We start from the raw sequence: 134,774 nt of genomic DNA, 5'->3' as shown, positions 1-134,774 counted from the left end.
AGAAGAAGAAACTAAACCCAAAGCAAGTAGAATGAAGGAAAAAAATCAAGATAAGAGTGGTAACTAATGAACCAGAAAGCAAAAAACACTAAACAAAAATTAATAAAACCAAAACTCAGTTCTTTGAAAAGATCAACAAAATTGGCAAACAAGAAGAGATGAGAAGACACAAGTTTCCAAAATCAGAAATGAAAGAGGAAACCTTGCCAGTGACCCTTCTTGAAATTAAAAAGAATTATAAAGGAATATTATAACCAACTTTATACCACAAATAAGACAACTTAAATAAAATGAACAAATTCCTAGAAAGACACCATTTTCCAAAACTGACTTGAGAAGAAACAGAAAATCTAAATAGACCTATAGCAAGTGAAGAAATTAAGTAAATAGTTAAAAAAGGAAAGCCAAGTACTGGAAGTCTTCATTGATTAATTTTCTTATCAAACATTTAAAAGAAGAAATACCAGTCTTTCACAAACCTTCAAAAAAACATAAAACATTTTCCAATTCATTCTCTGAGGCCAATATTATCCTGATACCAAAGCAAACAAAGACATCACAAGAAAGGAAAACTACAGACTAATATCTCTCATGAAAATGGATGTAAAAATCCTTAGCAAATATTAGCAAACCAAATCCAGCAACATATTTAAAAAATTATACATCAGAGCCAGGTGGAATTTGTCTCAGGAGTGCAAAGTTTGTTTAACATCCTAATCAATTAATGTAATATACCATATTAACATAATAAAGAACAAAAACCACATGATTATCTCAAATACATGCAGAAAAAGCACTTGGGAAAATCGAACACCCATTCTAATGAGAATTCTCAATAAACTAGAGTACCTGGGTGGCTCAGTCAGTTAAGCAATAGGCTCTTGATATCTGCTCAGATCAGGATCTCACAGTCCTGGGATCAAGCTCCATGTTGGGCTCCATGTTCAGCCTAGAGCCTGCTTGGGATTCCCTCTCTCCCTCTCTTTCTCTCTGTCCCTCCCCCACTCGTGCATGCACTCTCTCTCTCAAAATAAATAAACTTAAAAGCATTCTCAACAAACTGTGAAAATAAAGTAATTTTCTCAACTTCATAAAGGGCATCTATAAAACCCTAAACTAACATGATATTTAGTGGTGAAAGATTGAGCACTTTTCCCTCCTAAGATCAGGATCAAGGCAAGAATGTTGATTCTTGCCACTTCTACTCAGCATCATACTGGAGGTTCTAGACAGTGCAAGAGGCTAAATAAACATTACAGGTTTGTATGTTGCAAAGAGAGAATTAAAAATTGGGGCACCTGGGTGGCTCAGTCGGTTAAACATCTAACTCCTGATTTCAGCTCAGTTCATGATTTCGTGGTTCCATGAGTTCAAGGCCCACGTCGGGCTCTCTGCTGTCAGTAGGAGGCCGCTTCGAATCCTCTGTCTCCCTCTCTCCTCTTCCCCTGCTTGCAGGTGTGTTCTCCCTCTCTCAAAAATAAATAAACATTTTTAAAAAAGTTTTAAAACTATCTTTATTCACAGATGGCATGGACCTATGTGAGGAATGTATTTTTAAGTACTTGAACTATTCAGCAAAGTCACAGGTACATGATCAATATACCAAAAAATCAACTGTCCATCTGTATACCAGTAAGGAATGATCCAAAAATGAAATTGTAGAAATATGCATTGATAATAGCATCAAATATGGTAGAATACCAAACAAGAAATTTAACAAAAGAAGTGCAAGAAGGGGCACCTGGGTGGCTCAGTCAGTTAAGCATCCGACTTCATCTCAGGTCATGATCTTGTGGTTCATGAGCTCAAGCCCCATGTTGGGCTCTGTGCTGACAGTTCAGGGCCTGGAGCCTGCTTCAGATTCTGTGCCTTTCTCTCTCGGCTCCTCCCCCGCTCACGTTCTGCCTCTCTCTCTCTCTCTCTCTCAAAAATAAATAAATATTTTTAAAAACTAAAAATAAAAAGAAGTGCAAGATTTGTACACTGAAAATTTTAAAACACTGCTGAGAGAAACTGAATATAAATAAATGAAGAGACATTCCATGTTCATGGATTGGAAGACTCACTGTTGTTAATTAAGATGGCAGTTCTCCCTAATGTAATCTATGGAATCAGTGTAATCCCCATCAAAATCCCATCAGGCATTTTTATAGAAATTAACAAATTTCTACTAGAATTTATATAGAAATGCAAAAAGCATAGCCAAAGCAATTTTGCTAAAAATGTGGTGGACTTAAACTATCTACTTTCAAATCTTCCACTAGTATAGAAACAGGCAAATAGAATGAAACAAAAGAGCCTAGAAATAAATCCTCACATTTATGGTCGATTGATTTTTGACAAAGGAGTCAAGGCAATTCAATGGGGAAAAAAACAGTCTTTTCAGCCAATGATACTGGAACAATTGGATATGCATATGCAAAATTATATTTTTAGACCCTCAAACTCTTGGCAAAAACTAACTTTAAAACTCTAATATCTCTGGAAGAAAACATAGGAGAAAATCTTTGTGACTTTGGGCTGGGCAAAGACTTCTTAGATATGAGACCAAAACCACAACCCATAAAAGAAAAAAAATTGATAAATTACACCATCAAAATTAAAAACATTTATGATTCAAAAGACAGCATTAATCAAAAGACTGGCAAAACTAGTCTGAGAGAAAATATTTGCAAGTATTTTATCTGATAAATGATTTATATTTAGGTTATATACAGTATTCTTATAATGCTATAAGACAAGCAATTCAATTAAAAAATGAGCAAAAGAGGGGTGCCTGGCTGGCTCAGTCAGTAGAGCATGGGTCTCTTAATCTCAGGTTTGTGAGTTCAAGCCCCACACTGGGCTTGGATCCTACTTAAAAAAAAAAAAAAAAAGAGCAAAAGATTTGAAGAGACATTTTACCAAAGAAGGTAGATATATGAATGACTAATAAACACTAAAAAGCTGTTCCACATCATTAGTCATTAGGGAAATAAAATTAAAGCCACATTGAGAGTCAGCCAGAGAAAGACAAATACCATATGATTTCGCTCATATGTTGAATTTAAGAAACAAAGCAGATGAACATATGAGAAGGAAGGAAAGAAAGAGAGGAGGAAACAAATCATAAGAGACTCTTCACGATACAGAACAAACTGAGGGCTGATGGAGGTGGGGGGATGGGCTAAATGGGTGATGAGCATTAAGGAGGGCACTTGTTGGGATGAGCACTGGGTGTTGTATGTAAGTAATGAATCACTGAATTCTACTCCTGAGACCAACATTACACTATATGTTAACTAAAATTTAAGTAAAACTTTGAAGAAATAGTAATAAAAAAAATAAAGCCACACCACAGTCTTTTAGTCATAATGGCTAGATACCTAAGACAGACAAGAACAAGCATTAACAGGGGTGTGGAGTAACCCACTGCTGGCGGGAATGGAAAGTGGTGCAGCCACTTTGGAAAACAGTTTGGCAATTTCTTAAAAAGTTAAACATAAACTTACCATATGACCTGGAAATTCCATGCCTAGTTATCTATCCAAGAGAAATGAAAACATGTTCCACAAAGACTTATGTTTGTTTATATCAGCTTTATACATGATAGCTAAAACCTGGAAATCAATCAAACATTCACAAATGCATGAACAGATATGCAAAATGTGGTGAAGCCCTGCAACAGGGGCTGCACAAAAACAAATAAACTACCAACATGCGCTGTGGCACAGATGAACCTTAGTGGTAGAAGCCAGGCACAAACACTGCACTGCACATGATTCTTTTTCTATGAAACACCCAGAAAAGACAACTCCATAGCCACAAAAAGCAGATCTGTTACTGGGCAGAACTGCAAACCAGCATAGAGTTATTGGTTGGGTTGATGAAAATGTTCTAGATGTATGTTGATGGTGGCACAACTCTACAACTTTACTGAGTTGTACATTTACAATGGGTGAAACTTTTAGTATATAAATCACACCCCATACGAAAACTGTGAAACTCTATAACTGGCAAGGGGTAGGGGTGCTCAAACCGTATCACCAACACCCAGAGCCTGCCTCTCACCTTTGCACCTGTGTCCACAAACTCCTCCCCCATCACCCATCATTCTCCCTGCAGAGATCCTTCTGGATGCCGCAGAGCACTGTTCAAAAGATGACTGTCTTCCTACCTGTCCTCACACAGGACCCAGCTCCTCCTCAAGACCAGACTTGTGGCTTCTAGTTGTCCTCTCCCAGTATGGGGGACTTTTGTGACTTAGAAGCATGTCTGAAGTTCCTCCTGTAGCCCTGGCCATCTCCCACATAGGAATCATGCAGGTTTTGTTTTTTTTTTAAATCAGATCCTACTTTTTTCCCAATAGTTTCTCTCTCTCTCTCTCTCTCTCTCTCTCTCTCTGTGTGTGTGTGTGTGTATTTTTTTTTTAAGTTTATTTATTTATTTTGAGAGAGAGAGCACAAACAGGGGAGGGGCAGGGAGAGAGAGAGAATTACAAGCAGACTCTGAGCTGTCAGCGCAGAGCCCAGTGCAGGGCTTGAACTCACCAATTGCAAGACCATGAACTGAGCCAAAGCCAGAAGCTTAACTGACTGGGCCACTCAGGCACCCCATGAATTGTGCAGTTCAAACTTCTATTCAGCAGCTAAGCTGCCACCCTGGCACCTTTCTAAGTTAACTGAGTTACAAGATGATCCTTTTAGGATCAAAGTCATTATAACAGCTGCTTCTATGACCCATTTTATTACTGACTTTTCCTCCTCAAAATCTACTCCGGTCAGCCATCCTTGGGTCCAGTCCAACGAAACCCTGCCCTGGGCCTGAGAAAGCCTGACCTGAGGGGAGGGGCTCGGTCACTGGCAAGCATCCTTGACTGTACCAATACCCGATACTCATCCACAAATTTCACAATAACATGGCAGAGAACACCTTGCTTTGGGGTCCTGCAAGGTTTCTGGGACTTCCAGTCCCTACAGAGCCCCGTTGTTTTTCCCAACAAGTCACAGCCCCACCCCAGGCCCTGGGCTGGACTGATTTACTTAGCAGGCATGTGAGCAATATTACATCACAGATGCTCCCTCTGGTTCAGAGTGGCAGGGAGACCCTGAAGAAGCAAGACTGAGCTTGGCCATCAAGGCTCTGCCTGGAGTCCCCACAGGCAGTGAGGGACCCTCATGCCTAACTGGTCACAACTGCACAAGCTCAACCCCGCAGCAGCAGGGCACTGGGCACTGCCCCCTGGAGGGGTGGGGCTGGTAGGCAGTAGACTTCTTCTGCCCAGGATCTAGAAGGACTTTGCACTGTTTGCCACAGGCGCTACCTCCATCCACTCTTTTATTCACTATTCACAAGTCAAACACCCAAACCACTGCTAGGTACACACAAATGCAATTATGGGAGGCGGAAACCACTCAACTCCAGCAACGCATCCAAAACTCTACCCTAAAATATCTGCATATTAAACTACCAAGGACAGTTAAGCTTTCAAAGGGAGAAGATCAAAGCGCTGTCATCTTTTAATTTAATCCTTTTGTTGCATCAATGGTCTTAAGAGGGATGAGAGAGATCAAAATAAAAATGGAAACAAACTATATCTTTGTGGCTGTTGTGTTTTAGCCTTTTTTTTTCTCAGTTTGGGCCACAAAATAGGTCAGCTCCATTACTGATCAGCCTTCCCACAAATATTTAAAACAAATTGAATTGCACACCCAATACCCATCACAATTACACCAGGCACAATAACTAAATTAGCAATTCAACAAAATAATTGGAAATGCGATTCTCTCTCTTCCACCAGTCTCCCTCGAGGGTTTAGCCGATCTATGGGGGAAAACTCAGCTTTCCTAATTCTGCAGCTAATTAGAGACACACTTGTAAATGAAGTTGTTTGTCTTAAAGTTGAAATTCTCATCTGGGGGTGGGGGAGAAGGAAGGAGAGATGAGAAAGTCCTTCCACTCTGGAGCAAGTGTATAAACAGGTTGAACACACGCCTGGGTTCTAATTAGCAGCCATCTCTGCAATTAATAAAGCATCACTATTTTATTTTTTTTACCACTTATGTGGAAAGGAACACCTTCAGAAGAGCCAGCCTGGCTGGAGAGAGGCGTGCACTTTCCATGGCCCTTGAGACTGGTTGTAAGGTTCTCTCCAGGAGCAGGAGACCCACCAGGACGCCAGTAGGGCCAGGGATGGAGCCGGCTCCGGCACCGGCTCCCCTGTTTGGACCAGGGAACCAGGGGCCCCTCCTAATGGGATACAAAGGGGAGGCTCCCAGGCCAAACAGGCTGTCCCCTCCCGTGGAGGGCAGTCAGGGCACACCAGGGGCCAGGAACCTGCTGGCTCAGGCTCCCGCCAGCCAGAGGCGACAGTCTCCCTTGGCCCACTTGCTCAGGCCACTATTGGAGAAGCAATCTTGAGGTTTCAATTAGGCTGTCCTTGGCCTCTATTTGCTCCTCCAGGAAGGAAAAATCTCCATTTAATTATATAACGAAGAACTAGGGCTTCCTTTTGTCCCCTCTTACCCTCCTTCAGGAAGATCAGGATGTGACTTTAAAATGCACCCCTTCCGCAGGGCTCCAAAGGCTTGAGGCACTGGCCACAGGGGTGGGGAGGCTTCTCTCCCACTGCACGCACCTGGGCCGCACACCCCACCGGGAAAAAAAGCCTGACCTCACCAGCAAGGTCAGCATATGAAACGGTGGCCCCAAGGCCCGGGGAAGCCTCCGTTCCCAAGATCCTCAGAGAACATCACAGCACCCAGGTGGGGGGTGAGCCTGGCAAAATGCTGATAAGTAAATTCAAAAGCTCCTGCTCCTTACTGCTTATCTCCTCGAACAATATGAACTCAGAGTTATCACATTTAAAGTGTTCCGTATTAGCCTTACATTTAGCTCTTAAAACGAAGTGCAGTGTGCTACAACTTTAAAGGACACAAGAGTCAAACCGGAAAATAAGTTGAAGGCACCGGGGAGTCAGTTCCTGGCCTGATCCCTCGGGAAGGAGGGGTGGGGCCGGGTTAGCCTCTCGGTCACTCCCTCTGGCCACTCTGGGCACCCAGGCAGGAAACCACTGCCTCCCCCACCTTGTACTTATATCCCAGCTCACATCCCAGTCACCCTGAAGTCTGAAGCAAGGCCTCCCGGCAACCTGCACACATAGCTGGCGTGGGAACACACTGTGCATTGCAGCCCTGGGTGTGCTGGAGCGCTCACTGCCCCATCAGTTGACCACTGACTCCATTTCCAATTTTGCTGTTGGCTGTGACTTGCAAACGGTTGGGCAGTATTTGTCTAGACCTGAGCCATCCAATATGGTAGACATTAGCCACACTGCAAGTGCCCAAAGCCACAAGTGGCTGGTGAAGAGTGAACAAAATAGCACAGAATGGGAAGATTGTATTCCCATCATCCCAGAAAGTTCTATTGGACAGCACTGGTGTAGATGTTCTGGACACTGCTAGGGTTAGAAGAGACTTCTCCTGGGCATCCCAGGACTCCCCATAGGGGAGTGGAAGGGACCACTGCGGATGGGCAGACCTCGCAGCCCAACTGCTTTGGGCTCCCTATCAGCCACACCTGCCTGACGCCCCTGGCCTTCTGCAGGCAGGACTCTGAGGCCGGCGGCAGGGCCCCAGGAGGGAGAGCCCACCAGCTGCAGTCCACTGCCCTCCTGCCAGTCTCACCTGGGAGAACCAGAGAGTAGTTACCAAGCCTAGAAAGGGGCTCTGAGCCCAGCCTCTCAGGGGTGCCCTCCAGCATGAAAGGGGTTTCATCAGACCCGAGATGGAGCACGTGGATTCTACAGAGAGGGGAATGAACACGTACCCAGAGGCTGTGTCACCTGCCCAAACAGGCCTTTGCCAAGCCTCCACCGGGGCCTGGCACAAAGTGGACGGTCCACGACATCGGAAGAAATGGACGTCAGCAACATTCGGCGCCTGTGCTAAATAAACCCCAGTCTTCGAAGCTGCTTTTATTTAGACACAGTTGTCTTAGAAGTGTCAAGCTGACCCTCGTCTTACTAAGTCTTACTGGGCCTGAAGCCCAGAGGTCAAATGACTTCCTCAAGGTCAAACCTTAGCCAGTTCCATTTCTAGTCCAGGATTCTTTATGCTCCACCTTTCATTCACATCTGTCCTTTGCTCCGAACTCCACACAAACCCATTCCTGGACCAAGTCTGCATCCCCAAGTGTCTGCCAGAGCTGGGTAACATGGCCCTAAAGAAAGCCAGTACCCTCTACCTTGGGGAAGGACAGGCCAGAGCAGAGGAGACAGCCAGCCACATGTCAGGAGCCTGGCAGCTGCACCGCAGGGAGCTCATTTCCAATCCGCTCATAAAGGGGAAGATGGGGTGGAAAGAGGGCAGGCAGGGACCTTTATGTGTTACTGTCACAGTGCCTACTGGGGACCTTATATTCTTTTTCTACCCTATCAGTGAGGTGAGATTGGTGGCGGCGGTGTTTTTTTGTTTGTTTGTTTTAACACTCTTAAATTTTCTTTCCTGAGAATTCAGTGTCCTTGACCTCAACAAATGAACTGAGAACCCTGAACCCGGGGAGATAAACGAAGCAAACTTGTCAGGAATATAAATGCGGCTGCAGCAGTTCCCTATCGGCAGACCCCACGCAACGGGCAAGAAAGGCACGGCAAAGGCGACGCAACCTACGCGTGTCCAAGAGAACGCAAAATTGGACAGGGCACGCTCCCTCCGCCATGCATCGTCCCCTCCCTCCCGGGCCAGGAGCAGGTGACCAGGACTTCATCACTAGAGCTGCTGCACCAACCGAATATGTGCAGGGCGATATGGATCCCCTGGATTTAGGGGAGACAATTAATGAACTTACCCAGTGGCTGGCAATTATTTTTGAGATCTTATGAAGGAAGAAAAAGTAAAGAAAGATGGAAAGATAATGAAGTAGATAACAACAACAACAAAACCGACCAAGGCAAGCTTAATTTAATTCCTAACACAATTGCCCCCCCTACACAAGCACAGACATAAGTTTAAAAAGTATAAACACATACTCAGATGTAGAAAACAAGGTTCATTCGCTCGAGACAGGGTTCGCTGCTTGTGTTTGCCCTTATTAAACCCAAGTACACACAATGCAGCATTTTCAGGGTGTAGGCAGAGGGGCAGCCGGCCGCCTTGGTGTGAAATCCCCATGCTTCTGCACCCACAGCCTCGGGCTTCTCTGGGACATTCTCTACCTCTGCTTGTCTGCAAAGTTTTGCTAAGATAGGTGGCTGCCTCGTTTGTGAGTCTGGCCCAGGGAGACATGGATCTTGGCATCACCACATTCCATATACGGTGACTGCTATGGTTCCGAGGTTTATGATGAATGTCACATTTGGATTCATTCTGTGCCTTGAACTCAGCTCCCTCTGGATGAAACGGTAAGAGGTAAAGAGGCAATAATCTTAGAGAAGTCTTCGCAATGCACACGGGGACCAAGGAAATCAACCTCTGAAAGGAAACTTCTTCCACACCAGAGATGGCCAAGTCTGGTGCTGAACTGCTTGGAACGGACTTCCCTCAGTGTTGTTGGCTCTCAGGGTTCCCGAATGATGCCTGTTGTGCCCAACAAGGAGCCGGCACCAATGCAAGTACAAAAGGGTCTTTATTACAAGCTCGAGCAGGGGCTCACCAGCCTACCGGTGTCACGGCAGCAAGGTGAAGCGAAGAACAATAGCGAACAGGGTTTTTAAGGAGTAAGGGATGGGGGTGTTACAGTACATGTAGCATCATCACATAAGCACCAATTACAATTACGCTTTGACCATTCAGTATCTGTGAGGTGTTCATTACTTTTGGTGGGACCCAATCATGACTTTTGAGAATCCTTTGAAAATGACCAATTGTGAAGTGGGTTCAAAGGGCCCATGTGGGGTTCAGACAAGTGGTGAGAAATTGGCTAGTTTGTATCTGCAGTTCCCAGCCTTGACTCAGACCATAGGAATGTTTCTTTTTACTTTTTGATTAGCTGAACTGAGGGCGGTCTGAGGATGGCTTTAGCCTTACACAGTCTGAGGCTTTTCCTGGGACTGGGACTGGGGCTACGTGCAGCCCGAGGTTGCTCTTAATGGAGGACTTAATTTTTGGCTCTTCATGCCCAACCAGAGGCCTTGGATGGCGATCCCTGGAGAGAATGGCTACACACCAAAGGCCATACAGAGCAGCCAGGAGGAATGTACCCCCACACGAGGCAAGGGAAACCCACCTGAGGGATCCCCAGGACGAAGGCTATGAAAGCAGCAAGAGTCTGAAAACTGGAAGGGAGAGTGGAGAGCAACTGACAGGCGATCTAGGAGACAGAAAAAAAGATATGGGGGCTGAGGAGGGGCATAAAATGTCACTATTTATCCACCATCTTTCATTGGAGCATTTCCAAACAGCTCTTTCATCCTCCCAAAGGAGGATGCTGATTTGAAGGGTTCCCTGGGGAGCAAGAAATAAACCAAGACTCTTGGTCGGGTCCCCTCTCTTCCTGTCCACCCTTTGTTGTGAAATGGCCCAGCCTACGGCAAGTGAAGAGTAAACAGGCTGCTAAAACAAGCCTCCATAATACGAACCAAGAGCCTTCAAATGGACTCTTTCCAAGTTGGGCTCTTTCTTGGTTCACTTGACTCCTAAAAATATATACCAAGAAAAAAATTATTTTGAAAGACGATAACCAAGGTTTGTGCACACTTTCCAGTAATATTATTTATAATAGTAAATAATTATTAATAAATGTTCAATTATGGGGGATTTGGCTACGTGCTGAAGATACATGCCTAAAATGGAATTATTACTTAAATGATATCTGTAAAAACATGGAAATAATCTTTTACTTAATTTTTTAAAGATTGTATTTATCAATTTATTTAAAATATTTTTAAGAGACCATCTTTCCATGTAGTATATATATATTTTAAAAACTTTAATGTTTATTTTTGAGAGAGAGAGAGACAGAGTGTGAGGGGGGAGGGGCAGAGAGAGGGAAACAGAATCAGAAGCAGGCTCCAGGCTCTGTGCTGTCAGTGCAGAACCCGACATGGGGCTTGAATTCACAAACTGCGAGATCACAACCTGTGTCATGAGCTGAAGTCAGACACTTAACCGACTGAGCCACCCAGGCATCCCTAAAGAATTTATTTTTAAGAAATCTCTATACCCAGCATGGGGCTTGAACTCACGAGCCCCCGAGATCAAGGGTTGCATCCTCCACCTACTCAGCCAGGTGGCCCTCTCTTACTGTACCATGAATATTAAAATGCAGAACACTATGGATCCCAACTGGTGGTGTATGTGAGTTATGTAGATGCGGCAAGGGTAGGGCCGCATGCCTGGGTATTTTGTTTTCACTGGTTTTAAAAGGTAAGTAGAAACTTTCAAATAGAAGTAAAAATCAAGTCTTGCAGCCCAGCTGCCCCTGAGTGAAGAGACAGGGCCACTCCATGTCATGGCGCCTGTGCAGGCAAAACAGGTCTGTAGTATCACGCGGTAATGTGTAGTGGCTATTTCTGGGTGGTAGGATTACAGCCAAGGCTTGCTTTTCCCTTCTGCTTTTCTGTAATATGTTGCTAATGTAAAATCATCTCAGACAAGAAACCAGTCTTCTGTCCTCTGTCCTGAGGGGAGGGGCCCCTACCCGCAGGCCTGGGCTGCAGGACGCTGCCGAGCCCCGCTGTGACCAGCTTCCCGCCTTGCTGTCACGGTGAGGTCTTTAAGCTCTGTGGCTCTGAGTGTCGTGCGTGAAGTAGTCAGCTGGGCAAAAAGAAAATAAGCAAACTCCACACAAAAGGGAGGAATGCTTCAGTCAACACTGAAAAAGGGCCCTGGATTGAAACTCTTGATAACTGTTCTCACCTCATTTGAAAATCAGCATTAGCTACCAAAATGTAAAGTATTAGTTTTATTAAAATGCAAATCAATCAACTAATCTGTCTTTCTAGTAACAGTTGAATTGCAGTATCCGTGTCAATTAAAATAGTTTCCAATTTATTCTTGGCTGGAAGGAGGGTGGTCTTCTGAATTTTAAAATGCAAGCCTCTCTTAACTGAAAATTCTGTTCTTTCTCATCTCTCCTGATTTTAATTCATTTTAATTAAGCACATTGGGCTCCGAATATTTTGAAGTCCCTGTTTAAATCTTTTCCTTCATCAGGTCAAGAGTGACTGAGACAAAGATTCCATCTCTTCAGGAAATGGAGGTTAGCGTCCGGCTCACCGGAAGCATGGTACTTGGAGGTCACTTAGTGCTGTTCTGACGTGCGTGATCTGGACTCCTCAGGCTAGAGGGACTGGGTTGGATGTTCTCTATTTTAAAAAGTGGTCATTTTGAAGGGAGTAAATGTGGGGGAACTCTATTCCTGTTGATTGATCTTTTGGGTAACTGGAGACACACAGAAAATGAAACATTTCCCTGACAGTCAAGCCCAAGAGGTAACCAGTAGACAAGAGAAACAAATCACTGTGTACCAAGGTCCAATTAACATGTGATGGGGAGACCCTCCTCCCCGCCATCTGCCCCATCCTGAGCTCAGCAGGCACTCTGATGTGGACACTAAACTGTGATACAGGTTGCATGCAGGACCCACTGCATTTGGAGCCCAGCCTCTAGACGCCGCACATGCGTGGTCCCGACACCGTGGCGGTGATAACGTGGGATTCCCAGGCACCGAAATTGGTTGCCCGCTCTTGACATTTCAAAAGTTATCAAAACCTGATGTTAACAATAGAGACTGCTCCCACACTATAACTGAACGCCCGCTTCTTCTCAATTCTGTAGCACGACATGAAGACGCGGGCAGCAGCACCGGGAGGCGGTCATCGCGGGTGGCAGTGCGCACACATTACTTATGCAAGATAATCTTCATTGCATATTGACCACAGCATGCCAATAAATCCCCCTTATGGGGATTTAATTTCCAGCTTTTGACCTCTGGATGAAAAACAAGTGAATCATTTCCTCCTGCTAGATTTACACCAGAGCTTATCTCAATAAAGTGACTTATGAATGGGGAGAGTGGAAAAGGGCTCTGGAAGAATCTTTATGGGTAAAGAGAGGAAACAAAAAAAGAAGGTGGGGATTTGTATTTGCAACAAATAAGCAAATATCTCCACATTACAGAGTCTCGTGGGCATAATTCAATGGTTTTTGGGGATTCCCTGCTCCTCGGAGCCATGATCAATCACCAAATGTTATCCACCTAGAAAGCAGCATTCTAGCCCAGAATTTTTGCTTGTGAGATTTCATATTGCGAAAGGAGGCCATCTGAGTAGAAAAAAGGTGAAAACCCTCCCAACAAACCCGTCAGCCCTCTAGAGCCCTCAACCAGATTTACTCTGCTGCTTAAGAAACCACACATGGCAGCAGTGGCAGTGGCAATGCTCTTTATTTGTGACGGTTAAAGGGTACGGGGCCTGGGTCCTCGGCAGACTGGGGCAGGAGAGACAGGACACTTGGTTCCAGGTTTCCTGGGACTTAGCAGGCACGTGCTCTGCACGCACCCCTTCCCGGGACTTCCCAACGAGCTGGACCCCGCTGGAGGGCTGCTTCCTCCATTCGGGGCCAGAGGAGGAGCCACCCTGGCCAAGGCGTTCGTGGTGTGTTCAGAGGTCCTGCCTCAGGCACGCAGCGACAGAGATGGGTGCTGTCAGTCCTGCTGGCCTTTGTCAGGAGGGTGGAGCTGCCCAAACAGAGATCGATACAACTCTGTCCTAGAAGACAGACAAAACACACAGGTTAGCTTTTCAAGGTTAAATGAGAACTAAGAAGCTGGAAAACGCCCCAATCGGTTTCTTCAATTGCAAACACAACAAACACAGCCGTGGAATTAAAAATGCATCCCACAGCCCTTACCCACAAATACAAAGGAAGGAAGAACCTAGAAGCAGCGATCAAATAGTAAAATATGTAAATAGTCCGGTGTGGCTAGATACCTGTCTCCAGGGAATGAGTTTTCTATAAGTTTGCCCTTTACAGACAGGCTCTTCAAGTAAGAAAACAAGATTGAATATTTTAATAGGATGTATGAGACTGCCGCACGACGAGGAGGATTCAATCAGACATGGGATGTAGGTGGATATGATTTAGTTTTCATACATTTTCTTGGACTTGGCAGTACTTGAAAAACAATGAAAATGACCCAGCAACAAGATTCCAATTACTATCACACGTGCAGCTGTTTGGTGGTAGAAGCAAGGCTCTTCCCCACTCCCCTGGCCCCTATGATCTATTTTCAATCTAATAAATAATTCGATTGGCTCATTTATTTCTAGAGCTGGGCTTCGAAATTTAGAAAATGATAGTATCCCAGGGTCTTGGGTCCCTGAAAATAAAAGTATTACTCCCAACCTCTGTCTCTGCTATCAAATGCAACACACATCCAGCCACCTGGCCAAAGTCACGTTTCAAGGCCTGGAAATCTAAAAAGGGGTGGGGTCCCTCCTGCCATTGTCACAGGAGCACCAGCACACTTTCCCCTGTGGACAGAGAGCAGGTTCTCCCTGTGGAGATCTGCGGAGGGTCGAGAGCCACAGAGGGAACGCAGCCAGCTGAGGCAGGTGACCCACAGCTGCACTCCGCGTGAAGGTCTGGCCACTGGAGGGACAGCGGGCACAGGGGGCTGAGGTCCTGCGCCAGTGAGGGAAAGATCCCAGAAGAAAAGCTGTGCCCGCTCTGTTTTACACTTTCAAGATTGGACTGTAAAAGACAGCCAGCCACCATGGCTACGAAAACAGGCTTTTACAAGTGCCCTCATAATCAGAGAGCATCTGCAGCAAATCTGCTTTTCACAGAAAACAAAACACCAAGCACCACCATTCAAACAGCTATTCTGGTTCAGTAAGACTTCGACACGAAAACTTTTAAGTCTGTTTTTGAAGCCATCCTGCTGTGGTTGTGGGCAGGAACAGAGGTAGGATCATTAGAAAATCCAGCAATGGGGCTCCTGGGTGGCTCAGTCAGTTAAAGCAGCCAACTTCAGCTCAGGTCATGATCTTGCGGTCTGTGGGTTCGAGCCCCATGTCGGGCTCTGTGCTGCCACCTCAGAGTCTGGAGCCTGCTTCTGATTCTGTATCTCCCTCTCTCTCTCTGTCTCTCCCTTTTGCTGTTTCTCTCTCTCTCTCTCAAAAATAATGAACATGAAAAAAAATCAGCAACAAAAATAGTATGTTAAAACTTTTAAGGGAGGACAGATCTTAATGAAAGTGCAGTGGCCCAGCGCAGAGCCTAACCCCATCATACTGGGGGCCGCAGGGCAGGCAGAGGTGTGCAGCCTAGGAAACCGCATATCCAGTATCATCACAGGAATCTCACCCTCACCCTGACTGGCCAGCAGCTCTGAGGCCTACAGACAAAGGTTGCAGGTTCACTGGGGGCTCGGTGGTTCCTTTTGTTCCTGTGCTTTGCACACCTGCCTGTTCACCCTGGCCAGCTGAGGAGCACAAGCCTGGAAGGCGCTTCTGATCGGATGCAAATGAGAGGCAGGCAGCCTCACTTCCAAAGGCAGTGGCTTCCGAATCACCAGTTCCGTCACATGAAAGATGCTTCCCCGTATCGCACTGTGGCTGTGGCCTATCTGCCAATAAGCACAAGGCTCTCTTAGCCGTTTCAGCACAAAAAATTCAACGGCATTAAGAGGGGGAGAGGCCACAACAGAAAGGACAGTATGGCTTTAAGCTGCTGAGAGGGACTGCTTTCAGGCCTTGGCAATCACACCCTTTCCCACCTCGCCCCGCTCGCCTGCCCCAGACCCCATCATTTACCGCGCAAAAATGCTTCCACTCGGCACTGCAATCTCGGGGAAGCGCCTGGGCCAAGGCAGCAGTTACTGGCCGCAGTAGGGTTCACATGTCAGGAGCAGAAAGTGAAATACAGAAACCCATGTTTTGATAGAACATCATTTCACACTCAGGTGGACAAAGCTGACAAACATATGCAGCTGTTCGTGGCAAAGCAACTTGGGAAGCTGAGGGGTCTGGGATCTTAAAATAGTTTGAGAGACTAGAGTAAGGGATTATTCCAATCTAAAACCTCTTAGTAATTGCAGCTCTGTGCCTTCCTCACCACCTGCCACCAATCAGGGACCGTCTCTACCCTCAAAGCATCTCAGACTCCCCTGCCCCCCAAGGCCTCCACTAGCCACTGCAGCCTTACCTTCGCTTCCCAAGAATATGGCCTCGAACTGACTGTCCCCGCTCGCTTCTCTGCCCCGCCCTGTTTCTCAGCCCCAGCTGGGTGGCACCACTAGGAAGAAGCCCCCAGGCTTCAACTGCTCTGCTCTACGTGGCCCCAGTGCCCCATCTTTCCTGCAGAGGCTCCATGAGGCAGGACATGCGCCGGGCGGGTTGAGGGACACCACGGCCACTCGGGGGGCGGTCTGGGGCCTGGGCCCCAGAGTTTTATAAAACCACGCAGCCCCCTCACACATTCTTAAGTTGACAAAAAAATTTTCTCAATAAATTTAATAGTCACAAAGGATATAATTTCCAAAACATTGTGAATACTAACTTTTGAAATAGAACTCTTACATTTCTTCTGTAATGCACCCAATGGAATCTATATGCCATACTGACTTGATACCCATCATCATTCATTTAAACAACATATAAACATACTCTTCAACTTGGAAATTTTACAGCATCCTCTCCTTTTTAAACTTGTATTTCCATTTGATTTTTCCCTACAGATTTTTGTCCTAATTGTTTTATGCTTGAAAGTCTTTTATTGATCACCCTATTAATACTTCTTGACCACAAAAAACAAGTACGTAAGTTGAAACACTTTTTGAAATTTCAGAAGTTGAAATGAAAATATTTTAATTTCTTGACACCATAAATCTCCAGGTAATTAAAAAGTATGTCTGGATTGTGTTATTATTACACAATTATTATTAGGATAAAATCGACACATACAACAGTATAATGAAACATAATTCTGATGAACATTTAACACATGTAAACATATAAAATGTTACTGGAGCTGCATGTCCTCACAACAGCCGTGGATGCAGCCATGGTGAACAGCATTTAGGCCAGGACGAAAGAGCGCTCAGCGTCCAGTCCATCCCTGCTTGTTGGTTTTTGCCGACACAAGCGAGGAGAAAAGTCACGTGAACAAGCGGATGGGCATCAGAGAATTTCGTCACAGCAACGTCACCCGATTCTTTTCATTTCTTCTGAATTATATGCCCCCCAAAATCACATAGTGATCTGCCACCCAAAACTGGTTTTAATGATCTGCCAGCTGACAGCTCAATTAGGTTTTCCTACAATTTTGTTGAAAATAGAGGCCTGGAGCCATCTGCCCCACAGGGCCGGTCACCAGGCCTAGTGCCCTCCATTCTCAATCCCATACCAGTGCTGTGAGCCGTGATCTTGCTGGGGGCCTGGAGCGTGCAGGAGCCCACACATCAGAGAGGAGGGGCTCAGGAGAAGCTGTGTATCAGGTGGGGGAGACCATAGCTGCTGCCCAAGCAGCCTCGCTTCGGGAAAATGCACACATTTGGAAAACGATTCCCCAAAATTGCACGTCTACTTTCCCCTTGGGGAGGCTCTTTGCACCCCGGTGTGAAGACTTGGGTGGGGAGCACTGTGCTTCCCCCAGACCAAAACAGGCATGTGATGTGGTGCCGGTGCTGAGGGAAAGGTAAAAGCATCTGAGAAGAAAAGGAATGTGTCCACAATCCTTTCCCCATCCCAAGGAAAACAAAACTAAAAATAAAACTAGGCAATAAAAAGCACCATGGGACAGAGGGTCAGACTGCCTTCTGCTACATGGAACATTTTCCCCTGCAGCATCTTTCCTAGGCGGGATTTAGCCCTTCAGAGAAGCTACACTATCAATCCTTCAGGTTAACCTTGTCTCCATCTGCTTCTCTAGGGTAAGTGTATAGTTTAATACTTGAGGTCCCCTTAAGGCTATGCGTAATGAACTTGGTGTAAAAAAAAACCAACCACATATTTCCTGCTCCCTATCACTTCAAGAATCAACATTTGAATCACTGAGCTGCACTGCCTTCCCCTCTTTGCTCCCTGCCCCTCACACTCGGGGTCTCAGTGGCCAGTGGGAATGTCCACTGTGGAAAATGTATTAATGTTCGTGTCAAGCAGGAGAATAACCCATGGAGTAATTAACAAGACTTGGACCTAAGGTAGAAGGTCGATAGCAGGGGCTCTTCCTTGAATTAAAATTTAACTTACCCTTTATTGCAACCTACAAAAGCAAGTAATGAGCACTAACATTTTTATTTCTTTTAAACTGTCATTTAGGCTGTAGAGGGGATAATTACCTATCTCTAGTGTAGTAAGGTTTTATAACCCTTAGTGAGGCATTTTCTAATTTAATATTTTTACTATATTATCATAAAACCTGTTTCTGGAAAAAAAATGATCATGGATTAGCAGCCATTTTCCATAAAGACAGAATGTGTGTGTGTGTGTGTATTAGGATTCAGCTTATTTATTACAGGATTCTCCTCAAGACACTCAAAGTACCATAGCTGAGCGATCTGTGCAGAGTGATCACTTGTGTGGTGGGCATGCTTCGCAGCGGCCTGCAGCGAAGTGGGGGGCAGCGTGTGTGCGGAAGACTGCAGCCCCAAGGGTGTGCACCCCAGCGTGCTCCCCTCGGTTCCCTGTGTGAACCTCCCACTGCAACACAAAGTCTTTCATGCTGCTGTTTGGGCAATCGGCACGAAGAGGCACGTTAAACCTGCACATGATCTGTGTGGGGCTTTCAATTTGCTAGGTCAGTAGCCTGTAGCACCGGGCTACGGAAGGAATTGTACTGGCTGTGCTCCAGAACACCACACTCCTTCTCCTGTGGCCCGGAAACCCCAAAGCTGCCAAGAACCCCCCCGGGGCCCTACCTGCCTGTTCCTGTCGCCAGAGGCAGGCACTGAGAAGGCAGCAATGCCACCACTCCCTGAAGGAGCCTGCACAGTCCCCCAAGCACAGCGTGTTCCCCGAGCAAGTATTACGGGCGGGAGCTGGAAGCCAGGCTTCCAAATGTGCCAACGGAGACAATATCGGTGCTTTCCTGATTAAAATTATACACGTAATTTGCCCTTGATTAATTTGAAATTGTTCATTTGTTGCTTCATGGCGGGGGTGCGGGGGAGGGTGTCTTCCTAAATATACAAGACTCATCCCAGAATGTGTCCTGGCCCCTCCTCCTTTCTAGCCTCTCCTTCTCTCTGCACCCCGAGGACCCTTGTGCTGCACACAAAAGTGGTGTAGCATTTGCTGCCACTTCACTCTAGCCCTTAGGTAGCCATTTAAGAATAAAAGGGTGATGAAGCACACAAAGAGAGAGAGAGACTAAGGGTTCCAACCAGCAGAATCCTGATCAAATCCGAACCCTCGGGGGTCAGTGTAGGAACAGCCGGAATGGAAATTCACACTGACCAGCAGGGAAAATCAGCCGTGATGTTACTGAAGTCTGCCTTTTTTCACGTTTGTGTTCTGAAAACAGTGTACTCACTTGTGCTGTGGAAGCTTATACACATGATCAGAGGAGGTCCCTGCCTCAAAATATAACACAAACGTGTGATACGCACCTTGCACCCATCTGAATGCCTATGTGAGCTTCATCAGACTTTGTAGGGGAAGACGAGGCCGTGAATGACGACAGCAGAAGCTGAGTTGGGAAGGTGAATGGACCCAGTAAATGTGTCCAGGACATCGGGTCACTCCATCAGGAGAGACATGCGAACGTTCTTCCTCATGCTGAACCCAACTCTGCCGTTCTGTGACTGCCACCTGCGGGCCCCTGACCCTCCCGAGCCAAGAGAGAATCAACGCTGACTGCCCTTCCCTGCGGCAGCATTTCAATTATTTAATGTCTTCTCCTAACTAAGTCTGTTCTTTGCTGGGTGAAAAGAAACAGTTCATTCCTGCTGTGATGAAGCCCGGCATCCTCTCAACAGTAAGGCCCTCAGACCCTCTGAGCCAATTCTGACACACCTGGTGCAGCCTAGTTAGTCCAAAGTGGGCAGAATAGGACTCTATTCCCTCCTCTGTTCTCACACTTCCCCAGCCTTCACGGAGCTCCCACTCTCTTCCAGATATTGACTGAACAATATATCTTGCCAATTATGCCTTGATGCAGACCAGTGGGGTCCTCTTGACCCTCTGAATGCTTTGTGGTCTGCTCCCCAAAACACAAGACACAAAATGGTACCTTCCTTTAATCTTTCATTCCTTCTGCTTCCTCTGACCCAAATCCATCCCACTCTGTATCAGTGACTTTACGGATGAGAGAAAGGTATCTGAGAAATGCTTCTGTGGTTTGACAGGGGAAATATATTGATCCAAATGGCAAGCAATTGCCCTGTGCTCCTTGGGGGCTCTGGCAGAGGGTGAACCCCAGCATGTCACAGAAATGGCATCCGGGGCACAGACAGACACATGCTGGAACTCGTCTCTGAGACTGGACTTTAAGACACACACACAGCCCTTACACGGAGGTGGTGTCATTTTAGTCAGGACAACAGACAGAATCACGACACAAAATCAGGGTCCTGAATGTAGCCCGAAAGGCAGCCCTTAACTCTCTCCTTCATTCTCCTTCCAAAATCCTCCAGCAACAAAAAGCAGTTCACAGCTCCTTTCCTGATCTCATCACAATTCCATCCCCCCCCCCGCCCCCAGACACACACACTGAGGTAAAAAAGAAAGCAGCCTTCTCTTACCTAGGACTTACTTCTTAAGAGGATCAAGTTAGCAAAGTATCAGAGAGGACTCCGAGGAGGCCCACATCCATCACTAATTACCTAAATCTGGAGACCAGGCAAGCCTCTAAGCAGCCGCTCGAATCCACCACAAGGTGGCAGCACACGCGTGGTTCTAAGGCCTCGGCCAGTGGCGTGGCTAACACCAAACTGCGCCCATAAATTACCTAGTGTGTCTGCTCTCATCACCATCCTCCCCGGGCTTGAAGGAGACTCTAGAAGGTCTGTTCCAATTCACTCTTTTGGTCAGGTCAGAACTAGGTCCTTCAAAACCTCTGCAAATGCTTTTAGCCCTGCAGCTTTAAATTACAGATGGTGACATGTGGCCTCTGGCCTGTCTCCTAAAGATCGGACAGACTCGAGATTTATAAATGCTCAAGGAAGCAGGTTGAGGGCCCAAACAAAGGAACTGGAAGGCTGGGGAAAGGAAGGAGAGGGCAGAAGGCCAGGGAGGCAAGACGGAACGAGGGGTGACTCTGTCCGGGGTTCCTCACTTGTGCTCCATCCTGGTTCCCAAGTCGGCTACACTCACTCCACTCTAACAAAGGAAGAAAAACACTTGAAAGTTCTGTCATCCCTACCACTAGCTTTGAGCCTTTCAAATTCTTTTAAAGAAAAATAATTTACCTTGGTGGACTAGCAAAAAAAAAAAAAAAAAAGGTGGTGGAGGGGGGGAGTGGCACTCTAGACAAAAGGGATGTTGCCTCCTTTCCTGTGCATTAATATTCCATATTCCTGGGATGATTTCCACTTTCACAGTTTGACTGTTTTATAACAGATTTGATGCGAGAGAAGACAAATGGCCTAGCTAAGGAAAGACGACAAATCATCTCACCGCTTTTAGTAGGGTTTTCTCTTTATTTTTATTTATTTTTATTCTGTAGCTGGGCTGCAGAGCTCTCTGCCTTGCTGGAGATGTTTAATATTAACGTCAAGCCACCACGATCCTGGCAATAGAGTTGGCCGGTGTTGTGTTTACGGTTTTGTGACTGCTGGCTTCAGGAAGATGAAGCTCCTTGTTCAAACAGCAGCCCCTCTAACGGCTCCTGTTAAAAGCCAGGGGATGCTTCACTGCTTAGACGTGAATCACTTCCTCCAACCGTACTGAAGGGGAGACTGACACGCAAGTTACATTTGTGTCCCTATCAAGGCTGCTGCCCAGCGACCCGGGGCCTGGCGGGCAGCGTGTGCCGCATCTCTCAGCTCCAGTTTAACTCCTACTTTTGGGGGTCAAAACACATGGAAATTAGTGAAGGTATTTACTGGCAACCCACAGAGTTTCAGCAAGGCATTCTATTACCTCTGGTAATCAGCTGGAGCACTTATTTAACTAAAAAACCCAGTACTACTCCACACCAGCACACAAACCCCAGCCACCATCCAGCAGGATGACAGCATGGTGTGAGGTACCGCAGGCCCTTGGGACAAGTCCTGACACACTCCTCCCTGGGGTGCAAGGATCTTGTGCCCTCCTGTGCTCCTCCTCCCTCTTTGTCTTTTTCATCTTCCTCCTGGCAGGGGTGTAGACCTTTTCCTTGCTTCTATTCTTGGCTCTCCTCTCTTCCCTCTCCCAGCCTCCCCTGGCAATCTCATCCACACGCTCAGCTCTAACAATCTCTGTGGGCAGGACACCCAGAGCCGGGGCTCTGGCATCCTCACCTAGGCAGGCATTGCATCCCCTGACCTTGCAAGGCTAGGCTTGCTGTCACCTAAACTGCCAATTATTAATAATGGCAGCAAATTCTTTATCATATAAGGCCCACATTTAACTGCTTAATGGCAGGAAGCTACAAAATTACAGGTATCAATACCACATTTTCTTTTTAATAAATATATATATTTTAAATGTTTATCTATTTGGAGAGAAAGCACACAAGCAAGCGGGGGAGGGACAGAGAGAGAGAGAGAATCACAAGCAGGCTCCATGCTGTCAGCGCAAAGCCCAATGTGGGGCTTGATCATGACCTGAGACAAAATCAAGAGTCGGGAGCTTAACGGACTGAACCACCCACGCATCCCAATACCACATTTTCTGATTCAAAAATAAAATATGCTCTGAGACAGAGCTCTGGCTTGGGCAATTTACTTATATTAATTGATAGAATGCAAACTGATGCCCTGCATTTGTCAGTCCTTTTTTACTTTTAGTAGTATCCTCAAAGTACTTCTTCCTCTTCTCTGTAAATCAGAAATTTGGAACAAAGTGCTTTTATAATGTTTATTTATTTATGAGTGAGAGAGAAGTGTATGCAAGCAGGGGAGGGGCAGAGAGAGAGAATGCGAGACAGAATCCAAAGCAGGCTCCCTTTGCTGTCAGCACAGAGCCTGGTGCGGGGCTTGAACTCAAGAACTGAACTGTGAGATCGTGACGTGGGCCAAAATCAGACACTTAACCAACTAAGCCACCCAGGGATCCTGGAAAAAAGGTTTGTCCAAGACACCTGTCCCGTAACTTTCCCCAGGAGTAGCGACCGGGATGCTGTGGCCTCCAGATATCTGCCACAGGGCCATCTCCCCCGACTTGGCTCACCAACCAGTCACCAAAGCCGGCAGTATGATGATCCAGCCCAGTTAGAAGGCTGGTTTTAAAAAGCCTAATTGCTAAGTGCAAACGGAGTAGTATGCCTCTCTGTGGCCCCCCTGCAGGACAGAGAGGTAGGCGAGGAGGCAGTGTGCTGCCAAGTGCGTGCAGGAGAAAATGCGTATCGATTTCTTCTTTCTTATAAAGGAGCACAAAGCACTGAAGAACAATTGAGTGTCCCTGCAGCATTTCACATTCCACATGAGACAAAGGCCCAACCCCCACCCGCCTGAGAAGCAGAAAGGGGAACCGCACAGCGTGGAGTCTCCTGGGTGTCAGCGGCCACCACGGCTGTCAGGGTCCACTGCTGGGACTCCAAACACCTCAGGCCACGAACAGCCCCCCTGCCTCTGATCAAGTCATTTCCCTCACTGGGCTGATGCTGCCTCATCTATATTGGAGAAGAAAGAGCCTTCAGTCTTATTTACCTTTTAAGTGGAGGTGCCCAGAGGGTAAAAGAGTTAATGTTTATAAAGTGTTCAGCTCCCCAGAGGGAGACAATGGATAAAACACAAGGTGTGGTTATGGCTCATTCAAGACCTCATTTTCCAGGGTACTTAGTAATAGCTTCCCATTACAAATGCAGTGCTTCCCAGCACCTTGAACTCAAAGTAGGATGAGGCAATGCCCTTTATCTAAATATCCTTTTTTGGTTTGACACTTACTACCAACACTAAAAATAACAATAGGTAACCAGGGACTATTATGCCTTGCTAATGCACATACAGAATCCATTCCACAACTGTTTTCTTCTGAAACCAAACAAATCCTGAAAGCAGTCCAAAAAGATGACCTAAAGCTATAGCTGGTCATCACAGAGCCTGGTCTATAGTCTCCATGTTTCCATAGTAACTTTTTTGTTACTACAATGTTACTACAATAATTTGTAGGAGGGCCACAGAAACCAAACCCAGTGTAGATATCACAGCCAAGATGTGCAAGAGGAAGCCAAAGCAGAATACAAGTTTATGTGTGTACTCCTGGAAGTGATGGAAATACTCGAATATTCCTGAAAGATCGTTTCCCAGAGTTCACCCTCTGTAAAAATGACCTCAGAAACTCTCTAAGTAAAGGGTTGGGAATGAGAGGCCCTAGAGCTGGACTCTTCATTTCTGAACATCTCCCAACATGGCCAACTGCTAAGAAGAAAATATGGAGCTGGCCCTCAAGCAGTGCCATATTTTAGTATGGAGGTGTAACCCACAGCTAATTAGGGCACAGCCTAGTGGTGAACACAACACTGTAATACAGACAAGTACGAAGTGCTAAGGGAGCAGGGGAGAGTCTATTAAAGGAGTTACATGATTCAGAGAGATTCCAGTAAAAGAGGCAAAAGCTTCTGCTCATCTGTCTTATAGAACTGTTTGCAAAAATAGTCTTACCAGCATATTGTAAATAGACTTATAAGCTGAGTCTTTAAAGGCATTTCAGACAGGAGATCTACAGTCAACTTTTTTCAGGTTTGCACAGAAATGGGTATGTTTGTGCTGCAGGCAAAGGGACAATGACATAATATTTATCCATGTGAAAACACACATTATTTTTTTAGTTTTTTGAAAAGTTTATTTATTTTGAGAGAGAGAGCAAGTGGGGAAGGGGCAGAGAGAGAGAGGGAGAGAGAGCATTCCAAGCAGGCTCTGCACCGGCAAATGCAGAGCCTGATGTGGGACTTGAACTCACAAACTGTGAGATCATGACCTGAGCCGAAATCAAGAGTCAGATGCTTAACCAACTGAGCCACCCAGGTGGCCACCCCTGCCCCCCCACATTTTGTTCATTTAAATAATCGTACAGATTACATTTAAAACAGTCCTTCTCAGAAACAAAAAATTTAAAAAGAACATTTCATTCTCAAGACTCTCATGAGCGGGCACCTGGGTCGCTCAGTCGGTTGAACATCTGACTTCAGCTCAAGTCATCTCATTGTCGTGAGTTCGAGCCCTGAGTTGGGCTCTGTGCTGGCACCTCAGGGCCTAGAGTCCACTTAAGATTCTGTGCCTCCCTCTCTCTCTGCCCCTCCCCTGCTCACACACTCTCCCTCTCTCTCAAATAAATAAACATTAAAAAAAAAAAAAAGACTCTCATGAGCAACAAGGACGATTTTCACTTTGTAAAGGAGATGAAGCCACGTAAGGGAAGGCTTCTTTGGGGTGGCATGGATGAGTGTGAGGGCAAAACACACGCACATGCACCCTCCTGCAACAACCCTCTAGCTGAGAGAGACTGGCATCAACTGGGAAAAGACCTTAAAAAAAGTTTTGCAAATAATACCTGTGCTACAAAAATGTTCTATAATTAACGCAAGATAAAACTAGAATTATTCCAAATGTAGAAGCATAAAACCAAGCACAAGATTATAGTAAACATATGTGTACTACTTTGACTTAAAAGTTAAACATTCTCCCCCCACCCCATTTTTTAAATGGTTTATTTATGCAAGTAATCTCTACACCCAACATGGGGCTCGAACTCACATCCCCGAGATCAAGAGTCCTATGCTTCTCCAACTGAGCTAGCCAGGTACCCCATAGGTAAGCATTCTAAGTGAGAAGAAAACCCCTATCAAGTGCTTTTGTGAGCTTTAATAAATACTGTTTGAGAGGAACAAGTAAGTAGAGGTTCTAGAGAGAGTGAGCCCCCCAGCTCAGTGTGGGATGGAGGATCCTAGGTCTCCCTGGAGAGGCTGAGGTCGGTCAGGGACTATGAACATTCTAACAGTAAAGGACCGAAGTTGGGGAGGGGTGAGGAGACACCCCTGAGCAGTGAGCAGAGTCAGGAGATCCAAGCAGGAGGGGGTGGGGGAGGGGCCGTGGGGGTAGCACACCGAGGGCAGGATGACATGGGTGGGGACTGTGAGGGACAGAGCTGAACAGCACGGCTGGAGTTCTGTAGACGATGAGGAACAGTAGTTCCGAGTGATGGGCTGGGAAGGTTCACTCTGGCAATGATCCACAGGCCTGCCCGGACGGCACCAAGCAGTTAAGAGGCTGCAGGTGCAACAGTCCACATGGGAAGTAGCAAAAAAGGTGGGACTCAAAAAGAAGCAGAAACAGTACACAGGGACCAGGGAACAGAATTATTAAAGTTCCAAGCAGATTAAGAGAAAGAAAAAAAAAAATCAGATGAAACCAAGGACATACAGGTGAATATCTGATCCTTGGTTACGGCAGGGCTTGACTGAATAATCATAAAAGCAATTAAAAATATTCTAAAGAAAAAGATTTTTATATATTTGATTACATAAAAAAGGAAAAATTATGTATGACCAATGAAAATCATTAGCATCAACAGGCAAACAAAATGGGGAAAAAAATCTGCAAAAAAAAAAAAAAAAAGAAATACAGTACAGCACCATAATAGGTATTATTGATACAAACTGCAAAGAAAAACTAAAATCTAAAAATAAAAATAAACAAGTATAAAACAGAAGTATGAATGATTAATAAACATACACACTCTTCAAGTTCACTATTAAATGAGAAAATAAACATTAGATACTTAGTTCAGTGGCTAGCACAGTGTAGGTCAGTAAAGTGTCACTTTTTACTAGCTTATAAAGCAGTAAATAACTTTTAGCACATCATAAAACACTTTTGAACACTTTTGAAACATAACCCTCCTGGGGCGCCTGGGTGGCTCAGTCGGTTAAACATCCTACTTAAGCTCAGGTCATGATCTCACGGTTCATGGGTTTGAGTCCCGCGTCGGGCTCTGTGCCGACAGCCAGCTCAGTGCCTGGAGCCTGTTTTAGATTCTGTGTCTCCCTCTCTCTCTGAGCCTCCCCTGCTCACGCTGCCTCTCTCTCTCTCTCAGAAATTTTAAAAAACATTAAAAAAAGAAAGAAAGAAAAAGAAACATAACCCTCCAAATTAGCAAAGGTGTAATGACAAACCTCAACCGGTAAGGATGTGGGGGGGTGGGGGGCCAAGGGCATGGGGAGGCATGTAAATCAGTACAACTAATCAAGAAGTTTATGCCTTTGATCCAGGAATTACCCTTCCAAGAATCTATTCTAAAGACACTAGCAAAACTTAGAACAGAGATTAAAAAAAAATTTTTTTTTTGAGAGAGAGAGCATACAAGCGTGGGAGAGGGGCAGAAAGAAATGGAGAGAGAATCCTAAGCAGACTTCATGCTCAGTGTGGAGCCCAACATGGGGCACTCCCAGAACACAGAATTCTGTACAAATATGTTCACTGCAGCATTACTTTAAAAAAATAAAAATAATCATAAACAATCTAAATGTCCGGTATTTCCTGAGTATTATAAAGCTATTCAAATGCTTTTAAAAATACTTAATGCTGTTAAAATGATTAAATATAAAGTTAACCAGAAAAAACAATTCAAACATATATGTATATATCTTTATAAAATACACACACAGGAAAATTCTCCAGGAAAACATATAAAGGGGATCCTGGGTGGCTCAGTTAGTTAAACATCTAACTCTTGATTTTGGCTCAGGTCATGATCTCAGTTAGGGTCATGAGATCAATCCCCACATAGAGCTCTGTGCTGGGTGTGGAGTCTTAAGATTCTCTCCCTCCCTTCCTCTACCTCTCACATAAGGAAGGAAGGAAGGGAGGGAGGTAGGGAGGGAGGGAAGGAAGGAAGGGAGGGAGGGAGGAAGGAAGAAGTATTAATGTTTAACTCTCAATAGCATATAACAGATGAATTTTTCTTTCTTTGTCCCTGCTGTAGTCTCCAAATTTTCTTCCATAACCATGTATTGTTTTTATTACAGAGGGGAAAAAAAAAGATACACCTATAAATAAAGTAGGTGACAGGTACTGAATACGGCAGATGTAGAACTATAAAAGCAAGCTGATACAATAGATCAGGTTTCCAAGTTGATTATAAGGTTTAGTATTTTTGCAATCAGGAGAATGGTGTAACCATAACAGCACATCATACTGTGATTCACACTAAAATGTGAATGACTTATTACGCAAACCCCCTCTATATAAAAACATCTCTATTATAAAATTTTAAAAAAGGAAAACAAAATGTCATTTTAATCCAAATGAGCCCCCCACAAACAAGTGTTTAACTGAGAGAAAGGTTCTTATATACATATTGGGGAGAAGCAGCTTCCATTTGGCACATCAGCCCAGATATTCCTAAAAGCTTGCTGATGTCTTGGAGACAGCAGCAGGTTTGAATTCACCATCCTAAATGCATACACCAGCTCCACTCCTTACCTGCTATTTAACTTGGGCAAGTTACTTAATTGCTCTATGCCTCAGTATTCTTATCATAAAATGCAGACGTCAACCACTTCCGTGGTTTCTTTTAAGAACTGAAAGAAAAGGAACATGAAGGGCTTAGCGCCGTTTCTGGCATATAGTAAATGTTCAGTAAGTGGACTATGACGGTATTACTCTGTGTCATTTCACTGCAGACTTAGGCTGGAAAGCTCAGAGCAAAGGATGAACGCACTTAGAAATAGAAATGATCTACATATCTTAGCAACCTAAAACTGGCTCAGTGATCACTGTGGGAGATGCAGGACTTAAAAACTAAAGGTGAAAAACATTTAGCACTTGCAGGATACTTAGCAGTAATTAATACAATATTATAAGATATTATATTTTAAAAGACAGTAATAATAAAACATCCGAACTTAAAAACAGAAAGTCTTTAAGAGAAACATTTACATTCACTTTAAAGAACGTGAAACATCCCTTTGTGGGGGGAAAAAGGGACTCACAATCCTCTGAAGAAATGATAGGAATTTAACGGAAATGAGAACTAAAGTCAAGAAGCCCCATTTTGAGGAAAGATTTATCTGTTCAACATCTACAATCTCTTTCTAGAAGATGTGCTTTTATCACTCTACATCCTGCTTGGAACCAAGGCTTCAATTTGAGAATGCAAATTCACTAGAATTGTGTAAGACCGAACAGCAGCAAATCAGGAAGAACAGAAAAAACAATGGCAGTTTTCAATCCAGTTTTAGAACTCTCTGGCCCATGCCTCAGGTTTGAACTTGGGAATGTTTCCTTTGTTCTTTCTGACATTACCAGAGGAGGAAGGCCCCCAGGCCTCCTATCTCTGTGCTGGACGCCATCTTTAATGATGATATATGGGGGTCCTTTTCCCTCAGCACTGCTGGGGGGTCAAACATGTGAATGCCACTCGCCTGAGTATCAACAAGCAAATTATAAACTGTGTCAATCCGAGTTAATGCAAAGCTGTAATCCTCTTTAACAAGAGATCAAATCACTGCTGTGAGTTATGTTCATTCTGTAATCTGATAAGGAAGAGAGGGAGCCTCTAATAAAAGAGTAATGGGAGCCTTTAATGACACTGGTAAAAGGCAGCACCAGTGAAAATATTGCTCTCGTTCCTGCTGATTAGATCAATGTTGCATATTTGCCCGGACTTGTTTCACCTGTCAGAATAACCTGTGTCTTTTTAGGAGATAAGAAGCCTCAGAGAAAGCATCTGTATCTTAACCATTCTTGCTTGCAAGTTTTTAAACAGCAAAATGCCCTGTGGAGGGTGCTTCTGGGGTTATTAGCTGATGTGCTCTCAATACAGAGCAAACGATACCAGAATACTTCACCATGATTCAGTGCCTATTTCTCTTAAATAAAGGGGTAAAGTAGGCAAAGGGGAGTAAAAAATAGTCTAAGTAACCTCTGGGTTACCAATTAGGGGGAAAAGAATATAATAAGCAGAGTGGTAGAATGTGTCCATATTTAGGGTGCAGACCCACACACACACAAATGGCAAGCGGAAGATAAATTGCCTGTACGAATTCTATTATACCAAAACACCTCAAGAACAACGTGGCAGTGATGTTGACAAAGCACTTTTACAATGCTGAATTACCTTAGTACGTTTCTTTTCTAAAACTCCAGATGTAAAACAATAATGTATTTGGTGCCTAGTAGTTATCATTAAAGGATCCTCTCCTTGTTCTTTAAAAAAAAAAAATTCTTTTTAATGTTTATTTTTGAGAGGGAGGGAAAGATATATAGCATGAGTGTGGGAGGGGCAGAGAGAGATGGAGACACAGAATCCAAAACTGACTCCAGGTTCTGAGTGGTCAGCACAGAGCACGACACAGGGCTTGAACTCACGAGCTGTGAAATCATGACCTGAGCCAAAGTCAGGCGCTTAACTGACTGAGCCATCCAGGCGCCCCTCCATGCTCTTTTTCAATGCCAGCAGCTTCATAATAGGAGTAGGAAAAGTGGTTTTTTATTGTAGGGGAGAAAATGAGGGGCTAACATGGAAAGTCTTACGGTTTCTACTGAGAATTTCCTTAAGTTCTTTGCAAAGGAATGGGGTACCTATAAAGGGTTAATATGGCTATCATTTTTGTAATAAGAAACAAAGCTTGAAACACCACCACCACCACCGCTTCTCAAGAAAATGGAATAACCTAGAGGGAACTAGAACTGGGTTTATATAAGAACAGTTGTCTGAAGCAGTAGTTAATGTGAGGCGAACTCCAAGTTTTCTCTGGCGCACGTCGAGCTGCTAGTTGCTGCTCAGACCCCTACCATGCTGACAGCCAGAATGCTCTGTGGAGGGGCCCACCATGCCAACAGAGAACATGGCACACGTGGACTCCCTTCCCAAATCTGAGGAAGCCAGTTGTGGGGGACATCTCCGGACCTGTCTGCGAGGTCTCCCTCAGAATTTGCTTCTCCTCCCTCTTAACACCGGCATGTTACTATCTGACCCACATCAACACAACAGAGAAGCAAGAATTAACTTCTTTAAAAGACTTTCAAAAACATAGGCAAAAAACCCTAGATTATTTCCACAACCTCCAAATTCTTCATTTTGTTAGAACCATAATAACAGATCATCTGACTTTCTACTTCAGACTCTCTCTGGTCTGACAGCACCTCAGGGGATTCACACCATGTAAAGTAAGCTGTTTCTAAAAATGCTGATAAGCCTTAGAATAACTTTAGTCGTCAGAGAGGCCAAACAGCAATCCTGTAAATCATGCAAGTAGCACCCTGACCTGTTTTTGATGGGAACAATATACTTAGAGGGATTCTCTCCCAAAGAGACACCAAATCTTTCTCCTCCTTAGCCCACGGATAACCCTGTCTCTGCAATATCATATGATACTTTGCCCTCTTAGCAAAGACGACTCAAGGAGCAAACAGTAGCTGCTCTGAGAGCTAAGCTGCCCCGTATCAAGGACTTGCCAAAGTCAGTGATCATTTTTAGGCTCATGGTAATATCCTTCCTTGCATGCAAACATGTAATACATTGGCAAAGTGGGATTTCTTTTGTTTTCTCTCAGTACTGGGGATGTTCATCAGGCCTGCAATAGAAACCACCTGCCTCCCTCCTAATGGAGTAAAGATCTACTGGACCAGCACATATGAAATATCTGGGGTTACATGGGACTTTCACTAACACGGGAGACCCGAAAGCACATAAAGGCATTACATTAGTATCCAAAGTTTATCCAGAAAGAAATGCCCCCAAAGGGAAGTTTGGTAACACAAGGGCATAAACTGGGCTGCTTTCCATTTAAAAGGTTTTTTTCAAACATATCACTTGAAGATAAAAATTCCTAGCATGAGAAAAGAATATTTATTAGCAGAAATTAACTAACTAGATAACACTACATACAACCACATCTCAGGAGACACAAAATGAAGATGCCACTGCCTTTTTAAAGATCCTTTTAAAGACAACACTTCTTTCTCCACTAAGGGTATTTCAATAGCCTGGGTTAAAGATCTCTTCTATTCTCTCCCTTAATGAGAACTATGTTCCAGTTTCAATTCAAATTTGACCAAGTGCGAATTATTTTTTAGCTCAAACTGGATGATTTTAGCTCAAACTGGGGATTCAAGGATGGGTAAATAGCACTCAGATTCTGCCTTTCTTCTCCTCCAAAAAAACCCCGAAGCACTGGGGAATTTAGGCCTATGTGTGGAACAATAAACTGGAACCAAGAAACAAAGAAAAGAGAAGGGGTTCTTTCTCCAGACCTGGTTAAGGTAGGAACCATAGGAGGAACTGCCTCTGGGAATGAGAAATCAAAAGAGCTAGAAAATGTATGTGTACTTTACCATGATTAAAAAAGAGGGTAACAGGAAGAGACACTAGTCAGGTATTAAAAAGCCAGTTTTATCCATATGGTCCATAGGGCAGAAACCATAAGGGAGAGATCTTTCATTCATATTCTTTAATAGAGAAATAATTAGGACCTTCCCATTTCTTCTCTATATTACAGATATAATTTTCTAACAGAAAATGTCCTCTTTTTCTGGCGATAAAAAGCAGAATAAGCTTATTGTAGAAAAATTCTGAACACTACAGAAATAACACAGACCAGAAAATAAACGTGTTTTCTATTCCCTTCCACCCAGCAACAAACATGTGGAGAAGCTGCTGTACACTGTTTCAGAGCTCCTTACTTTTTAATCGAACTTACATGAGTTCATTCTCATGGCAAAAGACTGGACCAAAACAGAAGTATAGAAAACAAAATGTTGAGAGCCTTCCTCACTCCTTCCCTCATGTCATTCCTTTCCCCAGAGGTAAACATTGTAAATATTATGATGTACGGTCTTTCCAAACACTTCCCTAAGCACTATAACATTTACATACATATGTGTACATATATGCCTGTTTAATCTTACTTTATCCTTTAACAGCTGTTTATAATTTCACTGTGATTTATTTAACTAGTTGCTTATTGGTCATTTAGTTTCTTATATTCCTCCATTATAAACTATGTTGCAACAAAAATTCTTATTTTGTTTTGTATTTACTATTTACTTATTTATTCTTTTACTGAAGTATAGTTGACACACAGTGTAAAGATTCTTGATGCAAATATATTTGCCCACTTGCCTGCTCTACCTGAAGGAGCAACATAGCATAGTTCTATCCAATGACATATAAGAAGTTTGGAGGGAATTCTGGGGAAGATTTTCCCTCCTTTCTTTTTTTTTTTTTTTTTACTTTTCTGATAAAAGAAAGTAGGTAAATCTGACACCACCTCTTTCCTCTCTTCTTCCTTCCCTGAACATGTCTGATGGCTGAAAGCGCAGCTGCCATCTTGAGACCACAAGAGAAAGACCAAGAGATGCTGGCCCTTATATCATTGAGAAGAGAAAACCACTGGCAGTAATTGCATGCTATCCCTACAATTTTTCTGTCAAAAAAATAAACTCTAATTTGCTTATGCCTCCGTAGGCAGGTTTTAAGTTTCTTACAGATGAAGTCCAATATAATCCTAAATAACAGAGCCATGTTCAAGTAATCTTTGGCTAACATGTGGTAGCAACCCTCAGAAATTTTAAGTGAATAAGTAAGATTTAAGAAAACTAAGTGCTCCTGAAATATTAGGTGATTCATGAAGAATCCCAAATAAGAAGGACAAAAAGTTGATTTCTAAATGATCCAGTAGTAGTACTATAGTCAAAAGATGGCACTAATATTTAAACTGAGTTTCACTTTATGCTTGGGGGAATAATGTTTCCTTAAATGGGTTTGTTTTAGTTTTAAACATCTAGTTTTCCTTTCCTTTAATATAATTTTTCATGTTGTCTTGACAGGGATTTTAAGCTGCATTCAATTTATTCTATAATTTTTTTTTAAATATTTTTATTTATTTCTAGGAGAGAGAGAGACAGCGCGAGCAGGGGAGGGTCAGAGAGAGAGGGAGACACAGACTCTGAAGCAGGCTCCAGGCTCTGAGCTGGCAGTCAGCACAGAGCCCGACGCGGGGCTCGAACCCACGAACCGCGAGATCATGACCTAAGCGAAAGTCGGACGCTTAACCGACTAAGCCACCCAGGCGCCCCTATTTATTCTATAATTTTTAAAAAACAGACTGGATCCAGAAATAAGTGGAAATAAACAAACAAAAACCCTCAGTTGGCCAGACAAAAGCATTCACTTGCAAAGCACAGGCAATCATGTGAAGTCACAAAGTTCTGACTATAAGTAAATTCAGAATCCTCCATAAGCTCTTCTGTACTCGGGGTACTGAATAAGAGCAAAGAAAAAATAAATAATCATTGTGTTCACCTAAACTTGCAGATATGTTACTTTTCAGCCCAGGAGGGAAAATCTGATGTGGTTTAGTAGCAAACAACACTCTCAAATAAAAAGGTTAAATATACTTTGAGAAATAGAGCTGGCAGACTGTTATATGTTTATCCAAGGACTTAATAATTTCACTTGGTAAAGATTTATGTTTACAAATATCTACCACAGCATTATTTACAATAATTAAAAACAACTGTCTAACAATTAGTGAATGGCTAAATAAGTAACATAAAAATATTATAGTCATTTTAGTGACATGAAAATGCTCACAGTATACAAAATATTTAAAGAAAAAAATCCACAAAAGGATATAATTTTAGTTATATTCTAAAGAAAAATAAGAATATACCCAAAAAGAACTCATAAAGACTGAAAGGAGGGGTACCTGGCCAGCTCAGTCAGTGGAGCATGTTACTCTTGATCTTGGGGTTATGAGTTCAAGCCCCACTTTGGGTAGAGAGATTACTTTAAAATAAATATAAAAAATAAATAAATAAATAAAATGAAATGTTTAGGAAAAAAAGACTGAAAGGAAACATCCAGAGATGCTACAGTGGCTCTCTCCTGAATATGCATATGTATATGTATATGTATATATTTACATACAGACATTTCCTAGCTCCCTATGCTGAGAGAACCTAGGAACAGTTAAACCCAGTGGCAATGAACACCCTTAGCATACAGATCTTGGTTTCTAAATACCACAACCCACAAAAAAGAATCAGGGTGCCGTGGAGAAAGGTGGACTCCAGGCTGGAACAGGGAAAGTATAAGGCGAGCCTAGAGCATTCTGTTGTCAGAAAGTAAGAACGTACTCAAGGAATGGGGATATTTCAGAAGGACAAAAAGCCAGCTTGAAAGGGCTTCATTAATGTTGGACAATTTCAAATCAAAATAATGACGGTAACAGATAATTCACTGAATAAGAAAGCAGGAGTTCATACTGATATAAATGAGTAGCAAATAAATTAATGAGAAGGGATATGGCTAAATAAGTAATATAAACATATTACAATATAGTAAAATGCCAACTAATAAATATAGAAGGAATTATTCTTTAAAAAATGGCTATTAACTGCAATATTATGAGGATACATTTCTTGGATACCCTTCTATCTTGTTTCAGTTTTATAAAATGAGCAAGTATTTCTTTTGTAAAAATATTTTTAAAAACCTCAACAGCAGTCTGAACAAACACAACTTACTGCACATCTCTAGAGCAGTCTCAAGAGCCATTTCATAATGGAGAGCATATGTACAAAACCCCCAAAAACACAGAGCAAGTACTAGTGCTGTCCTGACTCATGTGTCTGTCCTAGAGAAAAGCCCAGATATCCTAGGCCAGATGGCTAAAGTTAAAAACAAAACAGCAAAAGCAAACAGAAACCAACTAAAGGCAGCACTGATATTTACAGAAATTTTGTTTTGGTTTTACAGTAATGATGGGGTGAAGAGATGTGACAAGGACCCTTGCTATGATGCCAATGACAAATGGTTAACTGATAAGAAGAAATGGAGAGGGCAACAGGCTGTAGAACAGGTCAATATCAGGCTGTCATGGAGCCATTTGAGACACATAATTAATCTATTACTCACCTGGCATCATCATTCATTGTAGTTTGGTCAATAGGTGCCATGAAGCTCAGGAGCTTGCTAAGGACATGAAACCTAAATAAAGCAGGAAACAAATGGCAGCAACATTAGTAACTATTAACCTAGAAAAGGAAACACATTCTATGAGCTAACAAACTCCAGGACTGACCACAGGAGCATCTGGCTCCAGAGTGGAATAGGGAACAATTCATTGGCACATACTAGTCACAACTGTATTTCCCTCTAGTTCTTTAATATTACAGGAGAAAAGTCTGACAAAAGCACATTGTAAATCACAGTAGTTCAACACAGATTCATTTACATCATAGTCCCAAAAAAGAGTAGATACACTTGTGCTCTTGAGCAATATACTAATCCTCAAACATTACTCCAGGCAGAAAACAAAGAAGACTTGAGTATCCTGTTTTCCTCCTCTAAGTGTATCTTCATCATTTTCAGTGTCATTACTAGTAGGTAGTAGTGTAGGTGGTGGTACAACAACACCCAAGTTACAATGCCTCACCACCACCATACTCACTAGCATTAGTTCCCTGAGTCAGACAAGGCTTCACTAGATCCAGTCTTTCATTTCCCCCATCCTTAAGTGAAGGATTACATCTGAGTACAAAACAAGTTTGATCCCTAGATCTTCAAGTCATGGTGTTATGGAAATTTAAATAACATCACTTCCATTTTTCACCAATAGAAAAAAAGGGTATTTTAATTTTTTTTAATGTTTCATTCATCCTTGAGAGTAAGAGAGAGAGAGAAAGAGAGAGAGAGAGAGAGAGAAACAGAGCATGAGCAGGGGAGGAGCAGAGAGAGAAGAAGACACAGAATCTGAAGCAGGCTCCAGGCTCTAGGTTGTCAGCACAGAGCCTGACATGGGGCTCCATCCCATAAACCATGAGATCATGACCTGGGCCGAAGTCAGACGCTTAACTAACTGAGCCACCCAGGCACCCCAAAAAAGGGTATTTTTGTATGGAGTGCTTTGAGATCCTCCAGTGAAAGGAGCTGAATAACTATATGACCCTCTACAGACCAAATTATACTGAAGAGAATTAAAAGGAGGTAGCCCTTTCTGTTCATTATAAAAGGCTGTATGACAATATGCATATTATAAAATTCTAACCAAAATACTCTACTTAGGGTCACCTGGGTGGCTCAGTTGGTTGAGTGTCTGACTTCAGCTCAGGTCATGATCTCACAGTTGACAAGTTCGAGGCCCTTATCGGGCTCTGTGATGACAGCTCAGAGCCTGGAGCCTGCTTCAGATTCTGTCTCTCTCTCTTTCTGCCCCTCCCTCGCTCATGCTCTGTCTCTCTCTGTCTCAAAAATAAAATAAACATTAAAAAAATTCTTAATTAAAAAAAAAAAACCTCTATTTGGGGGGCATCTGGCTGGCTCAGTTGGTAGATCATGTGATTCTTGATCTCAGGGTTGTAAGTTTGAGCCCCACATGGGGTGTAGAGATTACTTAAAAAAAATCTTTCAAAAAACCCACAAAATTCTACTTGAAAAGAACACTATCCACAAACAAAAATATGGTATTTTCATGTACATATTAACTTTACAGTGTTAAAAACATTTTTTATGCATATCAAATAATTTGATTCTCTACAATACCACCCATCTAAGCCTCCCACATTTCATTCTTTTTTCTCTTAACAAATGAATTTTGCAAGAATAATAGTAATGAGGGGCACCTGGGTGGCTTCAGTCTGTTAGGCGTCCAACTTTGGCTCAGGTCATGATCTCACAGTCCCTAAGTTTGAGCCTTGAGTCAGGCTCTGTGCTAACAGCTCAGAGCTTGAGCCTGCTCTGGATTCTGTGTCTCCCTCTCTCTCTGCCCCTCCCTGCTCACACTCTGTCTCTCTCTTCCTCAAAAATAAATAAATGTTAAAAAATTAAAAAAAAAATAAGAAAAATAGTAATGAGATTTTCCCCATTACAAGAGTAATAGAAAAAGTATAAATTCATTGTAGAAAATATGGGGGAAAAAAAAACAATGAAGCACACACAAAATGTATAGTTCTTTCACCTACAGACAGTTGTTAACATTTTGATAAGTTATGTTTGTTTTAATAGTGACGCTGTTATTTACACACACACATACACACACACATAAATTTTCTAAGTTCTTTTCTTCACTTAGTATTGTAAGCTTTGTCCCATAACAATATCGGAATAGCTATCTACAATTCCAGGAGTGGAAATACTATAATGCGTTTTTGAACATTTATATGCTTCTAATTCTTCATATTTCATAAGATGCAAAAACAAAATCTCTATGTAGACTTGTTTTTTTAAATGTCTGCCACCTCCTAATTATAAAAATATATAATTCCTATAAAAATAATCCAAATACAGAAATGTATAGAAAATAGACAAGCCTCCTGCAGCCTTATACCCCACTGGTAATTAAAACTGTTAAGTATAGCTGTAGGAATTTCCATATATAAGACAAATATAAACTTAGCAGTTTTCACATAAAACGACTGTTGTAATATACTTAATACTCCGTATTATGCTTTTTTCCACTGAACCTTGCCATATTCTATTCTTTTCCATAGTTACAGAATATTTCATCGTCAATATATTATAATTTTTTTATTTTTGAGAGAGAGAAAATCTCTTTATTTTGAGAGAGAGCGCACAAGCAGGGGAGGGGCAGAGAGAGAAAGGGTGACACAGAATCGAAAGCAGGCTCCAGGCTCTGAGATGAAAGCACAGAGCCTGATGAGGGGCTGGAACTCGGAATTCACGAACCATGAGTCATGACCTGAGCTGAAGTTGGACACTTACTTAGCTGACTGGGCCACCCAGGCACCTCTAGACTGTTCTCCTTAGAAGCCATACTAAACAGTGCTAAAGTGAAAACTCTTATACATAGATTATTGTATGTTTGTTCACGTACTTCTTTCAGACAAATTTTGAGATGTGAAATTGCTGCTGAATCAAAAGGTATATATATTGAAAGTTGAAACACTGAGCCAAAATACCCTCCATAGGGTTATGTTAATGAGACTATAATCATTCACATAACCTTTTATGTGTAAAGTATAAGTACTATTAATAAATGCATTTTAATGTCTTTAGGCTTTGCCAAACTTTGGTGTCCAACTGAAAACACGAGTACTGTTCTTGGCTGTATCCAAAGAGAGGTTTAATTCACTCTTTGAACAAAGACTATGAGGTCTACTCCACAGTTGTATTGTCCAATCCAGCAGTCAATGGCCACATACGGTTATTTAGGCACTTAAAACGTGGCTAGTCTGATTGCTGCAAATGTGCCAAAACGAGAAGTGCAGGAGACTTTGAAGACTTGAGATGGAAAAAAGAATGTAAAATATTCCATTAATAATTTTAAAACAATAAGTTAATAAATTGTTGAAATACTCAGTATTGAATAATTAAATATTCAATATTTTTGATATATTGAGTTAAGTGAATTACATTTTTAAACTTAAGTCCATCTGAGGGGCGCCTGGGTGGCTCAGTCAGTTAGGCGTCCAACTTTGGCTCAGGTCATGATTTCACGTTTCGTGGGTTCGAGCCCCACGTCAGGCTCTGTGCTGACAGCTTGCTTCAGATTCTGTATCTCCCTCTCTCTCTCTGACCCTCCCCTGTTCATGCTGTCTCTCTCTCTCTCTCTCACTAGTAAATAAAAACATTAAAAAAAATTTTAAGCTTAACCATCTGATTCTTTTTACTTTATAAATGTGGTTACTAGAACATTTAAAATTACATATGTAATATATGTTTTTATTGGATGATACTGCTCTGTGCAATACCTTTACATCTTAATACAGTACATTCAATAACTATTAACAGCATGATGAAAGACAGACTTTAAGAAGTAATCACATTAAAGATGATTTAGTAATGTGTACTTAATGCAATAGATTTCATCTCATCTCAGTGCTGCTGAGGGTGGATGCATATTTTAGTATTAAAAACACTTTTAACAACCATACCAAGAAAAGACAAATGTAATTTTGCTGTGGAAAGACAAACACAGTAAGACATCCTGTTATTAAAGGCTTGAGTTTAATTCATTTACATTAGAAATTTTGATTAAATCATGACCAAATCCACTTATATATAATACTGATAATCAATAGCTATAATTATTTTACCAAACCAAAATATCCCTTTTTTTTTTTTTAATGTTTTATTTATTTCTAGGAGAGAGAGAGAGAGACAGCGTGAGCAGGTGAGCGTCAGAGAGAGAGGGAGTCACAGACTGAAACAGGCTCCAGGCTCTGAGCTGGCAGTCAGCACAGAGCCCGACGCAGGGCTCGAACCCACGAACCGCGAGATCATGACCTAAGCGAAAGTCGGACGCTTAACCAACTAAGCCACCCAGGCGCCCCCCAAAATATCCCTTTTTATTCCTAATAAATTATTTGCTAGCATCCAATAACAAGTTACCATGCCCAGTCTGACAAGGCTGTTGGTCACTGACCTGCTATCATTTAAACTGATGTTTTCACAAAGTAATGTTCATCTTTGCTATAACATTTCTGAAAATCTCCTCTCTCCAACTCTATCACAAATAAGAGAGAAAACTTGCTCTCTAGTGGAACCCAGTATCGGTGATGGCAGCTGGGACATCTACCAGTCCTTCCTGAGGTCTAATTTAAGGAAGTTATTTATAATATTCTCACCTGGCCTGGGCCACATGTTTAATCCTTCAGGGCAGAATGCTAATGTAGCCACTACATCAGTTTAGTGCCTATAGTGTGTCCTGCCCAGAGAAATAGGCCACAGGGTAGAAGCATGGGCTCTGTATTGTCACATTAATGACATTAAAGCCTGGGTAGCTTAGTTGGGTTAAGCGTCTTACTCTTGATTTCGGCTGAGGTCATGATCTCATGGTTTCTGAGATGGAGCCCTTATCAGGCTCTGCACTGACAGCATGGAGTCTGCTCGGGATTCTCTCTCCCTCTTCTCTGCCTCTTCCCCATTTGAACATGTACATATACTCTTTCTCTCAAAATAAAAAATAGATAGAAGCATGGGCTCTGCAATCAGACCAATTAGCTCAAACCCTAATTTGCTACTTATTAGCTCTATACCAGCTATGTGAGTTACTTATCTTCTCTAAGCACTTTACGGGAATTAGCTCATCTAATCTGATAATGACCCTCCGAAGTGTGACTTTAATTAATATACTCGTTTCACAGATGAGGAAACTGAAGCACAGAGATGTAAATGAACTGCCCAAGGTCTCCAGGTCGGTAAAGAGAAGATTCAAGTTTCAACCTCACAGTCTAGCTCTAGAGTCTGCGTTTTTTGTTCTCTCTGCACATAAAATGCTTAACAGTACCTGACAGTGAGAGTTTTATAACTGTTGGTTATCACTATTACTATTAATAAAGATCAATCCCTGATTCTTTTTTTTTTAATTTTTTATTTATTTATTTTTTTAATGTTTTTTTTTTTTTTTTTTTTTTTTATTTATTTCTAGGAGAGAGAGACAGCGTGAGCAGGGGAGGGTCAGAGAGAGAGGGAGTCACAGAATCCGAAACAGGCTCCAGGCTCTGAGCTGGCAGTCAGCACAGAGCCCGACGCGGGGCTCGAACCCACGAACCGCGAGATCACGACCTAAGCGAAAGCCGGACGCTTAACCGACTAAGCCACCCAGGCGCCCCTTTTTTTAATTTTTTAAATGTTTTATTTATTTCTGAGAGAGAAACTCTCTTCACTCTGTGAGAGTTCCTCAGTCTTCGTTTTTCAAGTACTCACTATAGTCTACAGAATAAAGCCAAATTCTTAGCACGGCCATGACCTAGCACTCAGCTACTCATACAGCTTCATCTCCTGCCTTTCCCCTATATTCACTTTAAGTTCCCGCCAAAATAAATTAAATTACAGTTCCCAAAATGGTACATACACTCTGAAGTCTGTGTTTTTGCAAACGTTATTCTCTTTGGCTTTTCATTGGGTTAACTCTGCTAGTATGCTCAGTGTGAAGTGTGGAGGGTATCTTACTGGAAGTCTTCCTGAGCAACCTACACCCATTGCCCACAGGCAATGGGGTGGCCACTACATCAGGGATCCGCCATTGCATCACTGTCCACTTACTGAGGACATACTCCTTCAGGGTAGAATGGATCTCACCTGGCATCTCCATATGGTTCCTAGAACTTCAGCAGGAATCCTTTCTATATTTTAATTAACCACTTCTTACATTTTAATGTTTAGCCCAGTTTTAAATAGAATATCTGTCTCCCACTTGCCTGTTGCCAGAATAAGATTGTCAATGTCTCCGGATTTACAAGGATGCATGAATCTAAATCACCATCAAAATGCTACAAAACCAGATCTATATACTTGCAACCATACCTCTAACGAACAGTTTAATGAGGTGAGTTTAATAAATTAATATAAGAAAAACAACTGCTATTAAAACAAAATCCTGTTTTTTTCTTTCAACTTAATAAATAATAACCATGACAAGTATATTTTGATTTGGAAAACAAAAGATTCATGTTCTCCTAAGTTATTTGCCATGCTAGAAAAGTACTCAGTTCCCAAACACTCACCCAGACTTCTTACTCTGCGCTATGTTTAGGTTATAGTCATTTCTCCTTACCTAGTGAGCATGTTAATTTTAATGACATAATTGTCCAAAAAACATTTCTGGCTGACTAATGTCTACAAGGAATTACAATACATAGATAGGGTTCTTGCTCTCAAGGGGTACATACATATAGAAACTTGCCCCAATATAAAATTCGTAACAGTAATGTAGAAAAGAGATTTTCTCCCCTCTTAATTCTTCTGAAGACAGTATATTTGCAACAGCAATACCAACAGGGTAAGTACCAGAGAAACCAAAGAAATTAATACTTTCAAACGCTTACTACCTACCAGACATTTACATATCATTTTTAAAAAGATTTTTTTAATGTTTATTTTTGAGAGAGAGAGAATGTGAGCACATGAGTGGGGAGGGGAAGAGAGAGAGAGAGAGAGAGAGAGAGAGAGCGAGCGCTCCAAAGCAGGCTCCAACTTCTGAGTTGTCAGTATAGAGCCTAATGTGGGGCTTGAACCCACAAACTGGAGATCATGACCTGAGCTGAAGTCAGACACTTAACTGACTGAGCCACCCAGATGCCCCATTTATACATCATTTTAATTTTCAGACCAAATCTATAAAGCAGGCTTTTTAATGTTTATTCATTTTTGAGAGACAGAGAGAAACAGAGAGTGAGTGGGGGAAGGACAAAGAGAGGGAGACAGAACCCGAAGCAGGCTCCAGGCTCTCAGCTGTCACCACAGCACCCATCGCAGGGCTCAAACCCACGAACTGGAGATCAATACCTGAGTCTAAGTTGGATGCTTAACCAACTGAGCCACCCAGGCCTCCCCTATAAAGTAGAGATTATTATCTCTACTTAGTAAATGAGAAAAATGAAGTCCAGAGAATAAAGAACAACCAAAATCATATAGCCAGTCAAAGCCAGGATTTGAACCCAACTCCCTGGATTCTGGGTTTCTCCCTCTAGAAAATATGTATAGCCTCATAAAGCTACAATTTTAAAAGCACAGTACTGGAGGAGTGCCTGGATGGCTCAGTTAGGTGAGCATCGGACTCTTGATTTCAGCTCAGGTCATCATCTCACATTTTTGAGACCGAGCCCCACATCGGGCTCCACACTGGGTGTGCAGACTGCTTGGGATTCTCTTTCTCCCTCCCCACTGCCCCTTCTTCCAGTCACATTCTTGCTTCTCTCAAAACAGAAATTAAAAAAATAAAAGCACAATACTGGAGAAAAATCTGATCTCAACATTAAAGAGTAAGTTTGGCTTTCTAGTCCATGCTCTTAACCACCCCACTAAAAACAAACCTGGAAAAGTATGAAGACTTGAAAATTCCAACACATTAAAAAAAGTTGAACAAACTATAAAACTGAACCTGAAATTTAAGAAAGTGACTTTGAATAAAATGATGATGAAAAGCTGCTTTGCACTTCTGCAAAGTTAAAGAGAAATACATATATCCTGGTGAGTTTGGTACATATAAAAACAGGTTAATTAAAGTAGTTGTGAAAAAAATAAAGTAGTTGTGAAGTCAACTTCTCTGAAGTTATTTAAAAATGAGATAGATCCACGTTTGTCTAAAGGTAATTCAATGACAGGCAGGCTCTAATAAGGATGTGGGATTAGCTATCAGTCTAAACTGTCCTAACACAATGAGTTTAAGATTTTTTTCCAAGTGTTCCTCAATTACAAGACATTTCTTTGACATGGAGGCTTTGTGTGAATGATACTACATAACAGTCATAAAATATGTATCTGCACACTACACACACACACGACTGAGGGGTTTCCTATAGTCGGAAATATGTTTTCTCATAAAAATTATATTTCTTGGGGGCACCTGGCTGGGTCAGGCAGTCGAGCATGAGACTCTTGATCTCGGGGTCATGAGTTTGAGCCTCACTGTAGGGACAGAGACTGCTGAAAAATAAAATCTTTAAAAAAATTATATTTCTCATCTCATTTAAGCACATTGTTAATATTCTCTGGAATCTTCGTTTATATCTTCTTCGCACAGTGCGTACATGTATGGCATCATGAAAATGGACCAATATAATCCTATTTTAAATAAGCATCCAAGGTAAAACTGTTACATTGTTCTATACAAATTGCTTTTTAAATATAAGACAATTTCAACTATCCTATCTTGTTTTCTTATTTCTCTTTCAGGAAAATACAGGTATTATTTAACTCATCCTTTCACAACAGCAGAACAAAAAGGTACTAAAACTATAGTATTAGAGTATGGTATTAGAGTGAGAAAAATTGAGCCTCAAAAAAAGCCACCAATAGGGCGTCTGGGCAGCTCAGCTGGTTAAATGTCCAACTTTGGCTCAGGTCATGATCTCACAGTTCATGGGTTCAAGTCCCACATCGGGCTCTGTGCCGACAGCTAACTCAGAGCCTGGAGCCTGCTTCAGATTCTGTATCTCCCTCTCTGACTCTCCCCTGCTCACGCTGTCTCTCTGTCTCTGTCTCTCTCTCAGAAATAAATAAAACATTTTTTTTTAAAAAGCCACCAATATTGTTTTAGTTATTTCTCTGATCCTTAAAAACAGAATCATTAGAAGAAATAGAGAAATGACATAATAGCCTTTAAAATACAACTGATGTAACGTAACATGTGAAAATTCATTCTAAAAAGTAACTCACCGAAGTTTCCTTCCTTTGCTGGCTTTCCTATCTACTTTCTTGTGGATTTTGCTTCGTAATTTCTGGATCGCAAGCCACTGCCTGGGAAATTCACAAGCAATGTTATGCATCATCACGAACACAAATAGTTACACCTATTGACAAATTGGAATTTTTCTCACTAACAGCCCTGAAGAAAGAAATCATCAACCTACATCAAGTTCCTCAAGATAGTCTGGGGCCAAAGCGACTAATCAATTGAAGAGGATTTGTACAATGGTAAAAAAACAAATGGCAGCTGGGAAATTCTACAGCGAATTTGGTTAACAATGCTTCTTACTGTCTAGAGTTGCTGTGACAAGCACTAAATCCAGCAGTCTGCAGGAAAACCCATCAAATGGGGTATAGCTGCTTGGGTTTGCTTTCAACGTTTTAGTTTTACAGCATGTTCTATTACTATTATTGTAACTGCTGTTTGGCCTGAATAAACAAATTCTTCAATTTTCCCTTTTTTAATACCCAAGTGCTTTTTCTTGCACTTGCCAATTTTTGCTAATTTTTTATAATTATCCACTACTGACACTAGTTTTCTAGTCATTTTGTTTATTTAATTTTTATTTCATCTGTAGTATTTAAGAAGGTGCTCCTGAGAGGTAAGAGTTCTTCCCCCCCACCCCCAATATAGTCTCAATATGACTGTTGTACCTATGAAAAAGTGAACAGTAATCCTTTACTATCAAATATGGAGTCAGTCTTCAAATTTCTCGGATCATCTCAATTTTACAGTTAGTTTGTCTGAATCAGGACCCAAACAATATTCATATATCCTATAGTCCTTTTAGATTAAAAGGAATTAATCTTTCAAATAAAGGATACTGGGCTAAGAAAATCTTCATTGATTCCTCACATGAACAAATTCCTCATATGAACAAACGTGAAAAAAAGGAGAAGCAGCAGCAGCTAGTCATCTTACCTGATTTATACAACGAAAACTCAACATCAGAAAAAAAATAATCTAGGGAAATCCAATTACTGTAATCTTAATATAATCTTAATTACCATAATCTATTTTATTGTAAAGTCAGATAAATGTACAATATAATCACCACTTAAATGCAATTTGCTGTATCACATTAAATTTATAGTCAGCAGCTCTCTATAGCCTTCCAGAGATACACAAAATATAAACAATATCCTACCCCTAAAACTCAAAGAATGTTTTACTCAAATAAAATTATTTCATCAACACAAATTTTTTGTTGCATTCTCAAAATGCTGCTCTTCCCAGAATCCCATCCTGGCCCTTCAGCTTTTGTTTCCTTTCATGTTTTTGCAAATTATGGCTCATGGCTATTTAAATGTACACTATTCATTAGGTAGCACTCTAAATGTCCTTTTTATTTTCCAACCACAGGATGAAGCATACACACAAGAGCCTTCCTTCACTACTTTACATTCTACCCTGACATCTGGGTAATGCTGCCACGTTCCATTTCTAATTGTGCCGAGGCTTTTACTGAAGAGGTGGAGGTCTAAATTAGGGCAGACTCGAACAAAGCAGATTCAACTATAAGCAAGGAACCTGTTGTGCACAGTGCCACGTTCTTGACGGCTGAGAGCACACATTTGGGTGGTTGCTTTTTATCCACTGGTCAGAGATTGATACAGATACAATTACTGCCCAAATCAGAGAGCTAAGGGCATAAGGAGGATTCTGAAAAACAAACTCTAAAACACATATAGGTGTTTTATACTCTCATTCAAACTTCACTTAAGGCAGGGTAGGGTTAAACAGGATTTACATCATTTTGTCTCTCTAGCTCTTATTATCTTGCTTAACTTCCATAATTATAGGGCTGACCACTGACTTTGAGGCAGAATTAATGGGACTAAAAGGGAGAAACTATTATATAGGCTGCTTGCATGAACAGAAAGCCATATCTAAATTACCTTCCCATGGCCACCTGATCATTGGGATCCAAGGAGCTGGTCTTCCGTTCTATGAGTTCTCGAAGGAGCTAGCGGAAAAAGGAAAGCAACTGATTTATTTATCATCTCCCAGCACCAACTGACTTTAAAAGGGCATAGTAGGAATTCTGAATGGCATACTGACAGCTCTAAAACTACAATCAATAAGGGACAACCCAGTGGCAAGAGCATGACTGAATTCCCATTAACCCTTTCATATTTATATATCTTTAAAAAGGTGGCTATGGCAATAGCTGAGAACAGAAGTCCATTTAGAAGACTTATTGTACTGCAGTTCATTTCAAATGGATCAATGAGTGTGCAACATTCCCTTCATTGTTTTTATGATTAGTTTTGTCCACCTCATCGATACCGATGGAGAATCTTTAAAAGGTCAGGTGGAAAAGGCTGTGTGGCAAAAAGGAAAATGCATCAGCTTCTCACCAATAGGATAATGGTACATGGTTAACTTCTGACCTATAACCTCCAACAGTCAGGAAGGTCTTCCTCAGGCAAAAGCCTTTATTACATGTAATTAAAAGTGTGAACTTCACTCTCTTCCTTTCCACACCTGGTACTCCACTATGCTTACTATGAAGCAATGCAATATGTATGACACCAACGCATTCATGGCCACAACAATTCTAAGAGGGAACCTCCTAAGGGAAGTCATAAGTGTGTACTGCAAATATGGGAGAACTGGTCTCTTGTCCCATAGTGAGCTTCATGGGGACTCTACATTCCTCTCCTACTCTCCTCCTGGTCCTGGGCAGTCCGCTGCATCTGACCCAAGTGTAAACGTACACCTTTCACACAGACTTAAGACTTTGTACTGGATGGGGTGCCTGGGTGGCTCAGTCACTTAAGCGTCTGACTTTGGCTCAGGTCATGATCTCGTGGTTCGTGGGTTCGAGCCCAGCGTCGGGCTCTGTGCTGACTGCCAGCTCAGAGCCTGGAGCCTGCTTCAGATTCTGTGTCTCCCTCTCTCTGTGACCCTCCCCTGCTCATGCTCACTTGCGCGCTCTCTCTCTCTCTCTCAGAAATTTAAAACACACACACACACACACACACACACACACACACACCATTTAAGAATTTGCATTGGATCTTAAAGTCTTAGGTGAAAAGAAGTAATGTTTAGAAGTTAAACATTAGGGGTGCCCGGCTGGCTCAGTCGTTAGAGCATGTGACTCTTGATCTCAGGGTTGTGAGTTCAAGCCCCATGTTGGGTGTGTAGCCTGCTTAAAAATGAAGAAAGGTTAAACATTAAGGAAGGACAGTTTTAAATTACTATTAAAAAAAAAAAACACAACTAGATTATCATCTTTCCTATACAAGTGCTATGTGCAGGGAAATAGCAACAGAGATTAAAATCCCCAAAATCTCCTTAGAGAAATCTAAGGGAAGACACTAAATAATCCTGCTAATCATCTGTCAATAGTACAGGTTTGACTTTAAAATGTGTTTCTTCAGCAAAAAAGATCATTATTTTGTAGGTGAGGCATAGTAACAATACAGATATTTCACCAAGTTAAAACAGCTGAAGTCTGTGGAAGGGTAGAAGAGGAATAAATTTCTATGAAAGTAGTTCACTCTCTAATTTTCATTTGTTTATGTAAGTAGGCACTGGAAGAAGTAAAACAAATTTATAGAAATGTTCATCTCCATGTAAGATGAATCTTTATTGCAAAAGGGAAAAGGATATCTCAATCGCAATTAAAAAACCTCCTGTGATGTTTTTTCATTTGCTTATTTTGGACATTATTACTACAGCAATTACGTTTAAAAATGCGGGGACCAGAGGCCACTGGTTTATTATCACTAGAAAACAGCAAGCTATTTCTCTACCCTGTTTATCTGATTGATTCCCAACATCTTTCTGGCAGCCAATCTATCAGTTTATCTCTCCTACTTCATCACAGTCACTTCTGGCAGCTAAATACAAGATCCAAATCCACTGTTACACAGACATACGACACAGTAAACCTATGTAGCACTGCTACTCTGTAAACGGCTGCCCTGAAGGCTAAGCCAAAATGGGCTTCTGGTTCCTAGTCAATATTCTGTCAGAAGCAAGTCTGTGGGATAGAAGGGGAAGAGGTTAATAATAAAACCAGAAGAAGGAGAAGAAGAAAAAGAAGAGCAAGAAAACACTAAGAAAGGAAGAGAAATAATGGAATGACTGCATCTCATTGCCCTTACCTTGTTCCAGCCACAGAAGAGATTATAACAACTGTTCCTGGTTTTCCTAATCGTCTCTGATCCCTTGAGACTGGGGCTGTCATGGCCACTGGGAGCAAGGGCTCATGGAAGGCTGCCCCAGCACAACAGGGGTGATCCTCTGGAAGAGAGCCCCATATGCCCTTCCCGAAGGCTGGAAATTGGAGCCACACAACCGCAGTGGATCTATTACATTTGCAGTGGTCTCTGCAATTCAAACACCATGTTGGTGCAGCATTTATTTTCAAGCACTCTGTGTGCTTTCCATATTCTGGGCTGCATTTTCACTACCCAAGTGCCCTGTACAGCGACTAAGAATATTAGTCATTCATGACAAGGAAGATGATTTTGCTGGTCAATATGGCCAAGTCTAGTTTATTCAGCCAGTGTTTCAGAAGATCCTGTTGTGTGCCAGGTAGAAATAAGAAAGTAGCGAGAAAATACAAGTGAACAAACTATTCCCAAGGTGCTTGCTATTTCCCACAGCTGACGCAATCACTGGGTTTTAATTTAATTAGGAAAACCACTTTCGAAGAAGGTGCTGAAAAATTAAGCTTTAGGAATAGTGCTCAAGAATTTAATTTTGCCTCTCAGTTCAATTTTTATAGCTTAACTTTATGAATAAACTTTTCAATTAAAATACAGGTTTCTGTTACAGTTATTGGAACTTTTGATTTCAACAATGACACAATATTTGTAATTTTCTTTGTGACTAGAAAAATGGAGACATGTGTGAAATATTTTTGTTCCAGTCTGTTTTATTCCAGGGTCAGCTCACAAAAGCTTGATTGTTTCTCTAGTTCTAGGCGAAAATCATAGATGTAGTTAGGTTTCCAGGTCAGCCCAGAAAAACCTATTTAACCCGTAACAACATACATGAGGAATAGGCCTGATAGTGCTGTTCAGCATCTAATCAGCATTTACAATACTTTGTCTAGAAAAATGCATGCCGAAATCAGTTAAAAATGGCAGACTGAATGCATTAGTTTATCTCTTCTCCCTTCTCAACCCCTCTAAAAGACAGAAGAGGAATAAAACAAATGTATTAACCCATAAGAAGAGAAAGGGAGAGTTATTGAGAGCAGATTTTCATAAATTTTTCAAAGACAGTCAGGTGACAGAAGAGTAAAAGGCAGTTATCACCCAAGTGCCCAGAGGGAATAGAGGTGAGGGTGGAACTAATTAGGCCCACAGAATCCCCAGGAGAAGATGCAGTGGCAGAAGTGGGAGGGATAGCACCACGGGGCCCTGACTATCCCACAAGTGACTAACCCCTCTATGACCCCCTCTCACTTGGATAAAAGAAGTTTTCTTCTCTGGAAAAAAATGAACCCCAGAAGCTCCAGATGTAAGGCTATGATGCACCAAAGCCTGGGATGTGGTAGAAGGGAAAGGTGCATGCCCATCTGTGGGAACTTCTGCCTCGGTCCCTGACCCTACACTCACAATGCCGGCACCCAGATACAAAACCTCCCAGGCAGAAGAGGAGGGGGTCTCTCTGGGAGAAACTCTGTGGCTGATCCTTCTTCTCCCCGGAAAATCACATTTCCAAGTTCCGCCATTTGAAGAGTATTCCAAACAAGAGGTTTGTTCACAGTATAGCTCAGGCTTCAGAGACACTTGGAATGTCTTACTACTAAATATGAAGAGAGTTAAAGATCACCAGCATCTGAGGAAAGGCTCAGACGTAGACCAAACGAGGCAGGAAGAAAGGAGACACAAGAAAGCAATGCGGAAAACAAAAGAAACCTAAGGAAAGAAAGAAGGAAGAATTGACACCCTTAGGTAAGTAGAAGATACATTTCCCTAAGAATAGGATGCTAGGAGAAAAGAGTAAAATAAGAAATTCAACACAAAACAGAAAAAATATTAAATTTCAAACGAGAACTGGAAGATAAACATAAAAATCTTTCAGATAAGAAATGAAAAGGCAAAAAGATAACATCCTCCTGCTTATCTGTGTGTTTGGTTTATTTTTTTCCCCTTGCTTATATATAAGAGAAGAAAAAAATTAGAAGACAATCCAGAATGTCAAACATCTGACTAACAAAGGCTAGGAGAACATAATTAAAGAAATGGTAATGACAATTTCCCACATCGAAGGACAGGAATGAGCCTGCAAAAATCTAGTACAGTGAATGAAAAAAAGACCTTTCCCAAGACACATCATCATGAAATGTGGAGCACTGGAAGTAACGAGAAGATCCTAAATGCTTACAGAAAAAATAGGTCACATATAAAGAGGGTGACCGCATGTCCCAGTTTACCCCAGAGAGTCCTGGTTTATGCCTGTTGTCCTAGTATTCTTTCAGGCTAGTACCTCCAATGTCCCAGTTTTGACAATAAATTATACACTCACTCTACATAGTAAGGAATGAAAACTAAATGGAATTAGACATTTCAACAGCAATAGCAGATACGGGAGGATTGCAAAGCAATGCCTTCAAAATTCCAAGGAAAATGACTTTCAACCTCAAATTCCACACACAAAGTATTAACCAAGTATGAGAGTTACATGGAGATATTTCCACACATGCAAGAGCTCAACAATTTTCTTTCCACACTCTCTCACAGGAAGATGTGCTTGAGTAAAATGAGCACATAACAGCAAGAAAGGGAAAGACATGAGACGTCAGAAAATAGGTCTAACTCAGGAAAGCAGCAAAGGCAGGTCCCAAGACTACTGATGCAGAGGCCCAGAGAGCAACCATTCCAAAAAGAACAGAGTCCAGAGAGCTCTAGAAATAAGGTCTCTAGGGAAAAAGGAGGCGGGAAATAACAGATTAGTTTATGTTTTCAAGGCATTCTGTGTGTGTGGGGGGGTGGAAACAGGAGATACACAGAACACTAAGCCTATATTTTAAAAACAGGCATTACTATTCTGGGAAAAAACAAGTGTGTAAGGAAATATAAGCACAGTACACATGAAGATTTATTTAGTCATAATATTGTAAACAATAAATCTTTACAAAACTGTGACAATAAGTACTTCAGGAAAATGAAGGACAGAAGTGTGGAGTTGTAGAAAGTACAGTAGGGCTAGGACTTCACTACCGTAATGGGAAGTCAAGAGAGGATTTGATAAACGACTGAAATTGATAAATCAACAGTAGTATAAACATACTATTTAAAATATGCAAGTAATAAAAAACCTAAAGCAGTGGAAAATTTTGCCCTCCCAAACTCCTCAGCACCATAATATTTTACCATTTCTTAAGCAGTGGATGACCCAAGACAAACTCATCAATTATTTATTTAGCAATGTCTGGAGGAAAGAGTATACAGCAGTCCCCTGCCTAATCCTCATTTTTAGTTACCTACTGCCAACTACAGTCTGCAAGCAGATGAGCCTCCTTTGGACAGATCATAAGGTCCACAGTAGCCTAACGCCACAGCACACGCGTACATCATTCACCTCCCTTCTTCTCATCACACAGGCATCTTATCATTTCACATCATCACAAGAAGGGTGAGTACACTACACTAAGATATTTAAAGAAAGGGAGATCACATTCACATTATTTTTATTATAGTGTATTATTACAATTGTTCTATTTTATGAGCTATTGCTGTTATTCTCTTACTGTGCCTAACTTATAAATTTATCACAGGTAAGTATGTGCAGGAACAAACACAGTATATTTAGGGTTCAGTACTATCCATGGTTTCAGGCATCCACTGGGAGTGTTGGATCATATCCCCTATTGATAAGGGAGAAGCAGTGTAGGTATTCTGAAAAATCTTGCCAGTTTGCAACTTCACACTGAGAAATTTCATAATTCCTATGGGGGGAAAAACAGACAGGAGGACCAAGGATCTACTGATTAAAGCTCTTATGAATATTTTTCTACTCTCTAAATTAAAACATGGCAACACACTAGAAATATCAGTATCATTTATTCTGATTTGCTGCTGGTGCCAAGTAACTGTTAACAACTTTATTGAGATATAATTCACTTAATATACAGTTCACCTATGCAAAATGTATACAATTTAGTGTATTTTAGTAAATTCAGAGTGGTGCAGTCACCACCACATTTAATCTTAGAACAGTTTCATCCCACCTAAAAGAAACCCCAAACCTATTAGCTATCATCTCCAGTATACTCCCCCTGCCCTCCATACTCCCACAGCCCTAAGCAATCACTAACTTTTGTGTCTTTATGATGTGTCCATTCCAGACAGTTCATATAAATGTAATATAATTTATGGTCTTTTACAACTAGCTTGTTTCACTTAACACGTGTTCCAAGGTTTATCCATGTTGTAATTTATGTCAGTACTTCCTTCTTTTTTTTACGGCTGAATGCTATTCCATTGTATAGGTACACCATATTTTATTCATTAGTTGAAGGACAACTGAGTTGTTTTCACTTCGTGGTTATTATGAATAATGCTGCTATGGACATTCATTATAAGTTTTCGTGTGGACGTATGCTTTCATTTCTCTTGGATATATACTTACAAGTACAACTGCTAGGTCACGTAGTAACTTTATGGTTAACATTCTGAGGAATTGCCAGCCTGTTTTCCAAAGCAGGTGTACCACCTTACATTTCCACCAGCAATGTCTGACAGGTCCAATTCTTTGATATCCTCATCAGCACTTGTTATTACCTGACTTCCTGATTTTAGCCATCCTCGTGGGTGTAAAGTATTATTTCAATGTGGTTCTGATTTGCATTTCCCTGATGGCTAATGAGACTAACATCCTCTTTTGCTTACTGGTCATTTGTGTATCTTCTTTGGAGAAATATCTATTCAGATGCTTTTCGCATTCTTTAATTAGGTTGTCTTTTTATTATTAAGCTGTAAGAGTTCTTTATGTATTCTAGACACCAGTCCCTTATCAGCTCCCATTCTGTAGGCTGTCTTTTCACTTCCTTGATGGTATCATTTGCAGTAGAAAAGTTTTTAATTTTGATGTAGTCCAGTTTTTTTGTCATTTATACTTTTGATGTTGTATCTAAGAAACCATTCATAATCCTAGGTCGTGAATATTTACCTTTATGTTTTCTTCTAAGAGTTTTATAACTTCAGCTCTTGTATTTAGACCTATAATCCATTTTGAGCTAATTTTTGTATTTGGTGTGAGGTAGGGATCCAACTTCATTCTTTTGTGTGTGGATATCCAATTGCACCATTTATTCAAAGACTATTCTTTTCCCCATTGACTTGTTTTGGCACTCTTGCCAAAAAACGAGTACTTTTTAAATTTGTGTTTTATTTATTTTTCAAATAGGCTTCATCCCCAGCGCAGAGCTTGAACTCATGACCCTGAGATCAAGACCTGAGCTGAGATTAGGAGTTGGATACTTAACCAATTGCACCACCCAGGTGCCCCAAAACAAGTAATTTTTAAACATTTGGTTTTATAGCCATATATTCACTGGCTTTCTCTACAGTTATTGATTCCTATACTGCTCAGGCTTCCATGGTTCATAGCCAGATTCTTAGGATGGAAAAAGACTTGGGACAACCCTCTCTTTAATTTACTTAGCCTAGCTGAGTCGGGATTTTCCAAACTTCCTCCCCAGTACATAGACTGCATGGGAAACAAGTACAGTCAACTTCTCTTAAACATATTTCAGCTCCTCTCTCACCGAGATACAAAAAGCAGACTCATAAGGCTTGGCTTTCTCTTCCTTTACCTTCCTCTCTAGCTCCACAAAAAATCTTAGTGAAAATATATGTTTGTGCTCTGCCTCTTGTTACCAAATTTTTTCTGTTCTCAGCTCTCCAGCCTATCAAATTAACTCCCTAAAGAGTCACTTTCAATTTTTATATGCTATATTTAAAGTATGCAAAAAATAAATCTACATATACTATAATTTCAAATAGCTGGGAAGGACTGTACATGCCTATAGTATAAAATTGCCAGAAAGTTACCCACTCTCCATAGGCAACTACTATTTCTCCGTTTTCCTTCTACATTGCCCACTCACTTCTCAACCAAATCTATAACACCTAAATTTCTGTCTCCATTGCTCTACTGAAACAACTCATGCCAAGGCCTCCAGATCTCCATGTCTAATGGACATCTGTCATGACTCATCCTACTAGACTTCTTTTTTTAAGTTTATTTATTTTGAGAGGGGAAGAGAGGCAGAGAGAGAAGACACAAGAGAGAATCCCAAGCAGGCTCCCAAGTGCTGAGCCCAAGGTGGGGCTCAAACCCACAAACCTCGAGATCACAACCTGAGCCAAAACCAAGAGTCAGACGATTAACCGACTGAGCCACCCAGGCACCCCTACCCCTCCTACTAGACTTCTTGAAGCAGCAAGTGATACTATACATTCTCACCTTCCTAAAACACTCTTTCTTGCCAACTTTGAGGCATCTCCCTCATTTTACTCCATATTCAGCCATCTCCTCTGACCAAACATTACATGCTAATATTCTTCAAGACTCAGTTCCAAGCTCCCTTTTCCTCTTACTCCATACACTACCCCCAAGAGTTTCATTCTATTCTCAAGGCTTAAATGACACAAGAGCTATCCCTGGAATCCCTTTTCCCTTATATTCAATATCTAATCTGTATCCAAGTGCTTTGTATGTATGTGACCCACTCATTCATGAATCTGTCCATTTTTATCTATCTCCACTGCCTATATCCTAGTATAGGCTATTATCATCTTCATTCATCCCATAAATATCTATTGAGTACCCTGGGAAAACAATGAAAAATACAACAGACATGGTCTCACCTGAGTTACTGTAATGATTTTCCCACATTTACTCTTGTCCCTCCTCCATTCTGCTCTCCTAATTATAGCCAGAGTAATATTTTTTAAATGCAAATATGCCAGAGGATAAAATTCTTATTGTAGCCTAAAGGCCCACCACGGTCTGGTCCCTTATCTACCTCTCCAGCCAAATCTTCCACCTCTGTGCTCCTGTCCTACCAGTCTTCTTTCCATACCTGAAGTGCTCCCAGGCACTCTCCCACCACAGAGCCCTTTGTGCACGCGCCCTGCCAAGGGCGTGCTTCCCTACGCATTTACCTGCTTACACCCCACCTCCTTCTCTACTCATATATTAATTGCAATTTAATCATCTCTTCCTTAAGAAAACCTTCCTTTTTTAATGTTGTTTTTATGGGGGGTGCAGAAAAATAGGGAGACAGCAATCTGAAGCAGGCTCTGGTGCTGCTGACAACGCAGAGCCTGACACGGGCTCAAATTCATAAACACTGAGATCATGACCTGAGCCAAAGTTGGATGCTTCACTAACTGAGCCATCCAGGCACCCTCTTAGAGAAGTCTTTCTTCTTCTTTTTTAAATTTTTTTAAAAAAACTTTATTTATTTTTGAGAGAGACAGAGACAGACAGAGCGTGAACGGTGGAGGGGCACAGAGAGGGAAACAAAGAATCAGAAGCAGGCTCCAGGCTCTGTCAGCACAGAGTCTGACATGGGCTTGAACTTACAAACTGAGAGATCGTGATCTGAGCTGAAGTCAGACAATTAGCCTAACCAACTGAGCCACCCAGGTGCCCCATTAGAGAAGTCTTTCTTTTTTTTTTTTTTAATTTTTTAAAATATCTTTATCTTATTTTGAGAGACAGAGAGCGAGAGGGGGAGGGTCAGAGAGAGAGGGAGATACAGAATCTGAAACTGGACCCAGGCTCTGAGCTAGCTGTCAGCACAGAGCCCGACACGGGCCTCGAACCCACGAACCATGAGATCATGACCTGAGCTGAAGTCAGACACTTAACCGACTGAGCCACCCAGGTGCCCCTAGAGAAGTCTTTCTTAACCACACCCTCCACACACAAACACACTAGGCTTTCGTTGTACTTAATCTACATGTTGTTAGTGGATTACTTGATTAATGCCTATCTCCTCCTCTAATCCAGAGTACCACTATCTACCTAAGCAACGGTCTTGTGTTTGTCATTACCATTATCAGTAAATCCTCCTTCCTGGAACAATATTCTTCTCACATGACTTTACATAAGGCCCAGAGAAGTGGGTGGTTTGTTTTAAGTGGGTGTTTTTTCTCCTTCATTTAATATGCTGTTCTTGACCTATTCATTGATTAATAATATAGTCAATGTGCACGAATTAGGAAAACCAAGATCCTTGAAGATTTGAATATGCCCATGAAAATTTACTTTGTACAGAGTTACAGAACTAACTCTTTTTATGCAGTCTGCCCCCAGCAATGCAAATACAACTTAATCTATTTCCTTGCATCATTTCAAGAATCACCCTTTTTAAAAATTTTTTTAATGTTTTTATTCATTTTTGAGAGACAGAGACAGACTACAAGAGGGGGAAGGGCAGATAGAGAGGGAAACACAGAATCTGAAGCAGGCTCCAGGCTCTGAGATGTCAGCACAGAGCCTGACATGGGGCTCAAACTCACAAACCATGTGATCATGACCTGAGCCAGACACTTAACTAACTTAGCCACCCAGGTGCCCCAAGAATCACCCTTTTTGTAAACCATCCCAAGAGGACTTGAATTAAAAATACAAAAACAAAAAATCCTAATGAGTTAAAAGATTTTAAGTCACTTCTCATTCTATTAATGTTAAAATGACGTAGACCTATCCTCCCTCTTGGATCTCATTTCCCAAAGACAGTGCTGGTTCTTCTCTGGAAAAGAAGAGAAGGAACAGATCTTTTGTGCTTCCTCTAAACCATCCACACCCTCACTCTGCAGCCTCTTTGAGTTGGTCCTTTTATTACAAGAAAGATGTCTTGACATCTTTATTATAAAAATCTAAATTTCAATATAGTGTTTTTAAATATTTATTTTTGAAAGAGAAATAGAGAATGAGCAAGGGAGAAGCAGAGTGAGGGAGACAGAATCCCACCCTGACAGCGCAGAGCCTGATGGAGGACTTGAACTCACAAACTGTGAGATCATGACCTGGGCCAAAACCAAGGGTCGGATGCTTAACAGCCTGAGCCACCCAGGCACCCCTCAATATAGTGTTTTTTATTTAAACATCTTTTATTTACAAAATACGTTTTTCAAATTCCAAATCTCAGGTTCCCATTTCCCATTTTCTAAGATCTAATGATTCTAGACAGTGTGCTGCATGGTTCAGTAGAACTGTAAGTATCTGCCCACAAGTCAGTATAATGCCATGGCTTTGGTGTCTGACAGATCTGGGTTCTAAATCCCAGCTATGCCCCTTACTAGCTGTGTAATCTGGGACAAGTTATCTGACCTCTCTAGAGACTCAATCTCCTCATCCATAAAGTAGTAATAATTTTTAAAAAAAAAATTTTTTTAGCATTTATTCAGTTTTGAGAGACAGAGAATGAGTGGGGAGGGGCAGAGAGAGAGGGAGACACAGGATCTGAAACAGGCTCTGAGCCGTCAGCACAGAACCCAATGTGGAGCTCAAACCCACAAACCGTGAGATAATGACCTGAGCTGAAGTCAGATGCTTACCCGACTGAGCCACCCAGGCACCCCCATAAAGTAGTAATAATTTTATCTCATAAAGTTCATTTGGTATTTTAGAATATGATAAAAGTACTACATTTAAGCAAAACGTAAGTATTCAATAAACAGAAATATTGGGGTGCCTGGGTGCAAGTGATTAGGTGCCCAACTCTTGATTTCGGCTCAGGTCATAATTTTACAGTTTGTGAGTTTGAGCCCCGTGTTGGACTCTGTGCTGATAATGTGAAGCCTATTTGGGAACTCTCTTCCCTCCCCACCCTGCTTTATGTCCCTCCTCCATTCATGCTCTCTTTCTCAAAAACAAAACAAAACAAACTTTAAATACCCCCATAGCTAAATCACCACCACCACAGATACTAATAATTGAACAAGTACAGTAATTTCATTTTCATTTCTACTGAGAGATATGAAGTGAAGACAAAGCAGAATGAAGAAACTGTAAAAAGCACTGAAAATTCACAAAAGTCACTGTTTGTAAAGTATGCTATTGGTGGTAGAACTTTTCCAAACTGGACCGTGATAAATTGGAACAAAAGTGATCCTCTCCTTTATCATTTATACCATTTTAACAACCAACTGCTATTTCCTTTCTGTGACCTGAAACTCTGGCCACACAATCCCCTAGACTTCATATTCTCCCCCAACCCCCATGTCACCTAAGTTCCATCTCTGAGGACCTGGATCACATGCCATCTCCTCCACCCAGCAGCCTTCTTCAACTCTCTCAAGCCATTATTAATTTCTCCCTCTTCTAAATTCTTTCAAAACCCCTCACCAAGCATGCTGGTTGGTAATGTTTTTGTCATCTCTGCCTGGCTGTAAGCATCCTGAAGGTAGATTATAGTCAGATTCAAATTCTCAGCTCCCACAGAATTCTGCGCACTGCCTAGCACCCAGCTACTATTCAATAGCATTTCTAAAATGACAGAGTTAAGTAGCAACCATTCTTCTCGATCTTGTAATCAAGGATCAATGGCATCCAGCTTCTGAAATGACAAGTACAATATTTACAGGAAGAGTGGTACAGAGAAGAATGGAGAGAAATCAGGACGTGTGAATAAAATTCAAGAAGCATCTTAATACTGATGTTACAAATAGCCTACCTTTGGTTACTAAAATAAGAAAATGTATAGCTAGAGGCTACCAATGAAAAAGTCAGCCTGACTCTGCCTGGCTGCCCTTGGTCTTTAAAGATTTGATTAGTTTTTTCACTGTCTGATTCAGTGCTGCATCATGCCTCCACTCCAGAGCTAGAGCTAAGTAAGGCCTGTGATTTGGAAGGGATGATAAATTCACTGAATAAATAAAGTAACACTGTCTTCTCAGCACAAGTTCTAAAATATTTCAAAGGCCATGATATTTCACTAGGTGTGGCCATTTGGGTTAAAATTTATTAGTCAAAACAGAAAAATTTCTCATCAGATCCCATATTTTCCATTAGGCATGATATATAATGTCTCCATATCTATTAACTGGGACTGTAAGTAAATCACTGTCAGTATTAGGTCCTGATGTGTACAGACAGGGTAAGAATTAAGCAATTCGGATGATAAAGACTTTCTTTTTGCCAATTTGCTTTTCCTTTCTTTTTATTAAAAATATAAGCATCAAGTGGCTACATTAAGCCACTCTTCCTAACCCATACCAAAAGTAACAATGTACAGAGAATTCTATTGTTTGAATTTTCCAACAGTCCCCATTTCCAGTATTGTGTCCTTGGTCACCAGAAAGATGTTCTGGTGTGTATCTTTTTTTCCCTTCCATCTTTAATAAAGGTGGACAGAAGAGTTAAATATTCTTTGAGACCCCAGTTCAGTCACTGATCATCTCTGGGCACTCTTGGGCAAGTTTCTTTTAATGGCAACAAACAACATATCATTTGTCTTGGAAGAATAAACAGGAAGTCATTCAGAACTAGAGAAGATTTTACTAAAGGGATTCACAAGTAAGAAACCGGAAGGGTAGTACTAACTTGTGTTCTGTGATGATGTCCTTTAGGGTGAGAAGCCCAGCTGAAACAAAGCTCTCCTTGTCTTTCCAGCATTCTGCCTCTAGCATTCAGACTCCAATAATTCTTCAGCCCCACCAGGATCAATAACCCATTGATCCTGCCACCTTTTCAGCAGCCTGCCTCTTCTCACATGCTCACATCCCTCCTTCCTCATGTGGAAGTGAATCCACAGGCCATCAGGAAAATCATTCCTGGTATACACTCTCAACTCCTTGTCCCTTTGTCAAACCCATTCACAATCCCTTGGGAACTGATAGGTCTTGGAATTCAGAACTTTTAGGATTTGAGGAAGATAATACAGTGTACAAAATACAAATGCCCCAGCAGAGACGGGGACAGCAACCTAAAGTCAAGCACATAAATATTTTTGAAGTAAATATAGGAATCATCCCCACTAAGTGGGATAAAGCCTAATAGGTTTATAATAGCTTTAGGGCAGATGTCACCGCCACAAAAGTTTGCCAAACTTACCGAAACAAAATAAAAAAATAAACAACTGAGTTTTCAGAACTTTTTACATTTCAGAATTGAAGGTAAGGGTTTAAATACTTGTACTCCCTTGGCAACGCCCACAACCATGTTAAATCTCAGTATGTGCATCCATGCAGCTGAACTGCCTGGAGAAAATGACAAGACCATGTAAATGGGGGTCCCCCATTTGAAAGTCATTAATGCTGACTTCATGCTACCTGAAAACTCCCCTGCGAGTTTCCCTTCTACTCACTCTCCCACTCTGTCAGGGAACTCTGCCATATCTCCTTTTTTCTGAAACCTCCAGCCCCAGCCATGTCTTCTCTCAGCTTCTTGACTCATAAAGTAAGATAAAGGAGACAAAAGCACTCTGATGAGAATTTCCACATGCTTCCACTGTATCTCCTTGCAAGTGTACCTGTATACTCTGCCTTCCCTCCACTATGTATGGATGAAATATTTGTCAGATCAACCCGTCTCTTTTATTATTTAATGTTTTATTTATTTCTGAGAAAGAGAGACAGCATGAGCAGCAGAGGGTCAGAGAGAGAGGGAGACACAGAATCCGAAACAGCCTCCAGGCTATGAGCTAGCTGTCAGCACAGAGCCCTACGCGGGGCTCGAACCCACGAACCATGAGATCATGACCTGAGCCGAAGTCAGACGCTTAACCGACTGAGCCACCCAGGTGCCCCAGATCAACCCCTCTCAACTTGAATACTCACCAGCAACTGTCACCTCCATTTTCCTCTATCGAATCATTTCCATATGCAAAGTACATATCCTATCTTAAAACAAAAAACTCTCAACTTTCCCTTTCAGCTGCTCTATTTCTCTATTCTTTAACAGCAAACACACTTAAGAGTTGTCTATACTCAGTGTTTCCAATTTTTCTCCTTCCATTCTTTCTTGAACCCACTTTATCATTCTACCAAAAAAATTCTTGTCAAGGTCACAATGATTTCTACCTTGCTGACACCAATGGCCAATTTCTCAGTCCTTATGTCACTTGTGCACAGTTGACATAGGTCACTCTCTTCTTTAAAAAAAAAAAAAAAAAAAAGTTTTATTCAGATATAATTCACAGACCACAAAATTCACCAATTTAAACTGTATGATTCAATGATTTTGTATATTCACAGACTTGTGCAACCATCACCATCACTTGTGCAATCAATTTCAGAATATTTTCATCACTCTCAAAAGAAACCCATTACCTATTACTTGTCCCTTTGCATTTCCCTATGACCCCCAATCCTAGGCAACCATTAATCCACTTTCTCTCAATGCAGAGGCCTATTCCGGGTAACTCATACATATGGAATCATACAATATGTAGTCTTTTGTCACTGGCTTCTTTCATACTGTTTCCAAGGCTTATCCATGTTGCAGCAAGTTATCAGTACTTCATTCCTTTTTATAGCTGAATACTACTCTATTACATGGGTATACACTGTCCATCCATTTATCACTTGAGGGACATTTGGGCTGCTTCCTTTGTGGCTATTATGAATAATGCTGTGAATATTCATGTGCAATTCTTAGTGTGGTCATATGCTTTCATTTCTCTCAGGTATACACTTAACGGTGAAAGTGCCATGTCATAGGGTAACTCTAAGTTTAATGTTTTGAGGAACTGCCAAACTTTTCCAAAGAGGCTGCACCAATTTATATGCCCACCAGCAATGTGCGAAGTTTCCAAATTTTCCATATCTTTGCCAACACTTGCTATCATCTTTTCGATTACAGCCCTCTTAGTAGTGTAAGGTGGTATTTTTCGTGCTTTTGATTTATATTTCCCTAAAGATTTTTTTTAATAGTTTATTGTCAAGTTGGTTTCCATATCACACCCAGTGCTCATCCCCACAAGTGCCCTCCTCCATGCCCATCAACCCCCTTCCCCCTCCCCCATACCCATCAGTCCTCAGTTTGTTCTCAACATTCAAGAGTCTCTCATGGTTTGCCTCCCTCCCTCTCTCCCCGTTTCCCCCCTTTCCCCGTTTCCCCCCTTCTTCTCCCCCACGGTCCTCCATTAAGTTCCTCCTAATCCTCCTATACGTGCAAACATACGGTAGCTTATATTTCCCTAAAGATTAATGATGTTGAGCATCTTTTGCTGTGGTTACTGGTCTTTTAAGTATCTTCTTTGGAGAAATGTTTCCTTTGCCATTTTTTATTGGGTTATTTACCTTTTATTATTATGTTGTGAGAGTGCTTTATATATTCTAAACAGTCCTTTATCAGATATATGATTTACAAATATTTTCTCCACAAACATTTTTGTGTGTCTTTTCACTTGCCAGAGAGTACCTTTTTTTTTTTTTTTAATGTTTTTATTTATTTCTGAGAGAGAGAGAGAGACAGCGTGAAGAGGGGAGGGTCAGAAAGAGAGGGAGACACAGAATCTGAAACAGGCTCCAGGCTCTGAGCTGGCAGTCAACACAGAGCCCGACACAGGGCTCGAACCCACGAACTATGAAATCATGACCTGAGCCAAAGTCGGACGCTTAACCGACTGAGCCACCCAGGCACCCCTAGAGAGTACCTTTTGTAGGACCAAAGTTTTTTTTATTTCAGTCAAGTCCAATTCATCTATTTTCTTTTGTCACTTGCACTTTTGAAGTCATAGCTTAGAAACCATTTCCTTAACCAAAGCTCATGAAGATTTACTCCTATGTGTTCTTCTAAAAGTTTTATAGTTTTAGCTTTTACATTTAGGCATGTGATCCATTTTCAATTATTTCTTGTGTAGGTGCGAGGGAGGGAACCTACTTCATCCTTATGCATGTGGATATCCATTTGTCCCAGCCCTATTTGTTGAAAAGACAGTTCACTCCCCATTCCACTGTCTTGGCACCCTTGTTCAATACCAATTGACCATAATAAATGTAAAGGGCTTATTTCTGGATTCTCAAATTGTGTTCCACTGATCTATATACCTTGTTTTTTGTTTTTTAATGTTTATTTATTTTTGAGAGAGCAGGCATGCACAGGACAGGGGCAGAGAGACAGCAGGGAGCTCGATGAGGGGCTTGAACCCACAAACTGCAAGTTCATGACCTGAGCCAAAGTCAGATGCTTAACCAACTGAGCCACCCAGGTGTCCATCTATATACCTAACTTTGTACCAGTACTACAATATCTTGATTCTTGTAGCTTTGTAGTAACTTTTGAAATTAGGAAGTATGAGTCTTTCAGCTCTGTTCTTTTTCAAGATGGTTTTGGCTATTCTGGGTCACTTGCATTTCCATATTTTAGGATCAGCTTATCAATCTCTATAAAAGCAGTTGTAATTTTGATAGGGACTGTGTTGAGTCTAAAGATCAGTTTGGGGAGTACTGCCATCTTAGCAATATTAACTTCTCTAGCCCATGAACATGAGATGATTTTCCTAAATTTATTTAAATCTTTTAAAATTTCCTTCAGCAATGTTTTTAGTTTTCAGTGTACAAATCTTTCACCTCCTTGGTTAAATTTATCTCCAGGTATTTTATTCTTTTGGATACTATTGTAAATGGAATAGTTTTCCTCTTCAGACTGTTCACAGCTGGTGTACAGAAACAGTGGAGTTCTGCGTGTTCATCTCAGATCCTACAGTTTTGCTGAATTCATTTTTTAAAAGCTCTGGTAGTTTTTTGGTGGTTTCTTTGGGATTCTTTTTTTTTTTTTTTTTAATGTTTTTTATTTATTTCTAGGAGAGAGAGAGAGAGACAGCGTGAGCAGGGGAGGGTCAGAGAGAGAGGGAGTCACAGACTGAAACAGGCTCCAGGCTCTGAGCTGGCAGTCAGCACAGAGCCCGACGTGGGGCTCGAACCCACGAATCGTGAGATCATGACCTAAGCGAAAGTCGGACGCTTAACCGACTAAGCCACCCAGGCGCCCCTTCTTTGGGATTCTCTATATATAGCATCAAGCTATCTGCAAATAAGAGACAGTTTTACTTCTTGCTTTTCAATTTGGATGCCTTTATTTATTTTTCTTGCCTAACTGCCCCGTCTAGAACTTCCAGTACAACGTTGAATGCTAGTGGCAAGAGAACACATCCTTGTCATGTTCCTAATCCTAGAGAGAAAAAGCATTCACTCTAGGTGAAAGTGGGTTTCCATAGATGTTCTTTATTAAGGAAAAAAAGTTCCCTTCCTCCCTAGTTTGCATGTGCTTTTATCATGAAAGGGCTAAATGTTTTTTCTCATCTATTGAGGTGACCATGTGGTTTTTGTCCTTTTTCTATAGATATAGTATATTACAGTGATTGATTTTTGATATTAAACCAACCTTGTATTCCTGGACTAAATTCCATTTAGTTATGGTACATTATCTTTTTTATGTGCTGCAGGATTGAGTCTGCTAGTACTTACTTTATGGACCTTTGCATCTATATTCATAAGAGATACTGGTCTGGAATTTTCTTGTGCTGCTTTTGTCCGGTTTTGGTTTCCAGATGATACCATATTTCCTCCTTCTTGAAACACTTTTAAACGGAACCTGGGAAATCACTCTTTCTTCACTCTCTTACTGGTTGCTCTTTCTCAATCACCTTTGCTGGTTGCTCTATATCTCCCCAACCTCTAAATATTTGAATGTCCCAGGATAAAGGTTTGAAGCAATTCTTTTTTCCTTTCACTTCATTCTCTAGGTGATCTCATTCAGTCTCAATGTATTAAATACAATCTATATGCTGATGGCTTTCAAAAGAAAGATCTTCAAGCCCAGATCTTCCTATAAACTCCAAAATATTACATACAACTACCTCTTCAGCAATTCCATATTAATGTTTCAGAAGTAACCTAAACTTAATATAACCATAATCAAAATAATTAAAGTCAAAACAGATGGAAAAAAAGAAAAAAAAAAAGCTTAATAAAACCAAAACTGAGTTCCAGATTTCTCCTCCAAATTAGCTTCTCTCATTGTTTTCCCCATCTCCGTAAATAGCAATTTCATCCTTCCAACTGCTCAGCCCAAAAACCTTAAAGTCATCCTGGACTCCTGTCTTTCCACACCCCGTAAGAAATTCAACGGCAAATTCTGTCAGTTTAACTTTAACATAAGTTCAGAATCCAACCACTCTGCACTCCTTCCAAAACTACCCTAGTCCCAACTTCCAGCATCTCTCACGTGGATTATCACTAGAGTCTCTTAACTGGCTTCCTGTTTGCCACCTTATGCCCCTACAGTTTATTCTTAACACAGCCAGCAGAGTGGTTCTTTTAAAACATTAGTCCATCATCCAACTCCTCTGTTCAAAACCCTTTAGGGATTTCCCACCTCAGTCCCAAAAAAAGCCAAAGTGTTACAGTGGCTTACAAGGTCCTATAGTACCTGGTCCTCCATTACCTCTCTTTCCTTCTCCATCACTCTTTCTTGCCTAGTCTACCCCATTGACACTGCCCTCTTTAAATTTCCTAGAACATGCTAGCCTCCACTGTGCCTCTGGGCCTTTGCACTTGCCATTCCCTTTGTCCCCAACACTCTTCTTCCAGATACTTGCATCGCTCTGTTATTTGTTTCCTTCAGGTCTTTGCACAAACACAACCTTATCTCCTGAACATCATATAAAAAAAACAGTGACCGTCCTATCCTACCCTGGTATTCTTTGTCACCCATGCGAGTTTTAGAATCTTCTACTGTACAGTCACAATATATTTCCCCTTTCATCCCATCTCTGAGCTGGAATGGACGTTCACAAGGACAGAGCTTTGCTTTGCTGTAGCCCCTAACAGAGCTCCAAGAGAACTTTCTATGATGAGGAAAAGTTCTGTATTTGCACTGTCCAATACCATAGCCACTAGCACATGTGGCTACTTAGCACTTGAAATCTGGCCAGTATGATTGAGGAACTGAATATTTAATTTTATTCTATTTTAATTAATTTAAATTTAAATAGATACATGTGGCTAATGGCTACCGCATCAGCTGGCACAGCATAGCCTAAAATAGCAGTTAGTCAAAAATACATAGTAGGTGTGCAAATATTTATTGAATGAATGACAGAAGGAAGAAAGAAATCTGAAGGTTTTTCTCCTTAACTTTTTATTATAGAAAATTGCAGAAATACACAAAAGTAGGCCAGAGCAAAATGAACCCTTCAATACCAATCACCAACATGAATGCTCTTCTAACCTGAAATAAGTTTCAGTGGATACTGGCATCTCAATCCAGCTTCTAACAATTACCATATTCTTGGGAAATAGGGAATTTATATTATCCAGAATTTATATCAAACAGCATCTCTCAGGGTCTTTTAGAGGTTATAGAAAAATAACTTTGGGGGGGGGGCGCCAGGGTGGCTTAGTCGGTTAAGCGTCTGACTTTCACTTAGGTCATGATCTCGCGGTTCGTGGGTTCGAGCCCCGCGTCGGACTCTGTGCTGACTGCCAGCTCGGAGCCTGGAGCCTGTTTCAGTCTGTGACTCCCTCTCTCTCTGACCCTCCCCTGCTCACCCCCTCCCTCTCTCTCTCTCTCTCTCTCTCTCTCTTAGAAATAAATAAAATATTTAAAAAAATTAAAAAAAAAAAACTTTGGGAATCAGATCATGTATATGTTGGGGAAAAAACTGGTATGCAAATCAGTGCTTGAGGCAGACAGTAGAAAACTACATGTATGTTTTTATATCAAGGACCCGATTACTCCCTTCCACCATTTACTTTCTCCACATAAATTTTAATGAAGTCACACTCTTAAAGGAGGAGCTATATGACCATGCAAATTGAGAGAGAACCTCACTCTTGTAAGATGACACAAATTCTTTGAGCAGGGATTTTTGTCTTCTTAGTCTTTAAAAACCTAGCACCTGGTATTTGAATGAAGTTCATAGTGGCATAAAAGTGATACATATGAACTGTCAGAGTGCAAACAGACACACTGGACCTTTCCTAAACAGATGTATTCTGAAAACATGTCAGATCAAAATGCATTTAAAACAATTTTTTTTAATGTTTTATTTATTTCTGAGAGAGAGAGACAGTGTGAGCAGGGGAGGGTCAGAGAGAGAGGGAACACAGACTCCGAAACAGGCTCCAGGCTCTGAGCTAGCTGTTAGCATAGAGCCCGACACGGGGCTCGAACCCACGAACCATGAGATCACGACCTGAGTCAAAGTTGGACGCTTAACCGACTGAGCCACCCAGGCGCCCCCAAAATGCATTTTAATATGCTGAAAAGAAAAGTCAAACCAGAAGTATGAATTCTTGAATTTCAGTGTCCTAACTCAGTAAGTGGGGCAATCCTTATATTAGTCATATACTTGCTTTAGGCTCCTGTTTGTAAAAGGACAGTTTGGCCTTGATGTTCTTCAAAGATGCTATCTAACTTTAAAGCAATTATGTTCTATCCTAGATCCATAATACACAAAAGTTTTAAAAGATGCTTATTAACTTCTCCTTTCTATGTTAGATCATTTTCCCTAAAATTTACTTTAAAGGAGTTTTACATTGAGTGTGATTTAATATGAAGACATCATAACCTACTTTAGGGAACAGGCAGTGTTCCCTATTTCTTGAGAAGTACCAAATTCTTCACTTGGGGCGGCTAAAACACTGCTGGAGTCCTATGTTTGATTTACAGTGAGCTGGCTGACATTGTGCGTATTAGTACAGAAAAGGCAATTTTGGCCACATATTTGCCTAGTAAACTCCCAAGGTACCACTTGTGTTTGAAAAAGTTTCTTCAACAGTTCTAAGCCAATTCTTATCTCTTTCATAGCCAGCTCCATAACATGTACTGTTTCAGGTTTTGTTCTGAGGTTTTGCCTTTGTTAAATGAGGTAGTATTATTTAAAGTCATGCTCTGATGTTTTTCAAAGCAAGAAAACTGAAAGAAATGAGGGCCAGCCATGTATACCTTCCCTTGACATTACTGTTGGATGAAATTTCTGGACTTTGCCTTCAAAACGTGGCTTTGAGGGGTGGCTGGGTGGCTCAGTTGGTTGAGTGTCTGACTCTTGGTTTTGGCTTAGGTCGTAATCTCACAGTTTGTGGGCTGGAGTCCTGCGCTAACAGTATAGAGCCTGCTTGGGATTCTCCTTCTTTACCTCTCCCGCTGTCCCTCCTGTGCCATGCTCTCTCTCTTAAAATAAATAAATAAACTTAAAAATAAAATAAAATAAAATGTGGCTTTGGGTTTCCTCTCTCGAGCAGCTTCCACAATAACAAGCCCATGCTAACAGTCAAATGCCAATACTCATGCTGAATTTGGGTCTAAACATTGACAGATCAGCAATGGCAGCACAGAAGCTAGAATGCATCTCAAATAAAATTCTTATACGTGGTACACAAAATCATCTCGTAATTAGAAAAACTGGAGTTGAATTGGACATTGGTATTTGGTTTGGGATGTTTTTCTTTTTAAAACATCTATACTATGCCTAAAGAAACCTAACTGATTAGCTCTCTGCTATACGTTTAGTCACGATATCAATTTTCAAGTTTATGTATTTCATATATAAGTCCTCTCTAAAATCATCATAAAGGTTTGTGTGTAATAAGTTTTGTCAATTTTTTAAAGATTTTATTTATTTTTTTAAAAGTTTTTTTCATCTTTATTTATTTTTGAGAGAAAGAGTGAGAACAGGGGAGAGGCAGAAAGAGAAGGAGACACAGAATCCGATACAGGCTCTCGGCTCTGCATCCTATGTGGCACTCGAACTCACAAACCACAAGATCATGACTCGAGCTAAAGTCAGAGGCTCAACCAACTGAGCCACCCAGGCGCCCCTATTTTTATTTATTTTGAGAGTGAGACAGAGAGCAAGCAGGGCAGGGGCAGAAAGAGACGGAGACAGAATCCCAAGTAGGCTCCACGCTATCAGTGCCAAGCCCAATGAGGGGCTGGAACTTATGAACTATGAGATCATAACCTGAGCCAAAGTCAAGAGTCAGATGCTTAACTGACTGAGCCACCCCAGGTTCTCCAAATTTTATCAAATTTTCAAGAAACACAACTCACATTTCAAATAACAGTAACATTTAAAAGTAAAACTAAAAATGAAATACTGATCTGAACAGAGGTATCTGTTTTTTGACAACTAATTAAAAGGAAAACGTTCAAATTAAACTTTGAAATATATTATTAACCATCAACTGAACCACTGGAAAGATACATGCCAACAGGAAGAATACTGTATTGCCATTAACCATAGGAATGGCTTGAGATATCTTATTCACACTAAGATCTAAATGTATGCAATTAAAGCCACCATATCAACTGTCCATATTAATCACTCACCAATTTAATTAAGGTAAACCATTTTGTCAGAAAGCTTGCCTCTTCTCTATTTCTTAACATTATTGACTTTTAATAGTTCACTGAATTAGTAATTACTTGCTTATAGCACTATCAAATGTCTTGGATACAGAAGTCCAGCATGTGGCAAGGTCAGTTATAGACATGTCCTGATGACATATGAAAGGAGAAATTTAACCCATCAAAGTGGTCATTGAAAGAGCAAAACCTATTATGCCTTTCTCTAGACACTCCTGGTTAAATTCAAAGTGACAGGACAAACCAGATCAAACCCAAACAGAGCTAGAAGCAACATACAAAATCCTAATGAACCCTTAGAAATCCAGGAATCGATTTGTCAATATCTAAGCTCAATTAGTCCTTTCAGAACAAAATACCTCATGAAGTGACAAGAAACTAGTTTGAGGTCTGGGATATGAAAAGAATAAAAGCAGTCACTTTATATAGCATATTGCTAAGTGAAGTCATATCTCAACCTGGAGACCTTGTGGAGATTAAATAAAGATGTATGTCAAGTACCTATCTACTAAGCCAACGAACTGGCACATAAACAGTGTTCAGTACACGTTAGCCCTTCCTCAAATCTTTAAGGATGCAGACTTATCAAGTCAAAGATCAACTGATGGTTTGAAAAAGCAAAGAAAAGCAAAAGAAAAACCTTACATGGTGATAGAAACAACATATCTTCTAGAACTCAGCAAACAGGATAATGAAAATGAAAAACAGATAGTGAAAAGGTTTCTCAATGACTCATCCTTTGTGGTCATTTACAACCGTCCTGTTTTCTGAAATTGTCTTTAGGGATGAGCTTTGACAAGAAATAGGCCACATGCAAACTAATTCCACTTGAGAGGGAAACTCTGCAATGCCTACAGCAGGTGAAGTTTCTTTCACGAAATCTTTCCACTGGGTATACTTCAAGCTTTCAGCAATTCCAGTTTCCAAACAAACCAGTAACACAACTATAAAGCTAATTTTTTCATTAGAATTGTTAAGTAACAGGAGTTCAATAAATCATCTGCCTTCTTAGAAGAAAAAAATTACTTTCTAACACAAATAATATTTCTTTTGGTTCTAAGAAAATGATGCTTATTTACAAACCAAAAGGTGTAATACTATAGTGAAGTCTTTTTATGGCTCAAGAATGAAATATTTAAGAAATGAAGGTACGGAAAGAACAGGATTTGGTCTAAGAAGTCTTGAGATCAAGTATTCATGTTGCCATTTACTATACAGCTTCCAGGAAGTTCCTTAACTTCTCAGGGACCTAGTTTCTTGTAAAGTTCTTTCAGCTCAAAAATTATATGATTACTTATGATACCTGATACTCTTCAGTGTCTCTGAGTATGTATACACATGCACATGTCCCTTTATTAAATAATACAGATATATTTTCAAAGTTGTAGTCATTAAAGGCCTATTATGAAACAAAGGAAGAGAGAGAATGAATGAATGTGTGTATATATGCTGGGTATTCTGACCCTGAACATCATTCTCAGTAGTTAGGGCATTTACACAGCCTGAATTAAGCAAGTAAGCCTTTAAACCCTTACAATGAAACATTAAAATTCAATGTGGCTATAATCTCTTCCTTACAAAACACGGACCCAAAGAGCCTGGCTTCAAGTATGGTTTAAAAAAAAAAAAAAAGGCGAAGTGTATTATATTCACCATCCAGCTCGTCCATATGACCACATTAAAAAAAACACAAATGAAAACTCACAGGGCCATTGTAATACATTGTGCCACTTCTGAATGCAACACTTAGCTCAGGCTTACTACCCTGACAAATAAAGGAAAGCACTTTATGAAGCCAATTTAATTGGGAGGTGACAGAAAACATACAGCCATTTTCTTTAGCCTTATCATTGAACTGGCTTCAGCTCCAATCTCGGGCAAATCCCACTCAACAGAAGAAATTAACCAGGTCAGCAGAACAGGTGCTGTGCTGTGTCTGTCAAGGGCCTGGCATCACAATTACTTGCACACAATGAAGCAGTAATCTTTACAGATCATCTCTCCCAAGAAGTATATTGGGGAGGGAGAGGAAAACTGAAGGGAGGCGGGGGGAAAGTGGGAAGAAGAAGAGGAATAGGAGGCAAAGAGAAAAGGCAAGAGAAAATGAATGTGCAGCTGCCTTGTGGCTCAGCAGATGTCGGGATGTGATGTACGAGGCTAGGATAAGCTGTCGGAGCCTGCTGCCAAAGAGTGGTAAGTGATTAAAGCCTGCACAGTTCTAAGCACCATATTTAGAATCTGTGGGGTTTCAGGACTTGCACCCATTCCTTGCTGTGCTGCCAGATGTTGGCAACTGGTCCAGTTTCTACTGACTGTGCATGGATGGCAGCAGTTGGTGCAGCAGCAAAGCAATCTGGAATGCTTCCGGAGATGCTGTACATTAACAAGTGTCACCCATCATTCACCTTTACAGAAGGCTGAAACAACTCCAATTTGCTGCCACTTCCCTCTTGGGAAACGGCCAAGATAAAGTTGCGCCTGGCAGCCCCATTTGTTTCACTCAGGTGTTTCAGCTGCCTTGCTGACCTCTATTAGTTTAAGTTTTAATTTAGATTAACCCCAGCACCCCAATTAACCAGCAAGGGGAAAAGCTAAGATGTGACTACTCATAACTCTGAAATCAGAATTTATCGAAGGTAAAATTATTAATTGGGATGAAGGGCCAATCAAGTAATGCTATTTCTTTTTAAACAGACCTCCAGCCCCCCTCCCCCCCCCGCCCCAAATCTTTCAGACCAAGGACTGCCAGTGGAAGCAACTTCTTTCTCCCCAGTAATTTCAGTTTATTTTATTAAGCCTATTTAATTTATGATGCACTTTCCATCGAACAATGTACACTTCAATTAATGAAGACTGGAGCATTTTTGATTGTCTCCCATGATCTCACACAATTATATAGCATTAATATCCCATATCAGGTACTTCCTTATAGACACTCTAGAACAAAATAGAGTTCCCTACTCTTCTGACAAATGGATATAATAAGAGAAGAAAAGGAAAAAAAATCAAGACCTCTGACTAGGAACACCTGAGGCCACACCAATCCTCTTTCCTACACCCTCTCATCATTACTTTTAAGGCTCACTTACGGCAATAATTTCATTGAACACTCCAGAGTGAATAGAAAGATTATTAGAGTCTCTTTCTCATCTCAGGGCAAAGACTCAGAGGTATCCCCTATATAGAATCACCTGTACTATTGGCCTCACAGTGTAATTTTCCCAAATTCTTTCCTTCATATTCCCAATACATAATACATCATGGCTGAACCTTCAACAAGCAGTTGAAATTCCTTGAGAAAAGTTAACACGCTAGAAATTCAGCAGAGAAAAAAAGAATATCTCCGTAAATAATGGCTCAACAAAAGCTGGTGTATCACTGCATGCTTGATTCCCAGAGCTAAAAAGGTACATCCTAAAGCACATTTCATTAACTATAACTTACCAGGAGAAACAGGATTATAGGAGATTATTTTAGTTCTTTAGAATAGCCCAAATATTTAATCTACCCTAATAGTCACCAGCATCATTAAAAAGAGCAGCATACCAGCAGACAATATCAAGGGAAAGAACTGAGGGACATCTGCAAAGAGGTATCAACAGCTGGGCCATATTTCAACTTCTGCCAATTCTGTCTTCAAAATATCACACTATAATTATAATCAATGGGAGCAGACAATCTCATACATACTTCTCTGATTTGAACAGGCACCACCCCCCCACTCCCTCCATCCCCCGCCATACACATGAACAAAAGACAAGAGACTTAACAGGTAATAGAACCAGAAGTGCAATTCAAGAACTCTGGGATCCCAGCCCTTTAGCTCCATATACCAGTCTAATAGTAATAAGACAAGAAATCAAATAACTAACAAAAAGTTAAGTTATATATATATAAAAGTTAGTTATATCTATTATATTAACATTCTCAAAAATGGCTAAGAATAAACCACCTGACTCGAAGAAGCTGCAGCTGTTTTACAGATAATTTACATTCTGCAGCAACTAACAAAGTAGTTTGTAGTTGTTTTCATTTCAAAAGGAAAAATACAAGACAGAAAAGGAACAACAGATTCAGAACTGCACAGTAAGTCAACTCTAAAGACAGCACCTCTAACTCCCTGACTCTATCCTCCTTCCAAAGTAGGCCAGAGAATTCTATGAGCTGCTTTAAAATGCTAAAACCTGATCTGTAACAAAAGAAAAGCATGTGAAAATCATACCTGGTGGTAAAAATCATCGTCATCAAAGATTTCTTCATCCAAGTCCTTCAGGTGGGCATTGGCAGGGGCTTGAGGAAGGATCTCCTATATCAGGGAGAAAAAAGAAAGGAGTGAATCCAAAGGAGTTGGAGGGGTCGAAGTAATGTAGCTACTAAAAATAATGTGTGTAACAATCAAAGCACTTTTCCTTAAGATATAAAGAGTTCTTGGGTCACCTGGGTGGGTCAGTCGGTTAAGTGACCAACTTTGGTTCAGGTTATGATCTCATGGTTTGTGAGTTTGAGCCCCACATCAGGCTCTGTGCTGACAACTTGGAGCTTGCAGCCTGCTTCGGATTCTGTGTCTCCCTCACTCTCTCTGCCCCTTCCCTGCTTGTACTCTGTCTCTCTCCCAAAATAAACAAAGTTAAAAAAAAATACATGGGACAACAAATCCCTTAAAAAAAAAAGATATAAAGAGCTCTTAAAATTAAAGAACAAAAACATTCCAATAAAAAAGGTAGACAAAAATGTTAATAGGTAGACAGAAAAAGAACTATAAACTGTCAATAATCATATAAAAAGCTTTAACCTCATTCTAATTAAATACATGAAAATTAAAATAAGAAGACACCACATTTTTCACCTCTAAAACAGGCAACAATCAGTATAAGAACACCCAGCTGGTGGAAATGGAAATTAATGCAACCTTTCTGGATGCAATCAGTGATATCAGAATTTAAAATGTGGGGGCACCTGGGTGGCTCAGTCGATTAAGCATACAACTTCAGCTCAGGTCATAATCTTGCGGTTCGTGGGTTCCAGCCCCACACTGGGCTCTGTGCTGACAGTGTGGAGCCTGCTTGGGATTCTCTCTCTGCCCCTCCCCGACTCATGCTTTCTCTCCCTAAATAAACTTAAAAAACTGTGTATTCTTTTTGATTTGACATTTCCAGTTTGAGTACTCTACCCATACGATCACACAAATACACATATTATAAATGCTCATGAATGTTTCTAATAGCACTGTTTCTAAAGCTGGAGACAAGAAAAATACCCACTGTTTAAATAAATTATAGTACACACACAAGAGAGAATACTCAACAGCTATTAGGAAAAATGAGATTGATCTCTATATAATGATTTGGAAAAGCGTCTAGGAAAAATTAAATTTAAAAATTGTTAAGATTTTACATATAGTTTATAATATTTTATATATTTATAAACACATATATCCATTCAATTAAAAATATATAATCGTATTTTTATACAGGTATATGTGCATATATAGTTATGTGAATAGAAAATTCCTAAAAGCTTGTTACCACTGTGAACATAAGTTCAATCTAAGAAGTGGAATTTTACTTTTCATTTTAAATTCTTTTGAATTAAAAAGAAGACCACTAAGTATATATTTCAATAAATAAGAGTTTCCTTTAAACAAAAGAATTTGTTCTAATTTTGGATCCTTTTCTGTAGTATCTGCATGTATCTGTAGTATCTGCATGTCTAATATAAAGCCTAAAGTACACACTTGCTTCAATACTGACATTTCCAAAGAAGCAGCTTTAAAACTGAATTATAAAAACTAGATTATGAATGCTTCCATTACCAGACTCCTATCAAACTCAAAAATAAGAGACTATTAACTTGTTATAGACTTGTTAACACAAGTTAACAATAGCGCCATTTTAAAAGAAATTTATCCTCCCATATACTCTTACTTTTTCAACAATCTAGTAAAGTAGTGCTTTTTCCCTTTCTTTCACTAACTGCTTATACCAAGAATGGTATCTACAAGCAGGTGATCAGATTTTTCAGCTAATTAGCCTCACAGAAACTGCTCGCTGCAATCACCCACCATCACAGAGCTCTTACCGGCTGCCCTGGCAAACTCTCCGGGACAGGCTGTACTGCTGGTTCAGGTTTGCCAAGAACTCGGTAGATGGAGCGCTTGGTCTGTGTCCTTCGAAGTAATCTTTCTTTGTCCATCAGAATATGATCGATCTGAGTCAAGATTGAGCGTTCAAAGGCACCAAAACCCTGCAACAACATTAACCAGTGTCAGATAATGCAGAAAGTCTGTGCTGAAGGCAGCTACATTGGTTTCTCTATCTTTCTGTGTCAGCAGAGAAGCAGACAATCCTCCCTTCAGGAGGGACTTTGTGTTAGAGACCAAGTCTGTGAATGGCTGTAACTGTTCTCAGGGAAAAAAAAATTAGTCTTAAGCAGGCTGTATTACTTTCCTATACCCAGAGATTAACTTCTGCACCTTTCACAACTGTTTAAAAATCTTTAAGTATTTTGTATTCCCAAATATTTGACCACTTACAAGGCCATAATTTATAGAATAAAATATTCTTTCTAAAAAGCTAAAATCCCAGGTCTGAATAATATAAACCCCAATGGTGGGAGTTAAGTAAATTTTTCTACAGTAATGACTGATTACTATTACATCATGACATTATAATGAGCTATATAAATATAAGATAAATGAGCTGTAGTTCCAATTTCTTAAAACTGCTTCAGGTTGCTACAACCTCTTACACACACACACACACACACACACACACACACACACTTACCTTCCCCAGTTTTCCAGAAGCCAGCTTGGTTTTATCATGCCACTTCTGAAGTGTGCGGTTCCTGTAGACTGTGAAGTCGGCAAAACGCTTTGCCATGAAGCTGGGATAGTCCTCCATTTCTAGCTTCCTCTTTGGTGGGGGCTTTCTCTGCTGCTTCTTCTCTTCTACTAGCTCTTCATCTTCACTGGAAATCTCTTCCTCACTGGAAAACCAATAAGAACATTGAGTCCAATGTAAACCAACATTACCCAAATAAATACATAAGCTCACATGAAGTCAAGAATATTTAGGCCTTTCCTATTCTGTCTATATTTGCAATAACATCATAGATGTGAGCATGGCTTTTTCTATTTGAAAAGAATATTCATGAGGTCAATCAAAAACTCATGTTAACTTTTCAAATATAAGAGCTACTAGCTTAGAAATATTTTTCTAAAGGTAAGCAAACCATAAAAATAAATGAAGTTGTAAAAACATTATTAGAAATGCATATGAACCAGGCCTCTACTGTTATAAGATGGACTTTAAAAATTAAACACATAATCATACTTTTATGACCTTAATCCCCAAATCAATAAGGGACATGTGTCTCCCTCTAACCAATTGTTCAGGAAAGCTGAATAACAGTAGTTGAATCACAGGAAGAGAGCCAAATGTGAAGAAAACTCAAAGGAGTAGGCAGGAGAATGGAAAATACATTGAAGTGCATACGCCTGCCAAGAGAAAGTAATTCCACCTATCAAGCCAATTGCACTCACTGGACCTCCAACCCCAAAACACAGTAGGTGCTCAATAAATGTGAGCTTACTTATTGTCCCTGCAACTAACCCTGTAGAAAAGAACGGAGCAAAGGATAAGCCCAAGGGGAAAAAAAGCAAGCAGTTACCATATACAGCAAGTTCAAACAATGGGCGGTAGAGGGGGGTGTGGGGAAATCTTTCCTCCAATGTGACCATTTCAGAAAACAGGTTTATTCTGCTCTTTTCTGAAAAATGTCTACCCTTCAAAATAACTGCTGCTTCTTCCCTCACCAAAAAGGAGATGGTTGTGACCAGCAATTCCATGGTATTGGCACAAAGGGCTTCATAAACATTAGTTAAGAATTAATATTAACAATGTGCTTTCATCTCCCAATTTCAACAGATCTAAAGAGAAGGCAAACCTTTTGCAGAAGCCCACAAAGGGGAGCAGGTCCAAGTAAATATAAAAATGAAAAATCTTATTCCAAATTTATATGCTATCCTGCATAACAATAATATATTAATTATTATTTTAGTATATATAACATATTATATTTATTTTATATATTATTATATTATAATAATTATATATTAATATATTATGATAACATAGGATTATTTATAATCCTATAAATTCCAAATTTATATCCACCAGTTAAATATAAGAGGCGCTTTCTGTTTCACTAAGTCTGACATCTGTCTGCAGACAATTTGGCTTTTTCATAAGTGATGGGAAACTATTCAGATTAAAATATGCAACTCCATAGCTCCAATCCTTCCTTACCTTTCTGCTTTGGCCTTTGTCCCATCTACTAGATATCTAGTGTCTGGGTACTGGAAAAGTAACTCTTCCTGAAGGTCTACCAATGACCTCAACAATGCTTTCAGGGCCTTGTGACCTGAGAAATAAAGCACAGAGAAGGAATAATTTATTATCTACAATTCTCCAAAGTAGGCAATACCTATAACTCATGACTCCTGAGCAGTCCTGACCAGGGTAGGGGGCAGGCACAGGGTACTCATAGACGAAGAATTCTCTGAAATACCGAATTCCTGAGAGGAGATAATAACAATGCCTAACTTACAGGCTTGTTGTGAGGAACAAGCAAGGTAACATACATAAGTTGTGTGGGGAAAGGTCTGCAATAAATTGTGAGTTCTTAAATTTAGTCAGATTGACAAACTCCTTCCCTGTCTGTCATCATAACCAATCGTTTTCCCCTATGGTGTTAGTTTCTACAGGTAACCCACCGACCTCATGGATTATCCCTCTATCAATCAACTCCTTAAGCAATTCCTCCTCTTTTAAACAGCACAACTTTGTCCTGGGATCGCTATTGCCGCCACCACCACTGCCGCTGCCACCACCACCTTCCCTCAGGAGATCTCATTTGTCTATGGTCTGAGCTGCCGTTATCATTCATTCAATCTCTCCACACATATTCTTGTGAAAAGTTCTTGTTCATGTATGAAAACCCAAGCTAATGACTTAGTGTTTGCAGTACTGAATTGTGTATTAAAAATCTGTACATGGAAAACATGTTCTTACCTGGTTCTTCTCGTAGCCAACAAGATGCATTTGTAATAAAGCTGGTCAGAATTAAGTATACAGTCTACAGCTAAGAAGTTTCAGAATAAAAACTGGCCCTCTGAGAACTGAAGTCTTACCTTTTTTATCAGCCTAATCCTACTAAAGGGGCTAACTAGACACTGATAATCACTATTTATGCATTGATAGCACTCAGACGTCTCTCCTATTATCGAGCTTCCACACTTCCAGCAACTGTAAGAAAATCTTCGCATGGATGCTCCATTAGTCCTCCAAATACACCACGTCAGAAACAGAACTTTTCTCTTCCTACCTAATACTTCTCCCTTGTCTGATTATCTCTTCTGTTTAATGTGTTTTCATAGGGATCGCTGACATTTTGGTGCCCTTATTCTATAGATTTAATTCATTGCAAAACAGTGTGATTTTCCATTCTTATCATTACTAATAGCTGTCCATTCATCTCTGGCCATGCTTCTACCACTCCTTCCCTCTTCCCCTTAAATAACTGTAACCTTCTCATAAGAATCCCTACTTTCATTTAGCAACCCCTACATTCATTTTTATTTTGTATTCCATAGGGACTTTAGCCCACACAAACTTCAGTTAGTGTTAATCACAGTTTTTAACATCTTTTCTAGAAAAGGCTACATCTTGAGACAGAGCCCATATTTTCCAAAGTGAAACCACAAACCAATTTCACATTTGCAAAGTAGTTTTTAAAACTCCCAAAAACCCAACCTCAAAATCTTATGCTAAGTAAAATAAGCCAGTTGCAAAAGCACAAGTACTGTGTGATGCCACTTACATGAGGGACCTAGAATAATCAAATTTACAGGAGCAGAAAACTGAATGCTGGATGCCAGGGATGCAGGGGAGAGGGGAATAGATAGAGTTTCCAATTGAGATGAGAAAGTTCTGGAGATGGATGGTGGTGATCTAGGACAACCATTTGAATGGACTTAATGATACTGAACCATACATTTATAAATGGTTAAACTGGTAAATTTTATGTCATATATATTTTACCATAACTGAGAAAGAAAACACTTTCAAGTGATCCCAAGACTAGAGCATAATAAATAATTCTATCATCCCAGTTCATCTCTATAGAAAAAAATCATCTATAATCTTTCAATCTTGAGCCTAGATAAAAAAAAAAAAAAGAACAGGAAAAACAATGAAATATTATTCAGTCCTTAAAAAGAAGGAAATTCTGACACTTGCTACAACACATGGATGAACCCTGAGAACATTATGCTGAGTGAAATAAGCCAGACAAGTACTATATCATTCCACTTATATCATGTACCTAGAGTAGTCAAACCCATAGAGACAGAAAGTAGAATGGGAGTTACCAGGGGTTGGGGGAGAGGGGAATGGAAACTTTAATGGGTATAGAGTTTTAGTTTTGTGAGATGACAAAGTTCTGGAGATTGGTGACACAACAATGTGAATGTACTTAACACTACTGAACTGTACACTTAGGAACAGTAAGGATAAATTGCTGATCACTATACTGTACACCTGAAACTAACACTGTATGTTAACTATATTGGAATTAAAATTAAAAATAAATTTTATCAGGGTAAATTTTATGTTAGGTAAATTTTAGGTTACATGTTTTTTACCACAATAAAAAATTTAAAAGAACAAGAAAAGCCAAGTGTCTGTCTCCGACTTCCTCGAGGTACCATGTGTCCATGATCTAAAATATGAAATCAAGAACCATGCAGGGGAAGAAGCTGCAAAGCAACCTGTAATGTTTATAGCTACGTGCCCCCAAAAGCAAGTCATAATTTGACTCTAACATGTAGCATAACCAAGAAGTGTGAAAACATCCAACGAAAAGACTACTACTTTTAAGGGCCACTTTCAAGTAGCTATACAAGCCTTTTTATTTTGTTCAAGTCAGTTTTAAAAAATCCATTGCAGATATATTAGACAGCCTATCAATCCAACAAGAAAGCAGAGAGCCAATATCAGTAAATCAAAGTGTGCCTTTCTGTTAATACTCTCTCATATGTTCTCATTTTATACACCCCTTCATCCAGTCAGAAAGTAGCCCTGAAGTATTTAAGCTCCATTCAGGGATAGCACCACCATGCATCAAAGTGTCAAGAGGCCTACAAGAGATGAAATCTGCAATTCTGTGCTTCTAACCACACACACACACACACACACACACACACACACGAAGAAGAAGAAATTAAAAAAAAAATGTTTATCAAAGTAAAGTCACCAGTGGCCAACACATGGACAGCTTCCTGTAAAGGGATATGGAAGCAAAGAAAAGAACCCAATTCTCATTTCTTTGCAACATAAGGGTTACATTTCCTTCTGGTAAGATTTGTGTAAAATGAACAATCCTTTCTGGGATGTGCAGGCCTCCTCAAAGCCACAGTTGACAAGAGTGAGTGAGGAAAGACTTTCCTGGAGATTCAAATCCAATGGTGATTCTTCTCAGCCTAAAAAACAAACTAAGCCAAGCCCTGACCTCTTTTTGTCATTCAAATAGGACTAAATTCTATTTGTTCAACCTCATGAAAAATAAAGAGAATGGAACCAATGGTTTCCAATTTACCTTTAATTTTTCTCCTGATTACTGTCAGAGTTAGCAGTTAAAAAAGCAGCAGAGGGGCATGTACTTTCTTCTCTCTTCCTTTTGGCATACGGCCACAAAACAAATGGAGACTGTCAAGGATATATATGTTTATTTTGTCTTACATGGTCCACTTCCAGAGGCCTTTCCCTTAAGAGGAGATTAAGAAGGACATATGCCTCACCATATTATCAAGATACAACCTCAGCATCTGGGCACCAGGCTTTAGGAATGATTTTCCAAGTAGAGAATCAATGGAAAGAGTACTTTACTAAGGGTCAGGAGCCCTGTATGCTAACTGACACGATTACTAACTAGTCATTTTATACTGGAACGATTTAATCTGTAAGTCTCAATTTTCTCATCTGTAAAATGTAGATAATCCTTTGCCTGTTTATCTCACAGAATTTAGGTGAAAAATAAGAAACATGTTTTTTACATATTAAGACATTTTATACATTTTTAAATGCTGTGAATATAAAAAGTGTATGACTATTTAAAAAATCATCTTTCACATGGTAAAAATCCTAAGTTCCACTTATGCTGATCAACAGTGCTAGGACTGAACTGGTATTCACAGATTCCTGCCTTAAGTATTCATTTACATGCTACCCATATGCAAGCATTCTATATATAAAATGTCACCAATCTAAAAACCATTTTCACCTAACAGCCTTATTTTTTTCCCTGATTCATCTTGGCTGTTCAACATAAACAAAACTGTAGGCAGAGAATAAGTTTGGACACAGGCACACAGCTCATTAATTAAATTATAAACCAATAAGTACAACTTCTGGCAAGGAGATTGGAGGGGGAATGGAGACAGTGAATTTATAACTAAAGTAAAGCTTACTTTATCAGTTTTTAAATATCTAGACAGTTATTTTTAAGATAAACATGAAAACATACAATTATTTATGTACAAGTATACAAAACTCCCACATTCCTATTACCCCAGATAAATACTATGAACTAGAATGTACAGATTACGAGAGCACTTTTTTCTCCTTCAAAAGTAACTCTAGAACCAGAGCTAAACTATAGGTCAAAATGACACACGATATATTGGCCTGAGAACAATACTTTTCATTCAAATCCACACAAGCCTGCCACTTGCACTAGTCATCCCCGGCAATTAATCCCCCAAGAAAGACGTTTGATTAAATCTTTTCAAGCAAATCCTTTGCTTTGCTTTTGTTAGTTCACTTCTTGTCAACATCTATTAAAATATGCCTTTAATTCTCCCACAATCTTAAAAAACACCGATTCCACTGTCTTCAACTTTAATCAACTGTATGGCCGGCATTTTTCATTTCATAATAATGTGCTGCTTGGAATTCAAGAGGCAGGCTCGGCATCAATCATCTGGTAAGAATTTTTCCACTGCAATAAATATGCAAATGAGGAGAGCCAGTCAGTCGTATTTCAGGCCCGACTTGCTAGTGTTTTAAAAAAGACACAAATTTATTAATTGCCGGTGGCCAGAGGAATCCTATTACTTTGGGCATTGATTACAAAGCTGTGTGAGTGATTATTGTGCAACTCGCGGGCTACCCAGGCATGAGGAAAAATTATTAAAGCAAGGCAGAGATTATCAACTCAGAATAACAATAAGCCTTAACATTTAGGCCCTAACTTCTTCAACAAAGAATTACGTGAAGCCTCCACTGTATCATAATTCCGAACTCTGTCAGTATTACTGTTTGGGCTTGTTCTATATTCCCCAAGCAGAATGGCGTCACCAGGAAGAAAGAGTACTGCAGGTTACAAATTCCCGCACACCAACCATAATGGATGAGTTGCTATCATCTCCAATGTGCATCCAACTAGAATTCTGATATATTCACGTATGAATACACACGTGCAGACATGTGCATATATGTACTCCCAGACTTGGGTAAGTGGATGTGTCGTCATGAGGGCTCTGGTTTTTAATGGAATAGTATAAGGAGTTCTGTCTCTGTGTTGGTTGGTTGGTTGGTTCTGTGGACCAAAAATTGAATCTTTTTTAATGGTCCAAAATAACCACCAGGATAACTTTTCAAAGCAGAGCATGGGGACTTATATTCTAAAATCATGATGGCTAAGCCAAAGGCAGCCCTGGGTTTTCATACCTCAGGGGGCACCACAGTGGAAGGCATGCAGTCTATGGAGGAGTCTATGGAGGAAATGGTTTGATAGGCTAATTCTGAATGCAAAGTGTTTTTGTGAGAAACATTCAACCCAAGACATATTAAATCAAGTAAGAAAGAGGACTCAGTGGACAAAACTTATTTTTTTCTCTTAAGAGAATGATGTGGGGAATTGGGGGAGTAAGTGGAAGTTAAAATAAGGGAGAGAGGAAGAGAAGTATGATAAAATACATTGGGTAAGCCCCCTCACAAAAGAAGCAAAAAGCAAAAAAAAAAAAAAAAAAAAAAAAACCTTAACATTTTACATTACTGCCACACTAAATAACATGATAGATAGTGTGCATTTGAGTTCTGTGGAGGGACATCCCACTCAAGCAGTAATTTCTGACCAGGCATGAATTTATAAGGAAGGGAAAAGAACTGCAGAATTTCTTAGGTTTCCCTGAATACTCTCTCAAATACCTTGATGAAGTGTGTCAATAAATCCTTAAAAAGCCCTATAGGACACAGCAATCTAACTGATCAATGTACTTCCCGAAATCCACTACAGTTACCTTCCACTCAACAGGCCCCAGACAACCACCACTGCTCCGCAGTACTTCCCTAAAAAGGGAAATTCATCTTTCCCCTTTAAACAAAAGAATAAATGCTCAAAATACAAGGTACTTAAAACCCAAGCTGATATACAAGTAATTGTTTAAACTGTCTAACAAGAGTTACCCAGGGAGAGAAGGGATACTTTCATTCTTATTGGGTACATTTTTTAACTGTTTGAATATTTTATAAGCATATATTACTTTTATAATTTAAAATATTATTAAAATTTAAAGTAAACTTTGAAGTAAGAAAACTTATTAAAAATAAAATTAGAACCACAATCCAGGTAGCCCTGTCTCTTTCATATAAAATACTCTGATCCTTTCTTATTAAAAAGCCTTTAAACAACCAGCCTCTTAGGCAGTGAAACTACTCCTCACCTAAATGTCCAAATTCTCTCTGTAGTATGGGTCTGAAAATGGGGGTTCCCAGGCTGAGCAGATCGCTCCTCTCTCAGTATCAGTCACACCACTGCTACAGCACATGCTATATTGTATGGAGTCTGATTTTACTACAGTGTAAGCTGCTTGAGAGCACGGACCTCAACCTGTCACTCTGGCATCCAACACATCTCCTGGGCCATGAGAAGGATTCTACAAATATGTTTGCCTCAGAAATGACACCTAAGTTACATGGCAGAACTTCCAATTACACTATCGCTTCCACATCTAAGGGCTGACAAGCCAACGTATTTGCTAACTTCAACAAGCATGTATTCTCAACAAACTGACTTGTGTTAACAAATGCACAGTAACCAAACTGAACTTCTTCCTGTAACTAGAAGATGTACAGGCTACCACCAAGTCTCAAGACCACCTTGTCAGATTTAATAACTCAACATATGTTACAATGCATTCACATGAAGACACAGTAATCACCACTTGAATGGTTAAAATGAGGCTCAGAAAATAAAAGATTGCTTTTATTTGTGTTTCTTTTAATACTAGGAAGCCTAAGCATTATTCATTTGCCAACCCGAAATGGAACACTTTGAGAGGTTGCTTTCACGTAAAAACACTTAAATATTCATGCCTTAAACATGGTTTATCCAGAAGTGCCTGGGTGGCTCAATCAGTTATGTGTCCAACTTCAGCGCAGGTCATGTGTCGGGCTCAGAGCCTGGAGCCTGCTTCAGATTCTGTGTTTACCTCTCTCTCTCTCTCTCTCTCTCTCTCTGCCATTCCCCTGCTTGTGTTCTCTTTCTCGAAAGTAAATAAATAAACTTTTAAAAAGACAGGTCCACACCCTACCATGAGCTCATTGAGGCAAGGATTGTGAACAATTCACCCTGGCATGGCTGGTGTTAGCAAATGGCAGGCTGCAGGTTGTTGAATGACTGAGTAAAAATGGCATCCTAATAACTTTCTTGGCATGCTTTTAGATGTGCATTTCAAGTCTTCAAAGAGGGAACCACAAGTATAGTATTGATATTCATTTACATAACCTTTTAAGAAGAAAGAAACAAATACTTGGCCATAAAGCTCCAGCCTAAGAAAAGATGGTACTATCACTATTAACAGTTCACAACACGAAGAACCCACAAAGTGGCGGGCACTAGCTGAGGCACTTCCCTGCCTAGCATTACATATCTCATTTCAACCCTCACAATAACCCTTTGAGGTGGGTACTATTACACTGTCATCACACTGGTGAAGAACATGAAACACCACTACAAGCTTTAGAAAGAACTACATATTTTTCATTTTCTAGATCAATGTATCCTTAAATGGTTATGTGTCAAAACTATCTGGAAAACAAAAGTATAATGCAATTTTCAATTATAAGAAATGATAAAACTGCCCTCCCCAATACCACTACATGATAAAAACAAAACACAAAACAAAATACTAGCGAGGCTCTGTTAAAATGTTATGTCCAAATTTGGTTCCTACACTGGAAAAAATAAAGTGGGAAAAATAAATGAAGCCCAAATCATATGGATATAAGGTAGGTTGAATAGGCAAAATAAAGATATATTTGCTTAATCTGAAAAAGATAATGTTAAAAAATGGATTAACAGTGTCCAAAATTCAAGTGGCTAAACAAATCAGAAAAGATGTTTGGCCTCACTTAAATTAAACACACACACACACACACACACACACACACACACACACACACACACACACAGAATCTATGCCTTAAAACAACATATTTTGTGATACTACTTGATGCTGGCAAGAATGGGAGGAAAGGGGCTCTCTCTCAATATACAACTGACAAGGGTTATATCCTTATCACACATATCCAGAAAGCAATCTGGCAAAATGTATCAGAGATTTACACATGCATACCACCTGACCCTACTACTCCATTTCTAGAAATTAATCTTAATGAAATAATCAGATAAGAAAGCAAAGAGGCACGTTCAAAAACATTATTTTTAGCATTGTTTACAACAGGTAAAAACTGCAAACACCTTACGTGTCCATTTATAGGGGGCTGGTTAAATTAATTTAGTTTAGCCAGATAACTTTCTGTGCAGCTGCTGAAAAGGATAATTATAAATGGAACCAGTTCTGAATAAACTAAATTATAAAATACTTTTGAGGATAACTAAAGTAATCTGAATGTGGAGTGGACACATCATTAGGGTTATTAGGAAGTATTAACTTGGTTAGGTGAGATGACAGTGTTATGTAAGAAACATTCTCATTTTTTAAGAGCCATTTATAGAAGTATTTAGAGGCAAACTGGCATGACGATTGCAATTTACTTTAAAATACTTCAGGTAAAAGAAAACGAAAACAAAGATAGCCAAGCCCCCCTTTTTTTTTTAAAGAAAAGGTAGATTTATATTCATTAACATGAAAAGACGTAAAGTGTGATGTCATTTATGGTTTTAAAAAAGTTTAGGGGCGCCTGGGTGGCTCAGTCGTGATCTCACAGTTCGTAGGTTTGAGCCCCACATTGGGCTCCGTGCTGACAACTCAGAGCCTGGAGCTGCTTCAGATTCTGTGTGTGTGTGTGTCTCTCTCTCTCTCTGCCTTTCCACCTTTCACACTCTGTCTGTCTCTCTTTCTCTCAAAAAGAAACATTAAAAAAATTTTTTTTCGAGTTTAAACGGATATAAAGTATCTGGAAGGATATATAGAAAATAGCTAAAAATGGTTATTCTGAAGAGTACTATTGACAGTAGGGAAAAAAGACTTTCAGAGTCCATGTTACATATTTCAGTACCATTAGGGAGGAAGGGAAACAATACTGTTTGAGGGGCACCTGGGTGGCTCAGTCAGTTAAGCGTCTGACTTCGGCTCAGGTCATGATCTCACGGTTCGTTGGTTCAAGCCCCGCATCGGGCTCTGAGCTGACAGCCAGCTCAGAGCCTGGAGCCTGCTTCACATTCTGTGTGTCTCTCTCTGACCCTCCCCTGCTCACGCTCTCCCTTTCCTTCTCCCTCTCTCTCTCTCTCTCTCTCTCTCAGAAATAAATAAAACATTAAAAAAAACTTTTTAAAATACTGTTTGAAAAAAGTATTTTTATTACAAACACATTTTACTTTTATGACTATTAAGGTTAATGAAGATTATATATATATATATATTCAATAATACAAAGAGGTCTTCTGAGGTAGAAGCAATTCTTCCTGTCCACAGAAAATCAAATAAGGAGAAAGAGATTAAAACAAAGGCAAGGAAAATTAGAGGTGGTCATAAGTTTGATTGATAAGGGGATTAGCTATCCCTAGTACTAGTTTAAAATTTCCCCTGTATAATTCACAAAACAAATACCAAGGACCAATAAGTGTAAGGAAAAAAATGTTTACCCTTATAAAACACTAGGAAGTGTAAATTTTTAAAAATGTGAACTAAAAGAAGCAGAAACCATTTTCTATTTATCAAAGTGACAAAGATGAAACAAAATGATAAAATCCAGAGTTGACAAGGATACAGGAAACTGACATTCATTTATTTTATTTTATTTATTTATTTTTATTTCTAGGAGAGAGAGAGACAGCGTGAGCAGGGGAGGGTCAGAGAGAGAGAGGGAGTCACAGACTGAAACAGGCTCCAGGCTCTGAGCTGGCAGTCAGCACAGAGCCCGACGCGGGGCTCGAACCCATGAACCGTGAGATCATGACCTAAGTGAAAGTCAGACGCTTAACCGACTAAGCCACCCAGGCGCCCCTGACATTCATTTAAAGAAGGTAAGAATGTTAAAGTGATACCACCTTTCTGGGGGGCGACCAGGAAATACAGAGCAAAAGCCTTAAAATTTCACATATCTTTAGAACACATACTAATTCCACATCTAGAAATTTATTTCATGCTACAAATCAATCATGGATGGAAGTAAAGATTTAGTAACAACGATGTTTATTACATTATTTATAAAAATGAAAAACTGGAAACAATCCAAACGTCCAACAATAAAGAACTGGTTAAACTATCCAGATGATGCGAAGTCTATGCTGCCATTAAAAATAATGCTGTAGAACAATATTTAATGACACGGAAAAATATTAATAATCTTTGCTTAAGTAGAAAAAAACCTTAGTTTTTTAGTAGAAAAAAAGACTGCAAAACAGAATATAGAATATGGCTCCCCTTTAGTTCTACAATGCCCACAATGTGGGGGCGGGGGGGGGGGTTAGAATTGGAAAAGATATATACCATACAACAAAGGGTTAACTAATTGGAGCTGCTGGGATTAAGGAAGATTATTTACTTACTTTTGCTTTGGCCATTTACTAAATTTTATATAAGGAATGTGTATCACAGTTATAATAAGGAAACTACCTAGTGATCTATTTCTCTATCATGAAAAAAAAAAGGCTTACCACCTAAAGGAGAGGGACTAGATGAGCTGACCCCCAGGGCCCTTCTGGCTCTCCTACTGAAAGGCAGTGTGTGGGGAAAGATCGGAGAAAAACTGAAGGAGACAATTACTACTCACTCTAAGCCTTCTGTTTCACAACAAATTCATCTCCATATCGCTCCTGCCTCATTCCTTCAAGCTCTGGCATTTATTCCACTTCTTTATTCCATCATACTTTAAAAACAACAGACTAGAGAGTTAAACTGCATGCGCTGTGATTGGGTGGTGTGGCCAAGAGCAGAAGCTGTGAAGCAGAGCAGACTCCGGATTCCACACTGACTTTGTCTCTAACTAACCGGGTGACCTTAAACAAGTTGCTTAACCCTCTCCAAGATTTCACTTCTACTCAGAACACAGTCATTAGCACCTGTTTCACAGGCTGCTGTGGGGACTAAAGGACACATTTGTGAAGAACTTAATAGAGTGCCTGAACAATAGTGCACAAGTACTAAACGGGAGCTGTTTTTATTATTTGTAAGTATAAAGGCATCTGGCATTGTACTTGCATAACAACAATGCCAAGATAGAAGTAAATTGATCATCCTGGTTCTCAAATTGTCATATTTGATTTCTTTCCACTCATGTTCTTTTACCTTATGAGCCTTACTGACAACACCAGAAGTGCTTTCTAATTAGAACTTACGTTAGAGTGTTTGTCTCTGCCCTTCCCCCAACCCTCACCACATACAATTTATGTATCATCTTTATCTTTTTTAATATTTATTTACTTATTTTGAGAGAGATGAAACATGTGAATGGGGGAGGGGCAGAAAGAGAGGGAGAGAAAGAATCCCAACCAGGCTCCTTGCTGGCGATGTAGAGCCCAACGAGGGGCTTGATCCCATGAACTGTGAGATCATGACCTGAGCTGAAATCGAGAGTCAGACACTCAAGGACTGAGCCACCCAGGCGCCCCTATGTACCATCTTTAGAATGTAGGACTCTTTAAGACTGTATAAACAGCTTGTCTACTTATATAAATCTTCCTTGTATGGGACACCTAGCTGGCTCAGTTGGTAGAGCATGAAACTCTTGATCTTGGGGTCGTGAGTTTGAACCCCACAATGGACATAAAGATTACTTCTAAAAAATTAAAAATTAAAAAAATATTGCTTGTATAAAATAGTATAAATAGCTAGTAAGAACTCTTCTCAAAATAGTAGCATTTTGGATATTATCCAGAGCCAAATTTATCCAATTGCCTCAAGAAAAAATAGAATGTGATAGATCTGAAATTAAACATCAAGCAAAACAATCAATATTATATGAAAAGTAATTAAAAATTACCAAAGAACTCAAGCTAAAGTTAAATGCAGTCCAAGTATAGCAAACTTTCAAAGCAAATCATACAGACAAACTTACTTGGGGTCAAGTTAAAGGTAATTCTTAAGTAACCTTATAGCCTATGTATTTTTTTTTCTCAGACTGGTCTCTCTAACCCTTCCCCTCATCAAACTTCCACTAAAACTTAATGGAAAAATATATATATATAGTGGAAGAAAAGATATACATATTAAAATGTCTGGAATAATAAACCCCAACCCCATACTTTTTTCTGAGAAGGTACAGGGATTTTGGAAAGTGGGAGAACTTTCACTTTTTCCTTTACATACATCGATACTGTGTGTGTGTGTGTGTGTGTGTGTGTGTGTGTGTATACTTTACAGTGAATATTACATATACATTTATATAAAAATATATGTAAAGATTTTATACACACACACCCCTCTGGAGTAACAGAAGAACATAAGGACAAATTTAAGTCCTACAAAATCCCTAATAAGTCTCATAAATATCAGAGAAAAAGATGTCTCTACTTTTGAAAATGCTTTGCAGCTACTCATAGTATTTTCAAAGATGGACTAGCTACTATTAGGAAAATGCACTAGGAATAGACAAGCATTAGCCATGGCTAAGACCAGAAAGGAGGAACCTGCTGAACCAGTGACCGGATTCACGCTTCCAACTGCTTTTTACACTCTCCTACGCAACAAGATGGAGATCACCTTTCCTTAGATTAGGCTTCCAAAAGAAATGGTTATAATAGAACCCAAACACTTTGGAGAGTGATATCATGAAAAAGCAACTAAAAACAGCAATACTGTGAAACACCGTATTTGACATAAGCATAGGGGTATGTTTGTCTAAATCTCTGGGGTCATTTCGGTTATGAAAGGCAACTTCATTTATCAATACAACTACTATTACGGAGAGGAAAAACAAAAATCTGCAAAATCTGAGTAAACAATTACAACTCCACGCTATTATGCCTCCTACATTCAGCCATGTGCAACAACCAACAAAAACCAAACACATAAATTCTCTATGTCTTCCAGGGGGATTTTTCCCTTTTAAACAAAGGATTTACTTTCTACTCTTCCACTGTGGCCCTCTCATTTGGATCACTTGTTCCTATTTTGGTCCAATGTATCCCTCAGGAGTTTCAATGAGTTGTGAATTAATTGTTATTCACAAGCAAAAAAGAAAAAAAGAAGAAGAAAGAAAGAAAAAGCAGGATTAACTGCAATTGCCACTACCACTGCGAGGCGTGCATCCTGCACTTTCACCATGTAAATAATGCACAGATCCTGTGGGAACATGCCAAACACCAGGATCCTTAATTAATGGAGCTCTTTAATGTGCAAATCAGGAACAAATTGCAAGTTCTGACTTGCATTGATTATGAAAACATTAATTGAATGAGCAAGACCTTAAAAAAAAAGGCAGAATCCTAAGTCTTCGAAGAGACCAAAAGAATACAAAGCTCTGGAAATCAGACAAGTCTGACCAATGTCAAAAATGCAAACCTACAACTGAGTGCTGCTCACTAGCACACAATGAATTTAAAAACAAGAAACAGAAACCCAACAGTTTAATCAGAAAGCAATCACTAAAAAGCATCTAATCCACCAATGTCTTGCGTTAAGCAGAAAAATGAATGCTTACCCCGGAAGCTCAACACACATTGCTTTAAGAGAAAAAAAAATCACTTTAGATATACACACACTTATATGTATATAGGTATAACAAAACAATGCTGTCTCTTTAAAAAGAAATTCATCCTATATAAATTATAGCCATAAACTTTTCCTGCAGTGCAGCCTAATTAATTCTTGTTCTATACACAAAGGGAAATGCTGGGTGACAAATGGGTGTGAAGCCAGAAAGCTGCCAGGTCTGCAAAACATTTTCTACTTCAATTTATAAGCAATTTTGCAGTAAATCATCAACCAGAACCTGGAATCTCAGGAATCTCTGAGTGTCCAAACCACATTATATCACTTATCAAAGAGAGAAGGAAAAAGAGTTTAAGGACATCTCATTTTTCAGTTCTAACCCACATCAAAATCTAGAAGCCCTGTGTAATCTATTATTCTCTTCTGGGTGAGGTTTTAGTAGCAAAGATATATTTTTCAAGCAAGAATGACACTATAGGTTGATGTTGCCCATTTCCCCATCCCTAGAAGTACTGTATCACGTATCCATTACCATAAGAAATATTCCCAGACTTATCTGGGAATAAGCACACAACTATTTCCCCCCACTCCCTCAGTCCAAGCCAAATGCTCACAATCAAGCCAAGCTGAAGGGTTCGGTGGTGAGCCTCTGGGGAAAAACAGGTGGGAAACAGTCCAAGGAAATGAGTCTATTGAAGAGGAAAATAGAAACTTACAGGAACAAAGAAAGCAAGGCTGCCCCTTTGTAGTCAGACCCTTCACCCAACCCTAACCTCTGCCAGCCCGATATGTTCTCCATCCCTGTAGTTTTACCTTTTCCCGAATAGCATATAAATGGAATTGTAAAGCACTGAGACCAGCATATTTCACCTTAGCATTAAGACCTTTGAGATTCAGCCACAGTTTTCCGTTTATCAATAGTTGGTTCCTTTTTATTGTTGAGTAATGTAATACAATTTATTTGCCTACTGAAGGGCATTTGGGCTCTTTCCAGTTTTTGGTGATTATGAATAAAGCTGCTATAAACATGCACGTACAAGTCTTTGTGTGGAGACAAGCTTTCATTTCCCTACAGTAAATATCTAAGCAGGACTGCTGGACATCTGATAAATATATGTTTAACTTTACAAAAACACCACTCAACTCTTATCCAAAGTGGCTGGACTATTTTGCATTCCCACCAGCAATATATGAAGTTCGAGCTGCGCTGTATCTCTGTTGTCACTTGGTGTGGTCAGTGTTTATTCTGAGTCCTTCTAAGAGGTATGCAGGGGCATCTCATCGCAGTTTTAACTTGCATTTCCTTCAACACTAATGATTATGTTAAATATTTTTTCATGCCTCTCTGCCATCAAATATCTTCCTCAGTTAAGCTTATGTTCAAATCTTCTGCCCTGTTTTTTATATGGATATTTTTTTATTGTTCAGTTTTGGGAGTTCGTCATATAGTCTACACAGAAGTCCTTTGTCAGATGTTTCTATTTTGCAAATATTCTCCCTAGGTCTGTAACCTGTCTTTTTATTCCATTAACACATCTTTCACAGAGCAAGAGATTTTAATTCTGAGTTAGCCCATCGGTTTATTCTTTTATGGATTACACTTTTGAGGTCATTATCTAAAAACCCTTTGCCTCACCCAAGGTCTATAAGATTTTTCTCCCACGTTTTCTTCAAAACACTTTACAGTTTTGTTTTACTTTTAAGTTGCTGATCTATTTTGTGTTGAATTTTTAATAAAGTGAGAGCTACAGGTTGAAGTTCATTCCTTCACAAATAAATGTATTATTGTCGTAACACCATTTGTTGAAAAGACTATCCTTTCTTAACTGAAGTGACTTTGCAACTTTGTACAAAGTCCATTGTCCATATTTGTGTGAATCTACTTCTCAACTTATTCTATTCTGCTGATCAAAGTAATTTTTAAAGGAATAAACCCACAAAAAGACAGGAGAAAGTATGAGAGAGAAGATAGCCACTCAGTTCTTAAGCTAAAAAATCAGTAGAACTATTGTACAGGTATTAGAACGTCTAAAATTAGAAAGACTGACCACACCAATAGTTTATGAGGATGTGGAGCAACCGGAACTCTTACACACTGCTGGAGGGACTATAAAATTGTACAACCACTTTGGAAAACAGCTTAGCAGTTTCTTTAAAAGTTAAACATATACTGGAGCACCTGGCTGGCTCAGCTAGTAGAGCATACAACTTTTGATCTTGATATTGTGAGTTCGAGCCCCACACTGGGTGTAGAGATTACTTAAAAAATAAAAAGAATTTAAAAAAAAGTTAGAGGTGCCTGAGTGGCTCAGTTAGTTAAGCATCTGACTTTGGTTCAGGTCATTATCTCACAGTTCGTGAGTTGGAGCCCCACCTCAGGCTCTCTGCTGTCAGCGCAGAGCCCGCTTTCACATTCTCTGTCTCCTTTTCTCTCTGCCCCTCCCCTGCACTCACCCTCTCAAAACTAAATAAACATTAAAAAAAAAAAAAAGGTAAACATATACTGACCATATGACTCAGCCATTCCATTTTTAGTTATCCAGGAGAAATAAAAGTACATGTCCATATAAAAACATGTACACAAATGTTCACACAACTTTATTTGTAATAGCAATAACTGGAAATAAAACAAAATGTACATATCCATCTAATGAAATACTGTTCAGCAATAATAGGCAATAAACTATTGACATATGCTGAATCTCAAAATAATTACACTGAGTGAAAAGACAGGTAAAAGACCAAAAAAAAAAAAAAGGACAAACGATATGATCCCATTTATATAAAATTCTAGAAGACACAAAAACAGATTAGTGGTTGCTTAAGGACAGGAAGAGGCAGGAAGGAAAGACTCTAAAGAAGCTGAAGAAACTTCTGGGGATGAGGAATATGTTCATTATCCTCATTGTAGTGCTGGTTTCACGGGTGTATACACACGTCAAACTGGACAAATGCTGACAGGTTAAGTAAGCTGAGGATTGAGAACTGACCATTTTATTTAGCAACAAGGGGTCATCTGTGATCTTGGTGTGGGTAGAATGGCTTGATTGGAATGGGTTCATGAGAGAAGAAGAAAAAGGGATCTGAGATCATGAATAAAGACAATTCTTTCTAGGGATGTGGCTTTAGAGGGGAGCAGAGAAATGGGACCCACAGTGTATTGTATGCCATTTATACCTCAATAAACCAGGTTTTTTTTTTAAGTTTTTCTTTTTTAAATTTATTTATTTTGAGAGAGAGGGAGAAGAGGAGGGAGAAGAAAAGGGAGGGGGGAGGGAGAGACAGCAGGGGAAGGGAGGGGGAAGGGAAAGGGAGGGAGGGAGAAGGGGGGAGAGAGGGGAGAAGAGAGAGAGAGAGATTGTGAGTGGGGGAGGGGCAGAGGGGCAGAGAGAGGGAGACAAAGAATCTGAAGCAGGCCCAGTCTCTGAGTTGCCAGCACAGAGCCTGATGTGGGTCTTGAATTAGTGAACTGCAAGATCATGACCTGAGAGAGAGAGAATCCCAAGTAGGTCCCATGCTGTCGGTGCAGAGCTCAGTGTGGGGCTCAACCTCACAAACCCTGAGATCATGACCCAAGCTGAAATCAAGAATTAGCAACTCAACTGACTGAGCTACCCAGGAGCCCCAGTAAATCAGGTTTTTTCAAAAGCAGACAAATTAATAACTGACATAACAAACCTGAGGAGGTTGACTCTGGTGTTAGCAGTGAAGAAGAATGAGAGAGAAGCAGTTCCCTTACAGTCTGTGAACAAAACCGCAGAAGATTCAGGAACTGGCAGTGCTGGGCACCTCTAGAAGAGGAGAGCAAGACAGGGCTAAACATAGTCAATCTATTAGATCCTTTCCCGTAGGCAGAGGCTAAGAGCTTTATCCTCTGAAGAGTTAAACACAGCATCTCTAGACAGGAGGACACCAGACATGGGGGGGGGGGGGGGCAAGGGCATAATATTAAAAACAGAGGGAATAAGTTGAAGTTCAGATATTGGATGCTGAGCTCCCCAGCCTGCACACCTGCTAGAATGCCAGCAGCCAGGCAGGAGACAGAAAGTCCTCCAGCTACTATAATCCCATAAAGAGCAAAGATCTAAAGATACTGACACTGAGGTTCACCAAATATGGCCCACATAGATCCCTTTACAATGGAAAACACAGAAAAGAGCCTCTCTAAACATACAAAACTTCTAATCAATGTTTTGGTACCCTACTCTTTAAGTTTTATTTAAGCAAACTCTACATCTAACATGGGGCTTTAACTCATAACCTGAGATCAAGAGTCGCATGCTCTTCTGACTGCACCAGCCAGGTGCCCCGGTACCCTACTCTTAAAAGCCAACAGAAAGCAAAGGATTACCAAACGTCTAAGAAAAACATCTACCATGTTATACAGGGGTTAAAACAGAAGAAAGCATACAGGGAACAGGCTATGTAGGAAGAACACTTCAGAAAATATACATCATGTATATCCTCAGAGAAATAACACTGAAATGACAGAAGAAATTAAAATACTGGATGGAAGGGTCTGATAATAAAGCTGAGGAAATGTCTTAGAAAGTAGAACCAGGGGCACTTGGCTGGGTCTGTCAGTGGAACATATGACTCTCGACCTTGGGGTCATGAGCTTGAGCCCCACACTGGGTATAGGGATTACTTAAAAATTAAATCTTTAGGGCACCTGGGTGGCACAGTCAGTTAAGCGTCCGACTTCGGCTCAGGTCATGATTTCACAGTTCATGGGTTCGAGCCCTGTGTCAGGCTCTGTGCTGACAGCCAGCTCAGAGCCAGGAGCCTGCTTCAGATTCTGTGTCTCCCTCTCTCTCTGACCCTCCCCTGCTCATGCTGTCTCTCTCTCTATCCTCTCTCAGAAATGAATAAAACATTAAAAAAATTGCTTTAAATTAAATCTTTAAAGAAAATAAAAAGAAAGAAAGCAGAACCATAAAAAATAAAGAGAGAAAAGAAAGAATAGAAAATTGAAGAGGGAAAAAGAAGGGAGAGGAACAGATTAACATCAAATGATAGGTCTTCCAAAAAAAGAGAGAAAAATAGAGGACAGAAGATCACTAACAAAATAATTTCAAGGAAGTTTCCAGGACTGAAAGATGAATATCCAGGTAGAAAAGGCCCTGTATTTCACATACTGGATAAAGCAGACCGACACCAAGGCGCAGCACCATGAAATTTCAGAATTCTGTGGACAAAGAGAATTCCCCAGTTTCCAGAAGGGGAGAAAGAAACAGTAAGATCAGGAATCAGAATGGCTTCTGACTTATCAAGAGCAACTTCGGAGAGTGGAAGGCAATGGAATATTTTATAGACTTCTATAGATAATCAATCAGTTGTGATGACAGAACAAAGATATTTTCAGACAATCATTATCTAAATAGTTTACCTCCTGCACCATTTCTTAGCAAACTATCGGAGGATGTACTTCACCAAAATATGGAAACAAGCAAGAAAAATCCTGGAAGAGCTGCTGCACAGAAGTGAGAAGCCACCTGGGTGGCTCAGTTGGTTAAGCGTCCAACTTCGGCTCAGGTCATGATCTCATTGTCCACGAGTTCGAGGCCCATGTCAGGCTCTGTGCTGACACCTCAGAGCCTGGAGCCTGCTTCTGATTCTGTGTCACCCTCTCTCTCTCTACCCACCCCCACTCTGTCTCTCACTCTCAAAAATAAACAAACATAAAAAAATTAAAAAAAAAAAAAAAGGTCAGTGAGAAGCTAAGGTTGGCCCCAGGGTAATAAAGGGAGATGCCAGAATGATAGCTGGGCACTAGGGAAGGTGAACAGTCCAGACTGAAGCAGGTCAAAAGGCTCTGGGAGAGATTTCTTCAGAAAGATAAACTGGCAGAATCTCTGATACAACTGAATATCTGGAGGGGAGATTTAGACAGCTGAGAAAAGTGTGGGCTTGATTAACTGCAAAGAAGTCAATACAAACAAAAATGTAACTATTAACTCTAAAAGACAAAATAATATGTGGGAACAGACAAATAACCATAGTATATATATTACATGGCTCTGCTGTGAACAGTATTTACAGACAAAATAATGTAAATACTGACTATTGATCTAACCAAATTACAATATACAACCACAAAGGGATAGAAGCTATGAGTGTAGTAAGAACAAGAGCTAAGTCCTCATTTTCATAATGAAGCACCAATAGATAATGCCTAAAACTGAAAAATCAAGTAGAAACAAAACATGTTAATTAGAGATATGAACAAAAATCTATGGATTCCAAAAAAATACAACAAGATAATTAAAGACAGACCTGTTGCTTTGGGATAGTAGGTCCTAGCAAGGGAGTGGTGGTCCACAGGCAGCTAAAATTGGTTTTCATATCACGCTTTATAAAATTCTTTGACTCTTTTAAATTACATACATATAAAAACTGTGCAAAAATTTAAAAGAGGAAAGAGGTAAAAAATTTTTAAAAATGGGAGGAGCACTGGATTGATTGAGTACCTGACTCTGGATTTCAGCTCAAGTCATGATCCCAGGGTTATAGGATTGAGCCCCATGTTGGGCACGGAGCCTGTTTAAGTCTCTCACTCTTCCTCTGTCCCTTGCCCCCGCTCACATGCTCTCTGTCTCTAAAATAAAAAAGATGAAAATGAAAATAAAAAAAGAAGAAAGAGATGCCTGGGCAGCTCAGTGGTTGTAGAATAGGAGGCTCTTTTTTTTTTCTTAATGTTTATTTTTGAGAGAGACCGTGTGTGCATATGCAAGCAGGGGAGGGATAGAAGGGGACAGAGGATCTAAAGTGGCTCTGTGCTGACAGCAGTGAAATGGATATGGGGCTTGAACTCACGAACTGCAAGATCATGACCTGAGCCAAAGCCAGAAGCTCAACCGACTAAGCCACCCAGGTGCCGCACGCATGAGATTCTTGATATTGGGGTCATGAGCTCAAGCCCCACGCTGGGTATAGAGATTACTTTAAAAAATAATACATAAATCGTTTAAAACAATTTTTAAAGAGGAAAAAGTCCAAGGTAAACAGAAAAGGTGGTGGTGACAGGAACAATGTATAACTAAATATAAAACAACTAAATATGAAACAAAAAGTTTTTAAATACATAATATACTCTAAGTACACTAATTATATAGAAAAGGAACATTCAGAAAAAAGACCTCTTACAGATTAAAATATGATCACGCACATACACAAAGAATTGGGACTTAAACTCAAAATCTTTTAGAACAGACATGGAAAATGTTAGAGAAGAAACACATAAGAGACACAACCCAGGTTTGGTATCTAAAAGAGAGCAGAGAAAATGAAAGGAAGACTATTATCAAATAAATATTAGAAGAGATTTTCCCAAAACTGAAGGACCCCAGTGTTTAGGCTAACAGGGCCCATGAAGTACGCAACACAATGAATAAAAAAGAATCCATACCTACACGTGTCTTCAGGCAGTTTCAGAAAACCAAATGTAAAGGAAAGATCCCAAACATTTCTAGAGAACAAACAAGCCACTCACAAAGGAATGAAACTCAGAGCAGCATCCACCCCCTCATCAACAACACTCCGATGACAGAAAACAAGACTGAATGGTCCCCTAAAGAAGTTCACCTCCTAATGCCTAGAACCCATGAATATGTTACCTGACATGGCAAAAGGCCTTTGTAGATAAGAGTCTACCCTTTGTGAATAAGGGTCTGAGATGGGAAGATTATCCTGAATTAGCCAGGTGGGCCCAGTGGGGTCACGAAGGCCTTAAAGAGAAAGATAGTAGGGTCAGAGTCACAAAAAGAGAGGTTGGAGGGATGACACCACTGGTTTTGAAGATGGAATAGAGCCATGAGCCAAGGAATGTGGGCAGCTTCTAAAAGCTGGAAATGCCAAGGAAACATTCTCCACTGAAGCCTCCAGAAGGAGCACAGCCCTGCTGATGCCATGGTTTTAGGACTTCTCACCTCCAGAACTGTAAGATAATATGTAAATAATTGCGTGCTGTTTGAAGCCACCAAGCTTATGGTGATTTGCTGCGGTAGCAATGGCAAACTAATACAGAGCAGTACTTTAGAATTGTGAGGGAAAGTCATTTTCAACCTAGAAATTTATGCCTAATCAATTAAGAATACAGTAATGAAGAATGAGGGCAGAGTGTTTTTAAATCTCCAAAAACTCAAATAATTTACTCCCCACACATTTTTTGGCCACAAACTGACAAAGTAAACTGAGATAAAGGAAGACAAGAGAGGCCAAAAATAGCTTCATCCAAGAAGAGCAATGAAAAAAAAATCCCAGGACTACAACTGTGTACTAGTCCCAGGAAACAACAACCAGTTCAAACTGGGAAAACACAAGAGAAGACATGGCACAGATTTAAAGTTTGGGGAAAAAAGACTGAGCTGAAACTGAGCTACAGGGTTGGGGGCTTAGGGGGAATGAGGATTAGAGACCTAAGGGGAACATGATGTAATAAATTAATAGTCTGAATGTGAAGCAAATCAAAATGCAGCATGGTTTTAAGCAGCTTATTAATAAGTAGCAGCAGCATGGTTTTAAGCAGGGTTATTAATAAAAGATCTACTTGAACTGGGAACTTGAACTACACTAAGAACACTGTCCTTTGAGTGGCCAGGAACCGTGACTCTGAACACACAGGAAAGAAGTGTAAGTCTCCAGTTCTTCCCTGCCCTGCTATTATACCTTATTTGCATGGTAATAACATTGTAAACACAGTTTATTGGTTTTTCAACTCCTGGGGTCAAAACACGGAAAAAGCACTGGGCTCCTGGTTGTAGTTGCAGGGTAGACTGTAAAACTGCAGTGGAAAAAAGATGGAATGACTATTTCATACATTTTCCTCAAAATTTCTGCTACCTCATTCCCTATTCCTCATTCACAATTTATGACCTTGGTTTCTATTTCGAAGAAAATAGAACAATCAAAAAGAATTTTCAGACTCCTACCTATCAGTGTCTATTTATACACTACCTCCCTGCTTGTCACTACAGTTAAACTGTCCACGCTACTATTGAAGGCCACCCCTCCTGTGCACTAGTCCCATCTGCACTTACCTATTCAAGGGCACTGCTACAGCAGATGGATCTCTCTTATCAATGTTGAAAACACGCTGTTACTTCCACTGTCCCAAAACAAACAAAACACTTCTTTCTTGACTCCACAACCTTCTCTGCCTAACGTCCCATTTCTCTGTTCCCTTTTAAAGCCACATCCCTAGAAAAGAGTTCTCTACACTTACTATCTCAGATACCCTTTTCCCACCCTCATGCAAAGCCATTCCCATCAAGCCTGTATCCCTCCCACTCCACCAAAACTGTTCACCAAGGTCACAGTGGACCACAGTGTTGTTAAATAAAATGGTCACTTTGCAGTCCTCTTTAACCTCTCAGTAGCATTCTCATCATTCATATCATAGAATAAATGAAGCAAGAAACGGAGACATAAACAAGCTACCTAAAATTATAGAAGCAAAACAGTAAGGGAATGAGACTAACTGGAAGGCAAAGAGCCACGGTACTACTTATTTATGACTGTATGATAGTAATAAAATGATTTAAGCATTGGTTTTAAGACAATAACCATAATAAAGGAGAATAGCATCTTAGGCAGTGGTTAGGTTCTCAAGTCTGAGCATAAAGCAAAACTCAAGTTCTGATCAAATTACTTGAAAATCTCTAAAACTGCTCATAAAGTTCAGCACTGTACTATCTCTTGGCAAGTTCGACACAGGCAGTTCCTCCCCCTCAAACTCTAGGGCACACAGCTATTTCAGCAATTAAATGCAGATGATTACATTTAGGGACGATGCTGTACAAAGACCATATGCTATAGGCTTAAAAAGCAGAGTCGGTCTGTCTGACAAGACGCTCACTGGAGAGGTTCAGCCTTACTCATGGGCACTGGCTCACTGGATACAATAATCGGCAGAATTTCTGACACTATTTAAGCTGTTTTTCTCTCCCTCTTCTTTTTTGGCCAGACACCTACAGTTAAAAGTGGGTTCATCGGGGTGCCTGAGTGGCTCAGTCAGTTAATCTTCTTACTTCTGCTCAGGTCATGATCTTACTGTTTGTAAGTTCAAACCCCACATTGGGCTCTCTGCTGTCAGTCAACACAGAGCCTGCTTCAGTTCCTCTGTCCCCCTCTATCTCTGTCCCTCCCCTGCTGGTGCTAAATAAATAAATAAATAAATAAATACTTAGGGGGAAAAGTGGGTTCATTAAATGTCCCTATAATGAGGCTCTAACATACAGTGATTCACACAGCTTCCCCATGAATACAGCAGATTAAGTAATTCTAATAGGGAACCACTGCTATTACCAGCTACTACAAGTCACGTTGCTTCCTGCTCCTGTGGCCAAAGACAATCCTAATTCCTAAGAAACCTAAAGCAGTAAAAAAACATTTTCTGACTAGACTGGTTTCAGCTGTTTTCGAGCTTCCACAGCTCAGTGATCCATCTAGGGCTCATCCCTCCAGGGTAGGTAGAGTCACTGCCTAGGACTCTGACACTCTCCTCCGGGTCCAACCACTTGCTCACATTGGAAAAACACTTGCTCTGTGATCCAATCTCATTCTCTACATAATATAAATGCCTAATTAGCCAGGCTGGATAAATTAAGTACTCGTCAATAGTGTCTAAAAATCTTCGTACATAAAACTCATTCTCTAATAAACAAACAAAACATAGCATATATTTTAATGCTAAATCAACAGGTATTATGAAAATATCAAAGAGAATTTTATCAAGAAATGATTGCCTTCATTTCCCACCTACAGCTTAGGAAAAATAAGAGATCAATAATGCTCTGTGGTGGCAGGAGAGTAGGAAAACAACAGTCACAGATGAGAATTTCAATTGTTAGAATTCTTCTAAGAGCCAATTTGGCAATATATTCTGAAAGCCTTAAAAAAAAAAAAAGCGCACAATCCCTTTGTCCCAGCAATTGCATTTCCAGGGAATATAGATCTGTGCTGTCCAATACAGCACCCACTAGCCCCATGTGGCTACTGAGCACTCAATATGTGCTTAGTCCAAACCAAGATGAGCATTAAGTGTGGCATATACTCTAGATTTAACATGAAAAAAGATACATAAAATACCTCATTAATATTTGTATATTGACTACGTGTTAAAATATTTTTGATATACAGGGTTAAATGAAATATATTACAAGCTAATTTCACCTGTGTTCTTAGACTTTTTCTTAATGCGGTTACTAGAAAATTTTAAATTACATATGTGGCTTACATTATATTCCTATTGGAAGGGCTACTTTTAGACAAATTGCACAAATATGTATGTACAAGGATGTTTATCAAAGCATGCTTTACCAAAGTGAAACACTAGAATAAACCTAAGCATCCATCAATACAGCTTGGTTAAATAAATTGCAGTAAATCTATAAAATGGAATATTCTGTAGCCACTGAAAATGCTGATGTACATCTAAATATACTGACATGAAATATTAAGTAGAAAAATAAGCTTACAAAATAGTACATACTTATAAGATTCCTTTTTTTTTTTTTTAGGGAACACGTATGTGAGTATGTGTTTGTAAGCACAGAAAAAGGTTTGAAAGGTTATTCATCAAAATGACAACTGTGGTTACCTCTGGGCAATTGGATTACAGGTAATCCTTATTCTCTTCTTTACCCTTTTATGTATTTTCTGAATTTCTGAAGTAAGCATGACATAATTTTAAAATTGAAACAATAAAGATAGTTTTAAAAATGAGACATCGGCTGAAACAAAAAGACCCAGCTTATCTCATTTTTTGCTGGATGAAGTCTACAGTAAAAAGGGTCCTTGATCCTACACAATGCTACATTAGGAGACGCATGCAAGTACCTTTGTCCCAAGCTATACTTAAACTTACCCCAAGTAATAAAGAATGCTTCAGGGTTCTATATTTCATTTGCCATGGACCCATAAGGTGTTAACTGAGAGAACAAATAGATGTTCATACATTTGTAACTTGAGGCAACTAAGTAATTTTAAAAGATGGGGGGAGTTTCACTGATAATATTAGTTGCCCATGGGATAGGGAGCTGGGTGGCAGTTCCTGGATGGCACAAGAGTGGGAAAGAAAATTTTCTCTATATTAGCCATTTGGTATCTTTTACATTTTGAGCCCTGTGAATCTACTGCCAACTTTAAACATAAATAAAACATAAAACAAAACAGAAACATTATAAAGACTCCGTGAATGCCCATGCCTTACTCAAAATTTAAAAAGATATTCTTAAGGTGTTTATTAGTGCTGAAGTCAAATTAACAGTAAAAATTTTAGTCTGTTCAGGTCAAAATAGTTGAAGGCCTGGGCGAAGGGCCACAGAGCGAAGAGAGGGTGAAGATGGGGGAGTGCAAATACAATGCAATTTATTAATAGTGGAATTTGTTTTTATACTCATAGGCAAGTAAAGAACTTCATCACTTCCTCTATATTTATATTACATTATGCTATGTTCTCAGATTTTTTTTGCTTATGGGAAATAGCAAAATGTCAACCATTGTTTCTATTAAAGGTCTTTAATGATATTGCATTTTAGACCTGTAATAAAACATGGTGCTCACTGCAGTTTGTAATGCATATCATTAAATACATTAATAACATGCATTTCACTAAAAGGTCAACTTATTATGGCTGAAGTTTGGCTTTCCTTTAATCACTTCATTTAAAGATAGAGCAAACTCTCGAAAAGATCGTAGAGTGCGCCTGTTACAGAAATGCTCTCTCAATTCTCCCATCCATTAAAATCAGTTAGGCTTATTAAGAAATCACTGTTAATGTTTTTACGTGAAATAATAGTACTGTGATTTTTTTTAAAAAACCCTTTTAGAGATACATGCTGATTTACTGATAAAATGATAGAATATCTAGTAATTCGCTTCAAAATGAATCCAGAAGTAAGGGGAGAGTTAGTATAGAGATGAAATAAGATTGGCCAAAAACTAATGATTACTTAGCTTGTAACGGTATTTGGGTTCACTATACATTCTCCATGCTTTTGTTCAAGTTTGATATATTTCATAATGATAATTTTTAAATAACTCATGCTGAGGTTTACTTAAGTAACTTGCCTTCTTCCTCATATACTGCTGCCACCAACGTAAAAGACCTGACTCCTAATACTGCAGAACTTGTTAAAAGAAAAACAGAGAGGAAAAGGTAACCTCTTTAGAGAAACAGTTTTGCCCACAGAAAAATCCCTTAATTTTGCTAAGGTTCCTTTATGACTCACACTTGAGCAACTACTAAAATATCAAAAAACTGTCTTTGAAACTACCTAACACTTCAAGAGTTATAATCACCAACACGTAACACCGAGGTGACTGGGGACTAAGTGCGTGTGTGTTGGGGAAGGAAGGAGATAGTTGTTTAGTCTCAGGAGAGTAGAGTAGAGGGTGCTGAAGGAAGAATGGCATGCTGCTCAGGAGTTTACTGTGGCTAGAATATGCTGCATTAGAGGCTATCATCAGGACTGTATAAGTAAATGGCAGTGCCATGGAGAGAACACATCAAGAAAATCCAACCTGAGAACAGGTTCCTGCACATGATGAAATGGACATTGCGAGACTAAAATAAGAGTCTGAGGTGAGAAGAAATCACAAAGGCAGGAGAACCCAAACAGCACTCATAGTGTTACCAAAGCCAAAGGAAAATATTTCAAGGAAAAGTTGAATGCTTCAGGGAGGCAGTAGCTGGGTGTTGTAACGAAGAAATCTCTGGTTATCTTTCTGTAGTCATGAGACAAAAGCTGAATTATAAGCATTAAAGAAGAATGTAACACTGCACTTTCCAGAGCAAATGGGCAAATTACATAGGAGGTCTGAATACTAATAAAAAGTCAAACACCACTGAAGACAGTGGGGATGATGGTTATTAAACTGATGACCATCATTCACATGGCTGATAATTACCAAACGCCTCTTTCAGCAGAAAAATACCCACACCTAACAGTTGTGGGGTGCTATGTGCCAGACATTGGGCTAATGCTTTACACTGAGCATGTCCATCAACCCTCACAACCATACCATTGCCATTTTACCATGAAGTTAAGGAACCTCACCAAGGTCACAGTTAATCTATTGCTGAGATGGAATCTAAAGCCAGGTGGTCTAATGTTAACTCCTATAAGGCCAAGCAAACTGACAGGAGATTTAATTAAAGACAATAAGTTCCAGTTCCTGTTCTGGGGTCAGTACAAACTCAGCCTATGTTCCACACCAGCTAGATAGCACAGTTACAGTGCCTCCAAAGTAATGTACCTTCGAAATTTTTCTTCAACTGTTTCCCAACACAGGGAGCTACATAACGTATTATGTCATAGTGTCATAAGAAGATTGAAACAAACAAAAATAGACACCCTGGGGCGCCTGGCTGGCTTAGTCTGTAGAGCATGCAACTCTTGATTTTGGGGTCATGAGTTTCGAGCCCTACCTTGGGTGTAGAAATGACTTAAAAAATAAAATCTTAAAAAACAAATATTAGCCACTCTTCAGATGTACAGAAATACCAGCATTAGAATACTCTCCACTCTCCTATCTTAGAATACGTGACACCAAACAAACATTCCTTTCTTCTCCCTCCTCCACTGCAACCCATCCTGTCAGATTAAGAGACATCTATCACATTAACTGGAATTCACCAATGAGGCAAAGAGGCAATTGGTTAAGTATAAAAAAAGGCAGATTAAGAAGATCAGAATAGTTGCAGGGGTGCCTGGGTGGCTCAGTCAGTTGAGTGTCCAACTTCAGCTCAGGTCATAATCTCACAGTTTGTGAGTTTGAGCCCCACACTGGGCTCGCTGCTATCAGTACAGAGCCCGCTTTGGATCCTCTGTCCCCTAACCCAGCCCCATCCCTCCTCCACTCGCACATTCTCTCTCTCAAAATTAAACAAACATTAAAAAAAAATTCATAATAGTTGCAAAAAAGGTTAAATAATATTAAAGTAGTTAAAGGAACTAAATTGTACCCAAGAATAAGAATATGTCCACCTGACATTGACCAACCCTTAAAATACCAATATTTTAAGATGAATCCAAAAAATAAAAAAAGGGGAGGGGGAAAGAAAGGGATAATAAATAAGTTACAAAATGGGAAAGGTCTCCTCACCAAACATTTAACCTAGAGCAATTAGGTCTCACCCCAAAGCATACCAGGAATTAGGGTACCAAGGCATTAAAAACAGTAGAGAAATGGGTCTCCTGGCTGGCTTAGTCAGTAGAGCATGCAACTCTTGATCTTGGGGTCATGAGTTCAAGTCCCATGTTGGGCAGAGAGTTTACTTGAAAAGAAAAAGAAAATAGCAGCTAAGTGATCCAAAAATCTCAAAACTTTTGAAAACTGCCAACCTATCTTTTACTTAAGGAAAGAAGGGGGGAAAGCTGAGGGAAGGGATATAAAAGATCCACTCTCACAATATTTGCAGGGCCTGACTTCAAGTATGGTAAGATATAAAATCTAAAGGCTAGACCCTCAGAAACAATTCCTAATTAAAGCAGGTATTCCGGGGCAGCCTGGCTGGCTCAGTCTGTAGAGTGTGCAACTCTTGATCTTGGGGTCATGAGCTTGAGCCCCATGTGCGGCAGACAGTTCACTTTAAAAAAAAGCAGGTAGGGGCTCCGGGGTGGCTCAGTTGATGAAGCATCGAACTCTAGATTTCAGCTCAGGTAAAGCTCTCACAAACCGGGACACCAGTTCATGAGATCGAGCCCTGAGACGGGCTCTGCACTGACAGCATGGAGCCTGCTTGGGATTCTCTCTGCCCCTCCCCCACTTGTGCACCCAAGTGCATGCTCTCTCTCTCTCTCCTTCTCTCTAAAAATAAATAAATAACCTTTTAAAAAAAGTTAAAAACCTATTCTGTACTATATTACCACTAAAACCAAATCTTCTCTTCTTCAACTCTGTGGTGCTCCAAATACAGTCCCAGTGTATCCCAATGTTCCAGTGGTTCTAAAGTAACCCCGTATGACATAAGTATTCTTACTATTTTTCAGGGCGCTGGCAAATTCTGGGCCACCTTTGTCTTTGAAAATAGGGAAAACATCTGGTTGAGGAAGCTGATTGGTAGTCAACAGAGCTTTCTGTAGCTTGATCCTTCCTTCCAAAAGCTGGTCCCACAGAGCTGAGAAAGAAAAAATATCATTTGTTACAAAAATCTTCATGGTGGGAGGTGGGAAGAGACAAGAAATCACACCAGTCTCTACAAAGCACGGCTTTATCACAGCTTCATGCCATGAAAATACTCTCCATTACAGGAAATAAATTCAGTATCTTGGAAGCAACTACTTGTTACGAGAGAGGGTATGCTAAAGTCCAAAGAGAGGAGAAAACTGTTTTCCCCTCGGTATTCCACAGCCATCAAAATACTAGAACAGAACCAGCTAAGCAGCTCAGTGTCGAAAAGGCTGGCTAAGCAGAGAAGAATGGGGCTTTAGGCCTCTAGGTAGGTGGGACATGTCACAAACTAATTGGAAGGACACAGGAGAAAATGAAGAGCCAAAACAAATTTTAAAAAAACAAAAAAAACAAACAGGAGATCAAATGCAGACACTCTGAAAAATAAGCCACCAGCAGACCATGTACAAACCTATCTGGCTCTTCACAGCTCTTCCTTTCTCCACTTCCTCGGAAACTTTGACACTGGAGAAGGCCATCACCACACCATCGTCTTCACTATTCCTGTCTCCAGCCCTGTCTTCCTCTCTCTCACTTGTGGAGTCTTCCTCCCCATCCCCTTCTTCCATGCCACTCTCCTCTTCATCTTCTTCCTCCTCACTGCTACCAAGGTCATCCATTCCCTCGGTGAATTTTTCAAAGTCACTGATACTCTGGACACTAAAACCCGGTGTTCTCCCAGAGCGGCTTCTGCTCCTCTTCTTCCAGGCCAGACTACTGTCCCTGTCATCAGCACACTCCTCTTCCGCAGCAGCACTCATGGCATCCTCATCGGATCCCTCCAGACCCAGCCCCTCTGAATCTCCATCTCCAGACTCATCCTCATCAGATATTATTTCCTTGTCTGAACAAGAGAAGAAAGAAGGAAAAAAGACAGATGTTACTTTGAGACAAACATTAGGCCACATCTTTTATTTCAAATAAAGGACTACAGCATCCATCAAAAAAATAAAATATATTGCTGCACTCGATTCAAATATATATTATACATCACTACCTCTAAAAGACTAAGGGAAACCAACTTGACAATAAACTATTTAAGAAAAAATATCAAAATCTGGGAAAAAAAATAAATAAATGATAAAAGGCTAAGGGAGAAGCAAAGATGAACAAAACACAGGTCCTATCCTAACAAAGATTCTAGTGTAAAAGAGAAACCCATCAAATACAGACAACAACTGACAAAATTTTGATAACCCAGAGGGAGAAATTTTAACTGTGGGGCAAGGTCTGGAACTTGAAGAATGGAATGATATCAAATAAGGCAATTAACAGTTTTCCCAAACCTATATCTGAAATGTAATTTATCATTAACTACCCCAAATGTACAATATCTATCACACCAGTGTACCCTATTTATTACTTATTTAAGCACCTATTATCAGCCAGGTCTAGATAAAAGCTAAGAAATGACAAGTACAATATAACACCTGTGGGGAGCAATTCACAGCCTGGTAAGAGTGGTAGATACACATGCCAATATTCATGTCACTATTATTGTCATAGTGTCATCTGTACACAGTATATTGGAGGTGGGTAAGGAGATGGGTAAAACAGGTGATGGGGAGTAAGGAGTGTACTTGTGATAAGCACCAGGTGTTATAAGTGCTGAGTCACTAAATTGTATACCTGAAACTAATATCACACTATATAGTAACTAAATGGAATTTATTTTTTATTTAAAAATTTTTTTTTTCAGTGTGTATTTTATTTTATTTTAATCTAAGCTGGTTAATATATAGTGTAATGATTATTTCAGGAATAGAATTTAGTAATTCATCACTTAACTAAATGGAATTTAAATAAAAATTTTAAAAAACTTATAGTGCCATTGGTACACAGAAAAGGATACATCTAACATGCCTGGAAGAGTGAGGAATAGCTTCATGTACAGGAGATATTATAATTTTATTGATTAAGCATAAGTAATAGCTGATGTGATAGATCTTCAGTATTTCTTTTAAAAAGTATACATAAACTCAGGACATGAAGAGGGCTGTCAAAATACAAATACAAAAATGAAATGCAAAAACAGTACAGTAATTACTCCTTTAAGTTCTGGGGCGCCTGCGTGGTTCAGTCACTTAAGTGTCTGACTTGGGTTCAAGGCATGATCTCGTAGTCAGTGGGTTTGAGCCCCATGCTGGGCTGGCTTTGTGCTGACAGTTCAGAGCCTAGAGCTACTTCAGATTCTGTGTCTTACCTCTTCTCTGCCCCTTCCCCACTTGTGCTCTGTTTCTCTCTCAAACGTTAAACATTTAAAAAAAATAAAATTAACCCTTTAAGTTCTTTAAATGTATGACATTTCTCAGATTAAGGAATACTCACAGAGTAGCAGTTAAGAGTATAGATCTGGGGGGAAAAAAAAAAGTATCGATCTTGGAGTCAGTCGGCCTCATGTGAGTCCTGGCTCTTTGGCTTACCAGCTCTATGACCTTGAGCAAGTTACATAACCAATCTGTCCCTCAATTTCTTTACCTTTAAAGTGGGGATACAGGGTGCCTGGGTGGCTCAGTTAAGTGTCCAACTTTCAGCTCAGGTCATGATCTCATGGTTTTTGAGTTCGAGCCCCACGTCCGGCTCTGTGCTGACAGCTCTGAGCCTGGAGGCTGCATCAGATTCTGTATCTCCCTCCCTCCCTCTTTCTCTCACTCTCTGCCCCTCCCCCACGTGCACCCCCCCTTAAAAATAAATAAATTAAAAAAATTTATAAACAGAAGGGATAAATACTAGCAACTTCATAAATTTAGAGTATCAAATGAGATGATACATGTAATGATAACAATTAACAACATCTTTTGAAGACTGTTCTAATATCTTAGAACTTAAAGAGCGACCACAAGGCCTGACACATGGTGAAACCCAATAAGCATTATAATATTTGTCTCACAATCGGTCCCTTTATCAGTCTCTAGGCAAAGAATGTGAAATGAGCTTACCAGGAGCCCCCAGAACTACAATGGATAATTATCCATTATCCAACTAATCATGGATATCATGACCTGAATGATAGTTTCTTTTATATCATCTGTGCATTCTCAACCTGGCACCTCTAACCTCTCTAAAGGTGGGGAAAAAAGGCATCCACTCGGTAACCACCATATCCAGCCCCTTCTTCCACTGAGACACTTACAATGCTAATGCTTTAAAACTGTAAGCTGATGGGGCGCCTGACTGGCTCAGTTAGAACAGCATGCGACTCTTGATCTTGGGGTTGAGAGTTCAAATGTCATGTTGGATGTAGAGATTACATTTTTCAAATTTCATAAAAAGAAATAAAAAATAAAACTATGAGTTGATGTCCTCACATCCTCCTAAGGCCCTTGCAGGGGAGAGGGAAGGATTATATTATTTTTACAATGGCAAAAACGTAAGTTTCACAAACCAGTATTATACAGTGGCTCAATGCAAGACTTGAAAAACCAAAGGAAAAGGGTCAAAATCTATGAGTAAGCATGCTCATCAGACTCAATTCTTTCTCAACACATAGCCCTATCAAATATCTACTGCCTTTTCTCTCTATTTTAGGGTGAACCATTAATCTAAACATAAGGATTATAGAAACTTAATAGCCCTGAGCCTTAGAATCCTTATGAACTGAAATTAAGTATCTTAAGGTCCTTTCTAATGCCAAATCCAGTCTCTCCTAAGATAGTAAGTGGGGGCACACACACAGACTAGTCTTACAGAGGTCATCCAAAACAAAAACAAAACCCCACAACTTTACCCCCAAAAAATTAGAGAAGAGAAAGCACCATGCAAATATGTCTACTCACCAGATGAACCTGGCAGAGTCTGCTCCCAGGTGTCTTCCTTCCAAGCTTTTCTAGAGGTAGCCTTGCCAGAATACCTTTTGTCTGTGTCCAAAAGGGAGGCCGATGCCAGTTTTCTAATGCTACCCACCGCCAGGAAATCACCTTCCCCATCTTCCCCTTCATCAAACCTGTCAATCACTCTGGCAGCAGTGGCTGTAGGGGAGGGTGGGGGAGAGTAATCAGAATCTCCAGGTTAGAAAGAACTTTAATAGTAACCCTGTTCAACACTTTCACCCACTCTACAAAATCCTCAACTTCCAGGAACAGGAAACACTACCTCTCCAGATAGACCACTGCCTTACTGCTGTTCCTGAACAGAAAGCTGACCTCTGCGTCTACTAGTAGGATAGATTTCTATGCCTTGGATTATAAAACCTAGCCTAATTCCCCTTTCATTTCTGACACTCACATATTGCAAGTCAGCCATCTATCCTCACTCCATCCCATCCCTAAGGGAGTTTGCTTATCCTGGCTCAACAGCCCCAGCTCCTTCAACTGATATTCCTAAGACACGGTCCAGCACTCACATTTATCCTTCTTTATTCTTCTTTCCTCACACTTCTCTGATTCAAGTCTAAAGCAGGATTACTCCCAACTAGACCTTGAACATCAGCTTACAGAACAGCAGTCCCAGGGGCACCTGGGTGGCTCAGTCGGTTAAGCATCCGACTTCAGCTCAGGTCATGATCTCACAGTTCGTGGGTTCATGCCCCGCATCGGGCTCTGTGCTGACAGCTCAGAGCCTGAAGCCTGCTTCGGATTCTGTGTCTCTCCTCCTCTCTCTGTCCCTCCCCTGCTAGCTGTCTCTCTCTCAAAATAAATAAACATTAAAAAAAAAGAAGAAGAAGAAGAAGAACAGCAGTCCCATTTGTCAGCCCCAGAGCAAATGTCTTGAGGCCTAAGGGGGCTGAAACAGCAGAAGGAATCCCACTTCTTCCTTCAATCTCCAAGTAAGTTCTTGGGGGCAGGCCGACTTAAAAAACGGCTGAGACTTCCTTCTCATTTCTAACTCAATACCGGTAACGGCAACCTGAAAGATAACTTCCAAACAACTACCAGACCCCTGTTCCCTGCTACAGCTCTCGAAGTCCCCAGGATACTCCGCCCACCCAAGCACCAAGTCGAGTGAGGGTCAGAAGGAAGCCAAAGCCCTCCTCCCGAGCCCGGGCAACCCTCCCGGGAGGCTGTTTTCCTCTGCGCCAGGACAAGCCGAGTAGGCCAGGCGGCAAGGCCAGGCTGCCGGCCTCTCTCGCGCCTCCCGGGGCTGCCCGGGGCTGGGACCCACCGCTCCGCACGTGGCTTTTCCCCAGTCAGGCCTCACCCTCCTCTGGGTCGGCCTCAGGATCCGCCTCGCGCGGGCGCGGGTTCAACAATTGTTCCAGCTGCAGCGCCAGGGGCTGCGGCCCCGCCATCGTCACCAGGTCTCGCTCCGCGCCGCGCCCGTCAATGTAGAGCCCAGCCCTAGCCCCGGCCCGGACGCTCTCTCCCTGCCAGGCCCTGTCGCTGGGAGACTACTCCCTAGAACAGCCAGGGACCGCAGAGCTCCCTGCTCTCGCTCTGGGCCGGTCACTTCCGGGAGGCGCGCGCGAGGGGGCAGGGCCTGTGCGTCACTACGGGCGTTGCTAGGAAGAAGGCGGAAGCGCGCGGAAGGCTGAAGGGATTGTCGCTGTCCCGGCGCGCGTGCGCGTGCGTCGAGGGGGTGTGTGGGGCGTCCGGGAGCGCGCCGGGGCTCGTGGCCGCTGTTGGCGCCGAACAGACGTTCGCGCGCGGCCCTTGTCCCCTTGTATAAAATATGCTTTAAGATTTGTCCGAGATTCGCTTAGAAATAAAGTGTGATGTAGCCATGGCCTATATATGGTGGCTGATTTGAAAAAGAGGAGCGAGTAAAGGGTAAGCGCCTCCAGCCTCAAGTGCGCTTTCTGGCAGTGGGACCAAAATAGGTTTGACATGTAACAGTTTAACAATTTGGAGGACGCCCCGGGCACATGCCTCTAACCCTGCGGTGATCGGGATTTAAGAATCCTACGTCAGGGTTGTGCATGTGTTAAGTGTACAGCGGACTGTTGGCCTCGTTATTAACAGGAATAATTAGAAATAGCTATGGCTGTGCATAAATAAAGACCGTTCAGTAGTTTCTCCAAGTAGCCTTGTTTTGGGGAAGGGGGAGGTGATGATGGCGATTACTCTATTGCATACCCTCATTTTTGATATCTGTTCAAAGGTGAGGATATACTCAGACACTCGAAACGTGCACAAATGCAGAAAAACTCATGTCTAACATATGAGGGGCACAGGTAGACTCAAAATATATACTTGATAAGATCAATTTAATTACACCCAGCCACATGCAAAGATACAATCACTTTATATTTTTTCCTTCATGAAGCATTCCTTAACTGCTGGCTGTGTGGCTAGATGAGATATACAAGATGAACAAGTTACATTCTCTCCTGACTAGGATTAGCCCGTTGGGGTGGGGGTGGGGGGGGCAGACAAACTTGTAAACAAATAAAGGCAGTAAGGAATAAGGGTGAGTACAAAGTGTTCTATCCTTCCAGTGTCTGTTTGAGGTCACCTGTAGAGACCTAGAACAACACCCCCCCCCCAACTGAAATTGCATGAAAAGAGTTCAGAAAAGAGGTGTTAAGGGTGCCAGGCCAGTTGGATCGCACAGTTGAACAGCCTGAGAACGCTCAGCTCACCAGAGTTTCCTGTGGATTTTAAGGGAAGTAAGGGTCCCTGACTTTCACAGTCTTAATATGCCCTCAAGGTCAAGAGCAATGAGGGACCATCACTTTAGTGTGGCTTGTTTCATGTCCCCTTCCTAGGTGGCTGCAGAGGGGAAGGAGAACCTGTCTTAGGGCAGATTCCCTCAGACTTGAAAGGGAAAATGCCAGGCTAGGATAGGAGCACCTAGGCAGGGGACTCAGGCAAAAGAAAACTGCTTTTTACCAGCAGCAAGAGAATTCAGGCTAGAAAGCAGCCTCTCTCTCTCTCTCTCTCTCTCTCATTTTGTTAACGTATTCTCTGTAATTGCAATCTGGTGCCTGTTGTCTGGGGCCTCCAGAGCAAAGCTGCAACAGGGAGCCACTGCCCTGGGCTTCAAAAGACAAAAGTGTATCTCTCCACATTTAAGGAACTACCTCCCCCAATCCTCTTCTGTTCCTATTTCCAACAATAATGCTTAGAATCCTTGCCTTCAGAATAAAGAAAAGGGAGAAAAGGGGAAGGGGGCAAGACAGGTCAGAGACCACCTCTAAGCTGTCGTGCAAACAAGACACACTGGTGGATGACTCTGGGCAGAAAACGTCCTAGTCCTGCTTATCTACTCCCCCTTCACTGTCCTGATGCCCTCTGACTTGGGAAGCCTTTGGAGGAAGGAATCAAGACTACTCTATTCCAGTCACACACACCCCAGGGCCCCCCAAATGCTTCTGCTTTCTTACCCCATACTGAGGGGAGGGAGGGGAAGAAAGAGGAAAGAATTCTAGGATTTAAGACACAGCTGAGAGACATTGAAGCATGGGGCTGGAGAGCACGCTCCTAAATGCTCTCTCTAGGGGGCCCTCCCTGCTTGCATCCTAGTATCTAGAGAAAGGAGGAAGGATTTTCCTGATGGGAATAGATCTGGAGATGGAGGATGGAGTATAAGAGAGAATATTTCAAAGACTACACCCCTAGAAGACAAACCTCTGACTGCTCTGGGTGTGAGAGCTGATGTGATGATCAGAGGGAGGGGAATAAATGGGAGCACTCTCCCAAAAGAACAGTCCTCTCCAGAGGCAGTGAGAGGGTCTCCCCATTCACAGTCCTGCTGTCTAAGGGCTGCAAACTGACCGACAGATGTAGGAATAGCAGAAGATGAGCAGGGGTGGCACTGGATTGCCCCCCACCATTGTCCCAATCAACTATTCCTATGACCAGGCATTTCAAAAGTTTAGGGAAACCAGGTTCTTGCCCTTCTCTCTTCTCAGATGTCATCAATCCCCAAGTCCCAGGTCCCTGCCTATGCCTGTCCTGGCTCTCCATGAATAGTTTCCCCTCACTTTGTACAGCCCTAAAGCAGTCCCCAGTCTCCTCCAGCCTGGAGAAGTTGGGTGGGTGAGCTTCAGTTCCCTAGCCCAAGGCAGATGGTAGCTTCCCGAGGCTGGAACCCTGCGGGCAGATGGCCAGAGGCACAGAGGTGGCAGCTTTAAGATGGCTGCTGGGAGAAAGCGAACTGCCAAGCCCAACTGGAGAGGAGACTGCCCTCCTCGGAGGGAGGGGACCACCTTGTTGCTCCTCTATAGCTCTTGAGCCTCTCCCGGGAGCTGAGCTCGCAGCTGGGCTGCCTGGGGATGGTGCAGTGCTTGTCTGCTTCTCTGCACCTTAGAGGTGGGCACTGCTGCTCTGATGGGAAGAATAGTCCCTGATGTTTCTAGACCCCCTCCTCTCAGGTGGCTCCAAATTTGACTGCTAAGCTTTGCCACCTGTTCAGGTACTTATTAGGATTCAGTATCCAGAGCCAAGAGGGAAAGACTGCCCTGCTGCCACGGAGTAAGAGAGAGGAAATGAGTCCACACCGAGTGCCCAACTCAAAACGCTTCTTAACAAGTACCAGATTCCACAATAAAGCTGCTAAATAATTCAGCAGCCTTGATAGGAAAAATGCAGCTTCCCATGAGCGTACGTTCAGTTAAATGAATGTCTTTAAACGGGGTGGCCATAATGAATAAGGTGGCTGTGATTTAATGTATATAAACGCTAAAAGGGCAAAAACAGCCCATCCAGTGATTGCATACAAAGCAGATAAAGAAATGTGCTGCATGCAGAGGTTAGGAGTTTCAAAACTCTCCTCAGATTTCAGAAATTTGGATTTCTGAAAGAATACTGTCAGGTTCTTCCCTGACGGGCCTCCCCCGTTAGTTAAGCGGTCATATGGATGCAGTAAAATATTGCTTATTTTAAAGCCTTCTCTGCAGGAAAGATACACTTGGTTGTGTCTTAACAAAATGTGAAAATAACAATTGAAATTATGTACCATTTAACGTAAAATCTTTGATTTTTAAAACGAAATAAATAATCCAGACTGAAATCTAGGTGATATAGAAATGAAATTCTGGAACTCAAATAGCATCTAATATTAAAAACACACACGTATTTCATAGTAGATAAATATTTAAATTCCTTCCATGGTTAATGAAGGCTTGGGAGGGATTGAAGTACTTTTCAGAACCTATTGGCATCTCCCAGGTGAAATTTGATTACTATATTGGTTATTTTTGCTCATCTTTCAGAGAAAGGTAATATGTATCTTGTGCCAGGTAAAATAGGTTTTCTTCTAGGAAACTTCAAATGTAACAAATTCTATAAAACAACTACTTTGTATCAGTTCTCTGAAAGGGATTAAAGTATTTCATTTCTAGCTGTACCCTACATTCATTTTACGTAATCTTTTAAAGCACCAAATTAGAGAGCAGGATTATCTATGGGAAGTGAATTGAAACTGAAAAGAACCACGTCTAACTATATATTTACAAGTAACTGACTATCACAAGTCCAGTTTTGCATGTACAGAATGGGGGATAGAGACGGTGCATGGGCTCTCATGCCTAATCATGCCCGGACCATTTTTAGCCATGGATTTGATTTCTATTTCAAATTCTATATTAATTTTTCAGCAAACAGCTCTTCAACTGTATCAGTTAAAAACACAGAATGCAAATCTGTAGTTAATAACAGCAGGAAGCCACGGAGAAAAACTTGGCTGTCATTAGCAAGAGGATTCAGCGATAGCCAAGGTAAAAACATAGCCCAGTCCTGCTTCTCTTCCCTCTGGCTTTTGAGGTGTCATTCGGCTCCCCATCAGGCCTCCCCTTTACTTGTTAAAACATCAAATAACACACCAATTATCTAAACATCAGATTTTCTATTTTTATTAAAAACTCACAAATTTATTCAACATGTTTTCTTTCATACAGTGAATGGTCTAATATGCACTGGAGGTCACACAAGCTTAGGTTTATCAGAACAATAAAAGACGTATGAGAAATTTAATATATAAAGAAAAAAGTAGCAGCTGTTGACTGCATATTTGACCATAAAATTTAAATATTTTGGACTTTTATTTTAAAGACACAAAAATAAAACCTGTGTGGGTCTATATAAGTCATATTAACAATTCCATGAATGTTCAACAGGACTAAAAATTAGCAAAGATGTTTTTTTAAACCTTGTAACACTTTTTTTTCTTCTTTTTTTTTTTTTTAACACTTTCTCAGGTTGTGGTGTCAGGCACCTTTACAGTATTTGTGCTATAATTATTCTATTTGGCAAGTGTCTGAATATCATGTTTTCTCTTTGCCTTGTGTAAACAACACCTTTTTACATACTAGCACAGTGAGCTGCAAGCCCTGCAAATCTGTCAGAACATCTACAGGAAAAGAAAATGAACAAGTTTGGTTGATTGCTCAAAACATTTTGTTTTTGAACAAGAGGTTTCAAAACAGGATATATTAATAAAACACTGAACTCCTGAATTTAACATTATACGTAAACAGTTGACTGTTTTTAGTTCAATAGTCTTTTTTTAAACTTTTTTTTTTGTATGCGTAAAGGTAGAATACTTTCTTGTACAGTTGATGTTCAAGTCATTTTACTGAGAGGTCCGGCTAGAGACCATCCTATTGGTGTGTGTGTGTGTGTGTGTGTGTGTGTGTGTGTGTGTAGAGCTTTGTGAAGGTAGAAGAGTTGATACTGAGGGCTTTACATTTAGAATTTTGCAATTTTGGCAAAAACAAAAACCAAAAACCCAGATAGACAAAAAATATATATATATATAGTCCCACCTGATGCACAGCAGGTCGGCGTTTCTGAAGCTATAAGAGTTTGTTGTCGCTGTTGCTGAACTCTGAGACACTAGTAAGAGATTTCCCAGAGCCAGAACCCTCCTGGCTGGCCCGAGAGCGCCCCGGGCCGCTCCACCTCCCTCTCCCGGCTGCGCCTCTCGGCCTCCCTCCCCGCGGCTCCCGGCGACACCACTGGCTGTGCGCCCCCGCCGCCGCTGAGGGTGTTTTCTGTACAGCCCTCTGGCCGGGCCGGCGCGCTCGAGTCTGTCCCCGGATCCCGGTGCAGGTGGAAGATGGGGAGAGGTCTGCATATCCCTTCGGGAGCCCCAGTTCTGCACGTTGCCAGTCAGAGCACGGATCCCAGTTCTACTTCCAGGAGGATTTGGGTCCTGTTTCTTGTCCCCCTTTCCTGTCTGGACTCGCCAGACGGAAAAATGGTCCCCGAGGCTGAAGGAAGTGTGTGTGGGGGGGGGGGGGGGGTTGGGGGGGTAGTGGTGACTTGCTTTTATGTTTTTTTCTTCGTTTTTCTATTTTTCTTAAATAAAGGTTCGTTTCTGTACAACCACGAACTCCGCGGACCGTGCGAGACCCCGCTACCACACGGCCGCCTCGTTCATTTCGGGCGGGTGAGACAGGTGGTTCCCGTAGCTCGCCCCGCCGTTGACCGACAGCGATGAGAAGGGCGGGCTGGGCCCGAAGACCTCGGCCGACATTGAGTGTAGAGGCCCGGGCAGGCTGGGCTCGGGGCTGGGCGAGTCCCCGGGAGGGTGCGCCAGGATGTCGGTGAACCGCTGCGCCTCGCTCGACGGGTGGTGGCCCGGCAGCGGGTGCTCCAGGCCGCCCAGGGGTGTCCCGGAGGGCCCGGACGACGGCACGAAGGGCAGGTCCACCGGCGTCTGAGCCTGCGAGGACGGGGGGCCTTGCGGGAAGAAGTCATAGTTGCCCCCGGGCCCGTAGTACTCGCTCTGGTAATCTGCGGAGCGGCGGGGAGGAGGGTGTCAGGGCGGCGGAGAAAGGACGCTAAGGACGACTCGGGCAACTCGCCGTCGCGGGCTCCCCCGCCAGGCTGGCCGCCGGGAGGAGCCTTGCTGCAAACAGCGTAGCTGCTCTCTGCCAGCTCGCCCGCCTCGTTCACGGTCGGGGATTCGGCCCTCGCTCTGGACTAGCCCCTTGATTTACTCTCCGGCCTTCCCCAACTCCTCGACTCGAAGCGCCTCCAGCGCTGCCACCCGCTTCCGACGAAGCCAAGCCCGGCTGCCCGCTCGCCGCCTCCGGGTCGCACACTCACCTCCGTAGAAGGAGAAGGGCCCGTTGGGAATGAGTTCGCCCGGCTCCAGGCGGTCCACGAGCGGCCGCATCCGGCGCGGACTGCGGAAGAAGGCGTGGCGCCGGGCTCCCAGCGCGCTCAGCTGCTTCATCCTCCGTTCCTTAGAGCGTCTGTTCTGGAACCAGACCTGAAGCACACACGGGGCGGGGTGAGGCCCCGGAGACACCCCCCAACCCTTCGGGTGCGGGGTCCGACCGGCCCCTAACCCCTCCTACCGCTAGCTGGACTCAGGGCTCCGTGTATGTGTGTGGTATGCGGGGGTTCTGTATGAGTAGGAACGCCAAGGGCGGCCCCTGAACCAATGGTATACAGCGTTCCCAACTGGGGACCTGGGCAAGCCGCCCTGCCCGACGTGAGGCAGTCGGAGTTGTTTCCAATATCACACTGTCACAGTTACAGCTTCTGGGGGCTGTACACAGATAGACACTCATTCTCCCCAAATAGTGTCAGACACACACAGCTTCCCGTTCTGGGTCCCTGGCAGTCTCCTCCCCCATGACCGTGACAGAGAACTAAACAGCCTCCTGCTGACACCCAGTCTGCCAATGCTAGTGACACCAAAATCCACAATCTCCTTTTCAAATCCACGCAGATTTCCCAGTGCCGAATATACTTTCCCACAGCCTCACACTGAAGACAGACACGCAAACTTCCCTTCACTGTGCGCACGTTGGCACAGCCTCCCAGAGGCCGCAAGGCCTCCCCTCCAGGGCAGCCTGCCTGTGTGTGTCCCTGCTCACTCAGCCTCCCAGGCACATCCACCCACACCCTCTCAGGGCCTCCACGGGTGAACCACACACCAAACCTTATGCCTGAGTCTCAGGCCCAAATCACATGAAGCCTCGCAGCCTCACAACACAGGCACAGCTGCCCAGAGGTCTACCTCCCCCCGCCCCCCCCCCCCCCCCCCCCCGCCCCATCCCACTGTAGGCCGCCAGAGGCTGAGCTGACTCCAGCTCAGGCCTTTTCCCCTTCAAACCAGGATGCCTCTGCTATGGGGCTTGTCTAACCCACAAAACAGGGAGGGGGCACAGAGAAAGATCAGTGTTGTGGAGCAGCCACTGGAACTAACTCACTCTGGCATGCTCAGAGACCTCTGCGTTCCTTCCAAACAAGGTGGTTGGTGCAGAAGAAAGGGTCCCAACTCCCCGGTGGTGTCCAACAATGTCCCTTCCTTCAGACTCTTGCTGAGCTTCCCATCCCTCCCAGCTTGCCACTACTACCACCAGGTTTGGATTGGGAAATGGAGGAGGCCTAGGGATTTCCTGATGCTCTACACCATGGGCGGTACCTCACAGGTCGCCAGGGTAGGGGTGTGTCTGGGTCTCTCCACTCCCCCCCCCCCGCCCCAGGGTCCCTGAACCCGCTCCCCAGCTCAAGGCTGGGTTTCCCCAGCTTTGCCTGGGTGCCTGTGTAGAGAAGCCTGTGGGTCTCAAGGGGAACTGAGTAGCATGCCCAGCCCCGCTTTGCCCCCCCTCCAACCTGGATGACACGCATGTTGAGGCCAGTCTCCTGAGCCAGCTGCTCCCGGATATGGCGCGTGGGCTTGGGAGTAGCAGCGAAGGCCGCCTTCAGAGTTTCCAGCTGCTTCGCCTTGATGGTGGTGCGGGGCCCCCGCCGCTTGGCACCCAGGTTCTGGTCGTCATTCTCATTGCTGCCCCCTTCCTTGTCTGATACGTTGGCACTCTCTGAGTCCTTGGCATCATCCTGTGACGGGTCTTGGGAGTCTGGAGACAAACTGGGGTCACTGCCTGTGGTGGCTGGGGAGAGTGAAGGACAGGTGAGCAGCGGCCTTAGTGGGCCTCCTTCCCCCAGAACCCCCGCCCCTAGCCAGCTGGGAATTGGGGCCTCACCTGAGTGGAGGCTGTTCTCTTTGGCGACACTGCTGTTGCTTAGGTAATCCTCTTTGCAGACAAACTTGTTCTCGTCGATGATATAGAGCTCCTCGCCGGTGGACAGCTGCTTGTTACACATCATGCAGGTGAAGCAGTTTAGGTGAAACACTTTGCTCCGCGCTCTCCGCACCAGGTCACTAGGGGAGATGCCCTGTGCGCAGCCCGCGCATTTGGTACCGAAACATCTGTGAGGTGGGAGAGAATGGGTTGGTGAGGGGCAGGGGGGAAAGGAGGTCAGGAAAAAGATGACAGAGAAAGAGAATAGAAAGTGGAGAAAGAAGAAGAGGATGGGGAAAAGAGAGCCAAAAAAAAGAGGCAGAATGCCGATCAAGCAGGCAAGAAGGCAGGAGAGGGCATGGGGCACCAGTGAAAAGTCAAGGGGGGAGATACACATGGTTACAGTGAGAGAGTGAGGGGCCTATGCTGCTCCCCCCACCAGGCCTCATGCCCAGTGCTGTCCCAGAGGAAAAGAGCACCGCGGAAGAAGGCAGCAAGGCTGCGATGGAAAGGGGGAGGCAGGCAGGCACTATTTTCTTATTAGATTCAGAGAACAGTCAAATTCTAATTAGAGCTCCATGTAAACGCGTCCGGAACGCCGCTTTTCTCTCCTAGCGTCGCCTCTCTTTCACTGCAAAAGGACCCGCGCATAGGCCAGTCCCACCGCGGGTGAAGAAACAGCCACGGAGCACGCTGACGGCTGCAGCTGTGCTGCCGCCTCGTTCAAGCAGGTTGGCACAAGCTAGAGCCACCACGGGGCTCTAGATGCTGGGCAGCGCTTTGCGGGAGACAGGCCTCTGGGGCCCACTGGAAGCCGGCACCATTCACCTTTCTCCAGTTTGGTTCCAGCCAGTATTGGGGACACCAGGAGCGGCCAACTGAGGTTCAGAGGCTCAGCCAGCAATTGCTCCTGACTCAGCCTGCACTTGCTCCGGGCAAAATCAGCCTGCACATTGCTTTCCTCTTTGGTTCCGTGTAATCAGAGCCATGCTTCCTGGGGACAGTGATGGGGACAGCGCGTTCTGGGCCTCTGAGCAAAGCGACCCGAATAGCTTCGCACCCCCACCCCTTCTCCCAGTTTGATCTGTCACCACAAACTCAGAGAAAAGCAGAGACCAAGTCAACCGAGTAAATTGAGAGGTTTCAAACCAGTACAAAAGAATTAAAATTCGCATTTGCTCCTGTTCTTCTCGGTTGACTTGGGTGTTTGTGTGGATTTCGTGGTAAGATAGTGAGTTTAAGACAGTAAATTAAAATACTAAACGAAGGAGGGGCGTCTGGAGAAGTCTCCTGGCTCTTAGGAGCCAGGCCTCGGTTTCCCCGGGTTTCGGTAAGGAGGTGGTGGGGTGAGGGGTTGGCCGGCAGTGCCTGGGAGAGCTCCGAGTAGAGCCTGCGCCACAAAGCTGAGGTTCGCGTTGGGCGGAGACCAACCCAGACACTGGGAAGCCCAGGGAAAGGTCTTCCAGGAGGCTGGAGCCTTGGGGCATTTCACAGGCACCGTGCCGTTTGCCCAGACCGGCGCTGGGAGGCTGTTCGGGGTGTCAAGAACATCCTGGGATGTGTAGGATAGGCATTAGGGCAGGGTTTTCCCCTGCCGCCACCAAGGCAAGGGACTCAGACACTTTACGCAAAAGCCTCTGCGGTTCCCGCCAAGACGTTTTTGAGACGAAAAGGCAGCGGCTTGGATCTAGCCGGGGCTTCTAAGCCCAGACTGGAGGGCAGGCCACCTGGGAGGCTCAGAGAATGCATTTGCCGGAGAGCTCTGAGCGGGGGAAGACCAGAGCTGGGTTTACAACGCAGAAGGCTGTGCTGCCCCTCTTCTAAGCTTGGAGGGGCTTCTAGGCAGAAGTGGACTCAGACCCTTTCTTCCCAGGCATGTGCAGCTAAGCCCGGACCCACAATTCTCAGGATGCAAGCAGGGCCACCTCTCAGGCTCCCTGTACGCCAGCTGGCGAAGAGGCAGGAGCCCGTGGGACTTGGCTGCCCTCTCCAAAAGCTGCTCCTAACGCGGCTGCTTCGGCCGCGCTGACCTCTGATCTGAAGCTGGCCGGGAAGGGCCCTCGGGGAGGGAGCAGCAGAGGCGCCCCAGGGAAGTACTCACCGGAAAAAGTCGTTCTTGCAGTAGAGCTTGCCTTCCCGGGAGAAGCACTTCTCCGTCAGGTTGCATTTACATTCACAGCACTGGACGCACTTGACATGCCAGGCCCTGTCCAGCACATTCAAGAGGAAGCGGTCCAGGATGGGCCTTTTGCAGCCGGCACAGTGCACCATGGTCTTTGGTTTGGTCGGGTGAGGCCGGGAGAGAGAAGAGCAGGTAAAGCCTAGGGGATGACTCCCCAAGACGATAGCAAGAGCTCCCCAGCCCCTCCAAAAAGAGGAGACACACTGGGGGTGCGAGCCAAAACCCGCACCAGGAAATCAAAAGGGGGTGAAAATGAGGCTGATGCGGGCGGAGGGCACCTCGGTGGAGTGTGCAGCCTGGGAGTCCCAGGGCCCCGGGGCACCGCAGCGCCGCTGAAGCTTCTGGGGCGAGGAAGAGTCTCGGGCCGGCGAGAAGGCGACTCTTCTGCCCAGAGCCCGCGGAGGAGTGAAGGTCACCGAGAACGGCGACAGGAACAGAAATAAATAAAACGGAGACGGAGAAGGAAGAGGACGACGCAGCGAGCTCGGGTCTCAGGGAAAGCGCCGTGGAGTTCTCTTGGGCTTGAGGTAGAGCTGTCAGAAGTCAAAGTGCATCTGCTTTTGTCGGGGTGTGAGAGCGGTGTGTGTGTGTGCCGGGCTGCCTGCCACCGGGATTTCCCCTCCTCTTTTTATAAAAGAAAAGAACAAAACGAGTAGAGAAGCTTTGGATCCTAAACTGCTGGCATCGCGCAGCGGGTCCGGACGCTCCGGGCGCCCGCGGTGGGCCTGGGGGAGGGGGCGGGGGCAGGCCAAGGGAGGAGGGAGGGAGGGAGGGGAAGGCAAGAGGAAGATCTCGTTGTTGATTGTTGTTGCGGCTTAGGTTCCCCCCCGTTTGGAGAAGTGTTTGTGTCAGTCGAGAATGCAGAGGGACAACTCCAGGCGGACGCAGCCAGGTGCGCTGGCTCGCTCCCCACCGCCCCAGCCCCGTCACCTCGGCCCGTGGCCTGCCTGGCGGCCTCCGTGTTTTCTGGACGGCCCTCCCTGCTCCTGGACTCCTTCGGGAAGGTGATACGGTCTGGCTCCTCACCGCGCCTGGCAGTGCATCGTGGCTCCAGTCACAACTCGCGGCCGCCTGTGCGCGCAGCCCCGCATCGCTCGGCCCGCGCTCGGGCTGCCTGCGTCCAACCCCACAGTCGCGCGACTTTCTTTTCCTTTTCCCCTTTTTTTCGTTGTGGTGGCAAATCTGGGTTTCTTTTCTAGCCTTTCCTTCCTTCCTTTTTTTTTTTTTTTTTTCCTTTCGCAGCGGGAGGAGTCAGGGGGAGGGGGAGTAGCTTGGAGAGCTTTAAAAAAACGTCCTGGTGGAGCAGCTACAGTTCTGCGAGGCTGGAACAGCTCAGCAAGGACCGCTGCTGTCGCCGCCCAGGCCGCAGTTCGTTGCTGGCTGTCCCCGGACAAGCGTCCCTCTGTCCCTGGTCTCCTGGCCCAGTCCGCCGCCCTGGCGCGTCTCTCCCCAGCTCCGGCGGCTCGGTCACTGCTCCTGGCTGTTGGCTGAGCTCTGGAAGCCCCCTCGCCTTAATGCAGCGCCCGCCGACGTCACCGCGGCCTGCGACCAATCAGCGGCTCGCGGTCCCTCTGTAAACCATTCTGCATCCCCGGGCCGGGGAGAGTGCCGGGAGACCGCGTTTAGAGGATCAGTGGCGGCCGCATCCGCGGCCCGGCGCGGTGCGGGCGGCGGGCAGCGAGGTGCCCGAGCCCCTCCTGCTCCGGTAAGGCCTCGGTTTCGATGAGAGCGCGGGAGTAGGAGCAGGCGGAGGGCAGACTACAGTTGGAAGGTGGGATTAATCCAAGGTCGAGCCTTGCTGAAGGTTGGGGTGCAGCTGGGTCCGGGAGTCCCCGTGGCCCTGGTGCACTGTTTGACTTGGCAATTCATAGGGTGTTGGGCTTCTCTCTCTCTCTCTTTCCCCTTCTTCTCACTTTCTTGGCCTAGAAGTTTGTCCCGGGCACAGCGCGCGTGGAGGAGGGAGGGCGTTTGGCAGCAGAATCTTCTCCTCCGGTTCCTCCTGTGCCTCCTCCCCCAGTGCATCCAGAGTCCACAGGGTCTTGGTCTCGCAGAGATCTGGGAGTCTGTTGCCGGCAGCGCGGTCTTGGAAAGTTGATTCCGGCGGTTTCCTGGTGGGGGCGGGGGAAACCGGAGGCGCGGCGCCGGGGAGGGGGAAAGGAGTGGGTAGGGAAGCGCCTCGGGTGAGGAGTTGCAACCCAGGCGAGAAGTTGTGAGAAAACTGTGATCCGGAGACATCTTTTACATACAAAAAACAAACGACTTGGCGGGAAACCGCAGGGCATCAGTGGCGGCTGGTGGATGGCGGTAGTGGCAGTAAGAAGCGGGGACGTCTGGGGCTGCAAGGAGAGGCTGCAATGGATTCGGGTGTGCAGAGCTAGGGCAGAGTGGGCCCGGCTTCCCCTCCTCCCCCGTTCCAGGCTCTGGGCTGGCAACTGCTTCCCCAGACCACCGCGGACCACACCCCCTGTAGTTCACTCCTCCGGGAGCCCTTACTTCCTAATTACAAATATATTCTCGGGACCACTGCTCCAGACCGGCTATTCCAAACGTGGGCTTCAGGTCGGGGTCCTGGGGAGCTGGGGAACCTCAGCCTCTAACAGTCACTCTGTTTTCCTGGCTTAGATCAAATACCAAATTCCTTTTCAACAGCACTATTTCTGTGCTAAACCGGGATTTCTCCTGAGGTCTGAAGGTGGCAGGTCTGGGCAGTCCTGTTTTTTTGCCTTTTTTTTTTTTTTTTTTGAGGGCGGAGGAGGGGGTGCTAAGAAGATGCATTCAGCCCTACCTTGGAAGAAAATAAACCAGCCAGGTCTAGCTGATATTTTGGAATTGGCCTTTCCATCCCACTAGTGGTACGGGACTCAGAGATTCCACACAACGGCCGGGGACTAAGTTGCGGAAAATGCACAGGAAAATGCGCTCTGAAACGCAATTACAACGAACCTGCGCGGGCCTGGCATCCAGGTCTCTGCAAACAGAATACCCTCTTCGGACGAACCGGCAAGCCACTACAGCGAATTTGTTTTACGCTCTGTGGGAGTGAAGTTTTAGGGCTCTGCCAACGCCCCTTTCCTGCCTTCAAGCTTATGCCCTCACTACCTTGCAACCTTGAGGCCGCCGTCAGCCTCCGCTTGCCTCCTGCTTCACCTTTGCATTGGAAGCCAAAGCCGAGGCGCTGTGCACCTTTTTGGCGCTCCGCGCGTCCTGACCTATGGTTGTGAGGCCTCTGACAGCTTCTCCACAGCCCCTCCACACACTGGGACGGGGCTCCTCGATGCGGGGAGAGCGGTGTTGGGGCTGGTTATCTCTCTCGCATCAAGACCTCTCCGTGGGCCTGTCTCAGGGCCCGGCTCAGGGCAGAGGTAAGACGGGAGGGCGATTCTCCAACCCAGCAGGCCAGGTTCGCGAGATCCGACTGGGTTTTTGTGCCCAGGAAAGGACCCGACGGAACAAACCTATCCGCACCCAGTGCTCCAGCACTTGCGGAGGCGCTAGGGGCCGCTTGGCTCAGGGGTCCTCATTTCCTCCCTCCGGAACCCGAGGCGCCTCCCCAGACCGCTGCGTTGGATGAGGCCCTCGAGGAGCGCTGGTCCAGTCGAGCCGTCCCCACGCTCCACGACCACCCCCTCCCCCCGCTGTCCTGGTTCTTGCCGCTAGCGCCCTCGACCCAACCGCCCCTTTCTGGAATCTAAAGCCTCGGAGTCCCGAGTGGCTCAACCCCCGCCCCGGTCCCAGCTGGGCTCCTTCTCATGCAAAACAGAGGGGCCGCGGGGGTGGAGGGCGGTCGACGGGGACCTACGGGGCGACAGCTGGACCCGGCTGCCAGGCCCTTCCTGAACCCAAGGCCCGCTGTCTCCATTCGAGTGGACAGGAGGGGGGTGCTCCACCCGTTTGGGGATGCAGTGATCTAGGGACCTCGGCATGGGGGGAAAGAGGGCCCCTCCCGGCTGGGGACCTACGCGGTAGGGGAGTCGAGAGGACGGGGACAGGATGCAGGCTCTGGGGCATCAGGCTCAGCTTGTCCCTGAGTCCAGATGGTTCACTAAACAGGTCTGCGGGAACCAGCCCTCGCGGCTACCCCAGAGCCTGGCAGCGCAACTCCAGGCGCGCCTCTTGGCTCCTGATTCTAGTCCCGATTTAACGCCTCCACGGCGACAGCACACTATATTAATGTTTGCTTGTTTTTTCGTTTCCACTGAGCTTTTATTTTAAAACGTGTTTGGTCGCATAGACACGGATAGAAAACCGACCCGGCTTTCCAAATTAGCCGCTTCTGAAGGCTCTCAGCCCAGCTCTGCAGTGAAACCAATGGCTGCTCGGTGAAGAGCGCCCACCTCCCCTCCTTGCTCTTACTGCCACGCTTCCTGCTAGCGTCCTGCAGTGCCCAGCGCCTTCCTACGCGAGGACCTCCAGGTCGCACAGAACCGCAACCGCGCACACCGCCCCGGGGCGTGCGAACTCTGGGCGGGTGCTGTGAGGGTCAGTTTGGCCGCGAATCCTCTTCACCTCATTCCCAGGCTTTCTTGGAAAAGGCCACGAAGCGGCTTTCACAGTTCCAGTCTCCTTTCTGAGAAGCGCCTTGACCCTGCTGGGGAGCTGGGGTCGGAAGGGGTTCTGCTAGGTCTCCCCAGTCGCCCCGCGGCTTGGGAGGATTGAAAGCGTCCTCACTTGCAATCCGCTTTCCTCCCCGCGAACTTCGTGGTTCCCAGCCCTCGATCGCCTTGCTCCCTGACGTTCTCGAGTGGCTCGCGCGGCCCAAGGACCTGAGCCTGCCTGGCACGGTCAGCGGCTGTGAATCCCGAGAGCGGCGCCCGGCCCGGGCCGCTTCCCTCCTGGCGCGCCTCACTCCTGTGTAGCCCACCACCCCCAGAAAAGGGCGGTGAGGCCACGAAAAGAGGCGCTTGGGGAGGAGCGGACTCTAGGCGGTTAACCGCGCCGGGCTGTAGGAATGGGGCGTGACCAGCCTCGCGGGTGCGGGCAGGGAGAGGAGGGAGCGAGCGGTGGTCTCGAGCGGTCCCGGAGGCCGCACAAACTGCGCACGGACTCGGTAGGACGCCGCGGATGCGACGCGGGAAACTTTGGCCCGGGGCCTTGGATCTGATCCTCCTTCTCCAGCTCTCTCCTCTCCCTTTGCACCTGACTCAGGTTGCCTTAATCTCACGCCATCACTCACTTCTGCAGATGATCTACGTGTGTGCACCGCTTTACAGTTTATACTCACTATCTCCCCTGCACCGCATAGTGGGAGGCAGGATTGGTCTCGGTTCCTTTTTCCCCGGGAAAAAGCGCCAAGTTAGGGGGTTTGCCCGAGATCCCTGAGCCAGGGCACTACCGGAGGTGAGAAATTTGGGATGGGGGCTTGTCACCTTGCACCGCTGTGCACTTTGTCCCAGCGGTGGCTTCCAAGTTGGGGATGGGAGAGGGTGGGGGACCTCGAGGCGGGGAAAGGGCGGCATCCGGCGGGCGGGGGCTTCACGGTGTGCGCGCTCTGGCTGGGTAAACAAGGCTGACTTCCCGCGAGGGCTGGGGAGGGGGTGCCCTGGGCCGGAGGTGGGGGGTAGGGCGGGCAAGGTCAAGCGTGGTGGTCTCAGATGGAAGACAGCGCCGCGGAGCAAAGACCCGCCCGCCGTTGATAGTCGCAGTAGGGAGAGGGAGAGAGAAGGCGGGAGAGGGAGAGGGACCGGGAAAGGGAATAAGGACAGAAAACTAGAGAAAAGAAAAGGAATGCAGAAACGCATGCAGGGATAAAAGGAGGGAAGACGCTCTGTGGGGAATGCGCAGAGGAGCAGAGGAAAAGAGACAAGGAGACCCAGAAAGACCCCCACACCGGGCTGCATAAGAAGCGGCGGGCGGCGAGAGGCGTGCAGCCAAGCACCCCGCAGGTGCAGGGGGGACATCCGGCGGGACGCGAGGGTGTGTGACAGTCGCGCTCGCGCTCGTAGGCGGGAGAAAAGGAGGCGGCGTGTTTGGTGGTCGACTCAGCGCCCGTGGAAAAGCGTGTGAGCGGCTCTGGGCAGGAATCCAACAAATAAATAAAACGTCTAAGCGGCGTGACAACAATGTGTATTTGGGTGCGTGCCCGTGTTCCTGTGTCTGAACACACACTCACACCCGGTAAAGAAGACAAACGGGGCTCAGGCCTCAGAGTAATTAATCCTCTCACTAATTGACTCTCTCCCCTTACCTAATGGTGGTGGTCACTGCCGATATCTGGAGAGATATCAAAGAGGGGGGAACTCCCACGTTTGGGACTGGGATTGAAGTCTTTCTGGATTTGGCAGCCCGAAATCCCCTCTTTGGGGGGCAGAGTTAGCACATGTTGCTGCCTCACCAGCCTCTCCATGTTTGCATTAATGAAAATCTCCTTGTATTAGGGGTGACCAGGTGTCATCCACATGTGCACTGAGGCCCTTCATCAATCTCAGAGGCTGAAAGCTACCCACTACACCTCTGCTGGACATTTCCTACCTTCAGGCAACACCAAGGTTCCCCCTGCCCCGCTGTTCCCCCAAGAGCCCAGACCCTGCACCCCCTTCTCTCAGTCATGACTTAGTCTTCCCTGGGGCCTGGGGGTGTCCTGTAGCCCCTAGTAGAGCAGGTGAGTTTTGAATGGGTTGGGAAGCAACCGTGGGTAGATGGAGGGAGAGCAGCAGGAGAGTTGAGGTCAGGGCAAGGATAGGAAGAAGCTTCTAGAAATAAACCCATTCAGACACAGGTGGAGAAACACAGAAGCCCAGAGGAAAGCAGTGCTCCTGGCAAGAGTGAGGCCTCTAGGGACAGAGGAGAAAAAAGGTAGACACTGTGAACCATGGGAGACAGTGTCAAGGGTGTGGGAAGGCAGGCAGATGACCATATCTCAGTGACTGTGAGGGGAACAGTTCTATCAGTGTGTGAGCACAGGGAGGGGCCCCTCATATTTTCTTCTATAGCACCCTCAGTTCTCAAGACTGGGGGAAGAGGCAGGGAGGAGGGTACTGGACTTGCATCAACCCCTTGATAGCTGAGGTGGCCAGAAGGGGCCCAGGGCCCATAATCTGTTTGGTGATGCAGCTTTGAGGCTTGGGTTTGGGAGGTGAATGTCAACTCTCACCCCATAGAGGTGGCAGCTCTGCTCTGTTGCCCTCCTCAGAGGCTAAATAAATAACTAATTGCTGAGATCCATAAACTGCTTAGCCTAGGGAGAAGAAGGAGCAGGGAAGGCCAGCTCCCCAGAAAGAAAATCCACACCCCCGCCCCCACTAAACATATTTTTAATTGTCCCTTGGGAACATTTGTACATTTGACCAAAGCAAGTCCCCAAGCAGTAACAGCAAAATTTGTCATAGGGGCTGGCAGTCCTGAGAGAGCTGGGGGTCTGGGAAGGGGGGAGGTGGCGCAGGAGAGATGGTGGGTATGTCTGAGGAGGTGAGAAACTTGTCTCTTCTCTTCCTGTCTCTGTCATGTTTTAGAAAGAAAGTGAACAAGAGGAATAAAGTTCTAGAGGAAAGAAAGAGAAGGGCATATAAAAGGCAAATCCAAACCAGGAAGAAAAGAAAGTGAAGGAAGAAAGAAAAAGGCAGGGGTGGGGTGGGGGGGGAGACACGCTAATAAAAAAGGGTGAAGGCGGCCCCAGGAGGCCGGGCCTCGTCCCAAACCATCCGTCTTCATTGTCTCCGTGTGTGCTAAGGCAACTCCGGCATAAGGAAAAGCCACTATTGGAGCCGCGGCTTTATTTTATATCCTATACATCAGGAGGGAGGCAAAGCTTTATTTTCGCCAAGAGACAGATATTTTATTTCTCTCTTACGGTTTTATGTGTGAGAGATGTCAGGTTGCCACAATGGATGGCTAATGCATAGGCAAGAGGAAGCCGTGTTGGCATGCTGTGTGTCATGGGGTCTTGGGGGGGTGAGCGGGCTTGGGATTTAGGGCTGATGGGACACTCTGGGGGATTTCTGCTAAAACATCTCTCTTCATAAATCCAGAAGCATGGTCAGCTCAACAGGGAGAAGAAGGAGTTTTAGAGGGAAAAGAGTTGGGCTTAGAAATAAATGAACACACAAAGGAGCCGCTTCCCTTCCGACAGGCTGGGGCAACGGGGGCAAGGTGGCTCTGTGGAAAAGTAGAGACCCACATTCAAACACACGTGCCATTCGCAGGGCAGTGTCTTCCTACAGAATCCACTGTCATTGTGCTTCCTTTCCCCATTTTATATTTTTCCACCTTTTTCTTCCCCCTCTTCACCAGAAATCTTTTTTTTTTTTTTTTTTTTACCTCCTCAGAGCCTTGAGGGGAAAGAGCTATTAATTTGCAAATCATCTGATCTGTGAAAGGATCAAGATGCCTGTTTTTCACCACTAAATCCAATGTCTTGGGTGGACACACATATTCACACTAGAGCCTGTCATGCTGCGAATCCAGGGGATGGAGATGCCAGGTTTGAATCCAAGAAAAGTGCCCCACTCCCTGCTTCCCCCCCCCCCCAGGACCTGTGGGCCAAATTAAGCCTTAGATCCCCAACTACACAACAAAACGTTCATGTTCATATTTTTGAACCCAGAGAGAAGGGGGAGGGGAGGGGACAAAGAGAGAGAGGGAAGCGTGTTAATTCACATGTGCCGTTCAGGACTTGAACTAGTCTCCCTACTTCCAACACCCGAAATCATTTCTTACAAGAGTTGCTTTCCTTCATTCTCAGGTCCTACTCTATAACCGCTGTGCACAAAAAGGAGATCATGCCCTTTTCCTCTTTCCAAGGGAATGAGAGGCGGCTCTGGATCTCTACACAATGAACATGGGGGACCCAGCCACACTGTCCAGCTGTGGCCTTTGGGGAAGGCATTTAGCTTTATCTGGGCCTCAGTTTCCCCATATATTTTGGGCTAAATGATTGCTAAGGTCCCTTCCAGCTTCGACTGAATGAGATAATGTGTGAAAACATTTTGTAAAAGCTAAAGCCGGACGAATGCCAGGGATTATTATTACGATTCTAATCAATCCTCTTTTCTCCACATGGATCTTGGCTGTTTAGCGCCAGCAAGCAGGCTAAAGAGGGCTGAAAGCGAGAAAGCTTAGCCAAGATGGAAAAGCTCTGTGGCATGGACAGAAAAAAAAAAAAAAACCCTGCACCTCCAGAAACATTCTGTCTCTGTGTGCCCCCTCAGGCCTGGTCAGAAGGGATGGGAAAGAAGAGGCCTGACTTCATATGACCCATGTCAGTCCACACGGAGGCAGAGAGTATATTTCTTCTAAAGCATCATTTGTCTCCAAGTGACTGACATAGGAACCCGATGTGAAGGCGATCTGCGATGGTTTTTTCCAGGAAGAAAGGAAAGAGCAAGGTGTAGCTGATTAGCAAGTTAATTATTTCAGTATCCCAAGGGTTCCAGTGTGGTGGTAAGTTGTCCAGCCCTAGTGTAATTTCACAGTCCATGCATTTCCTGGTGAGCACCTGGGGTGCCCGGGTCTGTCTCTCTCTCCACCCACCTGCCTCATGTCTTCTTGACACACCTGGGGAGATGGGTAGGGCTGGGGAGGTAGATGGAGCAGAGCACATATTTGGCCTAGGCTGTGGGGGGTGGGGAGGGGAGACAGAGAACAGAGTGGAGGAATCCCGTACCGCCACTTGAGTGTTTAATTATCTGGCCTTTCCTTTTTCTTAAAAAAAAAAAAAAATCTTTTGTTTAATAAATATTAATGAAGCAGGTTCTCAGAAAGTCGAGTTGCTATGAGGTTACACTCAGCATGCAGAGTGATTGGGTATGAGGGGGCCCTTTGCCTCTTACCTCCTCCTAGCCCGGGCCCTCTTGCCAATGCTCATGTTTGCTTTCTCAGCTATGGCCACCACTTGGTCTGCAGCGGCCTTCTCCAATCTGACTTCAAGATCTGATTTCCCCTTGTGGGAGGGGAGGGAGGATCGTGTGGTCAAAC

At 42.6% G+C, this 134,774-nt stretch overlaps 2 protein-coding genes across 3 annotated transcripts; both read right to left on the bottom strand.

The window, feature by feature from the left end:
* Positions 1 to 13,343: 13,343 nt before the first annotated feature.
* AATF (apoptosis antagonizing transcription factor) lies at positions 13,344 to 114,207 on the bottom strand. Of its 2 annotated transcripts, XM_039256364.1 has the most exons (13): positions 113,959 to 114,207; positions 112,599 to 112,790; positions 109,235 to 109,666; positions 108,632 to 108,769; positions 78,776 to 78,890; positions 77,252 to 77,453; positions 76,545 to 76,709; positions 74,689 to 74,772; positions 47,060 to 47,127; positions 45,131 to 45,211; positions 35,927 to 35,998; positions 15,737 to 15,801; positions 13,344 to 13,687 (listed from the first exon to the last, which is right to left on the bottom strand). In XM_039256364.1, the coding sequence occupies exons 1-13, from the start codon at positions 114,047 to 114,049 to the stop codon at positions 13,452 to 13,454; spliced, it is 1,941 nt and encodes a 646-aa protein (XP_039112295.1). In that variant the 5' UTR covers positions 114,050 to 114,207; the 3' UTR covers positions 13,344 to 13,451. The 2 variants fall into 2 exon arrangements, with proteins under 2 accessions (XP_039112295.1, XP_039112297.1); XM_039256366.1 differs by lacking the exon at positions 15,737 to 15,801 and having other exon boundaries at positions 13,525 to 13,687.
* A 5,784-nt stretch (positions 114,208 to 119,991) lies between these two features.
* LHX1 (LIM homeobox 1) lies at positions 119,992 to 124,954 on the bottom strand. The gene is made up of 5 exons (XM_039256363.1): positions 124,785 to 124,954; positions 122,645 to 122,871; positions 122,274 to 122,551; positions 120,753 to 120,918; positions 119,992 to 120,437 (listed from the first exon to the last, which is right to left on the bottom strand). Exons 1-5 carry the CDS (start codon positions 124,952 to 124,954, stop codon positions 120,058 to 120,060), a joined length of 1,221 nt encoding a protein of 406 aa, XP_039112294.1. The 3' UTR covers positions 119,992 to 120,057.
* Positions 124,955 to 134,774: the final 9,820 nt, after the last annotated feature.

This window comes from Hyaena hyaena, unplaced genomic scaffold (assembly GCF_003009895.1).
Source record: "Hyaena hyaena isolate Hyena2069 unplaced genomic scaffold, ASM300989v1 scaffold_568, whole genome shotgun sequence".
NCBI classification, from domain to species: Eukaryota; Metazoa; Chordata; class Mammalia; order Carnivora; family Hyaenidae; genus Hyaena; species Hyaena hyaena.
The sequence above is the reverse complement of the archived record's forward strand: the minus strand, read 5'-3'. Positions and strand labels throughout refer to the sequence as shown.

Excerpts from the sequence above, each read along its gene's own strand:
- AATF (XM_039256364.1), bottom strand. The coding sequence starts at position 114,049 with ATGGCGGGGCCGCAGCCCCTGGCGCTGCAGCTGGAACAATTGTTGAAC. Across the intron at positions 109,667-112,598 it reads GACTCTGCCAGGTTCATCTG|ACAAGGAAATAATATCTGAT; the intron begins GTGAGTAGACAT and ends TCTCTTGTTCAG. Across the intron at positions 108,770-109,234 it reads AGCTGTGAAGAGCCAGATAG|CTCTGTGGGACCAGCTTTTG; the intron begins GTTTGTACATGG and ends TTTCTTTCTCAG.
- LHX1 (XM_039256363.1), bottom strand. The coding sequence starts at position 124,954 with ATGGTGCACTGTGCCGGCTGCAAAAGGCCCATCCTGGACCGCTTCCTC. Across the intron at positions 120,919-122,273 it reads TCAACATGCGTGTCATCCAG|GTCTGGTTCCAGAACAGACG; the intron begins GTTGGAGGGGGG and ends TGTGTGCTTCAG. Across the intron at positions 120,438-120,752 it reads GCCCTTCTCCTTCTACGGAG|ATTACCAGAGCGAGTACTAC; the intron begins GTGAGTGTGCGA and ends GCCGCTCCGCAG.